Genomic DNA, 123,800 nt, shown 5'->3' with positions numbered 1-123,800 from the left:
TTTTTAGAGCACCCAGGCCGGTTGTCTTGCAGAATGCTAATTTCACCATCTCTGTCATTTCCTGGTCTGCTTCTACTGACTGATTCTTCTCCTGGTTGCGGGTCATATTTTTCTGCCCTGTATTTCTAGTAGTTTTTAAACTGAATGCTAGATGTTAAGGATTTTACGTTATTGGGCAAATTTTGTTGCAGTCCTTTAAAGAGTGTTGGCATTTTTCTTTTGCGGTTGTTCAGTCACTAAGTCATGTCCTATTCTTTGTGACCCCAGGGACTGCAGCACCCTGGCCTTCCCTGTCCTTCACTATCTCCCGGAGCTTGCTCAAACTCATGTCTGTTGAGTCGGTGAGGCCATCCAATCATCGCATCCTCTGTCGCCCCCTTCTCCTCCTGCCCTCTTCTTTCCCAGCATCAGGGTCTTTTTCAATGAGTCGGTTCTTTGCATCAGATGACCAAAGTATTGAAGCTTCAGCATCAGTCCTTCCAATGAATGTTCAGCGTTGATTTCCTGTAGGATTGACTGGTTTGGTCTTGCTGTCCAAGGGACCCTCGAGAGTCTTCCCTGGCACATGCTTTGAAAGAAGTTTTCTGGCAGGCAGTTAATTGTGAATTACTCTGATACTTTTAAATTGCTTTTAACCTTGACCTCCTCAAACTCTGAGCTCTGTCTCCTCAACTCAGTGAGACCACTGAGCTCTATTTAAGCTGCACCCCAGTCCCGCACTCACGTCCAGGCAGGAAGCCTAGGCGATGGTAGGGTTTACTTCATTTGTGTCCCTTTTATTAAGGTTCACAGACCTGCCTCGCCTCTATTCTAATGTCTAAAACAGTTGTTTCCTACATTTTGCCCAGTTTTCCAGTTATTTTTGCTGGAAAGGTAACTCTAAACATAGAAATCCTTGTCCCATGAGATACTTAATTAGAAAGAAGAGGTACGTTTTCAGTGGACAAACATGATCAACATCAGTTTAACTAAATAATTAAAATAAATAAATATCCTGAGAAATGGGAGAGATCCACACATTCTGTCTCCTGATAAGACGTACTGAGAAGAACACCTGGCTTCTGCCAAAAATGCAGAACCCGAATCTCCTCAGGAGGGAAACAGCACACAAAGGCATGCTGACAGACATTCTCGCCAGTAGCTGACCTGTATTCTTCTCCATCAATGTCACGAAGAGTAAAGAGAGACTGAAGAACTGCTCCAGATTAAAGGAGGCTGCAGAGATGTGACAAGGTGTCAGTGCATTTCTTTGGGTAAAAGGACATCACTGGGACAACTGGAGAAATAGAATGAGGGCCGGTGGGTTAGATAATGCTATTGTATCAATGTCATTTCCGGAATGACACTTGTACTGAAATTGCAGAAGAGAATATTTTGGTTTTTAGGACACATACATCAAGATACTTAGAAATAGAAGGGCATAATATACGCGACTTATTCTCAAGGATGCAGGAAAGAGATAATTATCCAGACAGACAGACAGATGCTAGATGTCTACATGACCCACCAACACCTAAATATCTGCATTTATATCTATATTGAGGAGGGAGAAAGGATAAAGCAAATATGGTAAAACAGTCATGTTTATGGGGATCAGGATAAATACAGGAATTCCTTATACCATTGCAGCAACTTTATTCTAGGTCTGAAATTCAGTTCAGTTCAGTTCAGTCACTCAGTTGTGTCCAACCCTTTGCGACCCCATGGACTGCAGCACACCAGGCCTCCCTGTCCGTCACCAACTCCCGGAGTTCACTCAAACTCATGTCCATCGAGTCGGTGATGCCATGCAACCATCTCATCCTCTGTCGTCCCCTTCTCCTCCTGCCCTCAATCTTTCCCAGCATCAGGGTCTTTTCAAATGAATCAGTTCTTCGCATCAGGTGGTCAAAGGATTGAAGTTTCAGCTTCAGCATGAGTCCTTCCAATGAATATTCAGGACTGATTTCCTTTAGGATGGACTGGTTGGATCTCCTTGCAGTCCAAGGGGCTCTCTGAAAGTATGTAAGCATAAAATGGTAAAGGAGGGACTTCGCTGGTGGCCCAGTGGTTGACTCTGCTCTCCCCTTGCAGACAGCACGGGCTGCATCCCTGGTCAGAGAACCTGAGATCCCACATGCACATGGCAAGGCCACATGGCAAGACGGGGAAACAGTGGAAACAGTGGCTGACTTAATTTTGGGGGGCTCCAAAATCACTGCAGATGATGACTGCAGCCATGAAATTAAAAGACGCTTACTCCTTGAAAGAAAAGCTGTGACCAACCTAGACAGCATATTAAAAAGCAGAGACATGACTTGGCCAACGAAGGTCTGTCTAGTCAAGGCTATGGTTTTCCCAGTGGTCATGTATGGATGTGAGAGTTGGACTATAAAGAAAGCTGAGCGCCAAAGAATTGATGCTTTTGAACTGTGGTGTTGGAGAAGACTCTTGAGAGTCCCTTGGACAGCAAGGAGATCCAACCAGTCCATCCTAAAGGAGATCAGTCCTGGGTGCTCACTGGAAGGACTGATGCTGAAGCTGAAACTCCAATACTTTGGCCACCTGGTGTGAAGAACTGACTCATTTGAAAAGACCCTGATGCTGGGAAAGATTGAGGGCAGGAGGCGAAGGGGACGACAGAGGATGAGATGGTTGGATGGCATCACTGACTCAATGGACATGAGTTTGGGTAAACTCCGGGAGTCAGTGATGGACAGGGAGGCCTGACGTGCTATGGTTCATGGGGCTGCAACGAGTTGTACACGACTGAGTGACTGAACTGAACTGATACGTTCTGATGCTCACCTGTCCACAGGGTGGACAGGCTGTCAGGCAGCTCCTGGGCCCCGTGAAATGTCCCATCATTCTTTGCGTGCTTCTTCTGGCCGTCTCGTGCAATGCCAGTGCATTTAAACAACCTTGAAGTTAGTACTGATTGAGGGCCCACTGTGTGCCAAGCTGAGTCCCAGGGTGCAGCAGGGAGCAGGGTAGACACCAGCCCTGCCTCGGAAGCTGAAGTGTGGAAGGGTGTGCAGCTGTGGGAGGAAACGTGATGTGGGAGATCCTGAACCGTATTCTACATATGCAGAAAATCAGCATCCTGCACACGTTAGGGAAGGCGTGCCTACGTCAGCAAGGGAGCTGTGGGCTTAAACGTACAGTGTGACTTCAAAGTTTCACTTTACGAGACCGTATCTGGTTGTCCCCGGCCCATTGGTGGGCCGAGCCACGGGGCCCTCCCAGGTCCACGGGGACGGAGGACATGGGCCAAATCCCTCTGCCTCCAAAGTCTCCCATCCCTCCTGCATCTTTCTAGTACATCACGGCCTTATTATCCTCAGGACTCAGCTTGGCACACAGTAGGCCCTCAATAAGTACTGACTAAATAAGGTTCTTTATTGGATCTTGTAGCTCAGATGGTAAAGAATCTTCCTGCAATGAAGAAGACCCAGGTTCAATCCCTGGGTCGGAAAGATCCTCTGGAGACAGGCATGGCAACCCACTCCAGTATTCTTGCCCGGAGAATCCCATGGACAGAGGAGCCTGGAGGGCCACAGTCCATGGGTCATGGAGAGTCGGACACAACTGAGCGACTAACACTGCAGCTACTAAATAAGGATCAGGCTTCCCAGGTGGCGCCAGTGGTAAAGAGCCCACCTGCCAGTGCAGGAGACGTGGGCTGGATCCCTGGGTGCGGAAGATCCCCTGGAGGGGTGTGGCAACCCACTCCAGTGTTCTTGCCTGGAGAATCGCATGGCCAGTGGGGCCTGGGGGGCTACAGTCTAGAGGGTCACAGAGTCGGACACGACTGAAGCGACAGCATGCACACACACTCGCGTGAATACAGTTCAAGTCCCTGTTGTGCTGAGCCCGTGGAGGGCCCCGCATCCCACCCCAGGATAAGGGCTAACCCTGGTCGCTAGTGAGGGAAGCAAGGATTTACTGAATCAAATCATACCCACAGGAGCAGATTTCCACTTGAAACGAAACCACACAGAATCTGAGCTTCCCAAGCACAAAATGCTGTCCTTGCAGAAGGAACCATCCCTGCCCCTGCAGCCTGCATGACCCGAGCTGTCAGCCTGGGAAAGGCTTAAACAAGATAACCTCAGAAGGTCCCTTCCTGCTCTGAGTTCTCAGGGTCTACACATTCTGCTGAGGTCAGGTGGCCACGCAATGTCATGGTTCCCCAAAGACTGACCACAAGGCAGAGACCCTGATGGGAACAGCGGTCCTCCCCCCGAGCACCCAGCAACAGCCCCGTGGGGAGGGATGGCTGAACTTGGAGGCTTTCCACTGACGCCACGGGGCTAGCCAGAAAGAGGGGGGACAGAACTCAAGACGCCAACCAGAGCGAGCCCATCCCCATTCCAGGTGGACCCGGGGAACTCCATCCTTTTCCAGGAGTGCTCGCTGCCTCTCCCCAGACAGCGTTTCACCTCGCCCAGCCACACCCTGGGCCTCTCCGTCGTTGGGCTTGCTCCTCCCCGGGAATGAGCCACTCGCTCGTCTCTCTCTCCACGGCTGTTGTCCCTGGCCACTCGGACAAGCCTTCGAGGAACGTCCCTGGAACAAGACCAACCAGAAGACCCCTCCTGGGAGATAGGGCACCGTTGCCGGCCTGAAGAACTGTTGCAAGACGAAGCTTTAGCCTCATCAGTATTTAGAGATAATCCCATCCAAGAAAACCACCAGAAAGGCAGTCTCGAGGAGCTGGCGAGTCACAGCAGGTTTGCTGCGCTCAGCACCAGTGGGCCTTTCGAGCTGGGGGAGCCTTCCTGTGTGTCCTGGAATACTGACCAGCCCCTGGAGCCACACCCACCACCTGCACCTCCCCACCTCCTCCCGTTCCACAACCCAAACTGTGTCCTCTTGTTGCCAAGTATGAGCGCTGGGGTGGCAGAGAACCACCCTCATCAGTATTTTAAGGAACGGGGCAGTAAATATGGTGACAGTCAGGGGCTTGCTTCCGTGGTAGAGAACCCGCCTGCCAGCGCAGAAGACGTGGGTTCGATCCCTGGGTTGGGAAGGTTCCCCTGGAGAAGGAAATGGCAGCCCACTCCAGTATTCTTTCCGGGAAAATCCCACAGTCAGAGGAGCCTGGCGGGGTGCTGGTCCATGTGGTCACGAAGAGTCGGACACGTCTGAGCGACTGGGCACACGTGCCCTCTGGAAAATCGTGGGTCTGTGACCTCGCCAGCAGTCACGTGGGAACAAAGCCAAACGCGAGCTCAGGGCTTTCTCCAAAGCCCAGGATCTTCCCAGCAACAGTCTGTCATTTTCAGCGAGTTTAAATAGTGTTGCTGCCTCACCCCCAGGCTAGAGGCCCGTTCAGTCACGGTTTTAATTCTGACGTGGAAAAAAGTCTGATGTACCTGAAGTATCCCACGACTTCTGTGGGGGAGGGTAGACAGCAAGGCCCGCGTGGAAGCGCAAAGATCTGGCCCCGTCGGGGGTCACCTCAGGGTCCCTGGCCCCAAAGGGTAGGGAGGGGACCAGGGCCCTGTAGCAGCTCGTGCCACTGGCCGCTGGCGTCTCTCGCTCGGGTTTGGAACCAGGCGCCTGGGTAGACTTGCCCACTCCGTTCATTAGTGTGACTCAGCCGCTGTGAGCCGCCAGCCTCTGCTCCCGGCCAGGAAACCCTTGGTGCAGCACCCCCTCCCTGGGGACCCTTCCCCTCAAGATGCAAGCGGTCTCCTCCATCGTCCATCGGCAGCCCCCCGGGAAGCAGGGCTGTGCTGGCGTCACGGGGCCAGCACCAAGCACGGGGTGGCCCAGGCATGACGGCTAAAGGCAGAAAAGCAAGCCCGACATGCAGACAGAGGCAGCGGCCTTCATTGGGATAAACCACTGCTCGCCGTCCAGAAAGCCAGCTCCCGCCTCCCACCCGCGGGGCAGGTTGACAACACATCCAGGGTTTCAGTGGCTTTTATTTAATACCCAGAAATCCAAAGTAAACACTGCTTAAAACAAATCAAGGACACAAAGATACTGGCACACAAATTGGGCAAGAGAATGTGGCTGCTTTAAAACAACACAGCTCCTGTGTCACGTCCAGTTAGGACCTCAGGGCACGTGGGGCTCTGGGCTCAGCGCTTCGTGATGCCGTGCTCGAGGGCGGACCAGAGCAGCAAGCAGGCGCCCCAAAACCAGGGGAGGGGAGGGCGTTCAAAAGACAGGCCACCCGGAGAACAATAAGAGGAGGCATGTCACAACCTCTGCCCATCACTGCATGGCTACCGATGACCTTGTTTTCACTTAGTTCCCGTGGATGAAGGTCCCTCTTCGGGGCGAAGGTGGGGAGGTCATTCACTACAAATGGGAATCAGTGGAGGAGGACGGGTTCTAGAACTTTCCTCAGTTAAGGACTGAGAGGGAAGCTTTTGCATTCCAAGGAACTCCCAGCAACTGTCAGAGGAAAGTTGTTTCTGCTGCCCCCGTGTCCCCAGAAGACGCTGCAGTGTGTGGGCCTCTGCAGCGGGGAGGCCCCGGGCCCTAACACTCGCTTCCTGACAGCTGTTGTCCCCAAGCCACCAGGGACAACGGGCGGGTCCCAAGAGGAGGAATCTAGCCACTGCCTAAGTCACCCTCGCTTCGGCCTCAAAACTGCCTCCCAGCCCTCACCCCAATGCGCTCTCAATTCTGGTTCAGTCCAGACAGCAAAGGGAGGAAAGTGACGCGGACGCCCGAAGGGTCACGCACAGGTGGGCGGAAGGCACACCCACGCCTTCACGCCAGTTTGAGAAAAAGTAATTTGGAGATCAGAGGACACGCTTTGCTGGAGCAGGGCTTTAAAGAATCAGCATTATGAGATAAAAGTGCCTGTCTATAGTTTTCCCACACATTTATCATTCCTGTTACTCTCCTGCTTGAAACACAAGAGGGCTTGAAGTGGGCTCACTGCCCTGGGAGCTGAACCCCACCACCACCTCCCTCCCCAGAAGAACCAACGCCCCTCACCCCGACCTTCAGGGCATGGAAGAGGCCGGGGGAGCTGCCCACCTGGGCTGAAGACCCCAGGCTTCTTTCCAAACCCAGGCCTCCCCTCCTTCACCCCCACCCCCACCCCCGCAGGCCCCCAGGAACTGGCATCGCCTTGCCAGGCCGAGTGCCCACAGCAGGTGGAGGGGCCTCCGCCTCCCTGGCACCATGGCTCCACACGTGTAATGAGGCAGCACAGAATATTCCAGCCTCGGCTATCTTGTCAACGTGGATCTTTAATGTCACCGCCTCCCGCAGGAGACGCTGTAATGCCGTTTTAATTATTTCTTTCCCCTGCTGGGTAACCTCCTCCATCAAATTGGCTATTCTGAACCCAGCCCCAGGCTGGCAGCCGCCCGAGCCCAGGCAGAACAGGCAGCTGTTCTTTAAGTCCTGAGCACTGGTATGCAATGTAATATTAACGACGTGCTCAACAGCTCCGACCTACAGCGGGGAAGGCGAATATCACAGAAGAGAAAGCCCCATGTTGCCGGGGTACTGAGCAGACTCGGGGGTCCAGGTGTCATGAAAACCCCGGCTCTGCAGGGAGGTGGGGGTGAGGGTGACCTAGCGGAAGACCCGCCTGAGACCCAGCCTAGGGGTGCCCCTTTCTCTCCCGAAATGAGGCGGGCTAGGGGTGAAGAGCACACAAATGAGGAACCGCATTTCCTTCGAGAGGGCGCCCCAAGGATGCCACAGGCTGCAGAAAGCTGGGACTCGCGGAGGACAGAGGTGAACACTTCACCTCCCTTCTTATGGGCTGAGCTGTGGCCCACCCAACCCACATATTGAAGTCCTAACCCCCAGGACCTCAGCAGGTGATGGTATTTGGGGACAGAGGTCTTCACAGAGGTAATTAAGGTACTGTGAGGTCATTAGGGTCCACCCCAATCCGTTCTGCCTGGTGTCCTTATAAGAGATGAGACGCAGACTCACAGATGGGGGGAAGCGTAGGAAGCGAGGGAAGACGGTGCCCGTCCACAAGCCCAGAAGGCTCCAAAGGCACCAGCTCCGCTGACACCACCATCTCGACTTCCAGCCTCTAGAGCTGAGACACTGAGCGTCCGTGCCCTAACCCAGCCCCCAACCCGCAGCACTCTGTTACGGCAGCCCCTGCAAACGGAAACACCTGCTTTCCAAAGGTTTTTGGAAAGACATCCATCCTCAAACAGGGCCTCTGGGATTGGAGACTTCCCAGCGGAGCTGTCTCCAGCTGCCTTTTAGAGCCAGCTCCAACACAGCCCACTCAGCCGCAGCAAGAGATGAAACGCCTCAGAAACCCTTCTTCCTACGGACCGTGGCCGCTGGGTCCGCTGGGTCCCAGATGTCTGCGCAAAAGTGAAATGCGAGCCGCACGGGGCAGACAAGGAGTAAGGATGTGACTGGACACTCCGGTCACAGCTGAGGCTTCCCGGAGCTCCGAGGGAATTTTTTTTTCAAACTGAAAAATGCTTTTTTGTAAAAAGGCCTGGCTGCCCAGGAGAGTCCTGCCCAGGAGATGCCACCAGGAGAGTCGAGCCATCGCCCCTGCCGCAACGCTGCAGTGTGTTTCTGATGACTTGTGATCACTGACGGCTGTCAGCTGGAACGCCAGCCACCCCGCCCCCGCCTCCCAGGGGCTGAGGGTAGGGGTTCTGGATTTTTCTCTTTTCCATCTTTTGATCAACAATTGACTTGGCCCCCTGGGGCACTCCAGGTGAGGCGAGGCTGCAAACTTGAAAAGCACTGGTGTTTGGAACCTGCATTTCTAGGGATGCCGCCCACTGTGGAATTACAAGGAAAGGAGGTGAAGAGAATCTACCAGAAAATAAAAGCGGGGTGGGGTGGGGAGCAACCACGGGCTGCGAGGGGAGGCCGGGGCACCACCCGAAGCGCGGTCCCCACTGAGGTCACTGCGGCTCCTCGCTGTCACTCCAGGTGCTTGTACTTGGTGAACAGGTTGTAAAGAACCCGCAGGGTGGATTTGAGGTCCAGGTTCACCACATCTGCAGAAGGAAAACAGAGAAAACCACTGCAGGTGAGGGAAGGTGCCCCAAGTCCTGGTGCCAACACCCGGGAGACGCAGGGGCACCCTCTACGTCCCCCGCAGAGCGCTCTTGCTGTCCCCGCCACTCACAGGCCACTTCCCGAGCCCCTGGCTGCCACCCCGCAGATGAGCCCTGGAATGGCGAGGATTCTCCTTCATCCCTTCCAGGATGGGACCAGACAAGTCTGCGTGGTAGGGGGTCTAGGACAGCCAAGGACACATACTGGGGACCGCGGGCCATCCTGCGGGCCTCCTGGGACAGGGAGGGCGGGAGCCGTGGTCCAACTCCCTCGAGGTCAGGACCAAGGTGTGGTCCAGGAAGTCCAAGCACCTTGTTTGGTGGGAAGGGGCTCTGTCCCCCTGGGGGTCAAGGCACCTGGGCTCTGCTCCTCCCTTGCTCTCTGAGCTCCGACAAGGGCTTGGGGAGGGCTGCGGTCATGGGTCACGGGACAGAGTTCCTGTCCTCGGATCGGTGTTCGGCAGTGACTGCTGAGCCTCCCAGGGGGCGTGGGTGGAGGGTAGCGAGAACACTCCACCCAGGATTCAAGCTGTCACTGTCAGGCGGGGATCCAGAAGCACCGGCGCCACCTGCAAACTTGTTATAATCGGGACTTGGAGGGCCCAGTCCACGGCCCCTGAACTGGAAGATGCTTTGAGAAGCACGCCCCACCCCACGCACCCACCCCAGGGCTTCAGTTGTTGGCTCAAGGTAAGAGATTCCTGGCAGAGGTCATGTAACCCAGGGGTCAGGTGCGGCAGGGAGGGGCCTCTCGCCAGGGATCTGCTGGCCTCCACCGCCATTCAGATCTCACAGGCCATGACCAAGCCGCACCCCTGCTCACAGGCGCCACTGGGCCATCAGGACAGCGACCCGACAGGCATTAAACTGCAGCCAACCTTGAATACTGTCTCAAGACATGAAGCAGCATCTCCAGTCTGAGCAAGGGAACCTGGTGGGCAATCGAACCCTGAGCCCGGGGGGCCGAGGCCGCATCCTCCAAGTCAAGTGCTTACTGGAGAACCGGCCTTGGTGGCTTCGCCAGCACAGGACTCTAGGGCAACAGGGAGCTGGGGTCAGCAGAGCCCCGACTTTGAGCCACACACTTGGGACCTGATGGGAGAGACCCAGCTGGTCACCCAGCCCCTCAAAGACCCGGGTCAGGGTGTTACCTTCAGGGCGAGCCTTGGGCTTCTTAAGGCCTCCATCCAGCATCAGCTCAAAGGCAAATGACACGTTGTGGACCTGCCAAGGAAGCCAGAGTTAGCGTTGGGGCTGCAACTGGTGTCAGGCCTGCCCACTGCTCCCCATCTCCACTGATTTTCTTCTAAGGGGATGGAAGCAAGAGTGGACAGGGGCACCTTTGGAATAACTTGGCCCACAAGGACCAGGGGTGCCCAGGGCAGGACAGAGGGTGGGGAGGGGGAGGGGGAGGGAGTCTGCGGAGCGCAACACACCCACCAGGTGGGCCTCACTCCCCTTCCTGGGTTGAGGGGGGCCGGGAGACGCAGGGAGGAATGGGCACGAAGCTGCCCCGGGGGCTGGGAGTCCCCAGGCTCCGACACGCCCTCATGAAGACAAGTGACAGCAGCTACCTTTCACAGCTGAGGAACCGAGGCTCAGAAAGGGCAAGTGACCTCCCGAAGGCGCCTGGCCCTGGGCCCTGCCCCCAGCACACAGCAGTCACCCACTATCTGTCAGAAGGGCCTCGAGCCAGCTGAGCGTGATGGCATGCCCTCGCCAGGGGTATATCAGTAGCTCTGACTCAGAGCAGGTGCCGTGGACCCTGCTGGAGCTGAAGTCAGGCCACTGGTGGATGCTGCACGGCCTGGTCCTGACCCTCGACCTGCTCGATGCCCCGGAATGGTGGCCACATCTGCACTCAGCCCCCAAGGATGCTCACAGTTTGCTCATTTCTGTTAATGGCTGCTGCAGAGGTTAGACACAGAGCCACCTCTGCTGAGTTTCAAGGCCACCTGAACCACGGAGATACTGGTGATCAACCAAATCACAGCCAGACAGATGTCTGTATCGAGCGAAGGCTGGTGGGGGGCGGGGGAAGGAGGAGCGCAGGGAAACCAAAAAGTGAAATCAATCACAGATGTCCGAGCTGGAAAGGACTTCAGGGCTCTCCTGTAATCAAACACCCTTTGAACAGTAACATTTTCATGGTTTCCCTGCCAATGAATCAGAAACACGACAACAAGTTTGCCTGCAAAGTGGTTTAATGACTAACCAGGAAAAAGACACTTGGCAAAATACTCCTCCATTAGTCAAGACCGCGAGAGCTCGGGGCACAGCAGAGAAGCTTCCAGGAGGCACTGGGTGGGCAGTGCTCAGAAACATAGAGGAGGCCACCGTCCACTGAGTATCAAACAGGAGCCCGGCCCTGGCATGGGGGACACGCCCCAGAGTGGTGCAGGCCACTCACCCAGTCCTGGGTGAGCTGCAAATGACCTGAGGCTCGAGGGGAGACAGGATGCAGGCTGTCAGAGTCCCACCTGCAGGGCCTGGAGCCAGCCTGGAGAGAGGGCTGAACCCAGCTGGGCCTTGGAGGAGGGACACGCATGGGAGATGACCGGAGGGTCTTAATCTCCCACTTCCCGAAGGAGGTCCTGGGCAAGACGGGTGAGAACATCTATCATCTGTGCCGAGAGAGTCCCTGGGCGCCGAGAGAGTCCCTGGGCTCCGAGAGGCGGGGCCGGGCTTCAGCCCACACGAGTCTGGATCGGAACCTGTGCCCTGCCTCCAGGAGCGTCCTGCCTCTCCCACCATCCACTGAGATCCGGCTCCCTGATTCATACACACGACAGGCTTGGAGTCGAGACGGAGCCAGGACAGCAAAGAGGGAGAAACGGCAACGGTAGGTTAGACCGTCAGCCCAGCGCGGGAACAGACGTCTTCCGTGGCCCCCGGGCTGGCCGGATGAGCCCCCATCACAGGTGTGGAGCACGGTCAAGTCCATGAGGCCCCGCCCTGCCCCAAGGAAAGATTGGCTGGCAGGGGGACGGGGGTGTGGGAGGCAGGGAGGTGCAGGGGTCGGGGGAGCATCCTTTCAAGGCCCACCTCTCTACAGCTGCTTGGCCCAACCAGTGGTAGGTTTTGAGCAAGACTTTTCCTCTGCTTTCTTCCCCGTCCAAGGAAACCAGCAGTCAGGAAGCTGCCCCCTTCCCCTTCTGTTCTCTCGCAGAGCCGAGCCTTAACCCCACAACCTTGTTGCCCCTGCAGAGAGGTACCCTCGGAGCCTGGCTCCACGGACCTGGCACAAAGAACGGCAAACACCTCCGGACAGGACGTGGGGCCACCTCCTTGACCGTGACCCCTGAGAGTGAGACCCCCCCACCCCAGGCCACACTCTGAACCCCAAAGCCCCACACTGCTGCCAGGAGCCAGTCCACGGCAGGATCCCCCAAGTGCTTTCTCTCTGTGATGCAAAGGAGTTTCAAAAAACCAGGAGAGGAGAGAGAAGGGTAGAGGGTCTCAGAAAGGAATGGGGTCTCCTGGTTCCACCCCTGCTGACTGTGATCCATCCACACCCCGAGGACCCCTTTCCTTCCTGGGGACAGGGACTCAGATGAGGAAACAAATGGGAAAGCACCCTGAAACTGCAAAGCCCTTTCTGGGACTTGCTTCCAGGAATAACCTTCAAGTCTCCAGAATACAGGCCACCCCCCAGAGAGAGAAGGACACTGCAGAATCTTCTGGAAGATGACCACAGACCCAAAGTACCCAGCAAAGTGACCAGCACAGAGCAAGGCTCAATGGTGGGCCTCGAACAAGAAGGGTGGGTGGTACCCCTGCCTCTCAGATGCTCGATGGGGCTGTTCAGTTGTTTGCAGGAACCTCAGGGTCGGAGACGTCCCATCTCATCTTTCTAAACTCCAATGTGATCGTTAAAAGCACGCACCCACGAGGCATCTCGGAGTTTGCTCACTGATCCGTCTCCTGTCTCTGCTACAAGGATTCTCAGTGCCTGGCAGAGTCTGGGGTCCCGAGGATGCTTCGAGAGGGTCTCCCTGCATATGTCACCAATGCCCGGCCACATTGGAGACGAGGTGCCTGGTCCCGGCTGGAAGTGGGTTCAGGTCTGTGCAGCAGGGAAAGGCCATCATCTGTGAGGTTAGTAAGCCCCATGGCTAATGAGGAACCTCCCAGTGGCACCATGAGGCCATCACTCATGGAGAGGAAGGCAGAGAATCCAGGGGTGGGGCTGGGGGCTAACACGGCTGGAGAAGGACCCTCCAGAATGCCGGCTTCCAGCCAGGAGAGCTCTGGAGGCCCCTGGGCCACCTGGACCCTACAAGCGTCAACAGTCTCACACCCGCGGGATGCTGTCCCCTACAGCAGCCACCCGCCTCCCGCTCAGCGGTGAAGGTGGACCGAACAGGCCTGGGGCCTCCCAGGTCAGAGGGTGATGGACAGAGACACGTCCCATCTCAGAGGGAAGGAGGCCGGGGCTGGGAGGGGCCACCCCTGCTACTGCACAGAGCCTGTCCCGGAAAGAAGCCCAGCTACAGTCGGCCTGGCTGACTTCACCCTTCTCACCAGCCTTCGTGCTCACTTGAACAAAGAAAAGATCTCTCCAGAACAGAGCTTCTGGAAACTTCCCTGGTGGTTCAGTGGCTAAGACTTCTGGGAACCTCCCTGGTGGTTCAGTGGTTAAGACTTTGCCTACCAGTGCAGGGGACACGGGTTCAAAAGATCCCACATGCCTTGCAGCCAAAAACCCAACACATCAAACAGAAGCAATATTGTAACACATTCCATAAAGACTTCAGAAATGGTTCAGGTCAAAAAACAGACAGACAGAAATCCTTCTGGAGCCAGCCACGTGGGCAGGAAACGCAAGATGAGCTCCGTGACCAAGCTATCTGTCTTCCTGCCTCCTGACCCGCCCCACGCAGCCCCGAGCACCCCCCCAACCCCCTCTGTGCACTGAGGGGAACGTGCCAGAACCTCGCTGATCTGCTGTGAGCCATCTCAGCGGGCCAGACGGCAGCGACATTTGGCCACGAGCAAGCCGTCCTCGAGATGCCAGAAGCAGGCTGATTGGTAAACACTGGCCCGGCTTCCGGATGCATCTCTGGCTGCCGCGCCCGCTCGCCTCGTCTGCCTCCCTGACTCATGGGTCTAGCACTTCAGGAAAATAAAATGACAGATGCTCTCGAGTTCAAGCAATACGGTCAGTCCACGAGCCAGGTTTCTAAAGGCAAGGAACTAAACACTGCTGGGATGGCTGGGCCTGCGGAAGCCCTTGGCAGGAGGCAAACACCCGGTCACAAGAGTGTCCCAAATGTGAGGGCCATGCCCTTTGACCCAAACAATCCTCTCTGAGGATTTTCCTAGAAAATAATCCACAGGAATGAAAACATATATATTTATATTTACATATTCATGATCATGGCATCCAGTCCCATCACTTCATGGCAAATAGATGAGGAAAAAGTGGAAACAATAACAGATTTTATTTTCTTGGGCTCCAAAATCACTGTGGATGGTGACTGCACAGCCATGAAATTAAAAGACACTTGCTCCTTGGAAAGAAAGCTATGACCAACCAAGACAGGATATTAGAAAGCAGAGACATCATTTTGCCAACAAAGGTCCGTATAGTCAAAGCTATGGTTTTTCCATGTATGGATGTGAGAGTTGGACCATAAGGAAGGCTGCTGCTGCTAAGTCGCTTCAGTCATGTCCAACTCTGTGCGACCCCATAGTCGGCAGCCCACCAGGCTCCTCCATCCCTGGGAATCTCCAGGCAAGAATACTGGAGTGGGTTGCCGTTTCCTTCTCCAAGGAAGGCTGAGTGCCAAAGAATTGATGCTTTTGAACTGAGGTGTTGGAGAAGACTCTTCAGAGTCCCTTGAACAGCAAGGAGATCAAACCAGTCAATTCTAAAGGAAATCAGTCCTGAATATTCATTGGAAGGACTAACGCTGATGCTGAAGCTAGAGCTCCAATACTTTGGTCACCTGATGTGAAGAGCCAACTCATTTGAAAAGACCCTGATGCTGGGAAAGATTGAAGGCAAGAGGAGAAGGGGACGACAGAGGATGAGATGCATCGCCGACTCAATGAACATGAGCTTGGGCAAGCTCTGGGAGTTAGTGAAGGACAGAGAAGCCTGGCATGCTGCAGTCCACGGGGGTCAAACATTCGGACACGACTTAGCGACTGGACAACAACATATTCACAACGATACCTTACTGTTTTAATAGCCAAAAAGAAGCAAACAAATCGCCCTAGAGTGGCAGACAGGGAGACTGGCATCATAGCTGCTCCACGGGCTTTGTGCGGCCATTGAAGGTGGTGTTTAGGAAGCTCATGAAGCAGCAGGCAGATCACGTGGCATGGGAAGGGGAAGGGTTTGCAACTTTACTGACATTCGGCCACAGTCATTAAGACCAGCACCATCCCAGGGAGAGCCCAAGGAGGACGTGGCTCACAACCCCTGGACGCGTTAGGCACTGCCCACAGGGCTCCTTCCTTGCCTGAGGGTCACCTGTCATCACCACACCATTTTCTGGGCAGGCTGGACTTCACAAAGAGTGGCCCGGGGATTCTACACTGCTCACTTGGATGCGCGTGTCCCAGACCACTCCCAGGATGGAGACCGCGCACACACGTACCTTCTGATCGAAGCTGTCAGGGGTCAGGTAGAAGTTGTGCAGGGGTACGAAGTAATCTTCCAGGAGCCCCATGAGCAGCACCAGGTACACGCCATCTGCAAACTACAGAGGAACATGCGTGATGTTCTGGGCCGTGCATGGAGTCAGCAAAGGCTCTGCAGCCACTCAAACGGAGGACAAGTGCTTTAGAGTTAAAAAAATAAATCCATCTCTTATTGAGGAACTCGAGCCTGCAGTCAGGTGAAGGGCCAGGGTGCAAAGTGGGCACTTGAGACTGTATATGATGACACCAAGTGCAGCCGAGTGGGGAGGACCAGACCACTGACCGTGGGGATCACGCTGGGTCCCACCTCTCTGGGTTGTCGTGGGGACCCTGGGAGGAGGGGGGCAGGGAGCACCAGGCACGCAGGGAGTGCTCCACCTGTGCCAGCAGCGGGCACAGTTAACTCACAGCCTGCACGGTGCCCTAGGCTCTGGTTTGGGGTTTGCTGCCCTGTTCCGCTCGCTCGCTTGGTAAGCTGCCTGGGTGCCTTCTAGAGGCATTCACGGCGGGACAAGGCTTTCCCTGCCCTGGTGATGGGGGGCTTTTGTGTGCACCCAGCACGCAGGTCCATCCTAGCTGGGTCCTAACTGGTCTCTCCCCAGATCCCAGCCCCTCGACCTGCTACATGGCCCAGCAGCACCTCCCACGCACAGGAAGCGGCCAGGATTCCAGACCCAAAGACTTTGTTCTTTGCCTGGGCTCCCCCGCTCCCAATAAGCCAGGACAGGGGGCAACTGCTCCTTTTACAGGTAAACCAACGGAGACCAGTGAAGGCAGTGCAGCAACTTGCCCAGGGGGAGGAGAGGACCGAGGCGCAGGAGGTGGGGCCTGATCTCTGGGACATGGACCAGCACTCGGGATGGGGAGGGGGCAGGACCCGCCCGCCCGCCCTCCCAGAGGACACCTCCTGCAGATCAAGGACTTGTGATGAGCCCAGCCTCCAGAATCTAAAGCTGTGTGGTCCAATACAGTTTCCACTGGCCACATGTGCCAGCTGAAGATTTTCACAGGCTTTTTAATGATACTGACTTATTTCAAGTTTAAACACGCAGGGAGAACTTCAGAGAGGTTGAGGAACTGGCTCAGTGTCACAGAGCCAGGAAGCTGCCCCCCAGTCTAAGAGTGGTTTTAAAAAGAAAAGAAAACACACACATACACACACCCAGAGCAAGAAAACTGGAGCCCAGTTTGCTTAAACTTCCAGGACATCAGAAGGTAAACAATGAACATATTTATGAAAATACTCAGAGTCCTTCGCAACAACAAAAAGAAAAATCTGTATTTTGGGGGCCGGGTATCTCTTTTGGTGAATCACTGGCTCAAAATATTTTTAAGATATTACTTCACGTGTGTTTGCTAAGTCACTCCAGTCGTGTCCAATTCTTTGCTACCGTGTGGACTGTAGCCCGCCAGGCTCCTCTGCCCATGGGACTCTCCAGGCAAGAATACTGGCGTGGGTGGCCATGCCCTCCTCCAGGGGATCTTCCCCACCCAGGGATCGAACCCAGGTCTCTATGTCTCCTGCACTGGCAGGCGGGTTCTTTACCACTAGCGCCATTTGGGAAGCCCCATTGCTTCCTACTGTGCAGTGACAGAAAAACGTAATGGACACGCAGAGCAAACAGAGATCAATGCAAATTTAAGTTGAGAATTCAGCCCAAGACGTGTGGCTGTTGATACCAGCAGGCAGAGCCATCTGGGCAGTGACCATCAGGGACAGCTGGTGGGGATGTGGGTTCTCACCACCGCCGATGAGAGTTTCAGGTGGGCAAAGCTTCCGGGCCCTCCATGTAACTACACACCTTTGCTCTAAAAACCCCAACTGTAGGAGTTTATCCTGAGGAAGCAGATAAAGGTATAAACAGCTGTGTCCAAAGATACTGGTTGTACAGCTATTTACCAGATCAGGAAATGTCCCATCCACAAGGACTGGATTTAATGACACGCAGAATAGGAGGCAGCTGCTAGTGATGCACACAGACAGGCCAGATAACACGAAAGGGATGCAACAGAAACCCACTCACTCACACACAAAGATGCCCACACTATTAAGTGACCCTTTACAAAACAGCTGCTTTGCAAAAAAAAAAAAAAAAACACCGGACCCACAGCCATTTCAAAAAACCCACTCGATGCATACAAACCATCTAGAAAAATGCACACCCAACCAGTAACTGCAGTTGGTTACCTCTGGAGAGAATGGTGAGGGAGTTGGGGCAGGGGCAGACCAAAAGGATGGTGCCTTTTCCAATGAGTACACTTCTGGACTGTTAACACATTAAGCCGCAAATGATCAGAGGCTAAATGCCCAATATTAGTAAACTGCTAAAAAAGAAAGAAAGCGGTCTTGCAAATGATGCACAAATAAATATATACGCTAAAAAGGGGACCATTCAGCTTTCAAACATAGAGCGAGCTGCGCACGAGGAGCCATCCGTGCAGAGAAACGATCTGGAGGAAGCCCCCAGCGCCTTCCCTCTGGGTGAGGGGATTACGGGTGATTTTTATTTGTTTTGCTTATCTGCATTTTCAGACATTTCTACAATGAACCTGAATTACTTTTTTAATTAGAAAAGCAAATGAGAAAAGTTAAAGAAAGAGAAAGGAATGAATGCAATCACCCAGGGGTTTAAGAAGGATCAGCTGCACATTAGAGAAACAGGCACCGAGAACGCGAAAGACGTCAAACTCAAGCACCCAGCTAATCCCGGGGAAATTATATTTTGTCTTTAACGCTTGCCGAGTGCTCAAAACATATTTTCACGCTGCGGCTTTCGCTCTGAGTGGGGGTGGGGAGGTATACTTTCTATACTTGCGGCGGGAGAAATACGTGGTGTGTATTCACTGGAGGGACGCCAGCCAGCATTCGCTGGCCAAGCACTAAGGGTAGGACGGCCACAGACAGCAGAAGCAGAGGCGGCCAGGGATGTCCCTGGTGGTCCAGAGGTTAAGACTCCTCGCTCTCACTGCAGGGGGCTCGGGTTCGATCCCTGGTCGGGGAAATAGATTCCACATGTGTGCAGGCAAAACAATTTTAGAAAATTTTTTTAAAAAAAGAAGCAGAGGCAGAGGCAGCCACACATTCTAGTCTGAGGGACACACACACGCAGAAGCTCTTTGGTGGGGGTGCCGGCACCTTGGAGGGCGCTGTGGTTGAATTGCATCCCTGCACCAAAAAAGACACGGATGCTGGGAAAGATCGAGGGCAGGAGGAGAAGTGGGCAGCAGAGGATGAGATGGTTGGAGGGCATCACTGACTCAACGGACACAAGTGTGAGCAAGCTCCGGGAGTTGGTGATGGACAGGGAAGCCTGGCGTGCTGCAGTCCATGGGGTCATAAAGAGTCGGACACGACAGAGCGACTGAACAATAACAACAACCCAAAAAGATGTGTTGGAATCCTGGCCGCCCCCCAGAACCTGTGAGTGTGAACTTACTTGGAAATAGGGTCTTGGCAGAAGTAAGCTCATTAGGGTGGGCTTTAATCCAACAAAATTGTGTTTTTACCAAAAAAGGGGGGAAATTTGAATACAGATCCATGGGAAAGCCAAGATGGAGATAATACATCTGATGATTCAAGAAATGCCCGAAGTTACCAGCGAGCCACCAGGAGCTGGGGGAGGGGCCTGGCACTGACCACCTCCCTGCCCCCCATCCCACCCCCTCCCAGAGCCTCAGAAGGAACAGCCCTGTAGACACCCTGATCTGGGATTTCTGGCTTCCAGAACTATGAGGTTATATGTGTCGTTTAAGGGGCTTTGTTCCAGAAGCCCCAGGAATTAAAACAGAGGGTTGGGGAGAAGGTCCAGGAGGCTGGGGCTGGGACTATTTCAACTGCCTGATGGACATTCTCTGTATGACGAACACAATGCTGTCTGATTTTGTTCACAGAGCCCACCGAAGATCAGAGAGCTGGCTGAAAACCACACCAGACAAAAGATCCTTCAACCCAGAATACGGCTCACCTGGGTCTCCAGTTCCGTCACCTCCAGATTCAGCTTGTTGAGGTGCTTGTTCACAAACGTGATGAGAGACTGCAAGGCAAAGAGACGCGGGAAACGTGAGCACGAGATTCGGCTCCCACATCACGGGCTGACGCGACAGGTGCCATCTCTGGCTCTGTGAGACGCTTCCGTAATCTCCCCTGTTGGCTGGAATGAAAGGCTCGAGTCGAAAATGAAATGTTCTTACAATCACCCTTGGTTTTAATGAGATAAAACCTAAATCCACCCCAGCTGGTAAAGAAACGCACCACTCTGTCCCCCAGCCCACGTGCACACATACCATACTTAACAACCCTGCAGAAGAGTAATCTGCGCCCCCAAGATGGATGTGCCGACTCCTACTCAGGGGGAGATAACATAGGCTGGCTGTAGCCTTGAACTACAAAAGATTGAGACAGAAAGGCTGCCCGGGGCCACCTCCGTCAGAGTTTCAGTTAACGAAGAGGCCTCAGAGACTTGCTGAGTCCCGGTGTGCACCTACCCAGGGCCACTGGCTTCTCCTCTCTGGCAAAAGTTTAAAGCCTGTCGCCTGCAACTTGTCTCAGTAATCAAGCCCAACTTTCATAGAAACTCAGTATCCACCCCATCTCTCCCTACCCTGGACATGATGTCTTTTCCTATTCATCTAACCCAAATACACTACATGCCCAGCACTCTGATTGGTGCTGGGGATGCAAGACAGTAAGTAAGCCAGAGCCCCACTCTGACGTCTGGGGCACGATTTTCCATACACACGCCCAGGGGAGGCAATGGGGAATCCAGAGACACAGCAAAGCAGGTGAAACGCAAACACCAGGGGGCGGTGGTGGGGTGTCGATGGGAAGCATGTGGATCCCTGGAAGATAAGGGCACAGGGGAGCATCTCAGCTGGGGGGTAGAGTGGGCGGAGCAGCCACCCGGGCTGTGTATACCTGCGGGAGCCCTCCAGCACCTTCCAGCGGGGGCTGGAGGTGGGTGGGATGGGAGAGAGGAGTCAGGTGTGACCTCGGAGGGACCTGGAGAGCTGGACAGGCTCCCCCTGCTTTTATTCGGGGATTCGGGAGACACTAACACAACTCCCAGTGTGGGGGTGGGGAAGGGCCAGGCTGGAAGCAGGAAGGTGTCAGGGAAACAAAAGGATTCTTCCTTGGTCATTGCTGGGATCCCCGCAACACGCCTTCTCAAAGAACAAATCAGATCTACTGCAAGCCAGGGCTTCCCTGGTGGCTCAGCGGTCGAGAATCCACCTGCCAATGCAGGAGGGGGGCGGTTGATCCCTGGGTAGGGAAGATCCCCTGGAGAAGGAAATGGCAACCCACTCCAGTATTCTTGCCTGGAAAATCTCATGGGCAGGGAGGTCTGCCATGCTGCAGGCCGTGGGGTCACAGAGTCGAACTTGACTGAGCTAGTGGACAACAATTTGTGCGTCCACTGAACGGATTCTAGGGGCCGGATGTGGCCGAGGTTGGGGTGGGGGCACTGCTCTGAGGGCCCAGAGTATGTTGCTTGTTATCCAAGGATGCTCAGTAGGCTTTGCCCCAGAAGGCCCACTTCTGCAACGTGCTTCAAGAACTAACAATCTCATCATCCCAGCCTGGACCAACATTTTCCAAACGTGAGTTCCACAACATTTCCCAAACGTGAGTTCCACGGGAGTTTAATGTGTTCTATCTATCCCAATATATTTAAAGCAACAGATCTCACTACAGACAAACAAGCTTGGGAAAATGCACCCCACCAAGCCCCCTCTTAGTGAACTGAAAGTCGCTCAGTCGTGTCCGACTCTTTGCAACCCCATGGACTATCCAGTCCATGGAATTCTCCAGGCCAGAATACCGGAGGGGTAGCCTTTCCCTTCTCCAGGGGATCTTCCCAACCCAGGGATCAAACCCAGGTCTCCTGCATTGCAGATGGATTCTTTACCATCTGAGCCAGAAGGGAAGTCCAAGAATGCTGGAGTGGGTAGCCTATCCCATCTCAGGGGATCTTTCCCACTCAGGAATCGAAACGGGGTTTCCTGCATTGCAGGCAGATTTGTTGCCAGCTGAGCTACCAGGGAAGCCCAAGCCCCCTCTTGGAGAACTGCAAAGCACGTCAGCATATTACAGACTCTGAGAAGTCCTGCATGAAGCAACCTGTGTGGGAATACTATCCCAGATCAAGAGCCGTCTGCACAGGGTCGAGGGCTCAGATTTTACAAGCGGAGATCCATCCCACCGCTGCCTTCCTGAGCATTCCGCAGGCACTCAAATAACTTGATGTGTACTGAGTCTTGATTCCTCCGGGGGTAGAGGAAGCCATGCGCCTGGAAGCTCACCATTCCCCAGCCCCTAACTTCAGACCCTGTTCACGTGATTTCTTCCATCGGAGACTGACCAGCAGACTGCCGCCCCTTTGCACTCCCAGCTGGGGAGACAGGCCAAATGGAGCTCAGAGCAGCTCTGCCAACAGCGCCTGCTTGTTTACCAGGCACGTCGTGGATGTAGCTTCGCGGTAACGAGGCCAGCACGAGCCAGCAGGCTGACGTGCTGAGAAACATTTCCACATTGAAAAAAAGCCTTGATTCGGAATGAACTGCCCCCCAACGCTGGTGGGGTAATTCACTCCACAGCAGTGGCAGGGAGGGTGGCCAGGAAGATACTCAGGAGCAGAGATGCTGAGTTAAAAAGGTGCTAATTTTATGCACCGCAGTTACGCTTTTGACTATAATTACACTTCAATCCATGTGGCAAACATTTCAGAGATTTCAAACATTTTCCCACCTCCTTCCCAGCACGGAGTTCATGCTGTTAAAAAAAAAAAAAAAAAAGCACCCAGAGATGGAGGGAAACACCCTGACTGAGAACTCACCTTCTTCACAACACTGAGCTTGTCGGGGGCGTGGTCGAAGAGCGTGTCGAAGGCGTCCCGCTCTGCAGAGACACGGAGAAGGGTTTAAGGAGACGCGGGTGCTGCTCTGATCATCCCTGCACATCCCCGGAACCAAGCAGTGTCTAATCCCCCGGCATGTTCCACCTGCCTGGAAGCCTTTGCACTCCCGCCAGAGCCAAGAAGCAGGTGCTGACAAGGAGCGAAACCAAGGGAAAGACGCTTTGAATGGTCCCTTTAACTCAGTTTCTGCCTCTGAACACAGAATACGGGGGAAGCGCTCCTGGTGCCCATCTATCACATCCAAGTCTCTCTCCGTTTTCCCCACACACCTTATCTTGTCGATACATCTCGTGAATGAATCTGACCACCTCCCCAGGTAGTCGTGGCCGCCACCCCCAAACAGGCCCTCACCTGGGGATGGTGGCTACAACCTCCTGCTGAATGGGTCCCACTCCTGCCCTCCCAACCCCTCCGATCCATTCTCCCTTGAAGGCCCAGTGAGTCCTTTAAAGTTTTGCTGTTCAGTTGCTAAGCTGTGTCCGATTCTTTGAGACCCCGTGGGCTGCAGCACACCAGGCTTCCCACTTTAAAGTGTAAACTGGATCATTTCTTTCCCCCTCCCCACCCCTGCTTTCTTTCTATGAAGAAGGCTGAGCACTGAAGAATTGAAGCTTTTGAACTGTGGTGTTGGAGAAGACTCTTGAGAGTCCCTTGGACTGCAAGGAGATCCAACCAGTCCATTCTAAAGGAGATCAGTCCTGGGTGTTCATTGGAAGGACTGATGCTGAAGCTGAAACTCCAGTACTTTGGCCACCTCATTCGAAGAGTTGACTCACTGGAAAAGACCCTGATGCTGGGAAAGATTGAAGGTGGAAGGAGAAGAGGATGATAGAGGATGAGATGGTTGCATGGCATCGCCGACTCAATGGACATGAGTTTGAGTAAACTCCGGGAGTCGGTGATGGATAGAGATGGATGGTGTGCTGCAGTCCATGGGGTTGCAAAGAGTTGGACATGACTGAGTGACTGAACTGAACTGGACCCCACCCCTGCGGGGACTAAATTCTCCATCACTCATCACTCTTAGAATAAAATTCTCTCTCTCTCCCAAGGGCCCATGGGGTCCACAAGTTCAGCATCACCTCCCCACACCCCCCCAACCTCACTCCACCCACCGGTTCCTCCCTCTGTCACATGCCCACCATCGGGCCTCTGCACCTGTTCCTCACCAGCCTCGCCTCCTTGAGGTCATCTGGGGGGCCTTCTACGACCACCTGTCTCAAAAAGAGCACCCCACTTCCACTCTCTGTCCTCTCACCCTGGTGCAACTTTCCTAGCAATTACTCACGGCTGTCAGTAAAGAATCTGCCTGCAAGGCAAGAGACCCAGGTTTAATCCCTGGGTCGGGAAGATCCCCTGAAGGTGGAGATGGCAACCCACTCCAGTATTCTTGCCTGGAGAAACCCATGGACAGAGGAGCCTGGCAGGCTATATAGTCCATGGGGTCGCAAGACTCGGACACGACTGAGCGGCTAAACCACGACCATCACTCTGCGTGAGCACGTTCTCTCTTTCCTTCCCTGCTGGACTGTCTGCTCCGTGCAGCCCGGGACCACTGTCTCACTTCTTCACTGCACCATCACGGGCTCCAGACCGTGAAGGGCCCGCAGCCAGTGCTCAGGACAGAGGAAAGGGCCAGGAAATCCTGCTCAGAACACCTCACCAGCTGCTCTTCCCCGGGGTATCCGCCTCTGTGGGAAGATCCCCAGGGCTGGCCAGTGCTCAGGACAGAGGAAAGGGCCAGGAAATCCTGCTCAGAACGCCTCACCAGCTGCTCTTCCCCGGGGTATCCGCCTCTGTGGGAAGATCCCCAGGGCTGGCCAGTGCTCAGGACAGAGGAAAGGGCCAGGAAATCCTGCTCAGAACGCCTCACCAGCTGCTCTTCCCCGGGGTATCCGCCTCTGTGGGAAGATCCCCAGGGCTGGAAGGGACCTGTCCCACCGAGTCCCAGGGACCCCAACCCACTCTACCTGCCTGCCACTCATGGGCCCAGGCATGCCTTCCAAATTACCACAGAATCAACCCCTTCTCTTTCAGTTGCGAGGCCACCAGAGGCTGGGGCGACGTGGCCGTCAGTGGGCCAGACTGTCTGGGCCAGGGGCCTGCTTCCAGCCTGACACTGCCATGGCGGGTCACATGGACGCAGATAGAGCCCACTGCCGCCTGGAGCCCAGGCAGGGGGGCGGAGGTCTCAGGGTGGGACCCAGGGCCATGGGGCAGTCGCTGCCAGGATGGAAGGGGTGGGGATGAGGGCATCTGGAGGCCCGGGGACCCCCTTCGGTCCTCAAGGATACTCAGCCCCTCACGGTGCCTGGGGGTGGTCAATGCTCAGAGAACCTCAACCAGCAGAGAGGCCCTCTATCCAAGCTGGGGCTGGGACTCAAACCCCCTGCGTGGAGTCTGGGGGAGGGCTGGGGTAGGAAGAGCCCTGCACCTGTCTGGAGGGGGCTGGAACCCGGAGCTAGAGATGACCCAGGGCCTGCTTCAGGACCGCATCAACTGAGAGAGGGGAGAAATGAGAAAAAGGCAGGTCATGACCGAGGGAGCCAGAGCCTGTGCCTCTCCTGGAGGAAGTATCCCAGCTACTCCCCGAGGCCGCCCCCAAAGGCAGGCACTCAGCACCCACCGGCCAGGGCCCCAGAAGGCAGCTGGCCCAGCCCAGGTAGCCTCGCCCTTGGCCTTGGGGGCAGGCAGCAGGAAGGAGGGTGAGAGGCAAAGAGGAAGCTGTGTATGCATGGTGTGTGTGTACGTGTGGCGTGTACACACGCGTGCACAGGGGCGAGGAGTGCGTCTGCAGAGGGGCACCCCGCTTTTTCCACCTAAAGGCCACCGAAAGGCCCGACCCTGCAGGTTTTCCTCCCCATAGCTTTTCTACTGCTGCAGCTGTAAATTATTTTTATAATCATCTAAGTCCGATTATACTCAACAAGACAGTCTGCTAAGAGGGAGGGGAAAAAAAAGCTAAATCTTCACAAAGCAAAACACAAACTTTAAATGCAGCTTAAGAAAACCCCCAGGAGCAGAACAGCCTTGACGTCAGCCGGGTATATTTAGCCGAGCCACCACTGGGCCAGCAGAGGCAGGGCAGCAGGGGGCCCATCGTGGGGCCTGGAGGCCGGGGCCCCCACGCCCGCTCGCCTGCACCTGGGGGGCGGATGGCGTCATGGCCAAGGCCTGGGGAATGACAGCTAATCTGGCTGAGAGCCTGGGGCCTGTGACTTAGGCAAAGCGTCTCGCTCCATGAGGTGGGGGTGAAAACAGACCCCGGCTCACCACCAGTGTTAAGGATTAAGCGAGGTGATGAATCAAGGGCTTCCCAAGTGGCGCTGGTGGTAAAGAACCTGAATGCCGATGCAGGAGACGTAAGAGACGTGGGCTTGAGCCCTGGGTCGCGAAGAGCCCCTGGAGGAGGGCATGGCAACCCACTCCAGTGTTCTTGCTTGGAGAATCCCATGGACAGAGGACCCTGGCTGGGGGGCTACAATCCATAGAGTCGCAAAGAGACGGACACGACTGAAGCGACTTAGCACCCAGCACGCACAGAGAAACAGACTTCCCTGGTGGCTCAGACAGTAAAGCATCTGCCTACAATGAGGGAGACCCGGGTTCAATCCCTGGGTTGGGAAAATCTCCTGGAGAAGGAAATGGCAACCCACTCCAGGATTCTTGCCTGGAAGATCCCACGGATGGAGGAGCTTGGTAGGCTACGGTCCTTGGGGTCGCAAAGAGTCGGACGCAACTGAGCGATTTCACTTTCACTTTCACGCACAGGGTATAAGGGGAGAAGCGAGCACGCCGCTGATGTCCTCTCGTCCTGCCCCCACCCTGACCTCCCCATAGGCTCTGGGGACAGTCACAGGGATGCATGAACAGGGGGCAGCCCCGCCCCCGGGAAGGGCACAGGCAGTCCAGGGATGGGTACCAACAAAGCCGGAAAGATGCAGGAAGCGGCTGCAGCAGTCAGGGCCTCAGTGTCCACCCAAGTTCAACTGCCAAAGATGCTCAGCTCACTCCAGAAGAAGCGGGCCCTGTCTGAGTCTACATTCTTGAAATTGGAAGGTCTATCCAAAAGTCCGGAATTTCTGGCTTCTTTTGAAGAAAATACAGGAGCCGAGGCAAGAGTGAACCTCCATTCACCCTCCCCCACTCCCAGCATTGACCAGCCCCCGTGGAAGTGGAGGCAGACTCCCCTGTTCGCCCCCAGGCACCAGCACTCCCCGCGGCACACAGCACAGAGGTGGGGGGGTGGGGGGTGGGGGCAGCCCTTCATCATTCAGTATTCTCACCACTTGCGTCTTTCGTGTGACCCGTCTGGTCCCTGGGGGCCCGGAGCCTGGGGATGTGGACACAGGCCCGGGGTTGGAGGAGCCCTCATGTTTGAGTCCAGGCTCACTGGGGCAAGAAGAGGAGGGTGTTCTGGGCAGAGGGAACAGAGAGCCAGGAGTGGGTTCCAGATGGCCTGGGTGGGTGGAGGTCGGGGCCAAGAGGGCTGGGTCCCTCAAGGGTTAAAGGAGTGGTTGGAGGGCAGAGACCAGGAATGACACTGCAGCGTCGGGAGCAATGGGGAGATGTGAAGGGGCGAGCCCAGGGGCTACAAGGAGTCCTGAAAGAAAAGGAAGAAAGCTTCTCCATCCTTCTCTCCAACTTCCTGAAGCCTGGGAGGGGGAGGGGCGCCTGCGGAGGAGAGGCAGCCAGCAAGCCCGTTACCATGGAGACAGGGCTGCAGCTCCCCAGCTCCCCCGGGGAGAGAAGGGCCTCCCATCCACCCCAGCCGGGACAACAGAGCCCGAAGGAGGCAGGTGGGGGGTCCCAGGGGAGGTGCAGAGTGCCCTCCCACCCCCCACCTTGCTCAGGGTGCTAAGGTAAGAAACTGAGGCCAAGAACTGGGCTCCCTGTGAAGCCTGCACCACCCCCGCGCCCTGCCCCAGGGCAGACACAAGCCAAGGAGGGTCTGTCTGGTGTTCCGGTGCTCCTGGAACGTGTGTGGTCCAGGGCTGGGGATGCACGCAGGGGACACACGCCCCGGCCCACAGGAGGCTCACAGCTCAAGGCACGTGGGCATGCTCAGTCGCGTCCCATTCTGTGACCCCCACGGACCAGAGCCCGCCAGGCTCCTCTGTCTGTGGGATTCTCCAGGCCAGAATCCTGGAGGGGGTTGCCATTTCCTCCTCCAGGGGAGCCTCCCGACCCAGGGATCGAACTCGCGTCTCTGACATCGGCAGGTGGATCCTTTATCACTGGGCCAACCACGAAGTCCACGACTCAAGGAGCCACGTGCCAAGGGAAAGAGGGCAGGGCCAAGCGGGCGTCCCTGACTGTCCAAGCGCCCCCATGCCTGTCAGGCACGGAGCAAAAGCGTTCCCAGCGAGCCAAGAGGTGAGTAAAGAGATAATGGAGAGGAGGGGTCAGAGGACAGGCAGCGATTCGGGCAGGGGCATCAAGGAGGGCCTCCCTGGAGGAGGTGAGCCATGGGAGAATCTAGAGGGGGAGCGTTTCAGGCCGAGGGTACTGCGCGTACAAAAGCTGGAAGGAGAGTGCCGGGGTGGGGGCTGCTGAGAGTACAAAGGGGGGGTCCAGAAGGCCAGAGCAGAGAAGAGGGGTGTCCAGAGGGTGGTCGAAGGGGGCCTTGGAAGCGCCTGCAAGGGCTGCAAGGCTTTAGCTTTCGGCAAGCTGGGGGTGAGCAGAGGGAGGGGTTAAGGAGTGCAGAGGAGCCAACTCGAGAGGCCAGTGGGGGGAGGTGATGGGGTCTTGGGGCCACAGGGCTCCCACGGGACACGGGCTGGCAGAAGCTGCTGCCTGTTGGGGTAACCAGGAGACCCGGGGACCTGCGTCAGCAGGAGCCGGAGCTGGGGCAGGCGAGTTGCCTGTCACCCACCAATGGCCTGTTTTGCATTTCAGGAGCATGGGTGGCCCCGGACCTAACAAGGGCGACGACTCCAGGCTCCTCGGCCTCTCAGGTGCCACGGTGCACCCCCCACCACGCTCAGCCATCCCTGGGGACTCTCAGCCACCATCCAGTCCACCCGACCCCCGAGCGCCCCTTCTCAGGGCTGCTGGGGCCTTCCTGACTGAGCATCTAGCCCCTTCTAGCATGGGAGGCGGCACGCAGGCCCCAGCGGAGCTGATCCCCCCTGAAGTTCCCCAACTGGTCCAGGCCCGCGAGTCCTGTGCCCCGCACGGAAGTGAAAAAACACAGGAAGCCAAGGCAACACTTGAGGCTGCTCGGAGGGCCCCACTGGAGCCACCTCTGCCCTCGACAAGCCCACTGGCCCTGAGCCCCTCCTGCCGAAGGGACACGGAGGGGACAGCAGGGTGCCCTGCGCCCAGCACCCCCGCACACCCAGGGCAGGGCCAGGTGCCCCCACACCAGCCTTGCAGCTGCACTCACTCACCACCCTATTCTGCAGCCTCAGCAACTGAACACAGGAGGATTCCTTTTCACTCCCTTTTTTAAAAGTGTTTTTTAATAATATAGACATTAAAAAAGAACTCCACTGCTACTTAAAAAAAAAAAAAACTGAAGACTGAATTTCCCCAGCACAGCGCAAGGACTACTTAAGGACACTTAAGGACATATAATTGCTGCATTTTCTCTGGTTCAAGACCTCTGGGAACTGAAGAGCCGCTTGTCCTCTTTATAACGAAGTGGCAGGGGTACCTCTGGTCCCCATAATCACCATGAGGCCACAGAGGCCAAGCCCGGGGGTGCCCCCGAGGCGCACCCCTCACCCCGAGGCCCCCACCCGCAGCTAGGGACAAGCTCCTGTGGCCGGCTCACAAGGCACTCAGGAAACTTCTATTTGGTCTCTATTTTCCTCCTAACATCTATACTCCCCTCTCTGCTTGCTGGAGAACACGGCATTTGGGGAGTGCTGAGGGCTTCTTGATTTGAAATATCACCAAAGCGAGGAGCCTGGCTCCAGCTGCCTCTGGCTGTGACTAAGACCTGGGGGCTTCCCCTCCTGGAGGGCTGAAACACTGCCATGAGCTGCCCTTGCACCTGCCACCCCTCGCTGAGATGAAGATGGGATGGTGGGGCTTTCATGGGGCAGGGGACAGCTCTAAGGGAACAGCCACTGAAAACCAACAGAGAAAGAGTCGGGCCCTGGGGCAAGCAGAATGAACGTCTGTTATCTCACAAAATCCACCAACAGCCTCGAGGACCCATTTCACAGATGGGGAACAGTAAGGTGAAGGAGGAGGCCAAAGGTCACCCAGCTGCGACCACAGTCAATGCTGCCTGACTCTAAGGTCTGTTAAGCCGGAGATTTTAAGGTGGAAAGCTATGTATGAAAGCACATCCCAGGACTCCCCTGGTGGTCCAGTGGCTAAGACTCTGCCCTCCCAATGCAGGGGGCTCCAATTCCACCCCTGGTCAGAGACCTAGGTCCTGCATGATGCAACTGAGATCCAGCACAGCCCAATAAATTAAATAAATGATCCGTTTGGCAAAAAGTACATCCCTTAAGGAACCTCTGAACCTCCAGCTAGCTAATGATGCTCTGTATTCACAGGGACATCCGCCCTCCCCCTTCTCCTGGTTCACTCCGGCCCACCACACTTTTCTATCCCCCCGCCCAGCCTCCCGACAGCTGAAGAAGGAAACCACACTCCGAAACCCGCCCTGGGCCCTGCGGCCTCTGAGTGACCGTGTGAGCCCTGGGGGCCTCCTGGGGCAGCCCCACTGTGCCCAGTGACCTCAGGTGCCCCATGCCCTCCCCCTCCCCCCCCCAGTTACTTACCAAAGCGCCCCATCATCATCCTGCAAACAAGAGCAGAGAGAAGCATCAGACGGTCCTCAGAGCTGAGTGAGCCACGGGGCGGAGGGTGGTGGGGATGCCCCCCGGCCTCCAGTTGGCCAGAGTCGGGGTCACAAAAATGTGAGTCCCACTGGATAAGTTCTCTCCCGCTCTAATTACAAACAGGAGGTGCTTACGTGGATTCTAAATGTTTGCACAAGACCGGAAGCAAATAGACATCTCTAAACCATCCTTTTAACGCCATTCGTGGTCTGGGAGCGGGCATTTAATCGAGGGAGTAGTTAACACGGATAACATTTCAGCAGAAAACGGGTCTTTTGGCACCTTGAGCTTAAACTTTAAAATAAAATGATTCTAATCCATCACATGCTCGGTCATGTCCGACTCTTGTGACCCCATAGACTGTAGCCACCAGGCTCCTCTGTCCATGGGATTCTCCAGGCAAGAACACTGGAGTGGGTTACCATTTCCTCCTCCAGGGGATCTTCCCAACCCAGGGATCAAACCCGGGTCTCCTGAATTACAGGCGGATTCTTTACCACTTGAGCCATTGAGGAAGCCGCGAGTTTAACCTTTAAAATACAAGGGTGCAGACTACCCAGAGGTCACATTCTGGAGAGTGAGGACTACACACTTCCGGGGAAGCGGGAGACTAAAGGGTCCTGGAGAAACACAGGCTGGGCCCTGACTCGAGGCGAGAGCTGAAGCCACGAAGGATGGGCGGCTGGTTCCTCCCGGAGGATCTGAGAGCAAGACTGCAGGCCCTGTGGGTGCTGGTGACTGGGTGTGAATCGTTGGGGCCACTCTCCCAGGGGCTGGCTCTGGAGACAAAGCTCCCACTGCCCCCTGCTGCCCTCTCAGGGATCCCTCATCCACTGTGAGACCAGGCAACACAGATGCAGCGTCTTCCCATCACTGCAGGCAAGTAAAAGTTAAGGATGTTGAAAGAGGAAACGGGGGAGAGGTGTTTAGACGGATCGGGAGGACCCGTAGTCCTCACTGATTCATCCATCTATCTTAGCTCCATCAGAGGGAGGGAGCCCCCCACCATGAATAGGCCTGGCTGCTCCCGCCCCCTTCAATGGGCCATCTGCCTCCTGCTCTCCCATCCAGGGAGACCTGGGACGCGCTGTGATCCCCAGAGGACAGGGACACAGCACGCAGGGGCCAGAGGCCTGCAGCTGCCCTGTCCCTCTCCAGGGACCCTGAGGACACCGGGAGGAAGCCTGCTCCACGAGAGTGAGAGACACGGGGAGCCCCCACTGGCCAGCGCCGACCACCAGACTGTCCGCAAATAAAGTGACTGTCGATTTAAGCCCCTAGGTTTGGGGTGGTTATTTATACAACGATGGATAACCAAGATGCTAGCCCGCTCCAGACGCCCCCTGCAAGCTGCCCTTCTGCTCCCGAAGAGGCCGAGCTGCCTGCTTGAGACCCCTCCCCAGGCCGGGCTCAGCACCCCATCCCCGTCTCCCCTCCCCTCCCGTGGGCCATGAACAGCTGCGCACACACATCAGGAAACAGACAGCTGCGCACACACATCAGGAAACAGCCGTCTCTCCCGTCCACCTGACGGCTCCCACACCGGGAGTGGCTTCCTACGTCGGCCTGATTTCTGAAAGACCATCCGTGAATCCATGACACAGTAATTAATCACTCCCTGAACTGAGCAGGTGGGTGGGCTGAGACGATCAATTTTTAATGTCCTGTTTCATCTGAAACGGCTTTAGGAGGGAGGCACAGAGGCAGTGCATTTTAAAGGTTCTTTGTAGGGAGTCCTAAGGCCTCTTACAAACCACACGCAAAATAGAGCCATTTGATTTGCTACTTTCAAAAGATTTGAAGCTTTTCAGACTTCTTAAAAATTGCCCCCTGGCCTTCTCGAAAAGGTCAGAGACGGCTCAGGACTTTCTCAAAGGAAGTCCTAGTTTAGATGCGTGCCTCTCTCCCTCTGATGGATGAATCAATTAGGACCACGGGTCCCTGGACCAGTCTAAACTCCTCTGCCCCGTTCCCCCTCTCAACATTCTTAAAGTTCACCTTCCAAAATAAGGAATAACAGTCCACATCTTTGGAGAATAACTTATTTCAAAACATTAAAAATGTGGACGTCGTTAGCATGCCTACTACAAGGAAGTTCACTGTTACAAATTTCCCCTCATTCTTACAAAAGATTTCAAATGTGATCAATTATATGTTTCTTTATTATTCCCTGTCTCATTCCAGAAAAGATTTCCAGCAGCGTAAAGAAGTTTTAATTCATATGCTACAGGTATTGACTCCTTTTTCTATTTAGGGAGAAAATAAAAGATATGGGATTTCTCATTTAAACACCCAACCAAACTGCTGTCTTGCCCTTCAGCAAGACAAACAAACAAACAAAAAAGAAAACAAAGAACAAAAATCAAAACCAAAAACACTTTGAATGAAGTGCACGGAAGACGGAAAGCTAGGGTGGGCGCTTGGAGAAAATTCCATCCCAGGCTCAAGGGTCACACGGAGGAAAATGGCCCCCACATGTCTGAGGGTCCCTGGCTGGAGCAGGGCCTGGGGGCAGGGTCCACTTACTCAGTGGTCGTCGTCAGCTCCTCGGTGACGTGGCTGGAGTGCAGCAGGCCTTCCCGTTTCTGCAAACCCCAAAATGAGCAAGCAAATCAGCACCTGGGCAGGCAGAGCGGGAGGGCATCCCCGTCGGGGCAGCCACTCCTGGGGGTGGACTGCAGGTGACCACAGGGGTGGTCCTTTGGTGGCTGGAACCTGCCCCCATTACCCCCACGCCAAACCCTCTGCTTTCCACACTGCTCTTAATGCAGCTGTGGGGGTCTCAGGAGAGCTAGCCCAGCTCCCAAAGGACACCCTGCAGCTGGGGAGGCAAGCAGCATAAAGGAGCATGCATGACACGAGGCAGGCACCAGCTTAAAGAACACACGGGCACTGGGCTGAACAGGGTCTCCCAGGAGCCGTGTCCATCCAGAGCCTCAGAGCGTCACCTCATCTGGAAAGAGGGTCTCCGCAGATGTAATGAGTTAAGACTAAACTGTAACGGACTAGGGCGAGTCCTGGCCAAAGACTGGAGTCCTTGTGAGAAGAGAGAGACACAGGAACGTGGAGATAGGGAGGAGGCCACGTAAGGCTGAGGCAGAGACCAGAGGCACGTTTCCACAAGCTGAGGAAGGCCAAGGGTGCCAGCAGGCGCTGGAGAAGGGATGGAAGGACCCTGGCCTAGGGCCTTCGGAGGGACCCAGTCAGCACCCCAACCTGGACTTCAGGCCTCCGTTATGTGAGGACAGACGTCTGCTTTTTTCAGCCCCCACTTTGTGGGATTTTCTTCCAGCAGCCCCAAGACACTGGCATGGTGTGTGACACACGTGCCCTGGACCTGGCAGGAGAGGCGACGATGGTGGTGGCGGGGAAGCCTGTGCATCCCAAGGCGGAGCTCGGCAGTCTAACCCAACCCCACTGTGAGCCCCTACTTGAACCCCTCCACGGACGGGGAGCTGGCTTCCTGCTGGACACCTCTCCAGGCTCCCCAGGCTCTCCTAAGCTCAGCTTCAGGGAACTCTCACCACTGGATCTAGTGAATGGAGATAACCAGCGTCGGGCGGCCGTCAGCTTTCCCATGGCTTCACCCTGGCATATTCTCAGGAGCCCCCACAGTGGGCTCGGGGTGGGGATGTGTGGCCCAGAGACATGTTATCCACTTGCTCACACATCAAAGGTGCAACAGGCTCCCACTCGGCTATGGACCCAGAGCTGGGTATGAGTCAGACAGACTGAATATTTTGAAGTCTATAGTAGAGACTCTTGAGAATCCCTTGGACTACAAGGAGACCAAACCAGTCAATCCTAAAGGAAATCAGTCCTGACTAATCATTGGAAGAACAGATGCTGAAGCTCCAATAATTTGGCCACCTGACGCGAAGAGCTGACTCCTTGGAAAAGACCCTGGTGTTGGGAAAGACTGAAGGAAGGAGGAGAAGGGGACGACAGAGGATGAGATGGTTGGATGGCATCACCGACTCGATGGATGAAAGTTCATGCAGCCTCCAGGATATAGTGAAGGGAAGCCTGGCGTGCTGCAGTCCATGGGGCTGCAAAGAGTTGGATAGGACTCAGCAACTGAGCAACAGCAACACAGTAGAATCTCAATCTTATGGGGAAAGTGCTGGAGCTCAGGAAAACCAAGTGACCTTCCAAGGCCATGTTCCCAGGTGCAAACGCAGGCTTACCTCACTCCTTCCCTCCACGAACTGCCACGCTTCCCGCATCTCCCCATCTTGACTGGGTAACCGGACGTGCAGGGAACAGGCCAGGGCAGCTCTGAGGCCTGAGGCGGGCCAGTCCCCGGGGCCCCCCCTCCCGCCTCATTTCTCTCTGGCCATGGCCCAGAGGATCCTCCCGTGACCTTGGTCAGGGAAGAAAGTGCCAGCAAGCGCCTGCCTGGGCCAGTGAAGCATTCTGCAAACCCCAAGATTTTCCTGGACCAAAGTGTGGGCCTGAAAGGAAATACCCTGGGTATTGATGCAGAGAGCTCGCGGAGGCCGGAGTCTGACGTACATGGGTTTGGGAACCATGTTCTCATGTGTCCCTGGGAAGCCTTTCCCGGCCGACCACCCCGGGTGAGCATCCAAGATGAGGGGAACAGGCACGGGCCCCTGTCCATCACCACCTCTGACCACAAACATTCCCCTTCGGGAAGCAGACACAGCAGGGCAGCAGGAAGCCTCGCCTGGGGCCCCAAGGGGCATTCCTGTCCATCACTTCTGGGCCGGGCTGTGGGGGTGATGGAGGGGTCAGACGGCTTCGAAAAACACAGGATCAGCCAGAGTCTTGCAGACCGCAGAGACCATGGGACTGATAAGTTTAAAAACCAGAAGGGAGTGTGGCGCTGGACATCTCCACAAGAGACATCAGGTTCCAAGCGTAACCTCAGTGCTCTGGCAGAAGCAGCTGACCCTTGAAGACCCCAGCCTGTTCTCCAGCGTCCCCCACATCAGGGCAACGGCCCAGGACACAGTAGGTGCTTAATGTATGTTTGCTGGAAGAGACTGCACACACAAAGCCAAGGCAGGGTCTATGCCCTTAAATTCAGAGGAAATCGACATGGAAGGTCCAACTCCAATCAGGCGCACCCTGATGCCCCGTTACATTTTTCCAAATGAAGCAAGCGAAACGACCCTCAAAAAGAGATGATGGGGGATGATGGATGTAATTGGCAGTGAATGCAGAGAGGCTTTGATTGGGGTACCAGAGTATCTATTTCATTCCTCTGGTCTCAGCCCTCTCCACTGAGTAATAAGCTCATTCAAGAGGCCTGAATTCCAGCTACTTGGCTTTGCAGAGAAATGAATGCTCTTTTCAAAAATGTGGAAATTAAACCTCCACACACTCAAGCCTTTGAATCTGCCTCTCTTCAAATCAATGCCATTGTTCCTGCTCCATCATTTACCTTGAAGCCAGAGCAAGGCATGCATTTTGTCAAGAGGAAAAAACAAAATAGAAGGTAGCCTCTTAGGGGAAAAAGAACAAAAAGCAGGTGAACCAGAAGAGGAACGAGGAGGAGTGAGTCTCGGAGCCTCTGGGGAGGAGTCACGGGCAAGCGGACTGCCAGGCTGGCAATACTCACCCGCACGACCACCACTTGCACGGAGACGTGTTCCGGGAGGTGAATTGGGGCCCGAAAGTGCATGGCCAGGGCCACAAGGAGGTGCAGGATAGCCACTAGATTCTTCCCGTGGATTGCTGGCCGGGGAGGCAAGGAGGGGACTGTTTTAGATCATAAGACAGGAACCCCAAGCCCCCGTCCCACAGGCAGTGAAACCAACCCCACAGGGCCTGCTGCAAAGCACGGGGACTATACTCAGTATTTTGCAATAGCCTGTAAGGAGAAAAGGGGGCTTCCCAGATGGCTCAGTATGCTTGCAATGCAGGAGACTCAAGAGTCGAGAGTCCGATTCCTGGGTCGGGAAGATCCCCTGGAGGAGGGTATGGCAACCCACTCCACTATTCTTGCCTGGAGAATCCCATGGACAGAGGAGCCTGGGGAGGGGGGCTACAGTTCATGGGGAGGCAAAGAGTCGCACACGACTGAAGTAACTGAGCCCACCATAAGGAAAAAGAATCTGAAAAAACGTGTATGTATAACTGAATCGCTCTGCCAAACACCTGAAACTAACACAGCGCTGGAAATCAACTACACTTCAATTTTTAAACAGAAAAAGAGGAGAGAAGGCAATGAAGATGCTGAATGCAAATGAGAGCTCAGGAAAACCACAGGCGGAACCACAGGCCACGGAAACATGGAGAGAGCTGAGAAGCAGCCTGTGTGAATCTGGCTCATTCAGTTCTGGCTTCTCATTTTTCTCTTTCCTGTTGGCCTCAGGTGACTTATGCAACCGCGTTCAAAGGCATGCTGTTTGTAGAAGGAGTGAACCAGGTGGTGGGGAAGGAGAGAGCATGGGCAAGAATGCACAACGGGCATAGGAGGCAGGAGAGGTTCAGGAGGAACAGGTCACCTGGCCGCTAACCCACCCCAGCCATGTGCATTCTTATCTGGGCGCTTAGCGGTCCTTCCTCTGTGCCACCAACCGTCTCCAACAGGGAACGCCAAGCAGGGCAAACGGAGCTTGGGGGTGTCAGATGTTGACTCCCGCCCTGCCTGGGGCCCTGGTTGCCAACCCAGCCCCACCAGCTCTTCCGCAGGATGTGGGCCAAGGCGTGGTTATCACGCACCCTGTGCCAGGCTTTACTGATTTCCTCCCCCAGCCTCACAACCCAGGAGGCGGGTCTGTCCTGGATCTCCATGCCAAGAAGCCCGTAGAACCAGACTGCAGTCTTGGTCTCACCCAAGCGCAGGGGCCCCATGTGGCAGGGAGAATGTCTAAGCTGCGCCCTGGCAGCTGCGCCCTGGCAGCCCCACCCTGGGGGTGAGGCTGGGCGGTGGGCAGCTGGGTCAAGCCCTTTCCAGCCTCTTACGGTCAATGCTCCACTCCTCTGGGTTTACGTTCCGGCCAGAAATACTACGAAGCACGTATTCTCAAAGCCAGCATGCTCGGTGACATACTCTAGGGACCAGACTGAACCCCCTCCCGAGGTCCTGCCTCGGCGAGTCACCAGTAACACAGCTCACTGGGTGTTGGTGCCACCGGTATGTGGGGTGGAAGAACCCCTCAAGCTTCTTCTGTCTTATAACCCAAACCCCCGCCCTGGCTCTGGAAGTCTCCCTTGACCAACCAGAAACAACCCCTCTCCACTCTAAAGCCTGGGGACATCAGAGCATCGCAGGTGTGACTTCGCCCCTTGCCGATGGGCCCCCCGGGACCATCGCCTTCCTCCACTCCCGGCTGCCTCTCTCAAACCCAGATGGTGACCCGGTGGACCCGCAGATGAATGACTAGGCGGGAAGCTTGACGGCCAGGCCCCCCAGCTCCCTGTCCCCGACCTGCCGGCCGCTTACAGTCCACGGTCCACTGGAGCGGCCGGCTGTGGGGCCGCAGCAGCTCCTGCACTGCCTCCAGCACTGTCTGCAGCTTCTGCTTCTGTCCGATTTCTGACTGGGTCACCTCGGCCACGTTCAGCTTGCAGTCTGCCAGCTTTTCTGCAACAAGGACAAGAAGAGTGTCAGGAAAAGCTGGAGGGACTCAGGGCTGCCTGGTCAACCAGCTGTGATGAGGTCTCCCCACCCCCGGCATGGCCGAGTGGATAGGATCACCCCTAGCCGTGAGGCCCACCAGGATGCTGAGCCATGGAACTCTGAACTTGCAAGTCACTGCCGTTTCTTAGAAAATCATGCCAGCAGGAAAAGGAGGGGCAGGGAGGTCAAGGATTCAACTGTGGGTGTCCCACCTGGGAACATTCTGTGCACAGAGAATGGACAGGATGATTCAAGGTGCGGCTGGGGAGGTGAGGAGGTGACCTGCAGGGACGGGCCCGGAGGTGAGGACGCTGGGCCAGCGGGCTCCCGCGGGGAGGAGGACTTTGGTGAGAGAACAGGACGGCCTCAGGTGTGGCCCCTGCCTCCTTGCACCTTGCGCGCCCCCGTTCTTCTTTCTCTAGTGCTCGGACAGCACGGCAAGAAGGATTATGAGATGTTCAGGTCCCTGCGACTCTTTTCTCACCAAGAGGGAGCAGGAAGCAGTCAGGGGGAGCCGACAAACACAGTCATGTCTGCTCCAGATTCGTTCACGGAGACTGAGCTTCGGGCTTCCCCGGTGGCTCAGCTGGTAAAGAATCTGCCTGCAGTGCGGGAGACCTGGGTTTCGTATCTGTGTTGTTGGGAAGCTCCCCTGGAGAAGGAAAACGCTCCTCACTCCAGTATTCTGGCCTGGAGAATTCCATGGAATGTATAGTCCATGGGGTCGCAAAGAGTCGGACACGACTGAGTGACTTTCACTTTCACTAAGCCTCGGCCTTCGAGCCTTCATTCCCCTCCCGGGCGGGGCCAGAGAGACCCCTCACTGCACTCCTGTTGAGGGGCAGGCGAGGAGGGCTCCCCAGGCTTCCTGCCTGTTCACTCATTCCCAGACTCAGGGGTTCCCCGATAGGTCTCCTCTGCAAAGCAACAGGACATCACAGGACATAATGAGATCAGGAACCCGGATGGTGATGAGAAAGTGCTGGGCACAGAGCCTGACGTGCTGCGAGCCTCGGGCACGGAGGTGCTGGGGGCGGGGGCACTGCTGGGAGGCAGGTGCAAAAGTCATCGCGTCCAGGCTGGGCACAGGCAGGGCTTCTGTTTGGCGAGTGGTCCCCGGCAAGGTTCTGTTTAAGGCGTCTTCTCCAGAGGCCCCTGTTTCTTCAACACGGTCTCCCCACATCCTCCCCTCCCTCAACCAGCACAAGAAGCAGCAGTTTAATAGCCCCCTTCAGGACCCTCTGATCACACAGCAATACCTGCCGGGCTCAGGACACGCCTTCACTCATTCATCCGTTCACTCACTTACACAACAGTTACTGAGCACCTGCTATGTCCAGGTGCTGTCCTAGGGCCGGAGGCAGCACAGACCAGGGAGGGCTCTAACGCAGGGGTCATGGGAGGTCAGCCACACCTAAAGGGCATCGGCTCGTGTGGGGCAGGCTATGCTGGAGGCAAACAAAGCAGCTCAACAGAGGACGGAAGTGGTTCCCATTTACGCATTTTCATTCCCCCCATCTGTATCTAACAGGTATGAGCTGAGTAACCCGCCGCTGTCTGTCCACACGTGTGCTCACTTGCTCTGTCGGTCCGACTCCCTGCGACCCCCATGGACTCCGCCAGGCTGTAGCCCGCCAGGGTCCTCTGTCCACGGGATTTTCCCAGCAAGAACACTGGAGTGGGTTGCTGTTTCCTCCTCCAGGTTGCCCATATGAGCCCCCAGGCACTCAACAGCCAGGGATAGGACGGAGCAGAGGCCCCTGGGGAAGGAAGCGGGGCTGCAGAGAGCCTCCTCACCCACCAGGGAGAGACGGGGAGCTGGGCACGTCTCTGCGGTCCCTTCCAGCCAAACCTGCAGACGGAATGTCCCGGGGGAGGAGAGGCCGTCGATGTAAAAGGAAAGGAAAGGGCAGGAGCTCGCTAGAGCTGCCATCACAAAGCACCATAGGACGAGTGACTTAAACGTGGAGATTACTTCCACACCGTCCTGGAGGCTAGAAGTCCAAGATCAAGGTGTCAACAGAGTCAGTCTCCTCTGAGGCTTCTCAAGGATGTCGGCTTGCAGACATCCTCACCTGGCCTCCCGTCTGTGTGTGTCTGCATCCTCATCTCCTCTTCTTAAAAGGACACCAGTCTGAAGGGTTTAGGGCCCACCCCAGTGACCTCACTTTAACTACAAAGATGCTGTCTCCAAATACAGTCCCATTCTGAGGTCTTATGACTTCAGGGGGGACACACCTCAGTCGATAACAGAAAACAAGGCGGTTGGTCGAGCCTGATGCTGCCTGCAGTCACGTCTCAGGAAACTCCCTCTGTGGGAGAGAAGAAGTCCTTGGCCCCCCGTATCACCTGCAACCATCTGCCCACTGATGGGGCTTTCGGGAACGGCTCAGGGCTTTGGCGTGGCCAGGACCCCTCTCTCCCGAGCCTGGGAAGAGCCAGAGGAAGACAGGCTGGGCTCTCGAGGGGGCAGGAAAACATGGGCAAATACGGGGCTCTGGATACTTATTACGGAAGGAGGCGTCTGCCTTTCCTCCAGGGGAGGGGAGAGCCTGAGTCCAAGCAGGACGGCAGCCAGCCCGGGGAACCCCTCACCGCCCACAGGTGGTCCCCCCGGACAACACTGCCCATCCAGGAGTGTCACCCCCTGGAACCTGCCCTGGCAGAGGGTCTGGCAGCTGCTCCCAGAATCCACTCTTAGGGAGAGGGATGCACGCAGGGGCCTAGTGGTGACCTACAGCTGGTCAAGCCGGGGTCTGCTCTCTGTCCTCATCTCCCCCCCACCCCGGTTCCTCACCCCTCCTGGCTGGACCCTTCAGAATCCTGTCCTGGCCCCTCCTCTGACCACTGACCCCCCCCCCCCACCAGGGCCCTGTCCCCAGACCTCTTCTCTCTATATAGAATGAGTGAAAGTCGCTCAGTCTTGTCTGACTCTTTGTGATCCCACGGGCTACACAGTCCATGGAATTCTCCAGGTCAGAATACAGGAGTGGGTAGCCTTTCCCTTCTCCAGGGGATTTTCCCAACCCAGGGATGGAACCCAGGTCTCCCACATTGCAGGTGGATTCTTTACCAGCTAAGCCACAAGGGAAGCCCAAGAATCCTGGAGTGGGTAGCCTATCCCTTCTCCAGGGGATCTTCCCGACCCAGGGATCAAAGCCAGGTCTCTCACATTGCAGGCGGATTCTTTACCAAGCCCGGAAATCAGGTTTTGGCCTTGACATTCAGCCAACCTCAAGTGTTAGCTTTCTGTCTTTGGAAAGCAAAGAGCTCAGTGCCTCCCTCAGTGTCACTGCTGGCAGCCCTGGGCCCCAGGGTCATGTGATCCCGTTGGTAACTGCAGCACCTCATCAGCGCAACAGCTTCATTAACACGACCCAGCAAGACCTTGTGAAGTTCCATTAATATCTGGATAGTCTCCTCCATTGTTCTCTTCTTCAAACAAAGTGCTATGTCAAACCACTTGACACACAAGAGATTTTAGAACTGCCTTATCAAGGAGCACTTATGCAAGACAGTCAAACAGGATGGAGCTGCAGCTCCTTGGGAATAAAAAGGCTGCCTGAGCCAATGCGGACCTCTTGTTATACATTACAGATAACAAAACGGACGTAGCAGGGCTCACGGACGACCACAGCCGTTTCGGAGCAAGTCTTGCATTTGCTGAGACCAACAGAAGGGGGGACCCAAAGGGTGTGCCTTGAACAGACAAGGACTTCTTACGGGTTACCTGCTCTCAGACGCGGCTGTGGCCCTACTCCAGGGAGAGTGCGGGCATCCTTTACCGGGATCTACGGCTGAGATGCAGGGGCACCCTGAGAGCCAGACTCCCATTGTTAGAGCTAAGGCTTAGGGACGCAATTTTTTCAAGTGGCTGGGTGAGTGAAGCCATGGCTGCATGCAAAAGGCATCAGAAATAGAAGAGTGAGTGAGCACCACCCTTTTATGTCTGCTTCTGAAAATATTAAAAAGTATCTCCTTTGGGCAGTGAATAAAGCAGCGATTCAAAGGACTATTTCAATAAAGCAGCGTCATTGCCAACAGCTAAGTCTTCAAGTCCAGGAGTCAGGGGGAAGCTAGGTCTTTACACAGAGAAGGAAGGAGGGAAGCTGATGACCCTGAGCAGCTTCGGCACCAGTGCAATCCTTGTGGACAGGGTCAGCCCAGGACCCACGCCCTCCTCCGTCCTCCGCTGAAAGTAAGCGTCTATCATCACAAATGTCCATTTCAACGACCTCAAGAGCAACCTAGCACGCGACGCACTGAGAACCGCGGTACCGACGATACAGCATGAAGCAGCAAAGCTCCAACCGACATTTTTAATAATCAAACTGCGGCAGTGACTAAACAATCTTGACAACATTTCGGATTTGCTCTCACACCAAAGTTCACTCTAAGATGTGCGCTCTCTGCTTAGCCAAACAGAGGTTTAATTCTTGGTGCAGGGTGTTCAGCCAAACACTGAATTTGGACACTCCCTGTGAGTGGGGCCACCTGGTCCCATGGTATTAACCATCTCAGCCGTGCCTGCCTCCACTCTCTCCCTGCGGTTGCCCTGGGCAGGATGGGCATCTCAGCCCTGGCAGATGGCACACCGGCCTCCCCATCCCCACCCCCCTCGCTACTCCTGAGGGCTTTCTCATTCACTGGTTGCTCAGGCCACAGTCCTGGCCATCAGCTGCCAGCTTTAACCTCCAAAATATCCTCCGCTTCCACCGCACACCGAACCACCCCATCCAACGCCCAGGGAGCTGTGACAGCGCTCTGACTGACTCCCCCGTCTCCCCCTCCTGACCCTGCTCCCTGCCGTTCTGCACCCAGAAGCCCAAGCGACCTTTTAAAGCACAAACTGCGATCTCATCACGGCCCTGCTCACATCCTCAGGTGGCTTCCTGCTACGTGTAATAAAAGCCTCTGTCCACCAGGGCACGTGGTCTGTCCACCGCGCCTCCTGCAGCCTCCTTCCGCTGCTCTTTAAACACTACAGACTCCTCCTCTCTTCAGAGTCCCGGCCCGGAAGGTTCTTTCCATGCCAACTGGTGCAGAAGTTGGCTGGGATGTCAGCTCCCCTGGGGGCTGCCCCAGACCACCCAGCCTTTCCAGCCCACCCAGCTCCGTCCCTTGTAGACCTCTCTGATTCTCTGCATAGTGCTTGGCACTCTCTCTGTTGTGGCCACACCGTGCGGCTGGTGGGATCTTAGTTCCCAGACCAGGGATGGAACCCACGTGCCCTGCAGTGGAAACACGGAGCCCTAATGAGTGGGCTTCCAGGGATGTCCCAGGCATTGTCTTAGACCGTCAATTTGTGTCTTAGAGCATCAGTTTGTGTTCACAACAGCTCTCTTTCTCCCCTCTGGCAGAACAGGCATCGGTGGTGGGGCGCGGGGACCTTCCTCTCTTATCTCCACTGAGTCTCCACACCCGCCACCCGGTGGGTGAAAGGGCGTTCGTTCAGCAAACGAAGGAACAACCCGAATAGACACACCCTCTCCTTCCTCACGCGCTTTCCAAGACTGACTGAACAAGGACACCACGTCTTCAGAGCCGGGTACGTGACACGGTCCCCACGGCCTCCCAGGCTCCCCGCCCAGATCACACTGTCTGTAAGCACTGCTGTGCAGAGTGCGCAAACCAGCCCGTGGGGACTGGACTAGAGGAAGGACGCAGAGGCTGAGCCGAGTCCACGACCCGGGCAGCTGCAGAGGCTGCGTCCTGTGGGTCCGCAGCTGCGTCCCCATCAGCCTGCTTTCCCCAAGTATCTCTGCCACCAAAAGCACCCACTAAATCCCAGGTGCTGACTCAGACCCCCTTGCCCCCAGCACATCCCTGCAGAGCAAAACGCAACCCCACCCCAGTGCTGGCCCCGCCTGGAAGGAGTGACCCTTCAGGTGGTTTGTGGGGAGACCCCTGCACAGGACAGCACATGTCCATGGGGTCATTAAGGGGCAAGGAGAGTGAGCAGATGGGCCCAGAGAGCAGGTCTGCACCCCACCAGGGCTGGGATGGGCCACTAGGAGGCGAGTCCCAGTGGACAAGGGAACACTGAGTCTTCCAGGCCACCCTCACGGGGGCCTGAGAGAGGGGACCTGGAGCCCAATCGAAGCTGAAGGCCCAGGGATGCCATCTGGGAGCCGAGGGCTCAGGCCCACGGCTTATGGACAAGTGACTGATAACGCCACATACAGCACGGTCCAGCTCCAGGACCACCCCTCCCGGGGACTCACCCAGCAGCTTCTGCAGCACCTGCCCGTCGTACAGGTCCTCCTCCAGCTGCTTCACGATGATCCTCTCCTCCACCAGCACGCCGTTGATCCAGTCGATGAGGGCCTGCGGGAGGACGGGAGTCACGGCCTCGCTCGCTGGTGCCTGGAGGGCCAGGCGGTGACCAGAGCGCGTGCAGAGGGGAGGCACCCCCGGGGCAGGGGCCGGGAGAGTCCGAGGGGAGAGGCCAGCTGCTCTCCGCGCCCCCACCCCCGCCAGGCTGCCGGGCGTCCTGCGGGATTCACAGGAGGCCGGGCGGAGGGTAGCACTGGGGGGAAACCGGCCGCCTCCCAGAGGGGAACTTGGGTGTGTGCAAAAAGTCAGCCGAAGGAGACGATGGTATTCACCACAACGTGGGAGGCGAGGGGAGCAAGTGAGGAAACATCGGTGACACATGCGGCCCGAGGCGGGACACTGAACCGTAAAACGTCCACACCCGTCCTGCCCTTAATACCCGCATCAAAATCACATGAACCTGAAGCTACAAAGAGAAGGGGTCCCGAGTGGCCGCAGCTTAGGGCTCTGAGAACCGGCTCCCAGGGGCACACTACTTTTCTAAGGCTTTACAGAGGTGGAAGCCACATTCCACACAACGCATCCTTTTAAAACGTGTGATTCGGCGGTTGTCAGTAGACTCACAAAGTTGTACAACGGGCACATCACCCTCTGAAGGACAGTTCCATCCAAAGGAAACTCCGCACCGTCAGCAGTCACTCCTCCTTCCGCACACCCTCGACCAGCTCCTCCCAACCACAAAACTGCTCTCTCTCGAGGGATTTGCCTGTTCTGGATCCTTCATATGAATGGGAATCAAATCGCACGTGATCTTTCGTGTTGGGCTTCTTTCCCTTGCCGCTGCTGCTGCTGCTAAGTCACTTCAGTCGTGTCCGACTCTGTGCGACCCCATGGACAGAAAAGCCCGCCAGGCTCCTCTGTCCACGGGATTCTCCAGGCAAGAACACTGGAGTGGGTGCCATCGCCTTCTCATTCTCTCCCTTAGCACGAGGTTTTCAAGCTTCACCGACATTGCAGCACATGCAGGGTCCTCGCTCCTTTTTACGGCTGAGTCACGGTCCGTTGCTCAGAGACACACACTTCACGGATTCATTCACCGGGTGATGGGCATTCGGGATGTCGCCCCTTTGGGCCTAGTGTCAGCCGAGCTACAATGAACACGGGCGTGCAAGCATTACCTGGACACAAGTGTTCATTTCTCTAGACCAGCCTTTTCCCAACAAGCTTGTCTTCAATTCACCGAGTTTAATATATCATAAAAGAAGACAGTTTCAACTGTGAAGATATCTATGGAGACGCAGGATTCTCACTGAACAGAATCTCATTTGGCCGACGCTGCTTAAGGCGCTTCCCCTCAAAATGAAAGCGATGCCCTGAACAGACTTGATCAAAAATGTATGTAAAAAAAAAAAAAAAAAAAAAATGTATGTAGTCCACAGCTTCCCTGTGGAGCAAAACCAATAAAACTGTCTAATTGGTCCCAATGACCTCCTGGAGATGGGCACTGATTGGTCCTCTCGGAGAGAAACGGAAAGGGCACAAATCCAGCCTAGAGTGTCCTCTGTCACCCTCTGATACCACGCCACCTGCAAAACCGGCCACAAAGCAAATTTCTGTGGAGTATGTTCTATTTTCCCTCTAACTCAGAAAGATTAAATCAGACACACAATCCCATGAAGAATAGAAGTAAAAGTAAATTAAAGGGAGGACTGGAGGAAGAAAGAGGTGCGCAGCCCTGCGGCATCCTGGTTCTGCCGAAGCCGCCCCAGCAGGGTGGCCGGGAGGGAGGTGGCCCCACGCTGCAGACCTCCTCCATCCGCCTTCTTCAGGGAGGGAGCATCGGCCTGGGAGGCTGGGAGCCGGACGTGCCCGCCCAGGGGCCTTCTCTCCCTGCCTCCAGCATCCTCCCGTCACCTAGCTCCCGCCTCCACTGACCACCTTCTCAGTGTCCGTGTGTGTGTGTGTGTGTGTGTGTTTGGGGATCCCCATGACACCTTCCCCTCCTCCGGATCTTCAAAGAAAACAGACCTGGACAGCTCCTCTCCACTCTCCTCCAAGGCCAGCTCATGCCATCCTATGATGTCCAATGCCTCCCTCCTGGTCCCAGTAACCCCCGAAAGGTCCAGCCCATCTCTGCTCCATCCTCCTGCTAGCGTGCTTCATGAGCATCTCTGATTGAACATGCTGCCCTCCCCCACCAACTCTCAAATCTCCTCCTTATATGAGAAGCAAACAGGATACCGTGCCCCAGCTTCAGGAGCCTGGATTCTACCCCTTTATCCCTTCATCCCACTTCCTAACTGCATCCACTTCTCACCGTCTCCTCTCCCACCGCCCTCGTCCAAACCACCTCCCCAGGCCATTGCCACAGCCCCGCCGACCAAGCATGCTGCCTCCTCGCTGGTGCTCTTCAGATCCCCACTCTCCTCTCTGCCCCAGGCTTTTGCACGTGTTAATCCTTGCAGCCTGAGCGCACCTCCTCCTGCCTCCCCCACTGACTGGCCAGCTCTCACTCATCCATCAGGCCTCAAGCTCTGCGATCATCCTCTGAGAGCCCCTCCACCCGGCCCAGGCCACATTCCCCAACATGGCTCTCACTGCACTCAAGGGCCTTTCCCCAAACCTGTTCATGTTTGCAGTGAGAACACAACTTCATTTTTAGCTGTCTCCCTGCTGGACCTGAAGCTCAGTGAGGGCAGAAACTATGGCCTCTGGTCTGTGGCTCTGTCTCCAGCACCCATTGCTCACCACCTGGCACTGAGTCCATCAGTCAACCCGCTGAGCACCCACTGTGTGCCGGGCCGAGCCCGGCAGTCCACCCGCTGAGCACCCACTGTGTGCCGGGCTGAGCCCGTCAGTTAACTTACTGAGCATCTACTATGTGCCAGGCTATGGGAATAAATCAGGTGAGGACTCTATCCTTGAGGATCTTACCTTCCAATCAGACATGACAAGACAAATGCACACCCCATCGGGCTGTGATCGATGTTATGGAGAAAAATAAGTCAGAACAGTGTGTTAGCCACTCAGTCATGAACAAATCTTTGTGATCCCACAGACTGTAGCCTGCCCGGCTCCTCTGTCCACAAAATTCTCCAGGCAAGAATCCTGGAGTGGGTTGCTATTTCCTTCTCCAGGGGATCTTCCCGACCCAGGGATTGAACCCGGATCTCCCACACTGCAGGCAGATTCTTTACCATCTAAGCCACCAGGGAAGCATGGGTGGCACGAGGTAAAGAATCCACCCGCCAATGTAGGAGACGCAAGAGATGTGAGTTCGATCCCTGGGTCAGGAAATGGCAACCCACTCCAATATTCCTTGCCTGGAAAATTCCCTGGAAAGAGGAGCCGGGCAGGCTACAGCCCATGGGGTTGCAAAGGGTTGGAGGCGACTGAGCCACGTCAGAATACGGTGGAGAAGCCTGACGGGCACAGCTCGGCCAGGTGACCCAGGTCCACATTACAGGATCAGTCATGTCGTCACACGTGCCCTGGTGGGATGGGATGAGGGACCTTCACCTCTGTGGTCTCCCGCCCCAAACCCATGACTCTAAGAAAAACACCAGACTAAGCCTAATAGAAAGACATCCTACAAAACCCCCGCCCAGCCCTCCTCAAAACTGACATGGTCATCAAAAACAAGGCCCCCACAGCACCCAGCAAAACCCGACAGGTGCTACAAATACCAGGTGTGTGTGCACCTGCTCACTCAGTCCTCTCCCACTCTTTTGTGACCCCGTGGACTGTAGTCCACCAGGCTACATTCCCTGGGATTTCCCAGGCAGGAATCCTGGAGTGAGTTGCCATTTCCTCCTCCAGGGGATCTTCCTGACCCGGGGACTGAACCCATATCTCCAGTCTCCTGCAATAGCAGGTGAGTTCTTTACCACTGGGAAGCCCAGGTAAGCAGGGATGGCTAATGAGGCTCCCGAGGTGGCCGATCAATTTTGGCTAACAATTTAAAAGATTTCGCAGGCAGAATTTTAAAGTGCCCCCTAAGACATCAGTGGTCAGGCCCATAGGATCCCTCGGACAGCGCAATGATGGGACTGTACTCTGTGATCAGGCTGTTATGGGATAGCCTGACCTCAAGAAACAGAGACTGTCCAAGGGCCTGACCTCATCAGGGGAGCCCTTTGACTCTGGATCCAGAGGTCAGAGATCCAGAAGTCACAGAGGGATCCAGGAAGGGGAACGCTGGCTGTGGCAGTGGAGAGTGAGGTGGGTGTCTCCAGGAGCAGAGTCAATTTCCGCCACCCCAGAGCCTCCAGTAAAGCACTTGGTGCGACTGACACCCTGATTTCAGCCTCAGGAGACCCTGAGCAGAGGACCCGGGCCAAGCACACGGATCCCTGGACCTCAGAACTATGAGCTCACTAAACAGATGTTGCTTTAGGCCACTGAATTGGTAAAAATTGATTTACACAGCAATAGAAAACTAATACAAACAGCATTCCACTGTCACAAATCCAAGCACGAGCCTCATAGACCAACAACAGTACACCCTATAAAACCAGTGCGCTGCTGACCTCTGGGACCTGCACTTGAGACCCAGCTCCCCTAGGGTGTTTGCTGTGTGACCTGGAGCCAGTCACTTAACCTCTCTGGGGCTTCAGAGTTTTCATTAAAAAGAAGACAAATCAGTTCCTATCCCTGTGTGTGCTGTGACCAAGCAATTTCCTTTCCAGAAGTTTCTCCCAAGGTGCCAGTCCAAACGTGCTCCTAGACATTTTCTAGCTCAGAAGCGATTCCAAATTTTGTGTAGAAAAAGCCAAATGCACGAGAGAAAAAAGCCCGGAGGGATGCAAATTAAACAATTGCCACTGCCTTCTGTTTGATTTTTACATCTTCCAGGTTTTCAGCAGTATATATTATTCGGTAATTAGAAAGAATAATAATAGATGCCATTTATAAAAATTAATTACTATCCAGATGGCTTCTCTGCCGAAACTGACAAGCAAATCCTAAAATGCAAATGGAAAGTCAAGAGACCCCGAAAAGCCAAAGCAATCTTGAGAAAGAACAAAATTGGAGAACTCACACTTCCTGATTTCAAATCTTCCTACAAAGCTAGAATAACAAAACGTGACACAGAGGTCAGTGAAACAGAAATGGGAGCCAGGAATAAACCTCATGTTACAGTCAACTGATAGCCGTGAGGGCGCTGAGACAATTCAACGGGGAGAGAACGGTCTTTTTAACAAATGGTGCCGGGACAACTGGATATCCACATGTGAAAGAATGAAAGTGAACGCTTCCTTTATACCACATGCAGAAATCAACTCAGAATGGACGTCCGACTCTTTGCGACTCTATGGACCATGTCCATATGCTCCTCTGTCCATGGGATTCTCCGGGCAAGAATACTGGAGTGGGTTGCCATGTCCCTCTCCAGGGGATCTTCCCTACAAAGGGATTGAAACCAGGTCTCCTGCATTGCAGGCAGATTCTTTACCATCTGAGCCACTAGAGAAGCCCATGATGTAGCCACAGGATGGAATATTATTCAGCCATTAAAAAGGAATGGGGTTTGGACACATGCTACAACACGGATCTTAAAAAACACAATGCCAAATCAAAGAGGCCAGACACAAAAACCACTTACTGTATATTTCCCCTTAAACAAAATACCCAGAATATGAAAATTACAGGGATGGAAGAATGCTATAGAGACAAGTGGTTGCCAGTGGCCAGGAAGGGGGATTCAGGACTGAGTGCTGATGGATATGGGGTTCCTTTCTGGGGGTGATGAAAAGTCCTTGATTGATACAGGTGATGGTTGAGCAACTCTGGGAGTACACCAACAACCACTGAATTGTGCAGCATGGGAATTCTACCTCAATACACCTGTTATTAAGAAGCTAATCTCTAGAATGCAGGTGCTAGCGTCTGCCTCTGCAGGGGTCACAAACCTCCGTGACCTCACCACCCCTGGAGCTCTCTACATGTCAGAAGCCCCCTTCTGATTTACTCAGCATAACCAGCAGCACCTAGTACATGTAGACACCATCCTAGGTGTTTAAGCTACAAACATGACCTAGTCTCTGTCTCACATGGGTCGCAGATGCTTGCTGGTCCTCCCACAGCCACTAGAGGGAGCTGGTTCCTGCCCCACCACACCTCCACCCACTGAGAGTCAAACTCCGATTCACCTTCTGCCACCTCTCTGATCCCACCTCTGACCACCCTGGTCCTTGCTGTCGAAGCTCCAGCCACACTGCCTCCCTCGTTCGCCCTCATATCTGCCAGCACGTGCTTCCAATGGGGCCTCTGCACTTGCTGCCGCCCTAGGTACCAAACAGCAGGTCTCCGCTCAAACGCCCACCCTCAACCACCCCACCGGAAACAGCAGGGAGAGGAGACCACCCCGCTTCTTGCTTTAGGATCCTCCCAAGTGCTCACACCACCAGGTTAAGCATTTATCCATCCCTGGACACATCCATCTCCCCAGCTGGACTGCCTGCTCAAAGACATCGTCCCAGGGGTAGACTAGGAACAGAGCCTCGAAGGTGCCCAAACCAACTGCAGAGCTGCCTCCGGACCTACAAAGATCTCTTGGGCACACAGACCTCTGCCTCACCCAGGACACAGACTTGTCGGAAAACACACAAGAGATGTCTCTGCTATGAAGAGACTAAAACTTCAAAAATTCCCATCTGGATCTCTGACCTGGTCAAAGTGCAAATACGAAAACGAGACAGAAAAGGGATAAAAGTCAAATTTCACCCAACAAGCCACAGAGGTTGGCTCTGAGAAGCAAAAGCAAACCAGCCGCCCCAGCAGAGGCGCAGTGACCCCGGCCATCACCAGTCACCCTATCCTTGTACCATCCAGGTCACCCATCTCAATCCTCCGCTTCACAAAAGACTTTATAGATGGCAGCCGTCCTTATGTTTTCGAGATGTGCTCATTTGCAATCCCCGACTCCCACAGGCACGTGTCTAGGACGTGGTATTAATGGTGCCCTTGGCACAGGGCTATTCGCATGGACCTTCCACAAGCTTGCTTAAACTAGAATAAAAAATTACTTCCCTGTGTTCTGTCTGAATGATAATCAGGGCCTGCAGCCTGTCTCCCCCAAAGCTATGACAGTTATGTTTTAATCACTTCCAAATACGCTTGTCATGGCTTAACTCACTGAGGATGCAGGCTTATTACAACCCGCAGACACATCAGCAAGCATCTCTGCCCAATGAGGACGGCATCATCTTCTGCCCAGAAGACCATCCTTGTGCAGCTGACTTTCTTCTTAGGGGCGAAAGGAGCGAGCAAACAGAACTTAGTAACCCAGAAGAGGCTTGTCCAGTAAACTGGGGGATGAGACGGGAGATCTGCTCCTGGGGGAAATGCCAGCCCCAGGGACGACACCACCTGCCAGCCTGGGGCCAACATAGCCACCAGGGTGGAGGCCCCTCTCTGGTGATTTACTCTGGAAAGCACAAGAACTGCCATTCTTTCTTTCAAGGATCGTTAAAAATACAAAGGATCTCATCTGTAAACTGCTATCCTCCCCGGGTAGCACCAGCTATTCACCCTGTGAGAGTCAGGGCACTCCTGGAGGACGCCAGCTCAAAGAACCATAGGACGAAACCCATGCAGAGAGGACACAGGAGAAGTCTTTCTTGAACCTGCAGGACACTCACTTCTAAATGTGAACCACAGACCTGCCCGTGTGCCTCACACCCACGTTCCAGTGCCCAACACAGCACCCGCCAGACAGCAAGCACGTAGCATCTCATGTCACCCCCAGGCATATGGATGGGCACAACGGTTCTCCTACTCCAATCCGAACCGGGATTTGAATCCAGGAAGCGGACTCCAGAGCCCACCACGCCCACCCCTTGACACTGTGTCATACACAGCAGATGCTCAAAGACAGTGCTTTAATGAACCGCCTCACCCTTAACGCCCGGCTTAGCCAGAGCCTGGTGTGCTTGTTGGTTGGTTTGTTTTATGGGAAGCAGAGAGCAGCTCACCATGTTTTAAACGGTGACAGTCCAGAGGAGGGAGGTTCAGTGAGGCTAAGTCTACAGAGAGAGACAGGACAGGGGCCAAGACAAGAGGTTAAAAATTGCAGGTGATGGAGAACAGAGAAAAAGCAAGGAGACTGTGCTTCCTCTGAAAGGTCCCACTGGCCCCAAGGCTGGGATGTGGCCAGCTGTCAGGAGGTCAACTGGACCTTACTCTGACCTGTTCAGGCCTGCACGTGGTCCAAGCCCTGCACCGAAAACAACTGCTTCTGGGCCGAATCCCAACAGAGGTCCCTAGGAGGTAGCCTGTGCTGGGACCTACTCAGATTTAATCAACCAGAAGCCTGGACCATCAGAGTCTAGGGCTTCCCAGGGGGCACGAGTGGTAAAGAACCTGGCCGCCAATGCAGGAGACGAGAGAGAGGTGGGCTGGGCCCCTGGGTCGGGAAGATCCCCTGGAGGAGAGTACAGCAACCCCCTCTAGTGTTCTTGCCTGGAGAATCCCATGGACACAGGAGCCTGGCGGGCTATAGTCCGTGGGGTCGCAGAGTCAGGCACGACTGAAGCGACTTAGTACACACACACAGTGCAAGACGGGCTTTCTGAAAAGCAGTAAGGATCACACAGGCAAAGTGGATGGAGGTCTGTCTGAACCACCAGGCTTGGCCATCCGCCCCTCGCTCCCGGCTCCCCAGGGCTTCTGGCGAACCGCCTGCATCATTACCCATAGGTCCCGCCAGCCCTTGCCCCCTCATCCCAGAGCTCGCCTTCTCAAGATTCGGATCCTGGAGGTCTGAACTGAGGCAAAAGGCCTGTCCTGGGCTGGGCTGCACCCTCCCCCGGGTGGTCCTGATGCAGACCCTCACAACCAGCCACCAGCCCAGCTCCCCAGTCGGTGCCACGGTGCACGGTGACCTGAGGGCACCGGGATTCAGCGGGGAGCAAAACTCGAACGGTCCCCAGTGTCAGTCCCCGTCCCCTCTGTTCTAGAGGGACGAGAAAGAACAAAACCAAACAAATGAACAGGCAAGTGTCCAGGCAGCAGGAATTTGAGGCAAAGAGGGCAAGAACATGGAGGGCGGGGTGGCACGGGCAGAGAGGGAGCCAGAGAATCCACCCCTGCGGAGGAAAATCCAAGAGAAAACCAAAGGCTGAAAAACAGCGCTCCAGGCAAGGGGCTGCGGGCGCAGAGGCCAGGCACGAGGTGGGGTCCCGAGAGCCGCCCTGGGAGGTGATCTCCCAGCCCCTGGCATGTCCTGCCTGACAGAGCATCCTGGTTTACACGGGGACCTTGGCGGGCAGGAGAGGACCAGTGTCTGGGAGGAGTGGGCTCTCAGAACTGCCCATCAGGCAAGAGAGGGAGAAAAGGATATTCCCCACCCCTTCCGGTCTTTAGTCCTCCTTGCCCCCCAAGGTATTAACGCCCCACACTCCCAGCCTCTCCAGTTGGCACACTCTACACCCCAGACATAGGCCTGTACCTGAACTGGGAATCCGAGGGACGTGGAGCTGCCAGAGCCTCCTCGGGACCCCATCGGGCTGGCCCTGGATGCAGAGATGCTGTGGTCACTCCGTGTGGGCTGACCAAGGACGCGCAGCTACCCAGCGCTCACCCCAAAGAGGCCAAAACTGCCTGCAGCCTCAGGAGGCAAAGCAGAGGCGGGTGGGGCTGAGCGAACCCAGAAGGGGCAGGAAGCGGCTCTGGATCCCACAGAGCAGGGAGGGGGCTTGTTTGTCTGGCATCCCTGGGGTCCAGCTCAGCTCCCCGACTCCCAGCCAGGGCTCAGGAGATGAGGACTCAAAGGGACAGACTCATTCGAGATTGGACACTTCACACCGGTTCACAGGGTCACCTGGGGCGGAGGCGGGGAGTTACTTCTCTCTGAGTCCCCGTGCGGATGTAAGGATTGCACCCGGCTCCCTGGGACTTGTTTCAAGGAGTTGATGCTCACGGGCTGTCAAGCTTTGCTCAAATGTCGAAGAAGGAAAAAATCAGAGCGGGCACGTGATGGTTCATTTTAAGTATCAGCTTGGCTGGGACGGACGCCAAGGCAGCTGATGAAACATTTGTTCTGGGTGTGTCTGTGCTGGGGTCTCCAGGAAGAGATCGGCATTTGACTCGGTGGCCTGAGTAAAGCAGAGCGACCCTCCCCAGCATGGGAGGGTAGCACGCAATCCAGGAAGGGCCTGAACTGGACAGACAGGTGGAGCAAGGCTGCACTCTGCCCTCTTTGTGCCTGGGGCGTCCATAGCCTGACCTCTCGGACCCACTCTCCTGGGCCGCCATTGACAGGGCATATTAAGGGACTTCTCTCAGACGGTAAAGCGTCTGCCTACAATGCGGGAGACCCATGTTCAATCCCTGGGTCGGGAAGATCTCCTGGAGAAGGAAATGGCAACCCACTCCAGCACTCTTGCCTGGAAAATCCCATGGATGGAGGAATCTGGTAGGCTACAGTCCATGGGGTTGCCAAGAGTCGGACACGACTGAGCGACTTCACTTCACTTAGTCTCCAGCTTCACGTGAGCTGATCCTTATAATAACTCTCTATAGAGAGACAGAGATATGGATAGAAACACAGGCAGACAGAGAGACAAGACAGGTAGATGGAGACAGAGAGAAGTGTAGAGGAGGGCCACCTCCCACGGGTTCGGTTCCTCTGGGGAACCTGACAAGCACAGAACAGACCCTTCTCCTACTTAAATGCCGCCCACGCTGGTCCAGGGGTTGAGAATCCGCCTTCCTGTGCAGGAGACGGGGCTCCATCCCCGGTTGGGGAACTGAAATCCCACATGCCTTGAAGCAATTAAGCCCGCACACTGCAAGCACTGAGCCCGTGCGCCAAAACCAGAGAAGCTCACACGCCGCAACCAGAGAACCCCGCGCGCCGTAACCAGGGAAGCTCATGTGCTGTAACCAGAGAACCCCACTCGCCATAACCAGAGAACCCCACTCTCCATAACCACGCCACAACCAGAGAAGCTCATGCGCCGCAACCAGAGAACCCCGCGCGCCATAGCTGAGACCCGACAGAGCCAGATAAACACACAACTAACATGTCACACACATCACCCGTGGAGAGCACCGTGGTGGCAGGGCCATTTTTCCTCACCAACATTCTTCAGTTCAGGAAGAAAACAAAGTGGGATTTGGCGGGGGGAGGAATCTCGAAACGAGGCGATTTAAGTCGTCCAGCATCAGCATGTTGGGATGGGCCCTAAAACAGGCTGGAGAAGGAGACGGCAGCCCACTCCAGTGTTCTCGCCTGGAAAAACCCCCTGGACCGAGGAGCCTGGTGGGCTGCCTTCCACCGGGTCGCAGAGTGGGACACGACTCAGCAACTGAGCACACCACGCTCGCACTAACACAGATGTTCTCCATTTCCATGTTTTAAACACTACAACTTGCAAGGCTCTGTTTATCTTGGAGAAGCCCTCGTGAAAAGGCAGCTGTGTCCCAACTGCAGTGGTTAAGGGGGAGACACTTTTGAAAAGCCCCCTTTGATGGGATGTGTGAGTGGCACTATCCTAACTGGCGTCTGCCCAGCCCGAGTCTGCTGGGTCGGGGCTCACAGGGTGAGGATGCTGACGGAGCCCTTGCCATCCGGGGGATTACCTCTGAAGCCCTGCTGTGGTTGAGATCAGAGCAGTCAAGGTTCAATCTGCGCTTGGAGCCGGACTAACACTACCAATGAACCCTCACTGCGAGGCGGGGCTCAAGAGACCCCTGCGGACAGACGCGTGGCTGCAGCGGTCCCTGGGGAGCCCAGAGACGGCACCCATCCCCCACCCTAGCTTCCCTGACTTTCAGGAACTAGGTGGCTGTCCTCTGGCCTCGCCTGTCCCCGAGCGTCCAGACGCAGCTAAATCTGCCCACTGTCCAGAGCAGGGGTGTCACCATCCGATGAGGACCTGCAGGAGCATCCAGAAGAACCCATGGGCCCGCTTTTCAGAGCCTCCTCTGAGCTCCCCTCTCGCTCCAGAAAGAGTCTGAATGCCCTGATCTCGTCTGCAAGGCGCTGCGAGAGTTCACTGCAGCTGCTCATTCCCAATCTTAAGAAAAGGGTCCCCGCGTCCTTAGGTACAGCACAGGAGGGTGAGAGGGCCATCTGAGAGCCCCTGGGGCCGGGCCCCCTCGGGAGACGCTCCAGGCCATCCCGTCTCCCCACCCTCCACCAAACATAGCATCGAGGCCCCTTGACCAGCCCCCCGGCTTCGCTGCTTTGACCCAGAGGAGCCTGAACCCAAAGTCTTGCCCTCACAGGACACCCCAGCCAGGAGGCTCACCCTCACCTTGACCAGCTCCTTGAATCTGGGGTCGTCCCTGGAGGTGGGGTCGATCACCGTGCGTTCCTCGTTCTCCTCTGTGGGGACAAAGGACAGGCAGGTTAGTGTTGGTGGGGGCAGCTGGCTTCCCTCGCACAGATGGGGGGATCGAGAGCAGAGGCACCCCCAAGGTCTTCTCACGGAGCAGCCCTGCAGCCAGGCACACGGCCGAGGCAGGAGGGCCTACCTTCCAGGAAGCCATGGGGCACCTACCCTGGTATTTCGGGAGAAGCGATGGGGTGCTGGGGGAGCACTGATTCAGATCCGGAGAAAAGTCACTATAAATAAACCTGAGGAAGAGTTGTCCTTCACCAAGAAAGCTTGCTACTACATACGATGGTATGGACAAAAACATTTGGCGGAAGGGGTACTAAAAAAAAAAAATAGCATTTCACAGCAAAGCGTGTTTATCCATGTTCTGTTTCTGTTTTGTTTTCCCTCCATGTTTGGCCTTGACCACGGACCACGGGCACCAGTGAACTTGGACAGAGAGGTGACACGGGGGTGTGAGTGGACACGCGTGCATGCCCTGTCGCTCAGTCATGTCCGACTCTGACCCGTGGACTGTAGCCCGGCGGCTCCTCTGTCCATGGGATTTCCCAGGCAAGAATACTGGAGCGGGCGGCCGTGCCCTCCTCCAGGGGACCTTTCTGACCCAGGGATCGAACTTGCATCCCCTGCATCGCAGGCCACTGAGCCAGCAGGGAAGCCCAGTAAGTGGACAGCCAAGGGGAAAGACTGGCCGACATCAGACACGACACAGGACAAAACTGACCCTGAGCGTTAAAAGGGGAGAGAAGAGGCCTCTGGCCCCTGGACGCGCAGGTAGAGATGGCCAGGGTCCCGGCCTCTGGCCCCTGGACGTACAGGTAGAGATGGCCAGGGCCCCGGGGCTCACATAGGCCCCCACGACTGGGACCCTGTCCGTGTCGGTAGGAATGAATGGCTTTGAGTGACAGAGACTTCACAACGGCAAAGTCCAAAACCTGGCAAAGCGCAAGCACTATTCTTGGAGTCGCGCAGACCTGATGCTTGAGAGGGATGCTCCAGGTAAGCTGCAGGGGCCTACACAGCGGTTCCTGATGAGGCCCCAGCAGCCTCCCACCCCACTCCTGGGCTCAAGGCCAACATCCTCCACGCAGCCGCCCAGGCCCTCTGCAGCCTCTGTTCCCAGCTCTTCCCAGCGCCCTCCAACCCAGTCCCTCCAGACTTTGCTCGCCCTTCAGCAAGCCTCTCGCCACTGCCAACCACAGGGCCTTGGCACATCCTACTCCGTGTCCAACACCCTCTCCCCCCACTTCACTCCCCAGTCGCTCAGCTCTCAGCTCCCAGTGCTGACTAGGCTGGTCCTTATCAAAGTCACAAGAGCTTCAGGGGCCAGCAGGACCTTGCAGGGCAAGCTGAAGAGCGCTGACTCGCAGCCCAGGAGCAGCGGTTTAGGCAAACGGTAAGACAGGAGAGTTAGGGCCCAGGGAAAGGCAGGTTCAAGGCATCGTGACAAACAGTAACCTGCCCCTCGTTTATGGTAAATCCATTTTCTAAGCGCTCCTGTTGGTCTAAAGCGGGTCCTCAGCCAGGGGCAATTGTGTCCCCCAGGCCCCCAAGGGACCCACAGCAATGTTTGGAGACATTTTTCATTGTCCTCAGTGGTGGTGCAGGGTGGGGTGGGGTAAAAGCTACAGGAATGTAGTGGGTGGAGGGGAAAAGGCAATGGCACCCCACTCCAGTACTCTTGCCTGGAAAATCCCATGGACATAGGAGCCTGAGAGGCTGCAGTCCATGGGGTCGCTAAGAGTCGGGCACAACTGAGTGACTTCACTTTCACTTTTCACTTTCATGCACTGGAGAAGGAAATGGCAACCCACTCCAGTGTTCTTGCCTGGAGAATCCCAGGGACGGGGGAGCCTGGTGGGCTGCCGTCTATAGGGTCACACAGAGTCAGACACCACTAAAGCAACTTAGCAGCAGCAGCAGCAGCAGTGGGTGGAGACCAGCGATGCTGAGCAAAACCCTGCAACACACAGGACAGCCCCTCCATTAAAGAACTGTGTGCTTAGTCGCTCAGTCGTGTCCAACTCTTTTGTGACCCCATAGACTGTAGCCCGCCAGGCTCCTCTGCCCAAGGGATTTCCCAGGCAAGAAAACTGGAGTGGGTTGCCATTTCCTTTTCCAGGGGATCTTCCCAACCCAGGGGATCGAACCTGCATCTCCAGCATTGGCAGGTGGATTCTTTACCACTGAGCCACACTGGGAGTCTCCCCGACATCAAAGAATTATGCCGTGCTAAATGTCCCTAGTACCCGGGGTCGGCGGAGGGGAGAGAAACCCTGCTCTGGATCTGGGTGATTTGCAGACAGTGCTTGGCAGTTTCTCCTGGGAGAGAGTCACCTGCCTGGGCAGCAGCTGCAGCCAGACTGAGGACGCAGCACAAGAGGGTCTTCAGAGAGCTGAGGGGAAGCCCCGGAGGACCCACGCGTCTCTGAGCCCGGCCAGCACTTGGCCGCAGGTCGGCTGTCTGGACGGCCTTTGTGTTTCTTTCTTACTAGTTCCCGCTGGCCTGGCCTTGTGCTGGGAACCACAACAGAGGCATCCACCGGGACGTCCCTTTGAACCAGGGATTGGAAAGAAGCAGAATGTTCCAAGACAGCCTTCCAGATCCATCAGAGCCCAAAGCACGCTCTAAGGAAACACGTGTCCAGGCCGTCACCTCATCAGTGTTGCCGGGGACGTGGTCCCGGGGAGGTGGGCGCAGGGCCAGGACTACTCGGCAGGTCCCACCCGCAAGCCCCTGGTGTTGGGAGGCCCCTCCAGCGTGCACAGGGACGGGGCAGGTATTGATACTTTCTCTGATTTTCTGTAATTTTTTAACTCTTTTTGGCGTGCACGCACTGCTTTCTTCATCTTGCTTTTTCGCCGCACGGGGCCTGCGTTGCTGCGTGTGGGCTGCTCTCAGGCCGCAGTGCATGGGCTCCACGTTACGACGGCGCCTCCCGCCGCTCCTGTTCTCGCGTAGCTCCCTTGTTAAGGCTCTAGGGTGTGCAGGCCCCCGCAGCTGCAGCACGAGGTCTCAGCAGTTGCAGCTCTTGGGCTTGGCTGCCCCACAGCGAGTGCAATCCTCCCAGACCAGAGATCGAACCCGTGTCCCCTGCATTGGCAGGTGGAGTCTTATCCACTGGACCACCAGGAAGTCTCTTCTCTGTATTTTCAGATGCTTCCACATCCTGGGGCCTTAGGGACTTACGGGGACTCCCCGCTCAGAGCTAGCTGACTCCCAAGACAGCAAATGTGTCCCCTGTGAGTGCCTTTCAACGCAAACAACCAACCCAGAGCCCACCCCCCACACCAGTGAGCTCTCTAACTGAGCTCCCGTGGGGCTCTTACACACCCAGTCAACAGCCCCTGCCCTAATCACCTGAGACCAGGTACGGACCCCTCAGGGCAGTTCCTGTGTCCCAGAGGCCCCTGAAACTACCCGAACCAGCATATCAAACCTGCTCATGAACCTGCCTCACCCACTCTGTCCTGTGAAAACCACAATAAAGGCGTCTGCTCACCCTTCCCTGACACTGCTGCCCTCCCCTGGCACCCGGGGAACCGGGAGTGCAACAAACCATCTTTTCAAGGACAGCTGGCTCCCCGATCTCTTGGCCCATCATACTTAAATACTAATAAAGCTGACATTTGCAACCAGAGAGGCCGAAACCTACAAGGGAAAGCTCGCTTTGTTCCTGCAGACTTTTTTTTAAACACGACCTTGAGCTGAGAGCCCGCTGTGAAGTCTGATCACAAGGCTCCTCATCGGCCCCTCCCAGACCAATCGCACACCCAGGGAAGTGCAGCTCGCCCAGGACAAGGAGCTGGCGGAAGCGACAGTACCGAGCAGGGAGTCTTCGGGGTGGACTTCCACTGGGGCGGGGCACATGGGCAAGTTGATGGCATTCTTCCCTTCTTCCTGGAGGTCACTCACTGTCAAGAGAAAGAGAAAGGGCAGAACCAGTGAGTATAAATGGACTAGAGTGGCCTCACACGTTGGCAGTGGAAACAAAGAGAAATCAACTCGTGTTTTTAAGGCATTTAACAAATATTCCTAAATGGCTGGTTGCCCAGAAAGAGTCCGAGGAAAAAAGCCCCAAACCAAGAATATATTCTACAACTCCTAGCCCACGCCGGAGAGTGCCCAGTTCCGGCCAAGCCCTGCCAGGCTGTTCTCACCGCTCTTCAGAACACATGACTAAGACATGGAAGCTTCTGGATGCTTCCAGATCTTGCCCAAGGCTGCTGGGGTGGACACAGCTTGGATTGCGGTGACAGGGTCTGAGAAGGCAGGGTCCCTCCCCTGACTCAGACAGTTGTGGACTCCGGGTGTGAAGACCCTCCCTGCAGGCACACAGGCAAGCCCAGAGTCAGAGGCGGTGCGGCTGTCCGTGGCCAAGTTCATGGGACAGAATCCTGCTGGCCCAACTCCCGGGGATGCCCAGGGTTGGGGGCGGTGGAACACGCAGCAGAGTCTAACAAACTGGACCCAGAGACCTGGAGTCTCCTGAAGCTTCACAGGGACTGCAGGGCTGGCTACGCAGTGAGTGGGGCGGCCTCCATCTACGGAGCAGAGAAGGTCCCCTGCCGCCCCACCACCCCACCCCTGTGCTAGAGACCCTCCAAGAAAGTAGCTCGAGTCTCACTGGCCAGGGGGTCACCCCGACACCAGGGGGCTCACAGCCTCAGCCTTCAACACCACGTTTCTTCCACTGGCCCCAACTGCGTCAGACCCCAGGCTCCAGCCCCCTGCCCCCATGCAGTGGGGGTAGGGGCCCCGGGATCTGCCCTCTTTCAGCCCTTGGCTGAGAACCGCTGGGCAACAGTTCCCCACCACGGACCACACAACCAGCCTCTCCCTCAGTGATCTCCAAGGACAAGGGCCCAGGCTTTCTCCTCCGCTTTATGTATTTATTTTTAATAGTCATTGATCTACAATGTTGCGTTCGTTTCAAGGCCTTCTCCTCTGTAACGAAAAGGCCTTAGAGGTGGAGACCTCCTTCCCCGTTCAATATCGAGGTCACCTTGAACATCGCCAATTCTGGGACCTGAAAGGGCAGGGGGACAGAGAAGCCAGGTGACAGGCACGATGGCCTCGGGGCAGGCAGGCATGTCCGGGAACCTCTCTGCCTGTCTTCTCAAACGTCAGGACCCCCGCAAGGACTGAATGCAGTGATGAACATGAGATCCTGGGGTCAGAGCTGGGCACGCAGCGGGCTCCCTGGGCTCAGCCACAGACCCAGCTCTGGGGCCAAGGCCGCCTCTGCCCTGCATGAGGACGACGGAAGTAGGGCCCAGGACGCCGGCTTCCAAAGTCAGGAAGACCCTGATACAAAACTAAAAAGCCAGGGGGTGGGGCGAGGCTCTCCTGCACACCCACAGTCTATGGAAGCAACGATTCTCAGCCAAAAGGTGGAAACAGCCCATGTGTCCCCCGACAGATGGACAGACACACCAATGTGGTCCAAACACACAACCGAACGTTATCCGCCCACAAAAAGGAAAGGGATTCGGCACGTGCTGCCACAGAGCCATGAGGACACTGTCCTAAGGAAGATAACCCAGACACGAGACGGCAAGCCCTGCATGATTCCACAGACACGAGGTCCTGAGAGTCAGATCCAGAGCGACCGAAAGTAGAATGCTGGGTGTCCGGGGCTGGGGACGGAGGGCAGTTATGGGTAGTCAGGGGGTAAGGGGGGCAGATGGAAGAGGTCTGGAGGTGGATGGGGTGACGGCTACACATCAATGTGCATGTACCCCATCCCACTGAACTCCATGCTTAAAAAGGGTTAAAAGGGTAAATTGCATGTTGTGTGTATGTTACCACAATTTAAAAGGAGAAGAAAAAGTGGGCCCCTGCCAACAACCGTCTCGTCTGGAAGGCTGATGCCCTGCAGCTGAAGGCATCACAGTCTCTCCCCCGCCCTCCGCCCCACATCCTAGGAGCGGACAGCCACCTTTTTATCCCCGCATCCTTGGCCGAACTCTGTGCAAGAAGCAGACACATGGGAAACACCTTCACGAGCAAATGGGTTTGAGACGCACACACGCCCGCCTGGCTCCCCAATCCAAAGATCTCCAACCAGTCACTCAGACCCCCCGAGAAAACAGACCAAGTTTCAGCAATTACTTTTCCTGCAGAACTAAGTTACAGAGTCTTTGCACCAGCAAAGAGCTTTCCAAGGCAGAAAAGGGAAGCGGGGAAAGGAGGTTTGTCACAAAAGTCCTCGCATATACAAGAGGTGGGCAAGGGGACGTGGGCAGCGGCTGGGGCCCCTTACTCCTGCCTCCTGGGCCGATGTCACCAACGGAGAACAGAGAGGCCAGGGAGGTCCCTCCCGGTCAAGTCTGTCTGCGATGGTTCTGTTCTCCGAGGAAGAAAAACAGAAGACACTGGTGTCATATGAGCAGAGGGCTGCATAGGCGGGCTTCAAGTCCCAGGTGAGCCAGGCAGCTGAGTCCTTACAATGAGCCCACAGCTCCTCCCAGAAGCCCCAGAGCTGCCTCTCAGGTCATCCACACACCTGGACACCGGGCCCGGGCCAGAGCGACCAGTGGTGGGTGGGGGTGCGGCAGGTGTGGAGATAAAGAGATGCTTCCAGAAGTCCTGCCGCCTGATCTCAGCAACGGAGGCGTGGAGGGGGGAGGCCGCGGGAACGGCATTTTCAAAGCAGAGAAACTGGGTCACATGAAAACAGAGAAATTTTCACACCACCCTTGAACATCAAAGATAACACTAAACAGGGCTCGGGATCTGGCGGCTTTAATGGATGAGAAATGCTCGCACAGACCCGCCCAGAACTCAGGGCCAACAGCACATTCCGCAGGCCTGTGAAGCATAAAGCCCCGAGGAACACAAGTATGGTCTGTGACCACCGAGCCCCGGTTCAGATCTCACCATGCCCTCTGCGGACGTGTGGCCTCCAACAAGACCCTTCACCTTGCCCAGCCTCAGTTTCCCCATCTGGAACATGGGGAGGCAGCAGCACTTACCTCTTAGGGGCTTCTGAGAATGAGTTCATCCCAGGGAGAACCAGGGAAGGCTTCCTGGAGGAAGCAGTATCTGAACTTGGCCTTGAAAGACCGAAAGAAGGAAAAGGGACTTTGGGACTCCATGCAAAGCCCATGGATGACAGATCAGAGAAGGGATTCTGGAAGCCCTATGTGGCGGCCACGTCCATGCTGAAACCCAGCAGGGTTCTTCAGGACTCTGCTATTATTCACGGCTTGGGAACCCTGGGGGACACAGCCCCTTCACCAAGGAGCCTTCAGTACAAACCTAATGACAGCCTTCTGAGGGTCAGTCTGGAGTCTGGAAGGAGGGGCATCCCTTGAACCATGGCTTTTCCCCAAGGCCTCCACTTTGCCAGGTCAGTTCAGTTCAGTCGCTCAGTCGTGTCCAACTGTTTGCGACCCCATGGACTGCAGCACGCCAGGCCTCCCTGTCCACCACCAACTCCCGGAATTTACTCAAATTCACGTCCATTGAGTCGGTGATGCCATTACACCATTTCATCCTCTGTCGTCCCCTTCTCCTCCTGCCTTCAATCTTTGCCAGCATCAGGGTCTTTTCAAGAGTCAGTTCTTCGCATCAGGGGGCCAAAGTATTGGAGTTTCAGCTTCAGCATCAGTCCTTCCAATGACTATTCAGGACTGATTTCCTTTAGGGTGGACTGGTTGGGTCTCCTTGCAGTCCAAGGGGGTCTCAAGAGTCTTCTCCAGCACCACAGTTTAAAGGCATCAATTCCAGGTCAGCGGCTTTCCGCTAATCCCGGGAATATCTTGGCTTTGAAAGCACTGGTCCATCTGCCAGAGAGTCAGACACTTCAAAGACTAGAACTGCCAACGATCTTGCGTCACAGAGACAGACCCGCTGGCGTGCGGCGTGCACGCTGGGTGTGGGCATTCACAGGGCCTGGGGCCCAAAGTCCCAGGGCCAGGGACTCATTGTTGTGCTAAGGGTGTGCCCTTATCCACACTAAACCCAGCAAGCAGTGCATTCCCAATTCACCAAGGTTCACCCTCCCGCAGTGATACTCGGCGCTGTGGGCCACACGGGCAACACAGGGCTGGGGAAGAGCCAGGAGGGCCGGAGGCTGGGAGAGGCTCAGAAGGCAAACCGGGAGAGGCCCTGACTGCTCCGGTGCCCCCGTGGGGACAGCCACACCTCACCCAGCCCCGGGGTACAGAGCAGGCTATGCAGACCACTGTCGCCAAAACCCAGGAGTTTTGAAAATAAAGCTGGAAATTTAGGGTTTGGGGTAGAATCTCCCAATTTATAAATGCAAGCAAGTAATTCAAACTCTGTGGCCCAGACAGAGTTTACTTGCAATCCCAGGCCCCATTTACTTGCAATCCCAGGTCGCAGTAAACATCCAGCCCACGTTCCTCCTGTCAGTGGGAGAGGGCCACCAGCATTTCCTGAGCACCTACTGCGTACCAGGCACCTTCAGAGCCTTCCACTCATCTAATCTCCCAACACGTCTGTGAGGGAGTGGCTGGCCCTGGCTTGGTCCTCGCTGGGCCAGTGTGTCTCAGACACGAAGGCATCTGATATACACCAACTATGAGCCCTGCAGGCAGGACTGAATCATTTCCACCTGGTCTTCACTCACTCTGCCCAGCTACGTCCTATCCATCTTCAAGCCTCAGCTTGCTGGCCGCCTCTTCCAGGAAGCCCTCCTGGGTGCTCCTCGCCCATTCCAGGCTCCCTTCTGCCCAGCTCGCATTCCACTGCTGCTGCTGCTGCTAAGTCGCTTCAGTCATGTCCTATAACCACCTCTTTCCTGGACCATCTGCCCACTCCAGTGATAGCTCGGCTCCTGCACATAGTAGGTGTTTACATTTGAGAAGCTGCACGATGAAGGGCTTGGAACCTGGGAGCCAGTCCTGTTGTTTCAGACCCCAGCTCAGCCCTAAGAAGCTGTGTAACTGCTCCAGGCCTCAGTTTCCATCTGTGAAATGGGGCCTGATATACCCCCCAAAGAGAGACGGAGAAGGTAATGACCACGCATAACAATGTCTGCCACGCAGCAAGCGCTCAGTAAGCACTAGCTTCCAGCTTCTGCCAAACAGAGGGAGGCATATGCGCTTCCAAACCCCGTTCTCCTTCCATCACCCCACCTAGGGACCAGGCAAGGTTTAAAAAACACACCACCTCTCCTGATTGGAATGACAAATGCATGAAAAGGAGGAAAGAGAATCAAAAACTAAAACCTCAGACGTCCCACAAAGGGCCTGCCATTTACACCCCAGGCTGAGCGCAGAGGTTCCATCCTTGATTTTTAAAACAATCTTTTTCTTCCTACGGGTTTCACTTATTTATTTATTTATTCCCAGGCTCTTTCCCCTCCAAAAAAGGCTTTTAGGCAGTTTTGTTTTTTTTTTCCCTTTCCCCTTTTGACATTATTAAGAAAGCAGAACTTTGAAAGCAGGCTGCTTTTTAAAGAGCAAGGTTACCCTCAAGGGAAAACACAGATCTGAAGACAAAAAGGCTTTTTGCTCCATGAGGGGCACTGGGGCGGGAGTGGGGAGCACAACTCACCCCCTGTAAAGACGGGGTGCAGGACTCTCTCCGGGGGCTGACCTGCTGGGGGTTCAGCGAAGATGCGAAGACCCCACGGTAGGTGAGCCGCAGCCCTTGGACACTGAAGCGCTGACAACTCCATTCTGGAACGCTTTTCCAAGCGTGTCCTTTCAACACGGCAGACACGTCTGCCACCGATGAGGGCTGTTACACCATGTATACCCACGTCCTGGTTTTCCCGGAGAACAAAAGGACAGGAGGAGAGTTTCCAGCAGGCCGTCTGAACCAAGATCAAACAGAAAACCCCAACAAAAGCGGCCGTATGCCCACCCCCGGCTCCCCAGCTAAAAGAAGAACTTGGAAATGGCAGGAAAGCTGTCTCAATTTGGGGCACTTAACCAGCCCATTTCAAGATGTGCCCACTTGCAGTTATGACGGATCCTACTCGAGGAAACAGAGTGGTCCTCAGAGTTGCCAGGAAACACAAAGAAGGATAAAGGAGGGAGTGTTCCCCCATGAATCCACGGACCCCAGGCCCCTGTCCCTGCCACCCCACCCCCCGACCCCTGTCCCTCCCACCCCACTCCCCAGACCCCTGTCCCTCCCATCCCACCCCCCAGACCCCTGTCCCTCCCATCCCACCCCCCAGACTCCTGTCCCTCCCTCCCACCCCACTCCCCAGACCCCTGTCCCTCCCATCCCACCCCCAGACTCCTGTCCCTCCCACCCCACCCCCCAGACCCCTGTCCCTCCCACCCCACCCCCCAGAACCCTGTCCCTCCCACCCCACCCCCCAGACCCCTGTCCCTCCCACCCCACCCCCCAGAACCCTGTCCCTCCCATCTTACCCCCCAGACCCCTGTCCCTCCCATCCCACCCCCCAGACCCCTGTCCCTCCCACCCCACCCCCCAGACCCCTATCCCTCCCATCCCACCCCCCAGACTCCTGTCCCTCCCACCCCACCCCCCAGACCCCTGCCCTTGCCACTCACCCCCCAGACCCTTGTCCTCCCACCCCACTCCCGTAGGCTGGGGAGGGAGAGTCAGGGTTAACTCTGTGTGTTAGAAGGACCCAACAAAATCTCTGTGAAACAAAACCCTCCGTCCACAGGGTCACAAGAGGCAGGCATGACTGATGTGTGCGACTTAGCACCCACGCATGCTTCCCCGGGGAAGGGAGAGCTTTGCATGACTCTCCACCAACTCTCTGCGCTCAGAGGGATCGCTTCTTCACAGAAGTTACACAATTTATCAGAATAACTAAGTTCATCAGCCATGAAGGTCTTCCTAACAGAGCAGCTCTTCTAAAAATAAATGAAGTTGTATTTCACGTGGAGAGCTCACAGCTCAGTGGAGAGACCATAGGGCCCAAATAAGACCTTAACAAGCACGATGACGTCCACAGACTCAACAGCTGGCGGGGGAAACAGACTCAACAGCCCTGCCTAACAGCCAAAGACCAGGTGATCAAATGACCGGATGTCGTAATTCAAGAGGACGAGCTACTTCCGCTGTATCCTCCTCATAAAGGCCTTGATACAGGAGGCCTGATCCTTCCCGGGAAGTCAAGACTCCAGGCTCCAGCTCCAGGATTCTCGGGATTGCAACGGACGGATGCCTGCATGCTGTCCAGGGTAAAAGGCAGGGAGTGCTAACAGTCCTAGAGACAGCCGCTGCCCTCCCTGACCCAGACATAGGGAAAGAGACTTTCAGCCATCCACGAGGCAAGACGTAAGAGGAAGAGCCTCTTAACCTTTCAAGTGGCGGATCTGGTTTGTTTTTACTGAGGAAGACAAGCTGGCCCCGTCTCGGGGATGCCAGCCCAACGTAATGAGCTCAGAGTATTTATGTACGTTTAACCCGCCGTAAGTTCTCAGCGTAGGATGAGTGTCTGACAAGACCCCAGGAATAAGAAAGCACTGTGACTGCTGCCCGCATCGTGAGGATTACTCAGTCTGAACAGTCTGATCGGTGGGGTTTGCTCTGTTGCAGTACAAGGCTCCATGTCATTTCTCGAGATGAAATAAGTTGATAGGCGAAAAGAAATATGTGAGCATTTCAATAAGGCAAAACCCAGCGGAGGTCAACAGGCGTAGCTGACCCCACAGCAAAAGCCCTCAGCTAAAGAGCGGTCCTGTTCAGCCAGCCTCTGGTTTTACAGTGGCCGAGCTAACGACCGCTGGTGGCCAACGGGGCCGGCTGGTCCTCGGGGGAGGCTGGTGTGGGCGCAAACACGTTGGGAGGGTGTGTCCTGGCCACTTCTGCCCAACTGCCTGGCTCAGCCCCTGGCACGGAGAAGACTCTCGAGGGACAAATGGACAATTAATTAAGTGCAATGCATATGATGGTGTTGAGTTTGGCTTTTTTTTCTAAGAATTTTTTTTTTCAACGAGGACCATTTTTTAAAGTCTTCATCAAATTTGCTACAATACTGCTTGTTTTATATTTTGGTTTTTTTTGGCCACAAGGCACGTGGGATCTTCACTCCCTGATCAGGGATTGAACCCGTCCGTGCCCGCCCCTCCCTGCAGTGGAAACCTACTGGACCACGAGGGAAGTAACTGTGATGGTGCTGACTTTTAAAAAGCAGGTTCCAAAATACGACAGCATGATATTTATGCAAAATACGGAATCAGAAAACTCAAAACTGAGAATTCCCTGGCCGTCCAGTGGTTAGGACTCCGGGCTTCCACTGCAGAGGGGCACGGGGTCCATCCTTGGTTGGGGAAACCAAGATCCTGCATGCTCCACGGCACAGCTAAAAAAAAAGACAAAAAACATCAAAAATTCATTTGTAAAAAAGAAAACTCAAAGCTATGTATTTCTATTGCACACAATTAACTCACAGAAAAAGGAATGAGAGGATGTGCGCCAGCAGGGCAAGAAGAGCATCCCCTGTGAGAGGCCGTGACGCAAGGACAGGAGGAGGCTAGGGAGGCTCTGCCACGACGGCGTTCACGCGGTACTTGTGCAAATTAAAGCTAAAAGAAGGGACAGCAAACGGGTGCCCTATAGCAGGGACTCAAAGGAGGTGACAGCAGTTCTACAGGGAAGGAGATCAAAGGCCGACCAGAGGAGGCGAGGCTGCCCGTGGAGCTGATTCTAGGGCCAAGACTGTAGGCGACAGGCCCCAGTGTGTGGGAGAGAGCAAAGAAGAAAGAAGCAGCAACCACGGCGGGGGACTTAGAACCAGCCTCTGCAGCGGCGGCATCTCAGGTCCTGCCCTTGGGGCGACCGGGGACCGCATCTCACCAGGATGGCCAGCCAGCCTTCCACAGACCCTCTCTTAGCCTCTTCCCACCCCAAGTCAGCCTCTCCCCTTCTGCAGGTGACCATCTGCACTCCACTTCCTCTCCTCTCCAGCATCCATGTGCCTGTCTTTTGGTGAAGCAGGACTTAGGTATTCTAGATCTCAGCCAGCGGGTACACTGACTCCCCAGAACACAGTCAGGGAGGCGACTGGCCCAGTGAGAGCCAACAGCTGCAAGGAGATTTCCCTAGGAATGCAGAATGATGCCAGCATCTACGTGCCTGTCTTTTGGTGAAGCAGGACTCAGGTATTCTAGATCTCAGCCAGTGGGTAAGTTGACTCCCCAGAACACAGTCAGGGAGGTGACTGGCACAACGAGAGCCAACAGCTGCAAGAAAACTTCCCTAGGAATGCAGCATGATGGGCACCCTTTCACCTTGGCCTTGACCTAGAGAGGATGTAGGTGGAAGCCGCCCCCATCATCTTACCACCACTCAGAAACCGCAATGAAGGCTCTGGGTCTGCAGAGCTAAGGGAACAGAGTTGAGCCATGCCATCTGTCTGCTGGATCAAGCCATACCTGAGGCTGATGACTGCAAGGCCTTTCTATCAAATGCACCAGTGAGTTCCATTTATTCTTAATCTGCTTTCAGTTGGATTCTCTGTTATTTGCAGACTGTCTGGCTGTCACTCCCTGATAAAGAGCAGCCCAGAACTCCCACGAGGATAACCAAACCCCTGAGAGTGGTACCCAAAGACTCCTGGTAAATGAACCCCACCCCCTGTCGAAGGACAGCTGCAGTTCCCATGCTTCTTCATCTCCCAGTGAGGTCATTCCTTTGCCCCAGCTATTTCACCACCAGAAATGCCCAGCCAACTCCACCCGGGACCCCAGATTCTTCAGGGAAGCATTCTCTGTACCCCCCACCCTGTGGGCAGAGTTAGGGTGCCTCCTCTGGGTTCCCTCAGCTCCCAGCACACGTGACAGCTTTCATCCCTTACCCCTGGAAAGGGAATCGTGGGTGTCCACCGCCCTGTCCCACTGGCCAGGCACTGTTCAAAAGCTGGCACACAACAAACATCCGATAAACATTCATAGAATAAATAAGTGACCGTAAATGCGTTTACGCAGGCAAAACGGAGCAGGATAGAGAATGTAGGTAAGAGACGTAAAGTCAGAAGAACTGGAAACAGGCTGTTCTTGCAAAACATTCCACCTCCAGCCACTTAATTGGGTGGAAAAAGAGCGTTTCCATTAAGGCTTACATTAGCCCGGCAGTCGTGGGTCACCAAGAACCCAATTACTGCGATGCGGCCGCACAGAGGGTGAGGACCCAAGAGGAAGGAATTTGCTCTGCAATTAGGGACTTACTGGGACAGGCTGCCTCTGAGGCAACACTCCCAGATCTTGGCCGCTACAGCACGCTCCCACCAGCCACCTGCTTTCACACCCAAGCGGGGCCATCAGGAAGGAACGCTCCCCCAGTTCCAGGACCCCAGGTCTTCCCAACACCGAAGCCTGCTTAGGTGCAAACACAGAAAAGGCTGGAGCTCTCACACATCCCTCTGCCCAGAAGCAGTCCTTTTCCTCCCCTGAGCCCTGTGTGATCAGAAAACTGTGAGAACCACAGAAAAAAACAAATTGTCGGTGAGAAGGAGAACAGGAAGAAAGACTTCTAGGTGAGCCTTCAACGTCAGGCGTACCGTATGAACCACCCGGCGAGCAGAAACCAGGACACAGGAGGAGACCCGGGCTTCTTGCTCATAAAAGGATGGCTGATCCTTTAGGGACCAATGACGACTTGATAGTTTTTTCAGACCGAAAGCAAGTGGGTCAACTGATTCAAGTCACCTCTCCAAAAGTATCAGGTAGAAAGAATCCCCCAGGGGCCTGAGACAGGGGATGGGTCCGCGGATGTCTGCTCCTGGATTCTCCCTGCTCCAGTCCACCCCAGCACCCCCGCCTGTGTCTCCAGATGTAGTTCTCAAATGCAGGCCCATAGAGTCACTCCTCTGCCCACAGACTGCCCTGGTCCTCCACTGCACCCAACACAAAACTCAAACCCCTCCCCATGCCATGCCACCCCCCGCCACTACAGAGCTCGGGGCCACTGTGGTCACCCATCCCAGTCCTTGCCAGCAGTGCCCCGCCGCCCCCCAGGAGCACCATGCCCAGTGGCTGAGCCTGGCTGCAAAGCCCACTGCAAACACCCCTTCCTCCATGGGCCTGCTCAGAGGCACCCTGGCCCAGGGTCGGTGCTGGTGCAGAGAGAATAGCAGAGAGAGGGGAGAATTTGGAGAATCATCACAGAACATCCCGTGACCTTGGGCTTTAAGCCCTTCTGCCTTTCACCATCCCTCCTCTGCAGAGGGGTTAGAACCAGACCTGTCGCGACCACTCATTTAACAAGGCAGTGCGTCCAGCAGCAGCCATGTGGTAAATGCTGGGTCTCTCCCGTCCTCGTCCCCTTAGCTACACCTGCACTGGGCAGCCAGGAGCGCTGAGCATCCTACAGAGTCACCCGCTCGACAAGTCTGAGGGCGCACCAGGCGCACGCCAGCTCAAGGTCACACAGCCCAGAGCTCCCAAGTTTACCGATCGAGTGGACGTGCCGATGTCCTGTTCGATTATGAGCTCCCAGAGGCAGAGGTCAAGTCCAATCACCCCTGTGCCCCTAGAGGTGGGCCCCGCACACAGAGGAGACCCCCTACAGGAGCAGAATCGAAGCAGATCTCGTAAAGCCCGTTATCTGCCCGCAGCGAGGTGTAAAACAGTCTCATTAATTAGCGTTCAGGATGACAAGGGGCCACACACCCCGGGGTCATCAGTTCTTACAGAATCCAGACATTGCTCCATCCCCCTCATCACACGCCAGGCACGTCTCACCTAGAAGATCCTGCACACCCTGCTCAGGCATCACCACCGCTATCTCTCAGGTCGCTGAGCATTTCAAGCAGACACTAATTAGGCTGCATTAGAACAAAACTGCAACTCTACAGAAAACAGCAGGGTGGCAGGCGGACGGGGCCAGCCACTCAGCCTGACCTGAGCACACCCCTCCACGCCTGTTCTGAAAAGTGCAGAGTGTGAAGGGCCTCCCGAAGTCAGCTAGCCCAGAGCCGGGGCCGGACGCCACCCAGAGGACCCGTGCCCAGTGATCAATACCTGACATGGAGCAGGAAGCTCGGAGCGAGGAGGCTCGAAAGCATTGCTCATCTGACTCGGAGTGACATTAAAACGCAGTCGCATGCCAGAGGCAGGGGCACCGACCCGGCCCAGTCAGGTGACATGCCTGCCTGGGGATGTGGAGGGCGCCAGTCTACCTGGGAACGCCGAGGGCCACCATCATGCAGAAGGCTCTCCTGGAGCCCCTGGGGAATCTTGTGCATCACCCCACCCCTCTGACGAACACCCAGGCCACACTCCTGGAGCCAGCCTGCCCCGACCCTCAGGGGCCATCCCGCTTTGCTTCCTGTTTCCTCAGCCCCCTGACAGTCACGGCACCCTGGTCACATTCGTCCTAACCTGCTGGCAAACCCTGTGACGTGCACGCTCTATTCCCTTAATCTGGGGACGGTCCACCTGTCACATTTCCACCAATCAGCTGCACTGGTTCTAAGTGAGTAGCTGGAAGCGATGTCAATCACCGGTCATGAAAATCCATCATTAATTAGCGATAAAGGAGAGAGAGTCTAGAAGAAGTGGAAGGAGGAAGCAAAGGGGTGAAACCCCAGAAAAACTCAGAATTACCAAAAAAAATGGGCACATCTATTTTATATATGGTGGTGAAGTGAAGTCGCTCAGTCGTGTCTGACTCTGCGACCCCATGGACTGTAGCCTACCAGGCTTCTCAGTCCATGGGATTTTCCAGGCAAGAGTACTGGAGTGGGTTGCCGTTTCCTTCTCCAATATATATTGGTCGTATCTGCTAATCCCAAACTCCGAGTTTATCCCTCCCCACCCACTTTGGTGACCATGAGTTCGTTTCATATGTCTGTGAGTTTGTTTTGTACATAAGCTCATTTGTATCATTGTTTTGGATTTCACATAGAAGTGATATCGTATGATATTCGTCTCCGTCTGACTTTCTTCACTTAGTATGGTAATCTCTAATCCACCCATGTTGCTGCAAATGGCCTGAAACTAACATAATGTTGTAAATCAACTATGTGCAGGCATGCTGAGTCGCTTCAGTCCTGTCTGACTCTTTGCAACCCCATGGACTGTAGCCCGCCAGGCTCCTCTGTCCATGGGATTCTCCAGGCAAGAATACTGGAGTGGGTTGCCATGCCCTCCTCCAGGGGATCTTCCCCACCCAGGGATCGAACCCGAGTCTCTTATGTCTCCGGCATTGGCAGGCAGGTTCTTTACTACTAATGCCACCTGGGAAGTCCACATCAACTATATTTCAATTACAAAAAGGAAAAAAAACCAAGTCTCATGGCCATCTCCCCTTGCGTTTGTCAGCCACAGTCTCGGCCCCTTGGAGATGTGTCCCACCCACTCGGAGATGCCATGAAACCTCAGCGGGACCAGCCCAATGAGGTCAACACACTCAGAGAGAAATGCGCTTCGTAAGAGGAAACGAGACGGTGGGGAAGATTAAACTGGTGAAGCAAGTTGGGCTGGTCCCCGAGCCTCGGAACTCATATTAACTAGTCAGATCGTTAATGTCCCATCGTACCCAGGCAAGACCAAAGTGTGCTCTGCTGAGAAAATAAGCAGATTAAACCATTAAGTCATTTTAAGAAAAAGAACGGATTCTCTGTGCACCTGCTGCTGGAACAAACGCTCCTGGGGGAAGAGAGCTTGGGATCCGCGGGCGGGAAACACAGGAAGCACAGCGCCCTCTGGCGGCTCACGTCCGCCGGCAGCCTGGAGCCCGGCCCCGCTGAGAACCCGCCGCTGGGCAGAGGCGCGCCTTCCAAAGGCGGCCAGTTCTGGGGGTGCTTGAAGCCATGCACCTCTGGGGCTGGTGGCTTCACCCGGAATGGATGCCACTCTGAAGGAGACAGAATACAAGGGCCTTGAGGACCCACTGTGGTTCCCGGGGTCAGGCATGTGGAGAGAAAGCTCCAGAGGAACAAAGCAGGGGGCTACAGGCACATGGAAATGCCCACCCTGCTAGCCCAGACCAAGCCAGGTCCCTACCCCCGACCTCTCCACCCTGATCTGTTCCCTTCCTTTCCTTTCCAGTGTTAACACACTCGACGCACATGTGCTTCTGTGCTTCTGAATCTGTGACCATAGCACCTTCAGGGCAGACGGAAGGCCTGCGGGTCTCCCAGCTCCCTGCACAGGGCCCAGCCCAGAGGAAGCACCAGTGACACTTGGTGGACAGCGAACTCATGAATGAATGAAGGTTTCAGGACTCCAGCCTCCCTTTCTGGTTTCTTTTTGGAAGTCACAGGAGCTATTTTCTGCGCAAGACTGAGGCCAGGAAGAGAAGGGGGCGACAGCGGATGAGATGGTTGGATGGCATCACCCATCCACTGTAACAGGAGTCTGAGCAAACTTTGGGAGACAGGGAAAGACAAGGAGGCCTGGCGTGCTGCAATCCATGGGGCTGCAAGGAGTCGGACATGACCTAGGGACTGAACAACAACATGTAGGCTGAATAATGTCTCCTTCCCCACCAAGGAGGTCCACGTCCTAATCCCTGGGAACGGTGACCTTACGAACAAAAGTGACTCTGTCTATGTTATCAAGCGAAAGGTCTTGCCATGGGAGATGATCCCCGATTATCTGGGTAAGCCCCGTGTCATCACAAAGGTCCTTCCAAGAGAAGCACAGGTGGATCCGAGTGAGAAAAAGGCAACGTGACAACGCAGAGAGAGACTGGAAGATGCAGGCCGCTGGCTTTGGAGATGAGGAAGGGACCACGAGCCAAGGGATGGCTGAGTGGTGGTGGGAGGGGGGCGGGTCAGACGGCCCACCGCTCTCCTCCTCCCGCCCGGAACAGCCAGGGATGTGCTAATTGCTTGACCTTTTCGGCCACAGCTGTGCCCCAGAACTCCTCCCGGCCCCGGACCTTTGTGTATCCTCTCTGTTCCCCCAGAGCACCCAGCTTCTCCCTCCTGCCTCCATCCTTCCAGGAATCGGGTCCACCAGGCCCTCGGGCCATTTTCAGACACTGGCAGAGTGCACGAGCTCCTTCCCCAGGTTATCTTTCAAGTCACTGAAAATAGCAAATACCAGCCCAGATGTCAGAGTCGTCACCAGGCCTCTGGACGCAGGCCCAGGGGATCTTCCCAACCCAGGGATCAAGCCCGAGTCTCTTACACCTCCTGTACCGTCTAGAGTACACCTGCATCAGAGCACATTCGGAAGCCAGTGGAGAAAAGGGTGCTCGTCGCAGGAAGTCAGCTGCCTTCTGCTGCATCCAGGCACCTCCCTTGCTTCTCCCAGCATGAGAACACTGGCCAGAGAAAGAGGCGGTGGGGTGGGATGGGTAGGGAGGAGGAGGACAAGGGCTCAATCGGGCGTGAGGATCCCGTGAACTACCCGTCTGAGTGTGTGACCTTGAGCAAGTTAACGTCTCCTGGTGTCAGTTTTCCCGTCAGGAGAAATGGGGACACGACCTCGAGTGAGGGCTTCTCTGGAAGGAGGGAGAGCCCCCCGGCCAAGTTTCTTTGACACAGTATCGCCCCTAAAGTAAGGGCGCAAACAAGGCTTGTAGGGTGTGGGGCCAGGACCCAGAGCCGGAGCCTGGGATTCCAATCCTGTGCTCCCACCGTGCGGCTCTGCACGACGGCCTCCAGCTTTCACGCACCCTGCCTGGACACACTCTAGGCTGTGACACGTGGAGACAGGAGGTCATGCTGGCATCTGGTGCGTAGGGGCCAAGGATGCTGATGGACACCTGCCGTGTCTGGGACACCCCCATCCCCATGGGGGGTCATCCAGGGCAAAACGTGTGGGGTGCTGAGGCGGGGAAACCCTGCTGGAGCCGACTCGGGAACCGCAGGGGGTGGACAGGTGAGGGGTCTGGACACTGCACGGCCGTGCGGTGCCCACAAAGAGTCAGCATCTAAGGACAAGCATGGGCACCCTTCAGCCTCAGGACCAAGGCTGGGCAGGGTCCCGGACCCCAGACCCTCCAGCCCCCAGGGAGCCCCCAAACACCCTCAGCAACCTGGCCGGGGGTCAGAGCGGGCAGCTGGGAGGCAGGGGGGCTGGTCAGTGAGGGATGCTCCCCTATCCCACACCCCCTTCCTTCCTAAGGGGCGAGGAGCTAGCGGGGGTCCTCGCCATTCTGCGCCACAGGCTGGGATCTGCCTGCTCTGGTCCTTGCTCCCCAAGGCTGCAGGCAGCTCAGAGGGCTACTTGCCCGAGGCCCTGGCCTCCCACCTCTGGTTGCCCTGGCAACCGGGTACCCTCCCTCCCCAAGGAAGCCACGGGCTCTGGCAGGGTGGGCGCTCTGGACTCTGCTGACAGCGGGGGGCAGGCAAGGACAGGCGGACCAGTCAAGTGTGAGCCAACACCCTGAATGGCCTGGGCAGCTGCTGCCCGGAGGCTCCGCTGGCCCTAGCGCAAGGATCACAGCGCTAAGGGACCTTCTTCTGCTGGCCTGGCTCACCCAGGCCCACAGAACAGACCGCGGAGCTCCAAACTAGAGCCTATCCCAAGGCGGCCAGGCTTCCTTCAGCCCATCTGCCGGAAGCCTGGCCCCAGCTTTAACCAGCCCCTTCTTAGGCTTCCGGGAGCCCTCCCTGGAAGCCCACTCCAGAGTCCCCAGCGTGACTGGCACAGCAGCCCGCTTCACTCCTGACCTGAAGTCATCACACTGTTGTTATTTTATGTTTTAGTAAACGGTCTATCTCAGAAACCCTCCCACACTGTTGGTGGGAATGTGAATTGGAGCCACTATGAAGAACAGTGTGGAGGTTCCCTCAAAAAACCAGAAACAGAGTTTCCCTAGGATCCAGTCTCCTGGGCAACTATATCCAGACAAAACTGTAATTCAAAAGGATACACGCGCCCCAAAGTTCACAGCAGCCAAGACATAGAATCAGCCTAACTGTCCACCCACAGATGAACAGACAAAGCTGTGGCACGTACGTACCATGGGACACTACTCAGCCATAAAAACGAACGAAACGATGCCATCTGCTGCAACACGGACGGACCCAGAGAGGGTCACACCAAGTGAAGCGGGTCAGAAAGAGAAAGACAAAGACCACAGGACGTCACTCGTACGTGGACTCTAAGACACAACACAAACGAACCTATTGACGAGCGAGAAACAGGCTCACAGATGGAGAGAACAGGCTTACGGCTGCAAAGGAGGAAGGGGGCTGGGGAGGGCAGACTGTGACTTTGCCGTGGTCGATGCAAACTATTATGTGTGTGTATAACTGAATCGCTTTGCTGTCCGGCAGAAATTAACACGTCATAAATCAACTATACTTCAATAAAATATATTTTTAAAAATAAGGCACAAATTGTCTATCTTCCAGTTTAAACAGACAGTCCCCGAGCCCAGGGTCCCCTGTCTGTACTCTGGAAGCCCAGTTTGGGGTCTGGCACACAGAAGGCAGGCCTTCAACAGAAGCCCTCTGAATCCTGAGTAAAATACGTATCCTAACCACACCTCCTCTCCCTCAGGGTGGCAGACTCATGAGAAAACGTGTAAAACCCTCAGCTGATGCTCAGCGAGTGCGTGGTGAGGGGACTTCCCGGGTGGCTCAGCGGTTAAGAATCTGCCTGCCGGTGCAGGAGTCACGGGCTCGACCCACGGTCCAAGAAGAACGTGCCGTGGGGTAACCAAGCCTGTGGGTCACGTCTACTGAGCCTGCCCTCCAGAGTCTGTGAGCCGCAACAACTAACCCCATGAGCCCCAGAGTCCACACTCCCCAGCAAAGAATAGCCCCTGCTCACCACCGAGAAAACCCATGCACACCCACAAAGAGCCGAAAATAAATCAATAAATAAAAATGGTTAAGATGGTAAATTTTTAAAAAAAGTACGCTGTGAGAGTTTTGACGACCTAGTACATCCAGGATAGTCATGGGCATGGCTGGAAGAAAGGGAAGTGGGCCCTGAGCCTGTCCCAGGACACAGCTTGCTGGGGTCTGCCGGCTTCCTCCCTTTCGGAGGGGTGTTCCCTCCCCTCCCAGGCCTTCTAGGCAGATGAACACTTCTGTTCCCAAGTGTACCCCAAGTTTAAAGGCGTGTCCCACTTCCCCAGCTGCACATGAACTTCTGTTGGGAGGGACACACTTCATCTCTTGTTCCCCTTTATGTGTCTGGGACCTTAGACAGAAAGGGGCTGGGGAAAGGAGGGGTGGTTAGATGAATTCACTTTTTTTGTACTGCTCGATTAAAAAGGAGTTCTAAAACAGGTAATAGCAAATAATTGATGATAACAACAACAATATATATTAACTTGCCTTTAAATGCAGATTTCCTCCCTTTAATAAAGAAGTCTGGATTTTTGTGCACATTTGCCAGCGTAATCACGATGGAGTCGGCCTCAGTCTGCACCCGCTCATTCACTCCTCTGACAACCACTTCGCGGATGTGCCCTAAGTCAGGCCTGGCACCAGGAGGGCCGGGCAAGGACTCAGACACAGGCCCTGCCAAGAGGCAGAGGGTCTCGGCATCCAGGACACAGATAATGGAGGTCTATGAAGATGCTGGGGACCCAGGAGGGAACAAGCAGCAGTCCAGGCAGGCTTCCTGGAGGAGGCTGCCTTGGAGTCTAATCTTAAAGGAGCCCGGCCCAAGAGGCAGAGAGAGAGGGTGCCAGACTCCATTCCCACATTCCCGGGAGGCAGGGGAAGTGTGTTCTTTTGCCCTGGGTCGTCCTGTAGCAGGAGGCTGGCTAACAAGCCAGGAAGAGAGGCGATGCTTCTGACATCCTGCTCAGCAAACTGCCAGCTCTTCACCCTCGAGTTCCCTTCTCTTGTCCCATCCCATGCCCACACTGAAGTCTCCCCAACCCAGAAAGGCCTGTAGGGTGGGGATGGAGACTATGGCCTGCGCCAGGGAGGAAGGAAGTCTGACTCTATCGAGGAGGGCCTGCCCACCCCACACCCTCATACATGAGCTTACACAGGCTTCTGGGGAGACAGCCAGCTGGGGGAGCGGGGCAGGGGCCACTACAGACCAGGGAACGGAAGCCCAGCAAGCAGGTGACCCGGCCGAGGAGGAAGCTAAACTCCTAGTGGAGCCCAGCTACCCAGCTACGACATCCTCGGCACAAGGCAGCAGCCGTGGGCAAGTGGCAGGCACATCTTGGGAAGGTCTTAACAGTGTTGGATCCCGCAGGCAGGCACTCAGCTGGGAGGAGAGGCGGGAGGCCGAGCAGAGGTCGGCAGTGATACAGAAGAGCCAGCAGCCGCCCGGCTGCCCCGGGTCTTGCTCTGGGCGGGCGGGGTGGCCGCAGGGCTCCTCGACGAAGCAAGCGGGCTGCCTCGGTCACTGTCACTTTGCCGACGGGGAAGATAAAGCCGAGGTCCCACAGGGAGTAGGAAACGGAGCTGGGATCTGGCCTGCCAGTCCCACCAGCCGAGCAGCCAGAACAGACACACGCTCACTGACTTGAGCCCCAGCATAACCTCTGTGTCCCCGTAGTCAGCCTCATCAGCAGAAAGGACAGGACGAAGCACACTGGTGGCGAGCGCTGTTCCATAAGTCCTCTGAGTGCAAAGGCAGAGCGGGGCTGCTGATCAGCAGGCTGTGAGAGGCGGGGGTGGGGGCACATGGCCACGGAGCCACAGCAAAGGGGGGCTCTCGGCCCAGGTCCCCGAGCTTTCAGAGCCTGGGGACCCCTTTCCTAACAGAAAACGTAACAGACCACCTCCTCCTCCTTGCATCAGTCATTGTTACTTTTTCAGACAGACAGAACATTCCAGCAGGACTTTCAGCTTTTTGAAGTCCAACAGAACCCGAGAAAAACTGGAAACCGGCAGTATTTACTGAGCAAGATCGCTATTCATTTGATCCCCATCATTATTTCCCCAAGTGAGTTCCACAGACAAGGATGCTCACAGGTCTTGCATGAATTTAGGGTCAAAGAAGTGGAGGAAATACTGAGTAAAGCAGAGCTAACCAGGAGGTTTTTCTTTCTTCTGCAGGACTTTTCAGAGCCTTGACTGTGCCTGTGTACCCTGTGATACCCCTGGGGGGAGGGTGGAGAACTCAGTAATCCACCCCTTTGGGAAGAAAAGGCAAGAGGCACAAAGCCCATCACAGCCCCGGGAAGGTGGACAGGGTCTGACCACCCCCCCCCAAAACCGTCCCCTCCCAGCACCACCTGGGAAGGGCCACCTGGCCTGGCTCAGTCACTCTCTGCCTTTTATCATCAAGTCTAAGTAAAATGAGGGCTTCCCTGGTGGCTGAGCTGGTAAAGAACCCGCCTGCAATGCAGGAGACCTGGGTTCAATCCTTGGGTTGGGAAGATCCCCTGGAGAAGGGAAAGGCTCCCCACTCCAGTATTCTGGCCTGGAGAATCCATGGACTGTATAGTCCACAGGGTCGCAAAGAGTCGGACAGGCCTGAGCGACTTTCATTGTTGTCCCAGAAGAACGGCTTCAGAGAGTAAACTAGGATCCTCCCTGCATTCAGCTTCCTTAAACCCCTCCCCCAACGGCTGGTTTCCCTGGCTAGAATCATCCTAACACAGCTACGTGAATGGTCGAGGCAAAAATTGGTCTGTGGATTTCTCTCATAGTCCAGTGAGGTGGTAGTTATTCAAATGCTCCTGGGCCTCTGACCCCAAGACAACTGTCAACACAAGGGACAGAGGTTGGATCCCTGATCTGAGAAGGTCCTCCACGCTGTGGGGCAACCAAACCCGTGCACCACAGCTGCTGAGCCTGAGCTCTAGAGCCCACGAGCCACAGCCCCTGGCCCGAGCCCCACAGCAAGAGAAGCCACCGCAACGAGAAGCTGCACTCCGGGTCTAGAGAGCAGGCCCCACTCGCGGCAACTAGAGAAAGCCCACTCGCTGCAACTAGAGAAAGCCCGCCCGCGGCAACTACAGAAAGCCCGCCCGCGGCAACTAGAGAAAGCCCGCTCTCGGCAATGAAGACCCAGTAGAGTCAAAAATAAATTAATTAATTAATGTTAAAACTGATCTGTGACCTCCTTGAGGGAAGGGGTATCTTGGTCACCTGCAGACTTGGACACCGATGACCTTTTCTTTAAGGACCCTCCGGGCAGAGGCCAGGCAAGATGTGAATTCTTTATTCCATCAGCGGGGAAGGAGCATGTGCGGGAAGCGTCTCGGTGTCTGTGGCCCAGGATATCTGAATAACCATCATCTCACTCTGTCCCCCAAAAGGACCTGGGGAGACGGCCTTCAAGCCTTGAGCTGAGGTTAAGAGCTCCCACCAAACTTCAGACTCCTGTCCCCATTTGCTGTGTGACCTTGGGCGGGTCAGTCAGCCTTTCTGTGCTTCAGTTCTGCTGTAAAATAAAACTGCTGTGCAGACTGCGTGAGACGAAGCACATTAGGAGACGGGGACAGCTCCCAGGCCCCAAAGATCTCGGCACACGCCAGCTGTCCCCCATTTCAGCTGCAGCAATCGGTGCTCATCAGGGCAGAGCTGGGCTCACCCCCAGACTGCCCAACCCCCAGACCGCCCCTTCCACTGATGCTGCCTCTGAAGAAAAGGCAGACCGAATGGCCGTGGTGTGCGTCTCACCCGTCTCCCCGCCGAGTCCCCACTGGCCTCACGCTCGCCTGCAGGTCTTCACCCCTCCTCTGATCGTGCCTGCTTCGCCAGTGAGTCCTCCCTGGCCCCAAACCGCCAGTTTAAAGCGAAGACAGAATCAAAAAGAAAGAGAAAATCCATCGTGTCATTAAAGAGAAATTCATCACCTTCAAATTTTTAATTGCTACTTGTCCCCGACAATGCTCCCAACACCACCCCTCTATCAAGACCCAAAGACCCACATGGCCCACCGCAGCTATGCAAACTTCCCAACAGGCTTCATTCCGCAAATCAGGCACCGGTCCATCTGGGCCGAGGGGCTATGAGAGGCCCCTGTTCCCACCAACCTCACACCACATCCTCACCACGTTCCTGGGGAAGGTCGAAGAACTAGCCCAGGGTCCATTCTGGAATCAATGATCCTCCACCATAAAGCAGAGAAGGAATGAGGGCTGGCCCGGGCATGGCTTCTACTGAAAATGACAGGAAAGAAAACAGAGAGCAGGACTTCCCTGGGGGTCCAGTGGCTGAGACTCCATGCTCCCCAACGCAGGGGGCCCGGGTGCCACAAGGAAGATTAAAGATCCCAAGTGCAGAAACGAAGACCTGGTGCAGCCAAATAAGTGAATAAAAAATATTTAAAGGAAAAAAAGGAAACAGGGAGGACTCACTGGCGAAGTAGGCGAGATCGGAGGAGGGGTGAGACTGCAGGCAAGCGTGAGGCCAGTGGGGACTCGGCGGGGAGACGGGTGAGACACACACCACGGTCACACAGGGGCCCCATCAAGGATGCTGACATGACTTGCAATTCCAGGGAAAGGCCCCTTTCAGGCGACTTTGAGGAAGGCCACAGGGGACCGAGCTACGGGGAGGATGGAGTCGTTTTCACACGATAGGACTCTGCTAACCACAAAGTCTTATTTCTATCTCTGCTGCCAACGGCTTCATGGGCAGGCAAACTACTCCCCAGGAAAAAAAAAAAGAAACCACAAGAAGAAGGAAGGAAGGGAGTATCCATTCCTGTGTGTGACCTAAGACATGTTTGGCTCAGCAAAAAGCTCAACAATAGACTCTGGCCTCCAATACACCTTCGATCTCGGCCTGGCTGCTGGGCAGGTGGACGGGAGGGTCCATGAGGGGGCTCAGCCCGGGTGCCTGTCCCAACACCAAGCAGAACACAGAGCACAGGCCCACGCTCCCCACGGTGCCCCCCTGGACGCTGGCCACCTCAGGAGGGCCCGGCGCTAATGAGAACACTTGCCACCCTGTTTCCACGACAACAGAAATCAAATGCCAGAGACAAAGCTGGAGCAGGAGCTGGGGCTGCTCAAGCTGGCAGGTCGCTTCCTGCGGCACGGGCTTCTCAGGATGGGGGACCAAGGAAGGTGCTAGCGTTGTTGGGGGAGCAGAACCACGCCCATCTTTGCCCTAAACTCCCCCTTGATTTAGCCACGGGACGCACTGCCCGGCCTCAAGCCTGGACTGGTCACCTACCAGCTGGGTGACCATGGCCGGCCACCTGTCTGTGCCTGTTCCCTCATCCATAAGGTGGGACTGACGACAGGCTTGGCAGAATAAATAAATTTATATATTTTCTGGTAGGAAGTGCCACTCACTCTTTTTTATTTATCCTATTAAAAAAAATTTTTTTTGGTTGCACAAGACGTAGGATCTTAGTTCCCCAATCAGGGATCGAACCCACATCCCCTACATTGGAAGTGGTAGAGTCTCAACCACTGAGCCACCAGGCAAGTCCTGCCACTTATCGAGTATGTGAAGTACATCAAGGCTGTACATTGTCACTCTGCTTATTTAACTTCTGTGCAGAGAACATCATGCCAGTGCCGGACTGGATAAGTCGAAGCTGGAATCAAGATTGCCGGGAGAAATACCAACAATCTCAGATATGCCAGATGATACCACTCTAATGGCAGAAAGTGAAGAGGAACTAAAGAGCCTCTTGATCAGGGTGAAAGAGGAGAGTGAAAAAGATGAGGAAACAGTGACAGATTTTATTTTCTTGGGCTCCAAAATCACTGCAGACGGTGACTGCAGCCATGAAATTAAAAGACACTTGCTCCTTGGGAAAACAGCTATGACAAACCTAGACAGTGATTTAAAAAGCAGAGACGCCACTTTGCCAACAAAGCTCCGTCTAGTCAAAGCTATGGTTTTTCTAGTAGTCACGTACGGATGTGAGAGTTGGACCATAAAGAAGGCTGAGTGCTGAAGAATTGATGCTTTTAAACCATAATGCTGGAGAAGACTCTTAAGAGTCCCTTGGACTGCAAGGAGATCAAACCAGTCAGTCTTAAAGGAAATCAACCCTGAATATTCATTGGAAGGATTGATACTGAAGCTGATGCTCCAATACTTTGGCCACCTGATGGGAAGAGCTGACTCACTGGAAAAGACTTTGATGCTGGGAAAGATTGAAGGCAGGAAGAGAAGGGGGCGAGAGAGGATGAGATGGTTAGATAGTATCACCGACTCAATGGACATGAGTTTGAGCAAGTTGGTGATAGACAGGGAAGCCTGGCATGCTGCAGTCCATGGGGTCACAAAGAGTCGGACTGAACAGGAAAGCAATCTCCCTACTCCGGAAGGAAACACATGCTTGCTGTACATGCGGCCTGACTGACCCACCAATTCCCAAGTTTGTTCAAGCAGGGAGTGTGTGAGCCCAACAGGGACACTGGTACCTGGGGTGGGCCCTCTGCGGGCAGGGGCTTTGGGGCTGTGGGCGATCACGGAACAGGGCTGCCTGGGGGACCCACCCCAGCCAGCAGCAGCACAGGATCCCCCAGACTTGGTGCAAACCAAGGGTCATCCAGAGTCAAGACCTGGGTCCCCAGACAGCCAGGAACCCAAGGCTGACACAGTCCCAAAGCTGGTCGTGGTCTAATGGTTCTTCTACTTGGGGCCGCGATGAAGGAGCCTGTCAGAGGTGAATTGCGTTTCCCCCAAAATGCATTTGTTGGAGTCCTAACCCCCAGGACCTCAGAAGATGACTGAATTTGGAGAGAGGGCCTTTAAAGGAGAGCTCAAGGTTAAACGTGGCCTGGGAAGGAGAGGCACTGGGGACACGGGCACACGGGCACACGGGCACACGGGGCTGACCGTGGAGGGACACAGGGCGGGCCCCAGCCCGAAGCCAAGGAGGGAAAGCAGTCCTGCCGGCACAGCCGGCCCCCAGGGCTGCGAGCCGACAGGCGGCTGCTGTTGGAGTTGCCCAGGCGTCCTCTGTTGTGGGGGCCCGAGGGCACACCTCTCCAGCTGCAGCAGGACCCGGGCCTCCTGTGGGCGCTCAGAAAGGAAGGCCCTGGCCCACCCTGAATGGAAGGGCCACGTCTGAGGGCACCATTGCCCCACGGAGGCCTGCACCCAGAGGACCTCCCGGTCTGCCAGCTCTGCCACGCAGATGCCGGGAGCCAGTGCTCAGCTCCTGGAGGGCAAGAATCACAGAGCATCAGTCACGAAAGGAGAACGGCCCAGGTTCAGCACAGCAAACAGCTCCGAGCGTGAAAAATTACAAGAGTCAGGAGCCCCACGGTGTCATCTCAAAGGGTCAGGTTTAGACAACTCGAATGGAAGGGCAGCTTGCCTTTCACTTGTTCACCATCTGCGCACCCAGGGCCTCCTGCCTGCCAGGCGCTGGGGGCCCCTGACGCTGGGCCAGGCCGGTGAACCCCGCTCCCCGTGCACCGATTTTAGAATAAAATAGGGGCTACATCCATTCTTTCATCTGACCCTCATCACGTACCCTAAGGCAGCCAGAAAGTGTTCTCATCACCATCCCCACTTAACGGAGCACAAAGCTGAGGCAGGGGGTGGTGCTCCGGGCTGCGGCAGTCGGGGCCCCACTCCAGACGTGCACTATGCACCTACTGTGTGCCGGTATCCCTGAAGTCTGAGCACAGCAGTGACAGGACAAGGGCCTCGGCTTCAAAGTGGGAGAAAGCAAATCAACAAGAAAACACAGTATTTCAGAGGATGCACCGTGAGATGGAGACGGGGTGGAAGCCACACCTTACTAAGATAACTCGCACTAAACCAACTGCAGGTTAACTGTTTGGGTTTTGCTTTTTGTTTTTTTTATTTAGGGTGTAGTTAAAGTAAAAAGAGTGAAAGTCGCTCAGTCGTGTCCGCCTCTTTGTGACCCCAGGGACTATACAGTCTATGGAATTCTCCAGGCCAGAATCCTGGAGTGGTAGCCTTTCCTTCTCCAGGGGATCTTCCCAACCCAGGGACAGAACTCAGGTCTCCCGCCTTGCAGGCAGATTCCTTACCAGCTGAGCCACCAGGAAAGCCCATGGATAGGTAGCCAATCCCTTCTCCAGGGGATCTTCCTGACCTAGGAATCAAATGAGGGTCTCCTGCCTTGCAGGTGATTCTTTACCAGCTGAGCTATTAGGGAAGGTGTACAGCAAAATGAATCAATTATGCAAATACACACAGCCGCTCTTCAGGCTATTTTCCCGAACTGGTCATTACAGAGCATGGAGTGGCGTGCCCTGTGCTGCAGAGGAGGTCCTGATCATCTACCTATTAGTGCGTCTACGTGTCAATCCTAACCTCCCAGCTTACCCCCACCCCTTACCCCCTGGTAACCATAAGTTTATTTTCAACACAGGTTAACTGTTTCTTCCTGTTTACAGGCTGGTTACATCCATTTCAATTGGGGCTTCTCTAGTAGCTCAGCTGGTGGTAAAGAATCCACCTGCAATGCAGGAGACTCCAGTTCAATTCCCGGGTCGGGCAGATCCACTGCAGAAGGGATAGGCTACCTATTCAGGGGCTTTCCAGGTGGCTCAGATGGTAAAGAATCCGCTTGCAATGTGGGAGACCTGGGTTCAGTCCCTGGGTTGGGAAGATCCCCTGGAGAAGGGAAAGGCTACCCACTCCAGTATTCTTGCCTGGAGAATTCCCATGGACAGAGGGGCCTAGTGGGCTACAGTCCATGGGGTCTCAAGGAGTCGAACACAACTGAGCGACTAAGCACACGCACACACACACACACACACACACACACACACGGATGTCCAATACAGCCGTGTCACCAGATGATATTCACTCAGAAGTCCCACTGGCTGTAACTCAAGGCCACACCTGAAACCCCGAGAATGGACCCCGAAATTCCTGCCTCCGCCCACCTTTCTCACCACCGGTTTCTTTCACCTCTGGCTCAGCCCAAGCTTCTCCTGCTCCAAATGTTTACATGGTCCTTACTGAAGGTGGTTCCTCTAGCCCAGACACTGAGCCAAAGATGCTCCCACAACAACCAGCCACGGAATTCTCACGCGAAAAGCCACCTGGCACTTCTGGATGTCCTTTCCACCTTCTCAGCACGTAAGCAAGAAGGTCTCCGCCCATGACAAGTACAGACGGCGTCACAGTGGAACAACGCGGCCTGGGACAGCAACCCCCTCCCTTGCCATTGTGCTCGGCCACACGCCCCAAGGAGAGTGACAAGTGCTACTTAAATCCAAATGACAGAAGCCTGAGCATCTGCTGCATAGCGCGTCCTCCTCACCTGTCAAACAAGCGAAGCGAGAGTCTTAAAAGGAAGAGACCTACAGCATCTCCTTTGCAGCCAACACAAGGACACCAAGGGCAGGATACCCTGGGTTTACACCCAACACCCACACTGTGTGGCGATGTCAGATCACTGAAGGTTCCAAGGCGTCAGTGGGTGGAGTGTGTGTCCGAGAAAATGACTGTTTGTCTGATGGCTGGAAAAGCATGCAGAACGAAATGATAAAGGCGAAGTTTCTCTAAAAGCACTTGTCGGTTTGTAAGCTGTGGGAAAACGCAAGCCTCACAGTCTTTTTCAAAGGAAAACAGAGCCACGAATCCGTCTGCTCTTTCTAAACCAAGAACACTTTTCCAGAAGAACCTCGGAGTGGGCAGAGTCAAGACGAAACACGACCCACTGTGTGTATACACTCCATCCCCATGGCCCTCTCTTCTAAGAAAACAATAGTAGTAATGATAAAAAGCAGGTTTTAGACACAACGTGCAGGGGCCTGTGGGTAGAATTTGTTGTTTGTTGTTCTTGAGTCGCTAAGTCGTGTCTGACTCTTTGTGACCACATGGATTCTAGCCCACCAGGCTCCTCTATCCATGGGATTACCCAGGCAAGCATGCTGGAGCGGGTTGTCATTTCCTCCCGTAGGGGATCTTCCCGACCCAGGGATCCAACCCATGTCCCCTGCTTGGCAGGCGGATTCTTTACCTCTAAGCCGCTTGGGAAGCCCAGAATAGGTGGAATAGGGTCCCCTAAAGTTTCACATCCACCTGGAATCCATGAATGTGACGTTATCTGGAGACAAGGCCTCTGCCGAGGTAATCAATGTAAGATGGGGCCTACAGGATTGGGTGGGCCCTACAAGCGAGATTGGCGGTGTCCTTACAAGTGGGAAATCTGAACACACACAGAGGGAAGAAGGCCACGTGACAACAGAGGCAGAGATTCGAGAGATGTGCCTACGAGCCAAGGACACGGACAACTTCCAGAGCCACCAAGAGCTAGGAAAAGGCAAGGAGGGGCCCCCCACCCCCAGCACCCCACCCCCAGGACCCCAGCTGAACTTGAGACACACATAAACTACAAAGTGGGCTCCCAGGTTATGTCCACTGGTCCTGAGCATGGCTAGGGCAGGCACGGCCCCCAGGCAGGCCTGCTCAGAGTGCTGAAAAGCTCAGGCTTCAGGCCCCGGTCACAGATGCCCCCTGCACGCCTCCCAGGACATAATGTGCCAGCTCGCTCAGTGCCTGGCTCCGGGCTGAGACCCAGCACAAGCCTCTTGACGGCTCTCTGACGTCCTACGAGCACGCAGATTATTTTTAGCAGCCATCACTGCTCTCCTGTCACTTCATTAATTTTAGAGCCAAATAACCCCATTATATATGACTTGACTGGCTTGTAAAATTACCCTTCGTTCCAACAAATATTTATTGAGCATGCCACCATGTGCTATATTCGGCTTGGTACATTACATTTTTCTAAAAATAATTAACTTAGCTAACAATCACAAATCCACTAATTAAATTTGCTCTTAAATGTGTTTAATTTCCCAACAAATGGAACGAGGAGATTACAAGTTGAGCATTTTTGCCAGGTTGAGACAAGAAGCGAAAAAGGAAGAAGAGGGGACTTCCCTGTTGGTCCAAAGGTTAAGACTCGGCGCTTCCACTGCAGGGGGCGTGGGGTCAATCCCTGATCGGGGAACTAAGGTTCTGCATGCCTTGTGGAGTGACTAAAAAGAGGAGAAGCTGCTAGCATCAAGGCCCATCCAACAAGAATCCTGCCACTTGCATTCGCCCCGCCGCCTCTCTGGGCGTCTTAGGCGGTCACCCTCACACCCTGATGCTGCCTTATCACCTGCTTTGGGAAAATAGTGATGGCACAGAGAGACGCAGTAGCCCCAGGAGGAGAGCCAGGAGCCAGGCATCCATAGCATGAGTCAGCTCCTGTCCCCAGCTGCCCTCCTGCCCCGGATCAGAACTGGGCTGCAGGGAACTCACATGCAGCGATGTCACCCTCTCCTGAGCTCCAGAGTGACAGTGGTCCCGGCGAGTGATGTGGGACCAGGGACCAGGGTGGGAGGCCTGGCTGCCTGGAGGGCGGGGCTGGACAGAGCCGTGGGCGACCTCGACAGTCGCGGGGACGCACACACGTGGCTCCAGACAAATCAAGTTCAAAGTCAGGCAAAGCCCAAGAACGTAGTGTGTGTGTGTGTGTGTGTGTGGCCACGCCACAGGGAAACAGAGCGTGCTTAGGGGCACTTTCGAGGAGCGGTGGGTCCCATCCGCTGGGAGGGACAGGCCCCAACAGGGAAGGGTGCAGACAGCATAATCTAAGCCAGGTGGTAGGACACCAGGGATTCTCTATTTTTCTTTACACTGTACACATGTACACTTTTTTCACAAGTGCAATACATCTCACAATAGTTTTTCACTTTTTAAAAAAACTGTGGTAGGGACTTCCCAGGTGGTCCAGTGGTTATGACTCAACACGTCCACTGTAGGGGACAGGGGTCCAATCGCTGGTCAGGGAGCTAAGATCCTGCAAACTGCTTGGCATGGCCAAGAAAGTAAATAAATAAAAGTAAAATCTAAAAAATAAAGTAGGGACTTCCCCGGCAGTCCAGTGGTTAAGACCCCACCTTCCAGTGCGGGAGGCACCCGTTCAATTCCCTGGTCAGGGAACTAAGATTCCACATGCCACGGGCAGCAGACAAGAATTTAAAAACAAAACAAAATTTTAAAATTGTGGTTAACATATAGGTAACATGACATTTACCATTTTCAGCATTTTTAAGTGGACAGTTGAGTGGCATCAAGTGTATTTACACTGTTGTCCGGCCATCGCCACCCACAGAACACTGCCTCCTCCCAGCTCTGTCCCCGTTAAACAGTAACGTCCCCCTTCCCCTCCCCAGCCTCTGGCAACCACCACTCTACTGTCCGTCTGTGCACGTGACTCTTCTCGGTGCCTCATGCGAGTGGAATCAGCAGCATCTGTCCTTTTGTGACTGGCTCGTCTCACTGAGCATAGCGTCCTCGAGGAGCATCAGTGGTGCAGCCTGGTGTCAGGGTTCCCATTTTTAAGGCTGAGTCATATTCCCTTGTATGGATAAGCCACATCTGCTTAATTTCTTCCATCCGTGGACTCACGAGCTATTGCTGTTGCTCATCAAATTTGTGTCATGATCTATTTTTTAACAGCCAGCTTCCCAAGAAGGAGAGGGTTTGGGGAAAGACACACCAAGTACTTCCTGGTCCCAGGCCCTGCGTCCACTCACATAGAAAGTACCTGGGGTTACTGGCCCACAATGCCCACGGTATGCTCTGACAGCCACTTCAGAAGCTCCAGGAAAAGGCAGAGGTAGCGATGATGCAATACCTTAAATGGTCATCTAAGAACATTCTAGAAAGTAGAACAGGTCATGCAAATGGGGCTTTTTTCATCATTGGTTTAAACCAGGGATTGGCAAAGTGCAGCCAGGGGGCCAAATCCAGCCCACCGCCCACTTTTTTCCTCTAATGTAGTTCTTTTATTGTATTTTTTTAGTGCATTTATTTTTGGCTGTGCTGGGTCTTTGAGGCCTCGCACAGGCTTTCTCCAGTTGCGGCAAGCGGGGGCTCCTCTTCATTGCAGGGCCCAGGCTTCTCACTGCGGGGCCTCTCTTGTTGGGGAGCCTGGGCTCGAGGCACCCGGACTTCAGTACTTGCAGCACATGGGCTCAGGAGTTGTGGCTCACGGGCTTAGCTTCTCCGCGGCATGTGGCATGCTCCCAGACCAGGGACTGAAGCCATGTGCCCTGCACTGGCAGGCGGACCCTCATCCAGCGGACCACCAGGGAGGCCCCTCCACCTGCTTTCACTGGCACACACCCACACCTGTATGTTTATGCGCCATTTACGGCGGCTTCCACACTATCAAGGGCGAGGCTGGGTGGTTTCGATAGAAACCAGAGGGCTCACAAAGTCTCAAGCACTTGTTCTTTGGACCTTTACAGACGAAGCTTGCTGGCTTTTCAATGATTAACAGAAATCACAACACCATCATCTAATATTGCCATGGCGTGGAGGATCTAGGGCTGGGGTTACAGCAGGGATGGAAATTCTTTCCTCAGTTCTTAGAACCAGGGGAAAAGAGTAGGCTGAAGACCTCCCTCCGCCCCACGTCTAGCCAGTAGCATCTGAGCAAGTCCAGCGTGGCCTGCCTGTCTGTCCCCATCCACACCACCTCTCGGCCAAGGCCTCCAATTTGACCTGACTTCTCCCTGCGACCTTCGGATTTCACTCACGACCTCAACTGGCTGAAACCAGGCAACTGGCAGGTCAGTGGCCAGCTGAGGCTGTATGTGTGTCCCAGGGCGGCTGCGACCAACGTCCACAGCCTGGGTGGCTGAAAGCAACAGATGTTCACTCACTCACAGTCTAGAGGCCAGAAGTCTGGGGACCAGGGTGTGGGCAGGACGGTACCCCACACACACCCAGAGGCCCCGAGAGGACGCTCCCTGCCTCCCCCTGGTGTCTGGCTGTGGCCCTCAGTCCCTGCCTCCTCCTGGTGTCTGGCTGTGGCCCTCAGTCCTTGGCTTGTGGCCGCATCCCTCGGCCCCCTGCTCTTCCTCACACAGCCTCCCCTCTCACGTCTTTCTCCCCCTCCTCGTCTAAGGGCCCCAGTCACACGGGATAGAGCCCATCCCACCCCAGCACAACCTCATCTCTACTTACATCTTTCGGGGGAGGAGGAGGGGCGTGCCATGTACACAGCTTCTAGGATCTTAGTTCCCGGACTAGGGATGGAACCTACATCCTTTGCAGCAACGGCACAGAGTCCTAGCCACTGGACCACCAGGAAATTCCCTTTACTTACATCTTAATCACATCTGCAAAGACCCTATTACCCTAAACGGCCACATTCACAGGTCCCGGGGCTAAGGTCTGAGCAGCTCTTCAGAGGCCACAATTCTGCCCCACAACAGATCTTCACCCTTGTTTCTCTCCGGCCCTTCTTGGTCCGCTGATGACATTCACAGAAGCTAAGCATTTCTGCCCTGAGCTTCATTTATTAATTACTAACCCGGGGATTTTTGCAGCGACTAACACCTGCGACCAGTGATTTTTATTTTGGCCAGCCAAAAATCATCTCTGTTATTTCACTAACACTTTGCGGGTTATTACATTCAATAGTGTACCTGACATGCCCGTAAAGTCTTCTAGTTTTCGGGAAATGTTATCTCCAATCCACTCTTCTGTAGAAAGAAGCAAAGGCATATTCTCCAGCACCATGAGTTTCATTTTCACTCTCTGTATCAGAATCAATCACTAGGCTTTTTGTCTTTTTCTTGGTCTTAATACTCACATCATCTACGTCAGAACTATATGCTGAAGAACTACCATCTTCTGAGACACTGGACTATAAATCACTTGAACAATCAGATACAGGAGCTGCATAAAATTCACCGAAAAATTCTTCTTCGATCAAAATTTTGCAATGTGTCATTTTCAAAAATTTCACCTTTATGACACACACAAGGTCAAAACAAAAACCTAATGAAGCAAAAATGTGAATGATAACGGCAATCACAAGCTGTCTGATGAACCCTTGATCAATTTTAAGCTCTGACAACTTTGCCCAGAGATGCTAACTGTAACATCCTCTAAAAATACACTAAGACATCTCCGGTCAATAATGTGTTAAGTGCAGTCAATTATCCACAGACTCCTGCCACTGAGAGGGGAGAGGGGACACGGGTAGCTGCCTGTCCCCTGTCCCAGCTGGGGCCACCCCCGCTTGTTATGAGCCCCTGCTCACAGGCTCACTGACCCGGCACAGGTCAAGCCCGTGGCCATACGCCCAGGGACAGAGTCACAGGCTATATCCGGCTCCAGCCAGGCCAGCAGGACACTGTCCTCTTTGTCATAATCCCCCCGGTGCCTGTAAACAGCCTGAGCAGCGGAACAGCTCTTCCGGGCCCTCGCTCTCGCTTCAGAAGAATTATGTCTATTTTGCAGCAGAGAATTCGCGGCTACAAAGCCCATGTCTTTGATTACACAGCACCTGTCAAAGGAGACCTTTTCCACTCACCGGCAGGAGAGCTTGGACGGCTTGAAGTGTCACAGGAGATCTATGCCTCTCCCTTCGTGGCTGCTACTCAGCCCGGATGGAGCCTGAAAGCCGGCTGCCCCAGGGACAGCCACAGGCCGCCGGGGACGCAATCCAGCAGATTAGACGGCCAAAGCCAGACACCGGGGCATGAGCGTGGCACAGGCAGAAATAAATGCCCCCTTCCCTGGTCTCAGCTTCTGGTTTCACTCTTCTGCCCAATGCACTCCTCCACACGTACTTGGTGACAAATGTGTGCACACTCAGATGACCCGTGACGCTTCATAAGGTCCTTCCTCACGCGTTATCGAGTGTGATTCTTAAAGCAATCCTGGAGATTGAGGAGGGAGACACTGCCATCCCTTGTTCAGAGAAGGGGACAGGGCTGAGCCCGGCTCAAGGTCACCAAGCTAAGAGGGGACAAATGACCCAGGTCTCACCACCGATCCGCACACGGAGTCTTAAAGGGTGCCGAACATCACTGCAGGGGAGAGGGGGTGGGGATTTCTCTTTAAATAAATTTAAGAAGTCAGAAAGGACTAAAAATGTACCCCAAATCCAGAGAGCAGGATCTATGCCAGAGGTCAGGAGTCGGGCTTCCCAGGCGGCTCAGAGGGTGAAGAATCCACTTGCAGAGCAGGAGATGTAGGAGACACAGGTTCAATCCCTGGGTCAGAAAGACCCTTGCAGGAGGGCGTGGCAACCCCCTGCAGTATTCCTGCCTGCAGGACTCCACAGACAGAAGAACCCAGTGGGCTACAGTCCATAGGATCGCAAAGAGTCAGACGTGACTGAAGCGACGGGGCACACACACACACATCAGGAGTCAACTATGGTCCGGGGCCCGATTTTGGTCCCTGGCTGAATTCGTAAATAAGCTTTATTGGAACATAGGCGCATCGGTTGTGTATTTTCTATGGCGGCTTGTTGGCTACAAGAGCAGAGTTGAGTAGCTGCCACAAGACTGAAATATTTGCTGTCTGGCCCTTTACAGCAATGGTTTGCAGAGCCCTCTCTAGATGATGGCTGGGAGGCAGAGGAAGAAATCTGGGCAAGTCCAGCCCCAGGGGCACACCCAGGACCTTGCATGCCCGCGACAGCAAATCTGAAGCTCTGCGCCAGGCTCGTTCACAGTGGGAGCATCCAGATCCAATCCCCAACGGAGAAGAGCAAGGGCTGAGTCAGGTGCCAACTGCTTGGGCACTAGCCTCCACTGCCTCTGTGTTCCGGATGGCTGAGACCATGTTCTGGGCGGAAATCGGCTGCCTTTAACAGGAATGAAGCATCAATTTGAGTCTGCTTTCCAGCCTGAACCTCCAGGGCTACGGCAGTCCCTAAAGTTCCTTGCAACACGCTCAGAAGCCGTGCTCCAAATTGGATCACTCCAACAGAGAACAATAAAAGCTATCATGGAGCACTCCGGCCGCGGGGACGCAGCCTCACAGGGCCTTTTACCGCTGGAGAAATCAAATCAACCTCTGCCTTTGGAGGGTCCCCCTGCTCACATTTTCACCAGGTGGATATTTTTAAGCCAGTTCAAAGTGAGGAACAACATCCAAATCGAATCAGACCGGGCTAACCTGGAGAAACGGACCTTCCATTCTCAGGCAGGGCCGGAAAAGAGGACAAGGCCGGGGAGAAAACAGGTCCCTTTGACGCCACTTGCCAATCACAGTCATGGTTGGCGGCCTTCATTGCGACACTCGAGAACTCTGAGTTCATGCAGGACCTACACTGAGAAGATAACCCAACCAGAGCCCCAGGTCCCTACCCCGTCTTAGGGCCTCTGCTTCCTCATCTGCACACGAGACTCAGTCCTCATTGTTTCAGAAGTCAGCTCACCTTGGAGCCAGAGAGCTGGACTTGCAGCTGGAGACCTCAGGGCTAGAGTCTGATAACCTGAAGTGGAGCCCACCGGCCACCCGAGACAGGATGGGACACACAGGATAGGGGACAGGATGGGCTGAGGGTGCTCAGGTGACCTGACTGGAGGGAAGGGGAGGGGAGGCAGGGCAAGCGAAGCAGGCGGGGCAGGGTCTCACTGAGACCAGAAGTGGGATCCGGCTGCTCTCAAACGCTCGAAAGCCAATACGGAGGCAAGGTCGGTGGAAAGGAAAGTTTGCTCTATTTCAGATGTTGGCAACCGGGGGCTTCCCAGGTGGCTCAGGGGTAAAGAATCTGCCTGCCAACGCAGGAGACACTGGAGACTCGGGTTCGATCTCTGGGTCGGGAGGACCCCCTGGAGGAGGGCATGGCAACTCACTCCGGTACTCTTGCCTGGAGAATCCCATGGACAGAGGAGCCTGGCGGGCTACAGTCCATGGGGTAGCACAGAGTCAGACACGACTGAGCTTGCACGCTCAGCATGCACAACCAGGGGGTAGGGGTAAGGGGTTGGACGCCTGTCCAAAGGCAGACTCCCCACGCACAGCCAGAGCTTTTACTGGCGGAGGGAGGAAGCTCCATGCAGAAACAGCAGTCAGCTCTAACAGTCGTCTTGAAATTGGCCATCAGTGGTCTGACTGGCCTTACCTTGATTGTTTTAAGTGCAGTTAATCTTCCATACCAGGGTCGGCTCGTTCCCCAGTGCTCAGAACTGCAGCCACTTACATCACAGCTAGAGTCTGGTCCTCAGGTAGTTAACGTCGCCACCCGGTGAGGGCTTCCATGTCTATAAGACAGCTCACAGGATGTGGCTCAGAATATCATCTACAGCCCCTGAGAAGGAACTGCAGGCCCTCGCCCGTGCTTAATGACTAAACTCCTATTATTGGGTTTTCTCTGACTGCTTTCCTTTGTTTCTGCATTTTCTCACGTCTGTGACTAAACTCATTCTTTGGCGAAAGTTTTTCCACAGACAAAAGGCAGGAAGAGGACATGGGGGCCAGGGACCACAGGGCCTGCTCCGTTTCAGCACCAGCTCCCATCTCTGGGCGGGTCCTCCCAGACCAGCCCCTTCTGTCTCTTCTCAGGCTCGTTTATCCGAGCCAAACCTTTCTGCTTGAAACAACCGCAGCTGCAGCTGCGTCACTTACCCCTAAAAAGGATCCTGCCCAGCACTTCTCTGGCTCAAAGCTGACTCTCCCTCCATAAGGAAGTAAAGAGGATTTAAGTCTCACCCTATTCAAGTGCAATGCCCTCAGCCCGGTTTCTCTAGGGTTGGGGTGTTTTGTTTCTCTCTGTTGGGCTTCCGGCAAAGGTTGTTCTCATCCACTCAGGGCTGGAATGGCCCCTGAGTGTCCGTGGGGAGGCGGATGGCCGTGCCCAGGCCTGCCTCTAAGTTGACACCCTGCCTCCCTCCTGTCTCGTGGCAGCAAAGCTCCATGACTCGTCATCTTTGCCAGTCCTCTTCTCTAAAAATAATCACACCGTGAAAGAGGCGGCCCAGGAAGGAGCAGGCTTCCCCACGGTGTGAGACTGGCTTGGCTCTGGTCCTCGACCTGCGTGGACAGTGCTGCTTCTGCCAACGATGGGCAAGGCCAGAAACTGGCCTCCGCATGGTCCTCTGTGTTATTCATGCCTCACGGGTCACACTCCCCGCCCCACTCCGTGATCCAACCAGACACTGTCTTCCTGTCCAGGGGCTGCCCCGAGGAAGCACACAGACGGGGGCAGCTTAAACAATGGAAGTCCTGTCTCACAGTCCTGGAGGCTGGGGGTCCGCCAGCCAGGGTGCTTTCTCCTAAGGGCTCCTTGCTGGGCTTGTGGACGGCAGCCTGCTCCCCCCGTCTTCACTGCTTCCCTCTGTGAGTCTGTGTCCTGAAGCTCAGTCGCTTCAGTCGTGTCCAACTCTGTGACCCGGTGGACTCTAGCCTGCCAGGCTCCATCTGCCCATGGGATTCTCCAGGCACGGATACTGGAGTGGGCTGCCATTTCCTCCTCCAGGGGTTCTTCCCGACCCAGGGATTGAACCTGTTTCCCTTACATCTCCTGCATTAGCAGGCGCGTCCTTCACCACGAGCACCACCCGGGAAGCCCTGTGTCCTGAGTTCCCCTAAAATAAGGATGCAATTCACATTGGACGAGAGCCCACCCTCCGCCCTAACTCTGACTTAATTACCTCTGTCAAAACCCTCCCTCCGAAGCAAGGTCACACCAAGGGACCAGGGGTTAGGACTTTAACACCGGAACTGGGAGGGATACAACCTTCCCCTCACAACCTTCTTTCTCCCTGCCCACCCACCCCCACACCTACCTCTCGGCCTTCCCACATGCTAATCCCCGCCCCCCGTCTGTCCTCACTTCCTGCTAAATCCAATACATGCCCCAGCTCAGAGCTCAAGTACACCTTTGCAGGAGTGCCTGCCTCCCTGACCCCAGGCCAGGGTTGGACCAACACATGTGCTAAGGACCCTGGTCCCTGGAAAGCATCAGGGTCTGGTCTGTCTGTTCCGGGACCACCTAGGGACTGCGCCAGCTTTGTACAGGCTCTGTTCCCAAGGCTGCACAATGAAAACATGAATGAACGAGTCAGTGCCTCCCTGCGTTCTCCCTGCAGAAGGCAGCAGGGGAACCTTTGCAGACAAAGGTCCGCATAGTGAAAGCTATGGTTTTTCCAGTGGTCATGGACCAACGTGAAAGTTGTCAGTAAAGAAGGCTGGGCACCGAAGAACTGATGCTTTTGAACTGTGGTGTCAGAGAAGATTCTTGAGAGTCCCTTGGACTGCAAAGACATCAAACCAAACAATCCTAAAAGAAATCAACCTTGAATATTGATTGCAAGGACTGATGCTGAAGCGGAAGCTCCAGTACTTTGGCCACCTGATGCGAAGAGCCGAGTCGTTGGAAAAGACCCTGATGCCAGGAAAGGCAGAGGGCAGGAGGAGAAGCGGGCGACAGAGGATGAGATGGTTGGATGGCATCACCGACTCAATGGACATGAGTTTGAGCAAGCGCCAGGAGACAGTGAAAGACAGGGAGCCTGTCGTGCTACAGTCCATGGGATCACAAAGAGTCAGACACGACTGAGCAACTGAACAACAGAGCGACCACAAGTCAGCCCCGTCCTCTCGCAGCCACTCTCCCAAATGCCATTAAAACCACGTCCTGGAGTGGCCAGGGTGTGGTCACTGAGCTTCCAGGGTGTGGTCCAGGCCGAGGAGTGGGCAGAGGTTTCCTATGCAGCCCAGGTCCTCGCGCACAAGCCCTGAGGGCCTCTCCGTCCTCACTCCCCATCTGTGAAATGGGATCATAATATGCCCTGGGGCTGCTGCGAGGACAGAGGAGCAGATAGTGTGCAGGGCTGGGGAGGGTGCTGGCTCGGAGGAGGCACCAAAAACGAGAAGGAAGGCAAACCACAGCTCCCACCAGCCTTCCGTGCAGGCCCTCGCTTATCCTCAAGGCCAGCGGAGACCAGGCTGCCGCTCCCCTGTCGCGGCTATCAGCGAGGGTCCTGAGGCTTGGTCAGCAGACTCTGGCACGGAAACCCTGCTGCTCATCAAGGAAGCTTCTAAGGCCCTTTTCATCCTGCCTCAGATGATTTCTTGGAGGCTCCTCCCTCAATTAGCAACTGTTAGAATCTGCCCTTTGGAACTCAGGGAAGGTCGTGGAGCCTAGAGTCTTGCCTACAAGAAATGGGCGGCGGGGGCGGGCCGGGGCGGGCTGGGGGGCGTTGTCGCAAAAAAGCTTCTGTGCCCAGGAGCCGCACAGGGTCCTGCTTGGTTTCAGCCTCAGCCTCCAAGTCCCCAGCCGCGCCCTCTGCTGTCCTGAACCAGTGGAGGAAATGAGCCCATGAGAGTGCCCTGCGGGCTCAGCCGGGATTCTGCAGAGCCATCCTTGTCTAGCTCCTGCTCTGGCTGACCCTACTGGGATCTTGGGCTCCAAAATCACGGCGGATGGTGACTGCAGCCATGAAATGAAGACGCTTGCTCCTTGGAAGCAAAGCTATGACCAACCTAGACAGCGTATTAAAAGCAGAGACATCACTTTGTCGACAAAGGTCCCTATAGTCAAAGCTATGGTTTTTCTGGTAGTTGTATACGGGTGTGAGTTGGACCATAAAGAAGGCTGAGCACCAAAGAATTGATGCTTTCAAACTGTGGTGCTGGAGAAGACTCTTGAGAGTCCCTTGGACAGCAAGGAGATCAAACAAGTCAATCTTAAAGGAAATCAACCTTGAATATTCATTGGGAGGACTGATGCTAAAGCTGATACTTTGGCCATCTGATGTGAAGAGCTGACTCACTGGAAAAAAGACCCTGATGCTGGGAAAGATTGAAGGCAAAAGAAGAAGAGGGCAGCAGAGGATGAGATGGCTGGATGGCATCACTGACTCTATGGACGTGAGTTTGAGCAACCTGCAGGAGCTGGTGAGGGACAGGGAAGCTAAGCATGCTGCAGTCCATGGGGTGGCAAAGAGCTGGATATATCTTAACGCCTGAACAGCAACAATCCCTGGCTAGCACCCAGTCTGGCTGACGCTGCCAGGGCAGTAAGTGCCCCTTTTAATCAGGTGCATCCAGGGGCTGCATAACGAGATAAGGCGTCACCGAGACAGCCTGCCTTGGCTTCATGACAGTCAGCTGCACCATCCTCTGTGCCCCGACCCCAGCCTCTATCAGACGTGCCACATGGCCACTTGAGAGCCAACTTGGTCCACCTCCAGGGCAACGGGCTTATCCCCTACTGCAGTCAGCCCCCAGCCCGGCCCCCAACCCCCATCGGCCAGGCCCTGCCAGCTGAACGACCTCCCCTGGTTGTCAGGGATATCCATGCACAAAGGCAAGACCCCAGCGAAAGGTAAGAACCAGGCAAGTGGGCAAGAGACGGGGGCCCTGAAGTGCAGGAACCAGTTAACACCTGGCACACAAAAACAGTTCCACTTACAACAGCATCCAGAGACGGCCCACCAGGGACAAATCTAACCAAGCAGGCAAACTTGCACGCTGAGAACTACGTATCCCTGCAGAAGGACACTAAGGGAAAAAGACCTAAATAAACAGAAAGACACCCCGTGTTCCTGGGTTGGAAGATGTATTGTTAAGATGACAATCCTACCCAATTTTGAAATTCAATGCAATCCCTACCAAAATCCCAACTGCAATTCTTACAGAAATATAACATCCACCCTAAAATTCACATGGACTCTCAAAGGACCCCGAAGAGCAAAAACAATCTTGAAAAGGCAAGAACAAAGTGGAAGAAATTTATTATGAAGCTACATAGGGTGTGATGCTGGCACACAGCCTAGACACACAGAGCCCAAAATACACCCTCAGCCAACAGTGAACTGGCGTTCATTCAGTGGAGAGTAAAGAGTGGGCCTCCCTGGTGACTCAGACAGTAAAGCATCTGCTTGCAACGTGGGAGACCCAGGTTCGATCCCTGGGTCAAGAAGATCCCCTGAAGAAGGATATGGCCACCCACTCCAGTATTCTTGCCTGGAGAATTCCAAGGACAGAGGAGCCTGGTGGGCTACAGTCCAGGGGGTCTCAAAGAGCTGGACACGACTGAGCGACTTTCACTTTCCCTTTTTCAAAAAGTGGACAGTAAGAGTGAAGGGAGAATCAACACCACAAGAGCTCAAGGTCACTCCACTGGTCACCGATCCCACCGTGGTAGCTGGTCTCGAGGAAGCTCAGTGAATGCGCTGATGAATGACGGTGTGCCTGGAAGGCTCAAAGATTAACAAATCACAATGAACAAGCGAGAGACGGGAAGCGGGGCCAGCAGTGAAATAGAAACTATTAGTCGTTCAGTCCTGTCTGCCTCTCTGCAACTCCGTGGAAAGCAGCCCGCCAGGCTCCTCTGTTCATGCGGATTCTCCAGGCAAGAATACTGGAGGGGGTTGCCATGCCCTCCTCCAGGGGCTCTTCCCGACCCAGGGATGGAACCCGCGTCTCTTATGTATCCTCAATGGGCAGGCAGGCTCCTCAGCAGCCTGGGAAGCCCCAGGAGACATCTGTGCCAACAATAAGACCCCTCAGAAGTACTCAGGACCCTAACACATATGGGTTCATTCCCCCTCCCTGAATCTCTCAGAGCATCATTTTAAAACCATTGTCTTAACCCTGGGGGTCATCAAATCAGTTCTAAAGCTATGATCGGCACATTTCTCCAATAACATGAAGCAGAATCATATAGGAAAAGTCCATGTGCTTCATGGAGGATCCCATCCTCCCTCTAGGCTAAGGATCCCGCCTCGGAAACAGGCAGAGATGCTGATCTACATGGGAGGAAGCGGGAGAAGCTCTGAGGTTCTGCTCTCAGCCACACACTTTTTTTTTTTTTTTTGACAGCTTGATTGAGATAGAATTCACATTCCATGCAATTCACCCTTTGACAGGGTGCAATTCAATGATTTGGGGTATATTCACAGAATTTTGGAAACATCACCGCAATCAATTTAATACCGTTCCCATGACCCCACAAAGAAGCCCTGGGCCCATCAGCGGTCACTCCTGCCTCTCCTGCCCACAGCCCCTGTCAATCACTAGTCTAGTTCCTGTCTCTGTGGATTTGCCTATTCTGGACATGCCATTCGAAAGGAATCGTACAACGTGTGGCCTTTTGCGTCTGGCTTCTTTCACTGAGCATCAGGATTTCAAGGTTGATCCACAGTGCAGCCTGAATCACTATATTCCTCTTTTTTACTGCCAAATAGTATTCCACCCTATGGGGCTTCCCTGGTGGCTCAGCGGTAAAGAACCAGCTTGCGGTGCAGGAGATTGGGGTTCAATCCCTGGGTGAGGAAGATCCCCTGGAGGAAGACATGACAATCCCCTCCAGTATTCTTGCCTGGAGAATCCCATGGACAGAGGAGCCTGGCAGGCTGCAGTCCATAGGATCAGATACAGCTCAGCAACCAAAAAACCATCATCACATTCTGCCATATGGGTGTCCATCAGCTGCTGATGGACATCGGAGCTGTCTCCACTTCGTAGCAATCTCAAACAAGGAGCAAAGACCTGGCACAACCCTTAAACAAACATCAGTCTCTTCAGGGACAGCGCTCACACTCTACTTCTGATCAAGCCAGCTAAGTGTTTACAGAAAGGATATTCTTTTCTTCCAAGGGATTTTTCTAAACAAGAAAATTAAGAGCAGCCTACGAGCAGGGCTCTCAGAAAGAAAATCTAAATAATAATTGTAGAAATGTGTCCTTGTGACGGGGCCCGAGCAAAAAATAAAACCAAGCCCAGCTGCACACAATAAGATTGAAATGCTGTGTGCATCTCCAACAAAATTTCAAATCATTAAAATCTCATTATACTAATAATATGTTTTCTAGATCGACTTAACTAAAACACTCTCTTCCCCTAACAAAGTGGAGACGTTCCCAGAAACGGTCGCAGTGCAGGGAGTTTGAGGAGGAAGTACAATCCCCTGGGACACCTGGTCTCCTGGCCCATTTCTGCACGTTGTTTGCTGCCTGGACCCGATCGGACGACTGGCAGAAATTACTGTTCTGGCCAAAGAGTTCACTTAGGTTTTTTTTCATGAGATGCTATGGAAAAATCTGAATGAACTTTTTGGCCAGCCCAACACAATGACTGTGCTCTGGCTTCTGAGCTCTCCTCCCTTCACTTAGGTTCTTTTTTGGGTGTTTATTTATTTATTTATTTTTATTTGGCTGCACCGGGTCTTAGTCTCGGCACGCAGCATCTTCGACCTTCCCTGCGGCACGAGGGATCTTTAATTGCAGCATGCGGAACCTAGTTCCCCGACCGGGGATGGAACCCGGCCCCCCTGTATTAGGAGCGAGGAGTCTCAGCCACTGGACCACCAGGGAAATCCCCTCACTTGAGTTCTTCTCTCAAGTTTTCTTAAATAAACGCAAGCAACCATCCGAATATTAATAGGCCATGATGGTCTCCTTATATTTTATCCCTTCTGTTCAGTTACTGCCGCCTGCAGTCTTCGCTTTCTGCACCTGCTCTGTATTTGATGGATACAGTGGAGAGCAGCCACAATGGTAATTTTGATGAGACTGATGGTTGACATCTAGGTAGAGCTCATGATGTGCAAGCTTAGGCATTCTCCTCAATTTTCACAATTATAATTTTCAGAGTGTGCAGAAACTTGACTGTGAACACCTGTACACCACTGCCTGGAGTCTAACATTTTTCTGTAATTATTTCTCTATATATCCATCGATCCATCACTCTCTCTAGCAATCTATCTGTATTAGTTGCCTGCGGCTGCCTTAACAAATTATGGCAAATGCAGTGGCTTAAAACAATATGTATTTATTATCTTAGAGTTCTGGGGGGTCAGAAGTCCAATTGACTTGAGTACCGATTCCACTTCTGAGCATGAGCTGTGATTCTAACACCAATTCCAATGTGTATGGGGGTTTTTGTCCACATCAAGCAATTCTCGAGCACTGGCCAGCTGCTAACAATTCAATTTCACTCTCTCTGTATAAAATACAAATAAGGACCTAAATTTCGCTGGCTAACCCCCTGGTGTCAGGAGGGCTGTGTTCCCTCTGGAGGGTGTAGGAGAATCTGTTTCTTGGTTTTTCCAGCTTCTACAGGGGCCCACGTTCCCTAGCTTGTGGTCCTGCATCACTCCAACTTCTGTTTCCACTGACACCTCTCTTTTCCTTACACAGACCTCCTGCCTTCCTCCTATAAGGACCCTGTGCCCACAGGGATAATACAGGATCATCACCCCACCCAAGCCCCTCAACTCAACCGCATCTGCTAAGTCCTTTTGACCATGTACGGTGATGGAGTTAAGCCTCTGAGTAATGGGATGTGGACATCTCTGGGGACATCTCTGTGATCAGCCTGCCACACCATCGTAACGTTCATGCATTTCAGAGTAAACTGCAGACAGAGATACTCTGCCCCTAAACATACACATCTCTATCTAGAGTGCTGTATTTATTTCTAATTCTTTTTTCCGAGTTGAAATGTGCATATATTGGAACGCACATCAAGATAGAGGACATCCTCCCAGTAACGGTGGATGCCATCTGCCCCTCCCAGCCAGGCTCCAGCCCACCCCCGAGGCAACCAGCAGAGATCAGCTGTGTCCATCTAGACCTCCCCCTCCCGAGAAACCGGGCTACGGTGTGCACTCCTTGGGCCTGGCTTCTGCTCGGCACAGCGGGTTCGGAGAGTCGTGGTGCTGTGCACACGGGCCACCTGCTCCTTCTCACTCCCTGGAGCCCCGCCCACTTCTCCACCCTCCTGTTGGCAGGCGGCCGAGCTGTCTCCAGGGTTAGGTTACCGTGAATAAAGCTGCTATGAACATTGTGCTACAAGGCTCCATAAGGACACAGGTGTCTATGTCTCTTGAGTATCTCATATTGGAACTGCTGGGTCACAGGGAGGAGGGAGGTTTAGTTTTTCAAGAAACTACCAAACTGATGCCCTAAGTTTCGGCCCCACTGTAAACCCCACCTCCAGCGTGTATGAACCTTCTGTCTGCTCCACTTTCTCCCTGAATTGCGGTGGGATCATTTCAGCCATGCGGAGTGTGTCTCTGCTTCTAATCTGCGGCTCGTTTCCCGGGTGACTAACGATGCTGAGCCAGGGTCTTTTCCAGATGCATGTCGGTCATTTGTGTACCGTCTCGGATGGAACTTCTGTTCAAACCTTTATTCTTTTACTGGGTTGTCTTTCTATTATCAGTTGAAGGAGTTCTTTTTATATCCTAGACACCAGTCCTTTATCAGACATGTGTTTTGGAAATTGTGATAATGGTGATTTGTAATAAGAAATACATATATCTGATCTTCATCCAAATTCCTGGCCCTAGATCCTAAACCCTAGGAATTTCCTAAGTGATGAGAGCAATAAAGGCATCTTATGTGAAGGGGGCAACTCGTGCAAAGCCCCTAGGTACTCTAAGGATGGGGGTGGAGGCCAGGGGAACCAACCATGTGGTCAGAGAGCTGGTACTTGCAGGCACTCCACCAAACTTCCGGGGAGGAGGGAAGGGCTAGAGATGGACCTGCTCAGTCTCTCGTGATCAGGGAGTTAATCACCCGTGCCTACATGATGAGGCCTTTATAAAAGCCCAGAAGGACTGGGTACAGACAGGCTCCAGGTTGGTGAACAAAGTAGGTATTGGGGGAGGGGGGCACCGCTTCCCATACACCTCACCCTGTACATCTCCTCCATCCGACTGGCCTTGAGTTACATATCTTTATGATAAACCAGCAACCTACTGGGTAAAATGTTCCTCTGAGTTCAGTGAGCTGCTCTAGCAAAGTAATCAAACCCAAGGAGGGGGTTGTGGAAACCTCAGGTTTATACCCAGTCAGTCGGAAGCACAGGTGACAACTTGAACTCACGGTCAGCAACCAAAGTCGGGGGCAGTCTCATGGGATGGAGCCCTTGACTTGTGGCGTCTGGTGCCATCTCTGGATGGCATCTGAACTGAGTATTTTTCACTTGAGGTATTTACAATGTTGTGTTAATTTTCAAGCCTACAACAAAGTGGGGCTTCCCTGGCAGCTCAGACGGCATAGAACCTGCCTGTGGTGCAGGAGGCCTGAGTTCGACCCCTGGATCAAGAAGATACCCTGGAGAAGGAATGGCCACCCACTCCAGTATTCCTGCCTGGAGAAGTCCACGGACAGAAGCCTGGTGGCTTACAGTCCATGGGGTTGCAAATAGTCGGAGATGAATGAAGCAACACTTTGACTTCACTTCATACAGCAAAGTAATTCAGTTATACAAACACCTGTGTCTATTTTTTTCAGATTCTTTCTCTTCTAAGTTATTACAAAACATTGTTAGAGTCCCTGAGCTATACTGTAGGCCCTTGATTGTTATGTACTTTATACAGACAGGATGGGATTGAATTGTTGGGCAGCTGGCTAGTGCTGGAGAATTGCTTGATATGGATTAAAAAAAAACCCCACACACATTAGAATTGGCGTCAGAATCACAGCTGGTGCTCAGAAGTGGAATTGGTACCCAAGTCATAGGAATATTTCCTTCCATGCGATTGCTTGATCAGACCCAGCTGAACTTACATCATTTCATTGAATAACCCAATTCCCCCAAAAATCCTTTGAGTTAAGTACTTTTTATAGAAAAGGAAGCTGAGGCACAGGGTAGGGAAGTACCTTGCCCAGGCCCGGGCCCCCAAGAGCAGCAGGATGAATTGTGACCCTCAAAGGTAGGTCCCCAGGTCAGCGGCCTTAACCACTGCGCAGACTGCCTCTTGCTCACACAGCAAATACCCAAGGACCATGATAAGTGGCCGAGAGCATTTCTTATCATCTCTGGAGAGGGGATGGTAACAAGCCAGGCTGGGGGACCCAGATGAGCTGGGAGCTGGCCACAGAGCCCATAGCCTCTGGGAGGAAGGCACGGGACATGGTGGGCAAGTGGGCAGCGCGGGGCTCCACCTTCAAGCCAACGGGGCAGGAGAAAGAGCACACGCGAGGGCCCCGAGCCAAGGAAGACGGGGGACGGGCCGGGCGCCGGGTGGGCAGCGGAGGGCAGCAGCGGCCTGGCCTGGGTCCTGGAGCAGCACGAAGCCGCTGCGGTTCTGCCTTCTCTCTGCAAATGCCAACGAGTCCATTCAGCACAAAGTGGATCTCGTTTGTCTCCAGAGCATCTTTCTACCACCAGGGCTGAGTGTACCTCATGCCAGGAATGATAATGACTTTGCTGCAGACCAGCTGGAAAGGTTACTGGCATCTGAATGGCTCTTCCAGTTGACAAGGTTGGTGGAGATTAAGAGCCAAGGCTTCCAAGGTTTTAATCTCACCGGCCCAGCAGCGTAATCTCCTGCAGAGGACTTCACTTCTCTGGGCCTCTGTTTGCTCATCTGAAAAATGGGAAGAACTAAGAAGTATCCACTTATCAGCTGTGCGTGAGGATTAACTGAGTCATGCATGGAGTGGTTAGTGCTGTGCCTAGAGTATCCCAGGTGCCAACAAGCCTCAGCTGTGAGCCCTGGCCTGAGAGGACTCTGTTCTGCGTAATTAAAAAAAAATCTTTCCCTCACTTCTTAGATGAATGCCTTTTAAGCTTGTATATATTAAGGTCTTACTTTAAAAGTAAGGTATGTCTTTCAAAGTTAAGACTTTACTTCATTCAGGTCTCCCTTTGAAAGATAATATTAATTTTCAAAACAAAAAACAGAGAGAGGAAGACACTTTAAGGCTTTGGGAAAGTTGTCCTTCCAAGTCTATTTACACCAACAATGAATTCTGAGCACCACAAGCCTGGTGTCCTCTTCCCCAGCCTGCTCAAAGGATACTCTGCCCCCACACTTAAAGCAGCACCTGGATGCTTCTAGCAGACTCCATGATAACAGGAGAAGCAGCAGACACCAAGGGTGGCCTGGGCTCCATCGAACCAGACAGCTGCTTCCGGGACTGCCTGATTCAAGCAAGCCCTGAGACTTAGGAAACCGCCAATCCCTCTTCACCTTGTTAATAACCCAATATTAAACTAAAAGCTTAGTTTAAGCTTTAGTTGAGAAGATCCCCTGGAGTAGGAAATGGCAATCCACTCCAGTATTCTTGCCTGGAAAATCCCATGGACAGAGGAGCCTGGGGGGCTACAGTCCGTGGGGTCGCAACGAGTCGGACACGACAGTGACTAACACTTCCTTTGCTTTTCAAACTAAAAGCTAAATCCTTTGGAACTGTAACTTTTCAGATGAAAGTATGAAAACAACTTACTTAAGAAAACAACAGGAGTCAACTATTAAGATGGTGTTGCTTGGGGAAACCAACATCCCTGACCTGCTCTGCTTGACAGGCAAGTAAAGCTTCAAAGACGCAGACAATCATTTTGAAATACCCAAGCTTGACAAGCAAGCCTTCCAACTACTAACCTGCAAGCCTAAGAATCTGCTCAGATTCGCCTAACATTTTGCTTCCTTAGGCTGCTGGCAAGGAAGCACCATCGGGAGCCAGGGTGGGCAAGGATGGCTGCTGAGATGGTCTCACCCCCGAGGACCACTGAAACCCAGCTCAGAAACACCTGCTGCCTCGCAGACACAGGGATTTCCATTTCTCGGCAGCGCACACCTCAAGGGAGCGAGCACGATGTTTCCTGGTCACACTTGGGCAGGACAAGAGGTAGGATCCCAACATTCCCCGAAAGGCAGACGACTTAAAGGGTTTGTGTCCCTCTGACACCAACCGCCCACTAGCACCTGCAGGGGCTACGCCGTGAGAGAAGCAGCCCAGGGCTGCTGACGTGATGCAGGGCCAGAGTGGGAAGAGGCTTCTATTCCGGGGAGGACGCTCACTCAGCAGTGAACCCGCCCATACTCACGCCAGGCTTGACTAACTTAGGCCCAGCATCCTTTCCCCAGCCCAGATGCAGCCTCAGAATCCTCCATAACATAGACAGTCATTACCACTAGAACTGTCAGGAGGAAACGGCCTGCCAGCCCGGCCCTACCAGGAACCAGCTCCATGTCGGTACCGCACCTTCAACATTATCGGTAACATCTGCTTCCCTGGTGGCTCAGACAGTAAAGAATCTGCCTGCAATGTAGGAGACCCGGGTTCGATCCCTAGAGAAGGGAATGGCCCACTCCAGTACTCTTGCCTGGAAAATTCCAGGGACAGAGGCGCCTGGTGGGCAGCATGGGGTTGCAAAGAGCTGGACACGACTGAAGAGACTTTGCACACGCTTACGAGCGCTCGGTTGCTGATAAGACCGTCATCACATTTTCTCCTCACATCACCTGAGGGCAAGAGTCATCGTGACCCACGTGGGCTCACCAGGCAAAGAGGCCGACAGACACGGAGGAGCAGGCCCTCAGCAAGGATGCGAGGAGAGTGGGCTCCGGCCACCGGCAAGCCGCCTCCCTCAGAAACACACTGCCTTTCCGGGAACCAGAGAGGCCACGTGGCTCAGAAATGCAGAGCTGGTGTCTCCCCCACATTCTTCCAACTCACAAATGAGGAAGTGACGCCCCAAAGCTGTAACACAAAGACGGCAAACTGCACAGCATCGTCAAAGGGGACTCCACGACCCAGACGCTTGGAGAAAGAAGGCAGAAAATGAAAGCGCCCCTGGCTTCCAGGAGCCGGGCACGTGACACCCCAGATGCCGTGAGCCCCAGAAACCAGAAGGTGCTAGAGCCTGCCCCTCATTCCGTTTGCTCTTCTAACCAGGAAGCGGCACCTCCTTTAATGCTACTAACAAGGAGCATCTCCAGCCATAAAAAAAAAAAGAATGAAATAAGGCCATCGGCAGCAACACGGATAAACCTGGAGATGATCATACTGAGTGGAGCAAGCCAGACAAAGACAAATATCATACGATGCTGCTTACACGCGGGATCTAGAAAAAAATGAGACAAATGAATTTTACTTAGGAAACAGAAACAGACTCACAGACACAGAAATCATATTTATGGTTACTAAAGGGGAAAGGGTGAGGATAAATTTGAAGTTTGAGATTAACATACACACATCGCTATATATAAAATAATCTAAAAAACCTACTGTATAGCATTGGGAACCATATGTAATATCTTATAATAACCTATAATAACTATAATCTATAATAACTATATGTAATATAATAACTTCGGACAAGAATCCGAGAAAAGAGTATAAGTGTATATATATATATATATATATATATATATATATATATATATATATATGTGAGCTTCCCAGGCGGTGCTACCGCTAAGAACCCACCTGCCAATGCCGGAGACATAAGAGACACGGGTTTGATCCCTGGGTCGGGAAGATCCCCTGGAGGAGGGCATGGCAGCCCACTCCAGTATTCTTGGCCCTGGACAGAGGAGCCTGGCGGGCTACAGTCCACAGGGCCGAAAAGAGCTGGACATGACTGAAGTGACTTAGCACACACACAGGCATATATATATGTTGGTGTTGTTCATTCGCTCAGTCATGTCCAGCTCTTTGCGACCCCATGGACTGCAACAAGCCAGGCTTCCCTGTCCTTCACTATTTCCCGGAGGTTGTTCAAACTCATGCCCATTGGGTCGATGATGCCATCCAACCATCTCATCCTTTGTCACCCCCTTCTCCTCTTGTGTATGTATAACTGAATCACTTTGCTATACACCAAAAACTAAGATGACATTGTCAATCAACTATACTTTAAAAAATAAAGCAACATTTCAATGAGTCAGAAGCGACCAAAAGCTCCTAGAATTGATTACAGTTCACATTTATACTCTCTTCCCCCAATAGCACTGAGTTCCGGCCAGCAGATTACCACCACTGGGTCAACAAATGTCTATAAGGCGCTCCTGGACTTACTAATGGGCTTCCCTGGTAGCTCAGCTGGTAAAGAATCGCCTGTAATGCAGAAGACCCTGGTTCAATTCCTGGGTCAGGAAGATCCCCTAGAAAAGGGATAGGCTACCCACTCCAGTATTCATCAGCTTCCCTGGTAGCTCAGCTGATAAAGAAGCCGCCTGCCACGCAGGAGACCTGGATTCGATCCCTGGGTTGGGAAGATCCCCTGCAGGAGGGCATGGCAACCCACCCCAGTGTTCTTGCCTGGAGAATCCCCATCGACAGAGGAGCCTGGTGGGCTACGGTCCATGGGGTCGCAAAGAGTCGGACACAACTGAGCAACTAAGCCCTGCACAGACTTACTAAATGTCTCTTCAGTCACTACATAAGCTAGTAAATAATAAATATACTCATTAGGAAGTAAAGCCATTTTTCATCTGAAACCTAAAAGGTCAAGCGTATGGCTAATAGAAGGAGAAAACATGCTTTCTTCAGGTATATCTTTGCTGTATGGTACCGCACATTTTAAAACAAGAAAAGAGCTGGGTAAAAGTACCTGCCCTCTGCTGACCACAGCAGGGGGGAAATCCATCACACAGAGCACTTAAAATCCGCTCACAGCTGGTGCTTACCCACTTACATCCGCTAACCATCCTTTAATTATTCTGACGACTGGACAGGGAATGCGAGGGTAAGCAACTTCGGGATGTACGATAAATATTAATTCCATGGACTGGGGACAGGAATTCAAAGCTGAGCTCCTCTGATGAGTGTAGGGTTGCCAAGGCGACCTGACTCTCCTGGGACCACTCAGGTAAAACCAAGATGCTAGGAGGACCACAGAGAGTTAGCTGAAAGGTAATGAACACAAAGTCATCACTCTGGGCCCAGCATCTCTACCGAAGCTAAGTTTCCTAGAGATTTCAGCAGATGGCCAGGAAAAAAAAAAAAAAAGCCCAGCGTGGGACATGCTGACGTGCCTACGTGCTTCTCTCTGAAATGCCCCGGGTGCATCTGGACAGCAGTGCAACAAACAAGGAGAAATGCTGGATCTGAAGATTATAAACAGAATAATAAGCAAAGGAAACCTGACAAAGCCCTACCCAGGCCCCCTGAAAGCCACTTCCTCTCAGCCACAGAGAGAGAGGAAAACAGAGGGGTGATTTCCAGTGACTCCCCAAGGAGTGTGTACATTACAGGGGCCGACAGACTCACCCCCTCTCGGACCAAGAGCAGCTCCCACGGGCAGAGGCAGCCCTGCTCAGAGAGGACGCGTGAGGGTTTGCAGCGAGAAACGTGGCCGCGTCTGTTGGGAAGCTCACAGCCCACTGGATTCAAATAGGACCCACAGTGACTTCTCTTCCCACTGAAGATCCCAGAGCCCACTGGGTACATGGCCCCAGTCCCTCAACCGCTCACCTCCCTCCCCTTCTTACCAGCCACCCTCTTTCTCTCCTTGTACATCAGGAGGGCCAACCTACCTTCCCTGTGATCTCCAGTGATCACTTCCTAAGCGTCCTGTCCCTCATCAAGGTGATCACGTCAGTAAAAAGCCCCAGGTAAGTCCCACCTCCCTGGACAAGGGGAACCATACTCAGTACAAATCCCTTCCCTTCGTCTTGCGGCAAAGAAAGACACCATTCCATTCTTATTTTCAAAGGTACGTGGGACAGTGTGCTGAGATCTGCCTAAAAGAGGATTTGGAAATCACTTCGAAGTCGCCATCTGCCCCCAATAAGCTCTTTATGCAAACACCCCGGAAAGCTGTGAACTCCACAGCTCCCCAGGTGCCTCAGCCCCAGGAGTAACTGGGAGCAGGGTCAGGGGCCCTGGAGAAGGGCGGGGCCTCATCTAACCTGTTTCTATGCAGAGTTCCTTCCATCTCAGAGCAGCCTCTGGGTCGCTGCCTCTTCATCAAGCCCTGCAGCTGTGGCTTCCTCACGTCTCAGGAATCCTGCTGCTCCCAGCCCCGTACACTGCCTCCAGGAAGCCCACCCTGCCTGCACCTACACTCCAGCTGTTTCCTTACCAGTCGCCCCAATCCAGTTCACTCCACACCAGACTCTTTAAAGTAGCAGGGATACTGATTGGACACTGGCGCCCACTATTCACCAAGGATGACAGGGTCTGGGGACCACTCCAGCCTGTCCTGAGGCTGACCACGGCCCACAAACCACACCACAGTCTGGCTGCTCTGAACGGCCTGCACTTCCCCAGTGGGACTAGCTGGGACCTCCTTCACGGCCCCTCACATTCAGACTGGGTGTCCCCTCGTATCTATCACCACACCTGCCCCCTGCCCCCAGCCCCACAGTGCCCAGACTCCCGAGGACAGACCTGCGTCAGGTCCCCGCAGGCCACCAGCTCCCAGCTGCCAGGTCAAGATTCTCCCCGCCTGTGTCCTTAGGTCCTGGGAGCTCCGGGAGCCTCTTTCCTCTGCTGTCCTGGGACGGAGGCGAGCGGGCCTTCACCTCCGCACCCCCACCTCCCATCCATCTCCCACCCAGAACAATTATGGAGGACTCAACTGCAATTTCCTCTGAACCTTCACGGAAGTCTGCCGTGTCTCCTCACTCTCTGTCCAGAGAGGAAGGGGTCTGCCAGGGACAGCCCATCCATCTCCAGAACCCCTACCCCCCAGGTGACTCTGTGTTTGGGCCACACCTGCTTGTAACCAGCTGGCCCAGCACAGGTACCCGGCCCCCGTGGGCAGTCCAGATTCTTCCCCTTAGGAAACTGAGCTGACAGTTTGAAAGAAAGTGAAGTTGCTGAGTCGTGTCCCACTCTTTGCAACCCCATGGACTGTAGCCTACCAGGCTCCTCCGTCCATGGGGTTTTCCAGGCAAGAATACTGGAATGGATTGCCATTTCCTCCTCCAGGGGATCTTCCCGACCCAGGACTCGAACCCGGGTCTCCCGAATTGCAGGCAGACTCTTTACTGTCTGAGCCACCAGGGAAGTTCAAGTTGAGAACCACTGGTTTAAACTGCAGCTACCAGGTAAGGTTGTGTTTCCTCAACTATAAAGTGAGGGCAAAAGTCCCGCCTTGCAGGTAACTTGTGAGCAGGTGAAAAGTCCTACCCTTGCCGGGCACCTCTGTCCAAATGCTCTTCTTACAGAGAAGGGTTGATGTGGGACGGTGTTTGGGGACAGCCCAGAGTCCACGCAGCTGGTCATTCTGTAAAGAACAGGGCAAACCGAAGGGAACACACTGGGGTCGGCAGAGCTGGTTTCGACTGAGAGTCTCTTCTGGAAGTTATTTAAAACCCAGAAAAGCAACTCAATACTTTCAACCCTCAATGCAAAGTTGCAGTCACCTGGTGTCTCTTTAGATCTAGTTCCTGAGGTTTCAGTCAAGATCTTGCTCATTTATCTCTGTGTGTGCATCAAGGGCTCAGAAGATGACCAGGGTGAAGAAAATCAGAAAACAAGTTGCAGGGCTGGAGAAAAGTGTTTACCAAAGATGCATCTGATAGAGAATGCGTATCTAAAATGCACCAAGAAGTCCTAAAACTCAACTACAAGAAATCAAACCACTTGATTTAAAGAATAAGGGACTTGCCTGGCAGGTTAATGGTTAAGACTCCGAGCTGCCAAGGCAGGGGCACGGCTCAATCCCTGCTCAGGGAACTAAGATCCCACATGCCACAAGGCGTGGCCAAAACAAATAAAATAAAGGATACATTAAAAAAAAAAATGGGCCAAAGATCTGAGCAGACACTTTGCCAAAGAAGATGCGCAGATGACACAGGAACCTAGAAAAAGAAGCTCCGCATCATGTCACTAGAGAATGAGGACCTAAAACTGCTCTAAAAAATATGATTACAAGAAGAAAAGCAATCAGGGAAGAGCAGCTTCCTGAACACTTGCTTTCCCCAGAAAAGCAGCAGGGACAGAGCCTCTGGCTCGGCCGTGGTGGGCTCAGCTCTCACAGGCTGGCACTGGTCCCTGGGGTCTGGGCAGAGGGCGGAGGTCAAGGCAAGCGGGAACCTCTCAGGCAAACGGGCAGAGGGGAGCCCATCCCCACCTTCCATCCAGGGCCTCCTGGCCCCAGAGCTGGACCCCTGGCTCTAAGGACTTTACACAGCTGCAAGGGCACACGTCCCGGGGCACCTCTCACCCCATCCTGGCCTGCGGGACTGCTGGGGACCCCCGCGGGGAACCTTCCTCTGCGCCTGCTCTGTCCATCTCGTAAACCGTAAACCGAATGACTTTTGCGCGTGGCCCTTCACAGCCCCCGGGCTTTCTACGGGGAGTTTTGGGGTTTTTTAAGTGTTCCTTTCCACTTTTCCCAACACCCCACTGTTCATCACAGTTCCGTTTTCTAAGCCGGGTCACCACATGACGCGACTTGCTTCCCTCCCATAGACTATCACAGCCTTAATCATGCTATGAATTCACCCAGGGCACTTCCTGCAAGGGTTCCTCCAAACCCCAGCACACATTTCTGAACATGACCTCCCCTGGCAAGTGACAGGACGTTCCCCACCAATACGTGCCTCGGTGCTTGTCACAGCCCCAGGCTCTGCAGGGTCAAATGCCCCACGCACCCGAATCTCTAACTTCCCAGCAGTGCGGTCCTTGTCCCGGCGCCCTCCCCCTCACCTCCACCCACGCTACTGAACTCATCTCGGACTTTCTAACAAAAAGGAAATGAAACCCACCACGCAGCTGGCAGCGCCCGGCACACCTCGAATCACCTCGAATCACCGTCTTCCCGATGGTCGCTGGCAGGCAAATGAGCGCCTTCCCATGGGGGGCCTGGGTGGGGCCAGGACCTGCTGCAAGTGAACCACATGAGTGGCAGGGAGGGCAGGTTGGCAAGGCAACAGGCCCAGAGGGAGACCAGCAACTCTCCATCATTCAGGACCTCATTCTCCAGCCTTCGCACCTCGGCCTCCCTCCTACTCCTCACCCCTTCCGCTCTTCCCACAAGACAGGCAGAAGCCACGGAGCCCTTCCAAGGTCAGTCCTCTTGGAATTCCTGCTTGATAAGTGTTTGTGACCTTCTGTTTGCATGGGGGGAGGGACCACTGAGTGTGCCAGGCACCCCAATCTTGAGAAATGAGGCAGGGGACCCAGCTAACTCACACAGCAAAGTGAAAGCAGCTGGGAGTTCCCTGGCGGTCCAGGCATTAGGACTCAGCATTTTCACTGTCGAAGGCCTGGGTTCAATCCCTGATCAAGGAACTAAGATCCCAAAAACCATGTGGCGTGGCCAAAACAAAACAAACAGAAAAAAAAAACAAACTATACTACAGAAATATCTCTTTCCTCCTGCTGTTTCATGACTATTTTGTTCATCACTGGATGATTCTGAGTACTCTTGGTATATTCAAATTAAACCAGATTTTTCCCTTGATTTTCTAGACGCATGCTAGTTCACAAAGGCAAACATTTTGCTTTGGAAGTTGGGGCTAGTCCATGAGTTCAGGCATTTGCTCTTCATAGTCCAAGGGAGTAAATGTCACCTATAAAAAGCTTTCATCATCCAGAACATTCCTCTGACTTGCTATTCTGTGAGAGATGGCTTTCCTGGTTCCTTCGGGTCTCAAACATCACCTGCTCTGAGGCCTTCCCCAGCACCTGTCTGATTGCACTTTTACACCTTCTTCCTAGCAGATATTATAAATCTGTTTTATTTATTATGACTGAGTCCCTGGTCCACGAAAGAAGAGCCTTGTCCATCTTTTCTTCCTAGGGTCCCACGGCAGGCCATGAATGAATTGGAGACCGTATGACATCTGTGTTTATAATTGCCGTAAGGCATAAAGAGGAACTGAAATGATTTTGGTGAGCGTGACGGATCATTCCTGCTGCCCCCTGATCTGCAGATCAGAGACGCAGCGGTAATGACCTAGGCTGGGGGAAGGCCATTTATCGTCTCTTTTAGGAGGCGTGACTTGATAGAAGCAAGCAGCCAGTCTGGATCCTAAATGTTAGGCTTCAGAGAGGAGTGATTCATCTGCTTTGTACAACTTGTCAACCGAAAAAAAATGCACAGCCTCAAAGTCGAGAGTTATGTTTTACTTGGTGGACAAAACTGAGGACATAAGCCCGGGACTCAGCTAGCTCTGAGGGAGGGCTACAGAAGAGGCAAAGGAGGGGCCAGGATATGCAGGAGTTTTTGCAACAAAGACCAGGGAATCCGAACATCAAAAGATCCCTGTTAATTAAGGAAAACCAGATATTTCAAGTTAAAGCATTTAGCACTTTTCTCTGTATGGATGTGAGAGCTGGGCCATGAAGAAGGCTGAGTACCAAAGAATTGATGCTTATGAACTATGGTGCTGGAGAAGACTCTTGAGAGTCTCTTGGACTGCAAGGAGATCAAACCAGTCAATCATAAAGGAAATCAATCCTGAATATTCATTGGAAGGACTGATGCTGAAGCTGAAGCTCCAATGCTTTGGCTGACTCATTGGAAAAGACCCTGATGCTGGGAAAGATTGAAGGTGGGAGGAGAAGGAGACGACACAGGATGAGATGGTTGGATGTCATCACCGATTCAATGGACGTGAATTTGAGCAAGCTCCGGGAGTTGGCGATGGACAGGGAGGCCTGGCATGCTGCTGTCCTTGGGGTCACAGAGAGTTGGACTCGACTGAGAGACTGACAACAGTGCATGGGAAGCTGCCCAGGTCTGGGCTCGCTGAGGTCGCCCCTCAGAGTTGCCCCGCAGCTCCTGAGGCCAGCATCCCGTGCTTCCTGGGCTGAATCACCGGGGCAGGGGCTGCTCAGCAGGATTTGTCTCCATCCTGAATTTCCTCCTCCAGGCACAATTCCACATCCTTCCGATTACTGATATGGCAGACATTTTTTTCATTGATAAACTAAAGGTGAAAGGCCCTGCCCTCAGGGGGAACCATCTAATGTGGTAAAACTGTCCCTGGTGGGAAATGCATGGACACACACACACGGATACACACACACACGGACACACACACACAGATGGACACACACACACACACAGATGGACACACACACACACAGATGGACACACACACACACGGACACACACCCTGGTGGGAAATGCATGGACAGACACACACACCCAAACACACGGGGACACACACACACACACACACACACACACACACACACCCCTGAGCAGAAGGTGTGTCAGTGTCTGTACATCTGCTCAGCCCTTGAGGTAAAAGGTCACAGACATCCCCAGGAATACACACACCAAAGAGAGAAATTAACATGGGTCCACATGAGCCTGCAAGCCTGTCCTTGGGGTACACATGTTCCTGGGGGGTACATTAGCCTGGCAGGTACAGGAAGACTCTCTAAAGCTCAGTCAGGCTCCTGACCCCCCTGACTCCGGATTCTCTCTCCCCAGGTCCAGACTGTGGCTAGCCCCCACCAGCCTGGTTCACAGCCACGGCAGCATAACCCACCCTCCCCACAGGAAATCTGGGCCAGGGGAAAGACTCCCCTGGCCAGAACAAAGGGAAAAATCAGGAATGCAGTCCTGGGAGAGGCCCAGGGAACAGCCGTGTTTAAAGAGCACAAACAAGAGGCCCGAAGTCACATACCCACAACTCTTCCAAAAAAGAATTGTAAGAGGTGGCAGGAAGTGTTTTAGGATATTTTCATGGACACGTGGAGGCAAACATGGAGGGGCCTGCGCAGTCCGTGCGGGAGGGCCTCGCGGCCTCGAGCATCCCTTTCCTCCTTCCCTCTCGCCCAGGCTGCGGGCGCAATCCGTGCAGGGCACTGCACCCCGAAAACCAGCGGGCCCCCAGCAGTAGGCTCACCCCGCAGTGGGGCCCAATAAATGCTCATCGAGCGGCCCCCAGGCAGGGTTGAACGCGCGGGCCTGCGGCCGGGGTAGGAGGCTAAAGAAATGGCTGGTGACCTGGGCCGCGGTGGACGCAGGGCTGTCTCCAGCGGGCCGGGGGGCTTGTCCCCACGGCTGCTCAGCGTCCTGTCCTCAGCAGGAGCCGGCGATGCGCGTTTCGATGACGCCAGGAGCCCAAAGGGGGCTCCATGAGCCGCCCGGAGAGGGGGCGCCGCCAAGTTGGCGGCTGGTTCCCGGCCCGGCGTTTAAAGGGGGTCAAGGGCTGGTCTGAAGGTCACGGCGGCGCGCTGCGCGGGCCGGGAGGGCTTGGGGAACCGTGCGCGCGGGGCCCGGAGCGGAGAGGCAGCGTGGTGCCCGCAGCCGCTCAATCGGGTCCGGCGGGGACTCGGGCCGCGTGGTCCGCGCTGCGCTCCATCCGGTCCAGGCGGGGCTCGGCGCTGTGCGCGCGCGGGCGCGCGGGGCGGGTCGGCCGCCCGCCTGGGTCTCGCGGAGCGGAGAGCGGCGCGGGCGCGGCTGGAGGCCGGCGGCAGGCGCACTCACCCTCCTTGGCCTTCTTCTTCCTCGCCAGCGTGCCGCCCAGCTTGCCGAGGAACGATTCGTCCTTCTTCATCCTGTGGGGCCGCAGGGCGGGCGAGCGCAGCGGCGCGGAGGACATGGGGACGCACGGGGACCCCGGTGGCCGGGCCGGGAGCAGCGCGTCTGGGAGCCGCCCTGGTCGCCTCCGCCGCCGCCGCCGCCCGCTCGCCCCGGGGAGTGGCCGGGAGGGCGCGGCCCCGGCGCCGGCCCCCGCCCCCCGCCCGCCCCTGGCCCCGGCGGCGTCCGCCGCCCGAGGTCTGGCTCTGGGTCACCACGTCCAGCCTGCGAGAGCCATCGGCGGTTCCCACGCGCCGCGTCACGCTTACTCTCCAAGCGCAGCGGTGGTTCCCCTCCTAAATGCCGCCAGTCGGGACAGACCGCGTGCCCTCTGCGCCCCTTTTGTTCTACTCGTTTGAGCCCTGGACTCTGGTGACCTTACCTGGGCGCCGGGGTCGGGGGTGGGGGGTCAGCGAGGCAGCCAGGGCCACCACCTTTGCACAGCCGTGGCACATCAGATAAGCGCACAAGTGGGTCGTTTCATTTGCTGAGCTTTTCCCCACAAGCAGGCCAAGGGCTGGGGGGAGCCCTTGTGAGCTGTGCCGGCCCTCTAGAAGCTTGGCACCTGGTAGGCAATGGCTACATGGGTACCCTCCTGCACACCTCGCCCTGTCCCAGGGGAACTCCTGGTGATTCCGGCAGAGGAAAGAGCCCTAGTGTGGAATCACGCGCGGGTGTTGGGTAGGAGGGCAGGGCAGGAGGACCAGAGGGGACAGTGTAGGGGCTCCAAGGAGGAGAGAGAAGAGGAGGAAGCGGTTTACTGTGGAGGTGATGTGGTGGACTTGGGTTCTGCAGAGTTGACTTTGGGTGAGGTGGGTGGGGAAGGACTGAGCCTGGAGAGCAGGTCCCAGGCTTCAGTGACTCAGGAGAGACGTGAACAGGTTTGTGGAGAAGCTCATAGGTGGAAGGACTCCCAGGCTGGAAGGAGTGGGGAGTTAAGCCTGTTTCCTGCTGGGCCCAGGCCAGCAGGATGGGGGCCTTCCCCAGCAGATAGAGACTATCAGAGGAGGCCTGACCGGGGAGGAGCATGGATGGAGCGGCCAGGTCTGGGTGTGGGTAACATTGTTTTTCTGTCTCCCCGGGGGCTGGCCCTCTCCGGTTCCGGCAGCGGAGGTTTCTTTTGGCCTGCCAATTGGTGCCAGGCCCTGCCCTCCCACGGAGAATGCGCTGACCACAGGGGCAGAGCCTTGCCCTCTCAGAGCTGGTGATCCAGGTGGGCCCCGCAGTTAGGAACCCAGCCAGGTGGGAGGGCAGCCGGAGTGTTATGGACCAGGGTGCTTGCCCTGCTTAACCAACAGAAACTGATCAGAGGCCAGACAAGGCTTCCAGGCAGGGCTTTACTGGGGCTCTGTGCAGCAAGGGGGAGCGAGAACAAACCACAGGCCCCCTTCCTCACTTACTGGGGGATAGGCAAACTGGTTCTTTATGTGGGGTGAGGGTAGGGGGTATGTCCAGGGTCAAGTGGGAGGGGTGGCTTAGGTGGTTTGTCACCCCTTAGGTGATCTGCAAGGAGAGCCAACCAGTCCATCCTAAAGGAAATCAGTCCTGAATATTCATTGGAAGGACTGATGCTGATGCTGAAACTCCAATTCTGTGACCACCTGATGCGAAGACCTGACTCATTGGAAAAGACCCTGATGCTGGGAAAGATTGAGGGCAGGAGGAGAAGAGGGCCACAGAGATGAGATGGTTGGATGGCATCACTGACTCGATGGACATGAGTCTGAGCGAGCTCCGGGGGTTGGTGATGGACAGGGAGGCCTGGCATGCTGCCGTCCATGGGGTCGCAGAGGGTCAGACATGACTGGGCGACTGAGCTGAGCTGAACTGAGGTGATGCTGAGTGCAGGGGGCAGGTGCAGTGCTTTTGCTCCTGGCTCTTCAAAAGTGGCAGTGGGGTCTTCTTGGTCTCTCTGTGTCTTTTGTCCAGAACTTGCCCTAACTGCACATGTGTGCAGTTATTTTTAGTCCTGTAATCTTTTTGTATTTTGTTGCTGAAGGAGAAGTGTGTCCAGATGCAGGCATTGCAGCAAAGCGTCTCGAGTCCCAGGCCTGTCTCAGGAAGAAGAGAAGGAATATGGATACCCTCATCCTCTCATTAGCAGCAGGCAGGATGGAGAGAACTCGAGGGAAGACCCAGGTACCCGGGAGAGGAGAGGCGAGCCAGGGATGCAGGCTGCCCGGTGTGACTGAGTGAGCGGATGAGGTGGGGAGATCAGTGATCCCCCACTAGGAATCCTGAGGATGGGTTAAAGCAAAACCCCGAGCCAGAGACCAATTCAGAAGCTGCTGTAAGGGGCGAGGCCAGAGTTGCCCGTGGCAGTGGCAGAAGGAAGGGACAGGTAAGAATAAACTTTCAAGGCTGCAAAGCACAGCCCGTGGGGAGTCCTTGGATGACTGATATAGGGACAAGGAAGGGTCAGAGGGCTCTGAGGCTTCTTACCTGCACGACCTGATTTGGGGTTAGTAACCACACTGGGGATAACACAGAAAGATGGTGAATCTGGTTATTGAAATCCTGATGGGATCATGGCACAGTCAAGGCTAGAATGCTCTGAATGCTGAGGGAGACTGACGTCTGGGGCAGGGGTTTCTGGCCCCTTTGAGGATCTGGTGCGCAGTATAGACTGTCTCCTCTAAGGAAACACACACACACACAAGATGCTGCACGCTGTTTACGGGCATCACAGCCAGCCTACCCTCCCACCGCCCTGGGCACAGCCACAGAACTCCGGAGGAGAGCTTGCGATCAGGGAAGGGGGAGGAAAAAAAACTCTTGGGAAGCAAAATGGGAAAAGCTGAGCTCCCGGGCATGGTCCTGGCGCCTTGTAATTGCCCAGTCGATGATTAGTTGGATATTTCATCAGTGGCTCCAGCTTCCCAGCGGACACACAGAATTTACAATTTCTGTTCAGTCACTGCTACCTTGAATACCACAAAGACAGATTGCAGCCTACTTTAAAAGATGCCATTACACCATGGAAGAATCTCTCTGAAAGATACTCAAATCCTGCCAACCGCCCACCTACTTCAGAAAGAACTATTGGCTACAGTCAAGTGATTCTCAGTTGGAAGAGGAACTGACTTGGGCCTCACATGACAACGGGGTTCTGGAATTTTGTAGACATCGTGTGTAGAAACTTAATCATGTTTCCAGTGCAAAGTGGTACATACTGCTGAGAAATCCATGCAAAGCAGAGACTTCTGGGTTCAATTCATTGTCGTTCCCTCCCCCGAGGTGAGGGATGGTCCTGGCAGCCTCAAAGATGCTGGACCATGGGCTCTGTTTCCCTTGCACCTCTTGGACTGGAGGATAGTCTGATTTTTGTTTTTTTAATGGTCTTGGACCTTTGACCTTTTTTAAAAAAAATTTTTGACTGCTCTGAGTCTTCATTGCCTGTGTGGGCTTTCTCTAGTTGTGACAAGCGGGACCTACTCTTCCTTGCAGTGCTTGGCCTCCTCGTTGTGGTGGCTTCTCCTGTTTCCGACCGTACAGGTTCTAGGAGATGCTGGCTCAGAGTTTGTGGCTCCCAGAATTAGTTGCTCCTCAGTGTGTGGGATCCTCCGAGATCAGGGATGGAACCCGTGTCCCCTGCACTGCAGGAGGATTCTTATCCACTGCGCCACCTGGGAAGTCCTGGTTTCTTATCAAATGCAGCTTACAGGCTTTTTTACAATTATTGTATTAGTTGTAACGTATTTGGTTTTGACTCTTGTATGCTACAGATAACAAGAAATGACTTAGTGGCTGTGGATGAACTTGGGTTTCTTTTGCAGGGTTAGAGGCTGGAGGGATTAACCTAAACCCCAGAAAGTTTCCCTCGCTCCAGGCCTGGCTCCTGGGGAATTTGCCCAGCATTCTCTCCAGAGCAGTCTAACTGAAACAACTTTCCAAATTGCTTTCAGAGCAGCAAACATCTATATTCACTTGAAGGCTGGAAAGTGCTGGTCGTTAAGATTGAGAAAGAATTTAATGAGAAGCAGAAAAATGATCTTGTCCTGTCCCCACCTACTCGACCTTCCACTTCTTCAGTTCAGTTGAGCGCTCAGTCACGTCCGACTCTTTGTGACTCCATGGACTGCAGCACACCAGGCTTCCCTGACCATCACCAACTCTCAGAGTTTACTCAAACTCATGTCCATCAAGCTGGTGATGCCATCCAACCATCTCATCCTCTGCCGTCCCCATCTCATCCCGCCTTCAATCTTTCCCAACATCAGGGTCTTTTCCAATGAGTCAGTTCTTTCATCAGGTGGCCAAAATATTGGAGTTTCAGCTTCAGCATTAGTCCTTCCAATGAATATTCAGGACTGATTTCCTTTAGGATGGACTGGTTGGATCTCCTTTCAGTCCAAAGGACTCTCAAGAGTCTTCTTCAGCACCACAGTTCAAAAGCATCAGTTCTTCAGTGCTCAGCTTTCTTTATGGCCCAGCTCTCACAGCCATACATGACTACTGGAAAAACCATAGCTTTGACTAGACAGACCTTTGTTGGCAAAGTAATGTCTTTGCTTTTCAATAGGCTGTCTAGGTTGGTCATAGCTTTTCTTCCAAAGAGCAAGTGTCTTTTAA

At 54.5% G+C, this 123,800-nt stretch overlaps 1 protein-coding gene across 8 annotated transcripts; it reads right to left on the bottom strand.

Moving 5' to 3' along the window:
• Positions 1 to 5,894: 5,894 nt before the first annotated feature.
• PARVB (parvin beta) lies at positions 5,895 to 119,357 on the bottom strand. Of its 8 annotated transcripts, XM_069581718.1 has the most exons (14): positions 115,453 to 115,566; positions 113,870 to 113,966; positions 60,415 to 60,504; positions 56,506 to 56,576; positions 44,191 to 44,293; positions 37,790 to 37,930; positions 35,960 to 36,075; positions 32,902 to 32,960; positions 30,316 to 30,335; positions 22,493 to 22,554; positions 19,625 to 19,693; positions 15,617 to 15,718; positions 10,160 to 10,232; positions 5,895 to 8,948 (listed from the first exon to the last, which is right to left on the bottom strand). In XM_069581718.1, the coding sequence occupies exons 3-14, from the start codon at positions 60,458 to 60,460 to the stop codon at positions 8,872 to 8,874; spliced, it is 939 nt and encodes a 312-aa protein (XP_069437819.1). In that variant the 5' UTR covers positions 60,461 to 60,504; positions 113,870 to 113,966; positions 115,453 to 115,566; the 3' UTR covers positions 5,895 to 8,871. The 8 variants fall into 8 exon arrangements, 7 of the variants coding, with proteins under 7 accessions (XP_069437819.1, XP_069437821.1, XP_069437823.1 ...); XM_069581720.1 differs by lacking the exons at positions 113,870 to 113,966; positions 115,453 to 115,566 and adding an exon at positions 119,136 to 119,357; XM_069581722.1 differs by lacking the exon at positions 113,870 to 113,966 and having other exon boundaries at positions 115,453 to 115,564.
• Positions 119,358 to 123,800: the final 4,443 nt, after the last annotated feature.

Source organism: Ovis canadensis, chromosome 3 (genome assembly GCF_042477335.2).
Source record: "Ovis canadensis isolate MfBH-ARS-UI-01 breed Bighorn chromosome 3, ARS-UI_OviCan_v2, whole genome shotgun sequence".
Classification (NCBI taxonomy): domain Eukaryota; kingdom Metazoa; phylum Chordata; class Mammalia; order Artiodactyla; family Bovidae; genus Ovis; species Ovis canadensis.
The sequence above is the reverse complement of the archived record's forward strand: the minus strand, read 5'-3'. Positions and strand labels throughout refer to the sequence as shown.

What these genes read in the sequence shown, in the direction of transcription:
- PARVB (XM_069581720.1), bottom strand. Translation starts at nt 119,250, where the DNA reads ATGTCCTCCGCGCCGCTGCGCTCGCCCGCCCTGCGGCCCCACAGGATG. An exon ending in CCCCGAAGACTCCCTGCTCG is followed by an intron (nt 56,577 to 60,414) that starts GTACTGTCGCTT and finishes TTGTCCCCACAG; the next exon opens with AGGAGAACGAGGAACGCACG. An exon ending in CTGACAGCTTCGATCAGAAG is followed by an intron (nt 10,233 to 15,616) that starts GTACGTGTGTGC and finishes CTTCCTTGGCAG; the next exon opens with GTCCACAACGTGTCATTTGC.